This window comes from Ambystoma mexicanum, chromosome 13 (assembly GCF_040938575.1).
Source record: "Ambystoma mexicanum isolate Mex_15411 chromosome 13, UKY_AmexF1_1, whole genome shotgun sequence".
In the NCBI taxonomy this organism is placed as follows: domain Eukaryota; kingdom Metazoa; phylum Chordata; class Amphibia; order Caudata; family Ambystomatidae; genus Ambystoma; species Ambystoma mexicanum.
The window spans coordinates 41,742,819-41,864,714 of NC_090938.1; the positions used below are offsets into that span (position 1 = coordinate 41,742,819).

Sequence of the window (121,896 nt, forward strand, 5' to 3'; positions counted from 1 at the left end):
TGGCAATGGTCACTATGGCCCACAGTCCAACACACATGTGCTAGAAAAATGATTCAACACCTGGATTCTGTATGGCAGAATCCACACATTAGAAAAAGTGCTGAAAGATTGGTTCAGAATTGTATGACTTGTTTACAACATAACATTGGAAAGGGAACAGGGACACCAGTAGGACGTTTTGGCCCACCGTCTATGCCATTTGAAGTCATACATTGTGATTTCATAGAAATAGAGAGGTGCCAACACTATAAGTATGTCCTCGTGGTGGTCTTCGCATTCAGCAAATGGGTAGAGGCCTAACCCCCCCCCAAGAGATTGTACAGCTATGTCCACAGCTAAAGCCATGCTAAAAGAATATTTTCCCCGATTTTGGCTACCCGTTGTCATATGATCAGACAATGGCCCACACTTTATTGCGGCCGTGATATTGCAAATCTGTGCATGTCTCCAAATTGATAAAAGATTCCATTCGGCAAGACACCCGATGTGTGCCGGTTTGGTAGAACCCCAAAACGTTATCTTGAAAAACAAGCTGAATAAAATCTGCGCAGGGAGCAATTTGAAATGGCCCGATACACTACCCGTAGCTTTACTTTGCATGCGAACAGCGGTACAGGCAAGGACTGGTCTCTCCCCATATGAAATTGTCATTGAGAGACCAGCAAATGTCTGGAACGTGCCTCGACTAAAACCGTTGAGGGATATTGAATACCCATTAGTTATTGATTACTGCCAACAGTTGATTCAAAACATGCGTTTGATTCATCAGCAGGTGCAGGAGGCTCTTCCCGTCAGATATACCGGCCTAGGACATTTTCTGTAGCCAGGAAACTGGACTCTGGTGAAACATTTTGAAAGAAAATCTTCGCTTGCACCGCTCTGGACGGGACCCTTCCAGGTGCTACTGGCTACACACCCTGCAGTCCGAGTGAATGGCCGCAAGCACTGGATCCACGCAACACACACAAAAAGAGTTCTGTTTCCTTTGCCACATGAGAAAAAGATTGATGATCCTGATGTTGAAAGAAAGACAGCTGCACTTGATCACAAAGATATCATCGCTGGTTCCCTGTCAAAAGTACTTCCTAAGCCTGAGAAAGGGCCTGGGGAGATTGCCTATGAAGATCTAAAGGCCAAAGTTGCCTCAACTTTGTCCGACTGCTGCCTCATCATCACGCAGTGCATCACAAGTTGGCACTGATCCTGCATCCGGAAATGAGAATGCATGGTTCATCAATCATACTGTACCTGGAACTGTAAGGTACAATCTACGTTCACAAAATCGGAAGTGATCAGCTGTTTCGCCTTTGTTCCTAGCTCACGGATGAAGCTGGGAACGGAGGCCTAGGGAAAAGGAGCGTATGAGCTGTATCAAGTTGAAAGCTCTGACGCGCGGTTTCCCGGTGCTACCATTGAACGTGAAGGACCGTTGCAACCTAGCACGACAAGCAGGGGCAAATGGTACTGACACTATAAAATTGATACTTGCTCCTGCCTTCTTGGAGCTCTGTGCAAATTAACATCAGCTTGCTATCATCTATAAGCAGGCTAGCCTGGACTGGCTTGAACGTTTGTTGCCAATGTGTGTTGCTGTGGAGAACTTTCTCCGACGGACACTGAAAATCTTTTCCTGAAACAAACATTACAGACAATGCCTCTATTCACTCCTGCTTTCCCCTGCACCTATGCTGTTGATGTAGAGATCGGATCGAGAATAAGCCTATTCCAAGAAAGACTTGGTTCGGAAAGAAGAATATGCTAATGATTACGATACCACTTTTCTTTTTTTATTTTTTTTATTTGGTTGGCTGAATTATTCAACCTTTCAAATACTTATTTTCTTACAATTCAAATTCATATCTGTACATTTCATTCATATAGTTATATTCTAAAAATGTTCTTACAATTCAAATTCATATCTGTACATTTCATTCATACAGTTATATTCCAAAAATGTTCTTACAATTCAAATTCATATCTGTACATTTCATTCATACAGTTATATTCCAAAAATCTAAAAACAACATGGTTGTTTTTTTCAATTTACAATTACAAAAAAAAATAAAAATATAAAATGTATGCAGATTAACACATTGCATTCCAGAACAGTTATTTCACATATCAATTGCTCCATCGACTCTAATGGGGCTCAGATTGTATAGCAATATTAACAAACTGAACCAATGCTATCTGTATAGTCTTTTTGTTGAACATAATAACTATTTCCATAATTCTTCTTCAGAATGATAACAAAAAATTGACAATGTTTACTAAAATACAAATTCCTAAGAGATGTCAAAGCTGGACAATGAATTACAAGATGAACAAGGGTTTCAATTTGAACATTACAATGGCGACATACAATTTGATGTTCGGGAATCATCTTTCTTCTTACCAATACCAACTGCCTTGTTAAACACAGATTTAATCGAATGCGCACCATTTGTGATCTCACATATCTTGAAGGACATTTAAATAAGATTGCATCGTACGAAATTTCTTGTGAAAAAACATCATTGCTTCGCAATCGACATAGTGCTGACATTGTGTTTGTGTAAATATCCATTCATTTTGATATAAATACATTTTTGCCTTAGTCGGGTTTGACAAAAGGAGCGCTATTGATATATCTGCATTACACAAGGTTTCAAGAACACAGCCAGTGCAGGCCTTAGGAAATCTAGATGATGATGTTAGTACATAGTTAGCAACTATTCCCAAAATGTTTGGGGTTTTTGCTCCTATAAGGCACTTTCTATAAAGACTAATCAGTTTCCATTGTACTTGTGAGTAAAGAGAAATGGCACCCACTTCATATCGCAGGAGAGGCATAGGTGTACACTTTGGAAGACCTAGTACGGATTTCCAATACCTGGCTTCCAAACAATCCCAGTATTTTCTAGCTTTTGGAATCACCATTTCTTGTCCACACGAAATTATCTGTACAACTTTTTGTTGATAAAAAGTCATGATATGGGTAGTTGTAAATATGCCATATTTATACAAAAGTATCTTAGCTTGCGAAATTAGTGTCCGCAATTTGGCTTCCAATGTTGCAATCTGAATTATTCTCTATGGCATACTCATCCAATTTATTTAGAAGATTTTGAAGGCCTATAGGTGTTAATGATAATAGAACTAGGTCATCAGCATAGAGTAGCCACATCATTTTTTGATTTCCGAATTTTGGAGCATCTGAGATAGTATCTTCAAATTTATGACCTATGTCTAGCAAGAAGAGGTTAAACAATGTGGATGCGAATATGCACCCTTGTTTCAATCCGCGCTCCGTTGGAATTCTGGCAGATAATAGCCCATCAAGTGTCAACCTTACTTGTATAGAAGTATCAGAATGTAAAAGTTTGATCAAAGCGAGGAGGGATGCAGGACAACCATAGTGTTGCAATTTTGTAAAAAGTAATTGTCGATCAACAGAATCGAATGCAGTTCGAAAATCTACAAATGCCAGATATAGCTTTTGATTCTGGTCGAGGTATTTAGCTTTGAGTAGATTAAGTTTGAGCATATTTGGGGCCGTGCCCAATCCACTTACAAACCCAGATTGAAAAGGGTCACGTTTTAGCTCACGACTCGTCCACTCCTTAAATTCTTGTAGTATAATACGACAATATACATTGTGCAGCGCAATTGGTCGGTAACTTTCGGGCTTCCGTGAATCTCCTTTTTTAAACAATGGAACAATGATTGAGTGTTTCCATGTAGAAGGAATACATTGTGTATAATTAATGTTTTGAAAAATGTGAAATAAAATTTCAGACCAAATTTCCGGATTTTGCTTAAAGATCTTATTGGATAAGCCATCCGGGCCCAGAGCTTTGGATTGACGTATTTTGTTAATAAAGTACAATATATCCGTTTTCACTATATCAAGGTGAAAAGGAGTGTTTACTTCTACTGTTTGTTGATATGGACTAGTCAAAGGATCAGCACATATCCTAGTGAAATGTTTGATCCAAATTGCTTCAGGGACACTATGTTCTTGTGTCATCATTTGGGGAGTAACTATTACCTGATTCAGTGCTAGCCACATTTGTGCAGTATTTTTATTTTGCATCAGATTCAACATGTGTTCACCATCTCTTTGATTTAACCTCCCACGATAAGAGGGCAACCAAATTCTATATGTCGTGTTAGCTCTAGTTATAGCTGTTACTCTTTGATGACCAATCAGGTTTAGAGCCTTACACTTTTGGGCACGATGTTCTGACGGCTTCTTTTTAATTTGACTATCAAAGACATGGGCTTTACCATTAACTTGCATATTAGATTTATTTTGTACAGTATACTTCTGCATTAAATCATAATAAGATATGTCAGACCAAGCACCACTATGTCAGGAGTAAACAAAAACCGAATTTAAATCATTTGCAAACTTTGAAAGGCTTTTATCCGTCCACCTAAGTCAGTTCATTTGTGCATTGACTGTCAAAACACCCGAATACTGCATTTGACAAGGAGATAGTGGAAACTTTGTCTCATTCCATTGTGTTGTGAGCATTTGATGATCACTAACAGGTACATTAAGTACTCGAAAAAAATGGTATTCTGGTTAGTAAACTATAATCTACGTACATATAGTCGATAATCACACTAGGATTACCACATTTCCATGTAAAGTTAGGCGGAATCTCTCCCGTACAAGAGCCGTTAAGCATACACAGAGCATGAGAAGATATCAGATGTTCCCACTGAGTTATTCTTTTCCTTTAGGTTACCAAATTCGAAACAATGCATATTGAGATCCCCAGCCAAGATAACATGCGCAATTTCAGAATTCAAAACAACATAATTCAGCATTTTTGAAACCTCATACAAAAAAAATGTGAATCTTCAATACCATTAGGATTCCAATAAGTATTAAGGCATACAGAGTTGAATGAATGGTAAGTTGGATGAAAGCATTGGGGGCATATGAGAAGACAATGCTAAGACCGGAAACTAATTTTAATACAAGTGAGAAGACCAGACGTAGGCCGACCCTTCTCGCCCTGCAGGGCAAGAGTGAAGTGGATTGTGTGATCATACCACACAGGAGAATTAGTTAACCATGTCTCTTGAATCAAGACTGTCATACTGTTCCAATTCGGACTCTGCATTGTTAAACAGATGTCGATGCCCACAAGTATTCCAAGATACCATTTTTATTGCTCGATTCATTCCCTGCGGTGATAGTTAACTATTGGCTTCACAAGAACATACACATTTAGCATCAGTTCGCTTCACACAATTTGAGGAGGCAGTCTCAGATATCACTTTAGGTGAAAAAGCAGCACAAGAAGAACTTAATCGTTGTACTTCATTTGTTTGTGCTTGTCCTAACAATAGTAGAAAGCCCAAATCAAATAGTTCTTCCTTTGCGGACCAGATATGTTGCAAACTAACAGAGCGTAATCGCAAGAATACCAATCCCAAGTTATTTTCGTTAACAAATTCCACCTGATCATTATCAGATGTTCCTACATCCTCCAATTTGTAAATATCGGAGAAGAGTTCCAGTATACTCCGTCTATTCAACACATATTGAGGGAAAGGAGCTTCCCGACAGCCAAGTATTAAATTAGTAACATGTTTGTCAATTATTGGCAGTTTTGATTTTATATCCGGAGCCTGTTTTGGATTTTTGATATCTGCCCTAGGAGTTAAAGGGTTTTTTTTTTTTGTTCTTTGGGTAATAATGATTGCAGCAGTCGAGCGATTTCCGCTCAATGGCCTCCATGTTGGTCATCTTGTACACCCAAGGTATCAGGTGTACTTGTTGACTCACTCACCAAATTACTCTTCTTCAGTAAAGCTGTGGTTTCAATTGCTATTTGTTTGGATTTGGTTTCACTGACCTTAATACAACCTTCAAATAGAGACGGCGCCTTTGCACCTTCTACATTAATAGTCAGCTGCTTATAATCATGATTTCAATGGGATACTTTAGTCGGAATTACAGCGGGAGCGCATTGTCCACTAAGGTTTACATGCGGAGCACCTACATTAGGTAAGTTGACAAATCGTGACATATACGAGTCCACCTCTCTTCTAATCTCCTGTCGTCTAGTTTCCGCCGTTACTTTATTTTCTACTATAGTCTTACATTAAGTTACTTTCGGGGGAACAGTGACGGCAGGTAGTGAGGTTATTTGTATAGCATGTTTGTGAATCGCTTCTACAAGCTCATCCAGAGGGGAATGTGTTCTAAATGCACTATCACTCTCATTGGTAGCTTGTACACTCAGTTTACGTTTATGGTCCAATAATGCATATTTTTTCCCAACAGCAGCAGATGCCAATTGTGTGTTCTTCGGTGGGACCTTAAGTGTTTTAATGAATTGCTTCGTAGCACCTGACATTACATTTTTCTTATTGTTCATATTCTTTGTCTTTTTTCCAAGATCACTTGCAATAGTCAGTTTTGCTGTTTGTTGTTTTCAATGTGTACCCCTGTTTGGCTGAGTTACGGACATGACGCCCTTTGGTTTATTTGAGAAAATTGTGTACGCTTTTTTGGCCACCTTTTCAGTTGTATTTTGGACTTTCACAGTATCATTATTCTGTTCTACCCCAACCTCTGTTATTATGCCCATTATGTGTGGAACACCACATTGAACATCAGCAGTTGTAGTAGCAAAGCAAGGAGGCATTTCAATATTACAAAACATCAGGGATGTAGCTTGGTCATTAGAATCAGTAATTACATTTTTTTTTACTTAAGCATTCATTTTGCTACTGTGGACTCTTAAAATGTTTTTGCCAAGCAATTATGTTTGCAATCTGGGAACTCTGGGTATTTATTTTTTCATTCAGGCTCTCATAAAGTTTTACAATCGTATGCATCGTATTCAAAGCCTCCAGGGCCAATCCTACTACAGTACTTGTTCCGTCAGTAGCAAAGGGATTCTCAATACCACGTGTTTGCCTAGGAGTTGGAGCAAGAAAAGAGGATGCCACATACGATCTCACCGGGCTTACTCCAGAAAACATCTAAGGCGAGAAAGACAGTTTTTCAGGAATGGTCTGTGTAGTATAGTCTGTATGCATTGAGCCCAGATCAATAACCGCTATATCTCCGGAAACATCGGGTCTTTCACCAAAGGTATCCGTGGAGTCATTTACCACAGTTTCACCCCTCAGTACAGTGCTATCAGACAAAGAAACATTGCAAACTACGGAATGGATGGAAAGACTCGTTATTGTTTTCATAACACTTCCAACAGCCGCCTCCTGATTACATTACCAGGTTCTACCAAATTCGAGCCGAAGGTGGCTTTTATGGATGTGGTAGGAAACACAATCTGCATATACCAACAACCGGATTATTGTTTAATACAGGTTGGTCTAACTTTGCAGTTGAATGTTGCCTATTAGGAGTCAAGCAGGATTCATCTACAAAGAACCTTTTCCAGCTCTTTGACTGCTTTGTACTCGGAACAGTTTCAGTTTTCTATACTAAGGATAGTGGGGGCATGCCTGTACGTAAGGTGTACAAAGTACGTTTCATTTGTTTATAAACAGCACACACAGTTATTTCAACAAACACGGAGTTCAATTAGATCAGACAATTCCGCACCCACCTTACTGTGAACTGAACAACTAGTTCCTAACCAATCTGTCCCGGTGCCCGCACGCGCACCAACTTGCAGCGCAGCACCAATGCACCGCACGTCGCTCGTCGCAAAGGCGAAGCGGCAAAGCTGCGCTTCGCTTGGTGTGTGTGTACTCGTCTTTTTGAAATGTCGGCAAATAGTGGGCGGAGTCTCACAGTAAGTTGGTCTAAAAACGTTAAAGTAAAGAAAAAGAAAAATTTAAGTTACAGTAGTAACCCTTAGCGTTCCTGAAGTCCTTTATATTGCCCAATAAGGGTCAAACAGTAATTATATTCAATTACCAAAGGATTGACAGGGCAAACTTTAAAAGTCCAGCTTCAAGAGAAGACAGCGAGCAGCAAAGCAGTGCTTCAATGGTGCTTCGCTTGGTGCGCGCAAGGTCGTATTTTTTGAAACCGGCAAATAGTGGCCGGAGTCTCACAGTATGTTGGTCAAAGGATTGACAGGGCAAACTTTAAAAGTCCAGCTTCAAGAGAAGATAGCGAGCGGCAAAGCGGTGCTTCAATGGTGCTTCGCTTGGTGCGCCAACTTTGCATTTTGATTACACTGATCCCAATATTTTGGTATCTAGAGAATGTGCATCCTTTAAACTCTCTCTTGACTGCTACCAATGCTCCTACCATGAACAGCCCAGTACATGTCCTCTCTTATACTCTACCTTCACAAGAAGTGAAACATAGAAAAGGGTATGATAATAATACACTACTACTGATTATGAATATGTCCCATGCTATCTTGAATAGGTCTAATTGTTGGGTCTGTTCCCATTAACCCCAGCACGGGGAAAGAGGAATGGGTTGGTATGTACATCCTCTGCCACTTAATACCGCCTGTTATGCATCATTAAGAGCACTATTTTTGGGAAAATGGAATGATAGTGTCAGTTTGATGGAATAAATATAAATTAATTTGAAAGATTGGTATTGGAACCGTTGGGTTGTTCCATATTTACAACCAGAAGCAAAATAAAACCAGTAACAAGTCCAGTAGATAGGCTCTCTAGGCCTTAGCAGTCCCTAATCACTTTTAAAATGGCTCCGGTAGGAAATAACGATGCTATGCCTCCCTCCTATACTATTAATCATAGTCCACGTTCTGTCCCATTTTGCTTACGAAAAAAGGGTTCCCACCCAGTGGGAACATTCACTAGATGCATGAATATAACAAGATTAAACTCCAAAATAGAATGGTGCTTGATATCATTTTGGCTGATCATGGAGGAGTATACAAATTGGTGGGGTCAGCATGCTGTGTATTCGTAAGTGACTCCTCCACCACGATATGTGAAGCAATTAAGAAATTGCATGTCCTATGTTCTGAAATTCATGTACCCAGAGGAGGTTGGAATCTGAATATAAGTTCATGGTTTTGGGAACTGCTACGATCATGGGGATGGAAACTAATTGCAATTTTGGCTACGATATTTGGAATCCTCATATTCTGCTGTTGCATACAATGCCTGCCGGTCCTCTGCTCCCAAATTCCAAATGAGTGTGTACATACAATTAGAACGAAACATCCTCGCATGTTAAGTGAAGGTGCACAACACGAAAATGAATTAAAGCATTTATGGCAATTCATATTTCTGATGACGATTATAGTGACATGGGTAGTTCGGAAATGGACACGTGGTCCAATTAAGACGCGATGTACAGATGATGCTATTGGCTTAAGGCCAAAAGGAGGGTTTGTTAAACCAGAAAAAGCAACCCTATAGTCGAATGATTTGTATAATATGTTGGCCAGAAGTGAATCTCATCATCTGACAAACATCACAATCCCAGAATCGTCAATGTAACCAAAGGGCGTCCATGTCGCGAAATATCGGCCATTTGCTTTTTTCCTTTCTGTCAAAACGCTTTGCAAATGTATTCTATGTTTTAGACTCGCCCACCGATCGAGGCCACGGCTTGAACGCTGAAATACTAACACAGACAGGAATGTCAAACTGTGCAGAAATACATTGTTTTTCTCTCTCTCACTAAGTCCTTGAAGTCAAGCAGAAGCCGCATTTAACCAGTAGTCCAGGTGCCGGCTCGTCTTGCAAGCGCTGTTGTAAAAGGCAGTTAAACATGAATTATATTCTCCTAGCGGTGCTCCTTCGAGGAGAGTGGTATTTTCTGCTTCAGAACTATCTGACCCTTAGTTCATGAGCCAAACCACACAGATAACGTAGTAAGGAATGTTTCCCTGCTAAGAACACAATATCCTTGCAGAGCCAGAGCTCCATGTTCCCCATAACAGAAAGCCGTCTCTGCTGCCTTTGCTAGAATAACTATGTTTAGGCTGAATGAAGACTTGTCATAACATGTCATAATTGTCAATCACTGAACCCTAGCCTGTATGACATGTAGGAGGGGGCGGGTCGAATTGCCCTAACAAAGCATATGTCTAATGTATATATATTGCTGCTTGAGTCCTGTTCGCTCTCTCTCTCGCATCTCACGGTGTTTGGGAATACACGCCGTGAAGCGGTGAGACTCAGTCAGCCAACTGAGAATACTTTGAAATAAACAAGACTTGTTTGGAAAACAAATCTCGCGTCTGACGTGTCATTTTAGTATATGGTTATTGTGCCTTAGTTTCCATATGCAGTCTTTATGGCCGAGCATGGCAGCTTTGAAAGAGGGAGGGAGGGTGAGTTAGTGGGAGAAAGCTGGAAAAGTGCAAGAGAGCATTGATGTGCTGTTGGTGGCCTCAGCCCGGTGGGTCCATTGGCTGGGCCTGGGGTGTTTGCAGCCGGTAGTCACTGTGTAGTGTTGTGCTAGTCTATGTGTGTTTTTGTTTTGTTGTTGCAGTGTAGTGAAGTTTGTGCGGTTTGTTGTGCTGTACGTTTGTGGTTGTGTTTGGTCAGGAGTTTGAGAGGTATATGCAGAGGTGGAAATTGTTAGTGGAATTAGTTGCCATCTCTATCCTGAATCAACATGTTGGGCTAGTGTAGTCTCTCCAGATGGGACGGGGGCACCCTGCGCCTTTGTCGTGATCTGGACATTTCTGGCATTCAGTGTCCCTTTCTCATCTCTCTCCCACCTCCACCAGCCTCCCTCACAACCCCACCCGTCCTCCCTGCCCACTCAAATGGCCAGTGCACCTGTCAGTGTCCACAACTCAGAATGGTGATTGGCAATATCCCAGTAATTCCACAACATTGTGGTACCTAGTAGCAACTAAGGGGCGAGTGAAGATGTTGGATGGGATTGGCTGGGGTTGTTTGTCTCTATGAGTGTCGCCTGGGTTTCATTCTGCCCGACGTCACACGTCCAGGTGCTGTGGGTGCTTCTCAGTCAGTTCTGGGTGGCTTGTCAGTGTCCTTTCCGGTTTAGTCATTCTTTCCTTTCTGTTGTTTCGGTTTTCAGTCAGTGGTGTTGAAGAGCCAGGTTTTTTGCAATTTTCTGAATTTTAGGTCATCTTTGGTGTTTCTCATTTCTTTTGGGATGTTGTTCCAGGTTTTTGCGGCTAAGTGGTAGAAGGAGGTGCCTCCAAGTTTTTTCTTAAGGTACTGTTTTAGTTCCAGGCGGATTTCATTGCTTGACCTCAGGAGTCTCGTTGGCTTGTAGATTGTTATTTTCTTTTGTAGGAATTCTGCTCCTTGTCCAGAGATTGCCCTGTGCATTATGCACATTGTTCTGAAGGTGATGCGATGTTTCACTGGGAGCTAATGTAGTGTTTTTAGGGCAGGAGTGATGTGGTCTCTTCTGGATTGCTTGAGTAGTAGTCTGGCTGCTGCATTTTGGATGCGTTGTTCCTTCAGGAGGTATTCCGAGGTAGAGGCCGTTTGCATAGTCGATTCTTGACATGATGAGGGCAACGATAGTGAGTGTTTTGTGCGTGAAGGAGAGGAAAGGTAGGATTCTTCTTGCTGTATGGAGGTGGAAGAAACATTTGAATGTTGCATTTATTTGTGGTTCTAAGGTTAGGGTGTTGTCCATCAGGATGCCCAGGTTTTTTACTACCTTAGATGGTGATGGTGCGGTTCCCATTTCCGTTGGCCATGGGATGGCAGTTTCCTTCTCTTTGTCATTGGATATGATCATGATTTCTGTTTTTTGTGGTTTGATTTTCAGGCTGTTGGCATTCATCCAGTTGAAGACTTCTTTTAGGCAGTCGATTAGGATTGAACGATCGGGTTGGGTTTCTTTGATTTTGTAGATGATTTGAGTATCATCAGCGTAGTTGGAGCATGTAATGTATTTTTTGAAGATTCTGATAACTGGGGTCTGGTAGATGTTGAAGTACAGTGGTGATAGTGAGGATCCTTGGGGTACACCACAGTCGTTAACTCGTGGGCTGGATTTGAAGGGTTTAATCCATATGGTTTCTGTTCCGTCAGCTAGGAATGATTTAGTCTAACTTAGTGCTGTGTCTGTTATGCCTATGTCTTCTAGTCTTTTGGTTAGGGTGTCATGGCTAACCGTGTCGAAGGCTGCGGAGAGGTCGAGCAGAATCAGGGCTGAGGTTGTGTTTGAGTCTGCTTTAGTTTTTAGGTCGTCCCAGAAGGATAGTAGCGCGGTTTCCGTTCCTCTTGCGGGTCTGAAACCGACTTGAGCTTGGGCTAGCAGGTGGTGTTTTTCTACGTGTTCTTGTGTTAGTTTGTATACGTAGGTTTCCAGTAGCTTTTCCGGGTAAGGGATGTTTGAGATTGGTCTGTAGTTGGAGAGGTCGTCTAGGTCGCCACTTGTGTTTTTTAGAAGTGGTTTCATATTTGCTGATTTGAAGGTCCTCGGTACAGTTCCTGTTGCTAGTGATAGATTTAGAAGGTTTCTGTAATATTCTGCTGGCGTTTCTTGTGCGAGGATTGATTTGTAGATGTCCGGGGGACAGGGATCCATGGGTGAACCAGCTTCCTTGCTGTGTTTTACCAGCATTGCAAATGCCTCTGCTGATATTTCAGGAAGGTTTGAGTTTATGTTGTGGTTGGTTGGCCTCTGTTGAATGGTTTCTCGGATGTCATGGATTTATTATTTTTTTTAAGTGGTCTGCCAGGTCGTTGCATAGTTTCTCTGAGGGGTTGGTGTTTTATCACAGCCTGGTGGGTTTCTCATTTCTTTTATGATGCTAAACATTTCTTTGTGTGTGTTGGTGGCATTGGTGATTCTATCATCATAATGCATTCTCTTCCTTGAATTTCCTTCTTGTATGCGTGGATTTGTTTCTGGAACAGTTTTTTTTGCCTGGGTTGTATTCTTTTCTCCATTTCAGTTCCATCTTTTTGTGTTCCTTTTTCATGGTGCTTAATAGTGGGGTGAACCATTTTGCCGTTGCTCTTTTTTATGGGGTGAATGGTTTTTCTGGGGCGATCTCGTCAATTGTATCTGCAATCCATTTGTATAATAGCTCCGCTTTCCCGTCTAGGTCAGCTAGCTCTAGTTCTCCAGTTGAGGGCTTCTTTAACTCCAGTTGTTCGAATAGGTTGCTTTCTTTGACGTCTTTTCAGTTTCTTTTTGTAGTAGTTGTGAGTTTGGATGCAGACTTGAGTAGGCAGAATGATCACGAATGGGATGATGAGATGGTCGCTCCACAGTATTTGTATCGGCGGTGTCGTGGTGATGAGTTTCTCCTTTGCGAAAATTGAGTCCAGGGTGTGTCCTGCCGAGTGTGTTGCCCTTTTACTAGTTGTCTTAGTTTCATGGTAGTGAGTTGTTCATTCAGTGAGTTATGGGAGTTGGCGTGACTGTCTTGAAACCAGATGTTGAAGTCCCCCAGGATGATTAGGTGTTCATGGTTAATGGCTATGTTGGTGATGGCTTCTAAGAAGTTGTCGACAAAGGCTGCATCATATGACGGAGGTCTGTACACCAAGATGAATGCGATGTTGGTTTTTGGGCTCGCTGTTAGGTGTATAACCATGGTTTCGCAGTTGAGGATTTTCTGTGGTTCGTCTGTTTTTATTTTCAGGTGTTCTTTGAATGCTATTGCGATGCCTCCTCCTCTTTTGTTTTTCCTGTTTATTTAAAGCATTTGAAGTTGGTTGGAAGGCAGCTTTGGAGTGTGATTTTGTAGTTGTCATCCAGCCATGTTTCTCTGATGAATAGAATGTCAAATGCCGTTGTCATCGAGTAAGTCGAAGATCTCTGTAGAGGGTTTTGACATGGATCTTGCATTTATTAGAGTGTAGTGGACTTTGGAGGTGTGGTTTGTCTTTTCTTGTTATGGTCTTCTGATTTTGTTGAGGGGTAGGTTTCAGGGTGTCAGCGTCTTCGAATAGTTCTAGGTTTTGTCTTGGGTTTTTGTTTTCATCGGGTTCAACTTCCAAGAGTTGTGGTTGTTGATTGGATGTTCTTCTTGCTTTGGTGATGTAAGGTGTTATCGCATCGGTCATGTGTTTGTTGTTTCTGGTGTTGTTCATCCTTCTTCTGCATGCTTTTGTTCGGTTGTTTAATGTTGCCGCTTCTAACGTTGGGTTGGTTTGGTCTGGTGACCAGTAAGTAGAGGGATTTGTCTCTTCTCTCAGTGTTGGATCGATTTTTGTTCCTGTCTGTGGGGGTGTGTTCCGTAGTTGTGGTTCTTTGTTGCAGTTCTGGAGTGTTTGTTCTTTCTTCTCTTTTTCTTTCCCTCCGGATGGGACGTTTGCGCAGCATTGTAAGATTCAGAGTTGTTTATTCTTCGTTTGTTTCCTGATGTCCAGAAGGTTCTGCTTTGGTCTGGTTGTCTTGTGGTGTAGTACTTGGTGTGGACGGCTGTCCGCTACTGGTTTAGGGCTCCGTCTGTAGGTGGTATTCCAGATGATGTTGCCTACTCGTTCAGTCGCTGACTTGGTAACGGTATTGGAGGTGGTTAAGGATTGTATAGTTGGGTGTTATCGGTGGCTCTCTTTAGTGTCCGTTTCCCTGAATGCGGTGAGCTAGCTATGTCGGTTTAAGAAGGATATGTACTAATCGAAGAGTTACTTTTGAGGGGCACAGCTAGCACTTGTGCCTTATGACGCGCAAGGCCCTAATCGGTGTGTCACTCCACCATATTTCACTGGTTGGTTCTGTCACCCTTTAGAGTGAGTTGGTTTGGTGAGTTAGAGGGGCCTGTATAGTGGAGGAGAGGCCTATCAATGCAATCTAAATATCACACAATACGATCTGGACACAAAATCCCTGCTAAACTTGGGAGAGCTGCATAGTGGGAGAGAGGCCTATCAATGCAATCTAAATATCACACAGTACGATCTGGACAGCGAACCCTTCTAAACGAGAGACCTGTGTAGTGGGAGAGAGGCCTATCAATGCAATCTAAATATCACACAATACAATCTGGACACAGAGCCCCTGCTAAAATTTGAGAGACCTGTATAGGTCTGTACAGGGGTAAATGTGTGCATCTCAAAGGTGTCTGAGGTACGTATGTTTTTTGAATGATTAGTTGACAAGACAAAAGAAAATAGAGGAGTCAAGTGTTGCTGCTGGAAAAAGAAATGGGGAGGTACTGCAGACAGGCAATGCTTTGGCAGAGGCATTCATTCCCCATCAGAAAGTACAAGAATCAATCAAAATTTGATAAGAGCTGGTATGACGCAAGGATTCATGGGGAGGGAGATATGCCAGGGCGCTTATTGGCCTGGTTGTTACGAGAGCAACCTACATTTACAAATCACACAGTGTCTTGACGAATAAGGGGATTTGATATGCTCCCAACAAGGTATTAAAAAGACGTTTCCGAATTTATTATCAATCATTATACGCTAGTGAGGGTACATATTCAGAGGAAGATGCTGAAGAGTTGCTGGATCAGATATGGATGCCTGTTCCAGCTGACTATCTCTGGGCGGATTTGGAGGGGCCCATTGAAGAGTTGGATATACATGTTGTACTTGGGTGAATACATAAAAGTAGGTCCTCGGGTAGCGATGGGATTTTATTGTAAATATGCTGATTTACTTGACCCTCATTTAAAAAAGTTGTATGATAGTGCTTTTGAATCTAGTATTCTCCCGGATTCAATGCAGGAGGCAGTCATCACTGTTTTGTTGAAGGAGCAGAAGGATCCATTGAGATACGACTGTCAGGAGGCTGGATATATATATATCTATATATATCTATATCTTTATCTATATCTATATCTATATATATTTTAAGCAGGCTTTCCCTTTTTTTTTTAAACCATTTGTTTCAGGAAGCAGAGTCTAGCCCAGGGCAAGATGGTGGAGGCAATTGAAGTTCTCACTGATGAGATAGGTAGCTTGGAATCCAGAGTCCATGACGGTTCCACTGAGAATTCTAAACTGCCTTTCATTGATGGAAACCCTGATGACTGCACCTATTTTTGAGCAGCTCCAGTTTAGGCCTTCAGATAAGACAACTTATGAAATCTATTCAGCACTGCGTGGAACATGTTCGAGAAGTCGGGTGGGGCAGTTATAAATAGAGTGCCGAGGAAGCAAGTTGCTAAATAACTAACATTTCAGGAAATTAAAGAAAATCTCAACAGAATTTAGAATTGTTTTATTCACTAAACTCTTAAAGACAAGTTAATGTAAATATTGTGTTTGTTTGCTGGAGTGAACTTGTGTGCTTTTAAAGAAACTGCCATTGTTTGTGTCAATCTGCTTCAAAGCAAGTGAACGTTACTGGAGGAAGGGCATTGTTAGTGAGCTTTCATTTAATGACTTCATAGAGCAGGGAGTAGGTTTACCTCATTTGCAAAGTGACAGGATAAGGAGGTACAGGGTGCTGCACAGCGTTTGTGAGATGGAGAGCTTCAGGCCTGTGCATCAGTATTCGTTATGGGAAGCTTTGTAGATTGTTTCAGGCCGTCGCCTGTAGAAATAGAAGACAGATCTCAGCCTGGCCTCTGCAGGTCACTCAAACTAACGATTACAGAGTCAGAGCATGAACCAGCACTCGTGCACAGATAAGCTGGGGCGACGTTGAAAGAAAAGTGAGCAAGAACCAATGAATAACATTTAAAAGCACGTTTTCAACAGAGGTTGTATATAGTTGACAAGACTGCCAGTAGAGAATAAACATACGTTATTGAAATGCTTTTAAGGCATGCTACGTTTTAAGAAGAGTTAAAAAGGAAAAGATAGTGGAAAGAAAAAAGAAACTGCTTTAAGGAAAAATATACAAATATTTAAAAGACAGCCTCTAGACAATCAGCAGAGGTTTACAGGTATGCGGGGCTGCAAGGGGGCAAATAGCTCAAGGGGAGCGAGGTGCAGTGTACATCTGAATAATTAATTGTTAATCTTATTTCAGGTTTCGTGAATTGAAAGAAGTAGCGGAGAACCTAGTTTATTATTTTGTCCCATTCCCCTTTCCCGCTGGAGTGATAAGTGCATAGGCTGTTAATACTAGGGCAGTGGGCTGAACACTTTTGAGGGTTTGTGGGGCCAGCAGCTTCCACGATTTTCTTCTGGATCCTGACAGACACTTACCATCCCATCTCGTTACTTAATGTAGATGGGAAAATATTGGTTACTAGACTGTCTAGGATGGCACCAGTGTTGGACCATGCAGATTTATAGGAAGGGAACAATACTGCAATTAATTTATGCCACTTCCACCATGTAATAGATCAGGTTCGAGATTCAAAAGGGGAACTGGTGATAGCCCCCTTCAATGCCATGAAGGCTTTCGATACCCTAGAGTGGCGAAGGCTGTTTAAGGTGCTGAGATCTTTCGGGTTTGGTGATATTTGTCGATGATTACAGTTACTTTATAACAAACCAATTACAAGGGTTAAAACAATGACTGGATTTGACCACAGTGGACATTGGGGAGAGGGATGCGACTTCATCCCCAAACTGGTTCTCACCGGCGCTAAAACCGCTGGCAAGATACCTTCGGAGAGACATGAGGCAGGTATTAGTGGGAGGGGGTAAGGCATAATGTCTCCCTATACGCGGATTACATGTGTGCAACGTATTGGAGCATATGCCGATATTCTTGGAGATACTGGGTCATTTTCATACATTGTCAGATTTACGTATATTTATAAAGAAAAATCATTGTTATTACCTTTAGGAAGTCTCTGTGCGCAGGATATTTCTACCCTCGCGGACTGGGGGATACGTTGAAGGGGAATCCTTCAGTTACGTGGGTGTTCACATTTTTTATGATATTGAAGAGATTTTCAAACAATACTGATGGGGCATTATCAGGAATTGGGGATGTGGTTCAATTTTAGAAAACGATACCCAGGTCATTAATGGGAAGGGTAGCACTCTGCAAAGTGACACAGCCTGCTAAACAAATCTATTGTCAAACAACCAAACACCAGAATGGTTTGTGTCACTACTTTTTGCAAAGTAATGCCATCAAGAAACCTATCAGAAAAACACTGGCATCTGTTACAACTGGATAATCCCACATTTGCACAACCATTATTTGCATTTAAGAGGGGCCACAACATAAAACCACCTCTGGTAAAAGCAGATAGATTGGTGAGAAGCCCAGGTACTGACCTGAGGACTTATTTGGGCATACCCAAAATTATGGGACATTATGCCTGCAGCAATTGAACTGTATGTAGATTTACAGAACAAAAAAAAAAAAAACTTTGGGGTTAATGGAAAAGACTGACAGTTTAAGTTTCACAGCACCTGCAAAAGTGCAGATGTGATATACATTATTCAATGCCCGTACTAGAAATTATACGACGGAAAAAAACATTCAAGACAAGTCAGAACAAGGATCGCGGAACACAGGTCCAAGAGCAGGACTAAGACTCGAACAGCCCTATTAGTGGAGCATTATTTGGATCTAGGGCATAATCAGGACAACCTTCTATGGTGGGTCATAGAAAAAATCCAAATGGGTGACAGACACATGAAGGGGGGGGGGTACAGCTAACCAGAAAGGAGCAATACTGGCTATATAATCTCCAGCACCATCAGCATGGCCTTAATCACAGGAACGAGTGGCACCCCGCAGTCTTTGCCTAGGAGCAACCTTTGACATTATGATGCACAGGATTATTTTCCTTAGTATAGGTTTTGAGTGAAAAGCCCCGGGAATTGGTTGACACAAGGCCACTAGGTGACTTCAAATAGTATTTTAAATAGTGATAGATTGGGCACAGTCACCTATGAGCTGGGGGATTTCTTCCTCAGAAATAACAGCAGCGCAACATTTGACATTATGATGCCTAGGATTATTTCCCTCTAGATAAGATTTGGTTTAAAAGCCTAGGACATACGGCCATTAGGCAGTTTTCCCATAATATTTAAAATATGGACAGATTAGTCAGAGTCACTAAGGAACTGGTGTTTTCATAAAGTAAAACAATGGCACTGCACAGTACACAAAATAAAAATCTGTTACACTAGCTCCACATCAAGGTAGCCCTGAACGATATAGGACAGGGATGGACGGTGGAAGAACAGAGTAGTATGTCCTCCATTTCCATTACACGCGACGTGGGCGTAGTATGATCATATGACCCGTGTAGCTTAAAATAGAATTAGAATTTCCGCCAGTGGACTCAGACTCAATCGGAAGGCTTATGGATACGCTGACAGCAGCGATAACATTTTTTTTCTCGTTTCCCGTTTCTTCAAATGGCAGATCTTGGGCTTTTTAAGCCTGTGACACTGTGATCGCAAGCAACAGGGTGTAGCCACCATAATAGACACCATTAGTGTGACCAATCAACTTCGGGGGCACGAGTGGTGAAGATCAGTTTCTAAACCATCAATCTGCGCCGCACCTCAAGTACACCAGAAGGGATCCAAACAGATTGAAAACACAAGCAAATCATAAACCTGCTTGTCCAATTTTGGTAACATGGACGGAACGGCAGGCTTATCTCCGAAATGTTGTGCACCGTTGGTTAGTTGCAACACAGCGAAAGACAATGCATTACTTACCGTAAAAGCATTTCTGATGGTTGTATCTGCTTAGATTCACATGCTGCGCATAGTCCGAGATCCAGTGGTCACTGCGGAGTATTGCATTTTGTTTTCGTAGTCGAAAAGGGGACGTCGACAAGGCGTGTCTGTAAAACTATCCCTATAGTGACGTGCATTGTACCCACAATCCCTCAACGCGTCGAGGTCCCTCGGTTTGTATTTTTTCTGCCCCGAGGGAGCCTATTAGACGCGAGTACAGAAAAGAGAGAGATAAAGGATGTCTATGTTCCTTCCATCCGAGCAGGGAGGAACGGTGGGCGCATGTGAATCTAAGCAGATACAACCATCAGAAATGCTTTTACGGTAAGTAATGCATTGTCTTCTGATGTTTGTTAATCTGTTTAGAATCACATGCTGTGCATAGACTAGCAAGCAGTACCCGGAGTTGGAGGTGGGTTGTGAGAAGGAACAGTAGAGAAAAGAGGTCTTAATACTGCTTGTCCCACCTGGGAATCAGATCTAGAGTGGGCATCTACACAGTAGTGTTTTGTAAAGGTGTGTACAGAACTCCAGGTTGCCGCTTTGCAAATGGTCTCAAGAGGGACATTTGCAATGAATGCTATGGAAGCCCCAGTGCCACGAGTAGAATGTGCTCTTGGCTTGAAGGCTAGTTCTCTCTTAGCAAGAGTGTAACAGAGTGATGCATTGGACAATCCATCTAGATATACTGGATTTTGAAACTGCATCTCCTTCTCTTCCTGCTGCCACTGAGAAAAAGAACTGATTAGTCTTTCTCAGAGGTCTAGTTCTTTCCATATAAAACATGACGGCGCTGCGCACATCTAGTGTATGCAGGCTCCTTTCTCCTAAATTTAAAGGGTTTTGAAAGAACGTTGGTAGTTCTATAGACTGGTTGACAAGGAATTTTAAAATAAATTTTGGTGCAAACCTAGGATGTGTGTGAAGAACAACCTTATCTTTGTTAACTGTTACAAAGGGGTCTAGTATAGAGATCGCCTGTAGTTCATTCACTCTCCTAACGGAGGTGATAGTTATTAAGAAAGCAGTCTAAGAGTGAGGTCCTTTTGGGATGCCTTGTGTATGGGTTCAAAGCGTGAGCCCATAAGCCTGTTAAGTACCATGTTTAGGCCCCATCCAGGAGCTGGGTTGGCTATAGGAGGGTGCATCCTCTTTGCTCCCTCCATGAAGGCTTTAATAACTGGGACTTTCCACCATGACACTTTGAGTTGAGAAGTGGTGTATGCGGAAAGTGCAGCTAGATGAACTTTAATAGAATTAAAGACCAATCCTGAGTCTAATAAGTGAGTCCGGTAAAGAACAATGTGTGGGAGAGCAGTCAACGGGGTTGATGCTCTTCTACACCAGATGACGAATCTCTTCCATTTGCTAGAATAGCAGTAACAAGTGCTTCTAAGTTCAGGGTCTGTGGGCATGGGTGTAGCGTTCTGCCCTTGCCATGTGACAGCATGTTGTACGGTCAGGGAAGTTTCACTGGAGGAGATAGAGACATCTCCATCAAGTGAGTGAACCATGGTTGCCGGGTCCACATAGGGGCCACTAATATCATGGTGACTGGTTCCTGGTGCATCTTGTGCACCATCTTGTTGAGAAGGGGAGTTGGGGGAGGAAAAGCGTAAACACATTTCCCTGACCATGTTATCCAGAGACCGTTCCCTTTGGACTGGTTCTGGGGGTACCTGGAGGCATAATCTTGGCATTGGGAGTTATCCAGAGTTGCGAACAAATCTATTTCTGGGAATCCCCATTGTGTGAAAACGTCGAAGACAATGTCTTCTTGTAACCGCCATTCGTATTCTGCAGGCAGAGGGAAGTCTCTGCTGAGTTCGTCTGCTAGCAGATGGAGTTCCCCTGGTACATGTTGTGACAACAGGAACATGTTGTTTCAGAGCCCACTTCCAGATGTTCTGGGACAGCTTGGACAGTCCTGGAGAGCGAGTGCCCCCTTGCTTGTTCAGGTAGTACATGGCTGTGGTGCTGTCTGTGAGGACCATCACTGTCTTCCCTTGCAGGTGTGCCTGGAAAGCCTTCAGTGCTTTGAAGACTGCTAGCAATTCCAGCAGGTTTATGTGTTTGGACGCTACACTGGGAGTCCAAACCCCGTGTGCAGTCTGATGGGATAAGTGAGCCCCCCCCATCCTGTGAGGGATGCGTCTGTGGTTAGAGTGGCCTCCACTACGGGGGTGGAGAATGGTTTCCCTATTACAAGGTTTTCCTATGACCACCACCGTAGTGAGAGAACCAAGGCCTGCGAGACCACCACTAGATCGTCCCATTGTCCGCTGGCCTGACACCACTGGCTGTTGAGCCACTCTTGCATTGGATGCATGCGCAGTCTCACGTGAGGTACCAAATATATACATGACGCCATCATTCCTAGCAAACGCATTGCTTTGCGTACAGTCACCTCTCGACCGGCCACATATTGAGGGATCTGAAACAGCATATTTTGGACCCTCTCGTTGGAGGGGAAGACGAGGCCGTCCTTTGTTCGAATTAGAGCCCCTAGGAATGGTTTGATCTGGCTGGGGTCTAGGATGGACTGCTTCTCGTTGATGGAGAAGCCCAGTTGAAACAAAAGGTCTACAGTCTTTTGGGTATTTGAGAAGCATGTCTCGTAAGAATCCCCTGTTATGAGCCAATCGTCGAGGTAAGGGTATACTGGGATGGACAACCTGCGCAGGTGGGCCGCTGCCACTACTTTTGTGAATACCCTTGGCGCTGACGCTATGCCGAAGGGTAGCACCCTGAACTGGTAGCGTTTGCCCTCTATCATGAACCTGAGGAATTTTCTGTGCGCTGGCAACATTAAAATATGAAAGTATGCATCTTTCATGTCCAGTGTTGTCCTGTAATCTCCCTGTGAAAGCAGGGGGATTACTTCCTGTAGGGTCACCATGCAAAATCTTTGAGGTTTGACAAATTTGTTCGCTGGGCGCAGATCTAGTACAGGGTGCATGGTTAAGTCCTTTTTGGGTATAAGGAAGTACACTGAATAAATACCTTCTGTTACCTGTGATAGAGACACGCCCTCTATTGCTCCTTTTAGTAGCAGCAGTTCCACTTCTTGAAGAAGAATGGCGAGGTGCTCTGTGATAAGCGTCGTCCCCTTGGGGGTCTGTACTTGAGGGACCGACTGAATTCTATGCAGTAACCGCAGGCTATGGTTGACAATATCCAGCGGTCTGTTGTTATTCCCTCCCATGATGTTATGAAGGATGTTAACCGGCCCCGACCGGCAATGCATGGGAAGGGACCCAAACCTTCGGGTCATTTGGTGTTGGTAGACAGGGATCCTCTGGGAGTGGGGCCCCGACCTCTACCCTTGCCACGGCGCTGTCCTCTTTGCGTGTACTGGCCACTGGTTCCCTGAGTAGAGGACCAGTTGCCTGCAGTGTACTGCTGTTGTTGCTGTTGGCCTCGAATAAAGCGTTTGTTGCCGAATCCTCGCTTATTGGGAGGCCTTGAGATTTGGTCTAAAGTCTTGAGGGTGTCGAAATCGTTCTTCACAGTCTCCAGTGCGTCGTCAACTGCTTTCCCAAAGAGGTTAGAATCCTCTATTGGTTTATTAATGAGGGACGCCTGGGTTTCTGGCTTAAACCCGGAATTGCGGAGCCAGACATGACGCTTCAGAAGTATTCCCTGGACTAAAGAACGGCCAGCCGTTTCAGCAGCATCAAGAGTGTTTTTAATGATGCTCTGGTTAACCAGAGTTCCTTCTGTTACTGTGGTCAATAAGCAAGTTCCTAAGGGCTCAGGGACTTCCTCGAGGTCCACGCCGTAATGTGCCCCATTGGGCACCAGCATAACTTGCCAGTAGGGTATTATGATTGGCAATTCTGGTTGAAAAAGCTGCCGAGGCTGTAATTTTACCCAGGGCGTAGAGTTTCTTCCCTTCTTTGTCTGGGGGTGCTTCGCTGGTTGACAGCGGAACCCCTGCTCTTTTCCTTGTGGCAGTTACCACCAAGGAGTCTGGAATTGAGTGACCCCTAATATATAATGGGTCTGAATGAGAGGGAGTAAACAGTTTTTCAATTCTGGGATTGACCACTCCGACCAGTGCCGGTGTAGACAGCGATGGAGTGATTTGTCTCTCAACTGAGGCGAGGAGGGGAATGGTTTGGCTAGTGGGAGGTTTTTCTTTAATGACTCCTTCTACAAAATCAGTATCAGGAGTAATTTCACCAGTTTCAATCTCAAAATGCACTGCTGCCTTCCGTAGTAGCGCATTAAAGGTGGGGTGATAATCTATTGGTGAAGGATTCCTGACCGGTGTGGTCTAAGGAGAGGGAAGGTTTATGATTTCAGGGTCTGTACTCTGTTGGTGACTGCCAAGGCTGTGAGCCCCCTTCATCTGGGTCTCCCTCGAAGCCCCCCCACCTATATCAAGGTTTCCCTCAAAACCTTCTTCTTCGAGGTTCTGTTGGTCTTCATTATCCAAGAATTCTTCGTCCTCTTGGAAGATAGGGTCTTCTTCAATGAGGCCGTATGTATTAGATTCCCCCTGAAGGGGGTTAAATAGCCTAGGGCATTTAGCCCTGGGGTCCTTATGCAGTACCTCTCTTGGCCTCTTGGGAGTTTTTTGTTCAGGAGTGGACATAAATCTATCCAGTTTCTCCATACACAATTGGATCTCTCAAGAGTCCAATGTGGTAACCCAGAACGGTCTGGAGGCGAAAAAGGAGGCTGATCTGCCTGTAGCCGTTTTGATCTGTCCCATAACGTCGAGGATAAAGTCCCTTCACCTTCTGAGAAACCTTCTCGTAGGCTACGGCCTTCTTTTGACGGTGGGAGCGGTCCCTGCCTCCCTTCCGGCATTCTTGGTGTTTCCCTGGCCTTGTGAGCAGTTTTCGGCGTATCACTCGCCGTCTGTTTCTGGCCATCCATGGAAATTATACGCACCAAGCTCTCTATTAGTTTCTCCGTCGAGGGTTCGTCCGGCGTCGTGCTGGGCGGTGCAGAGTCTCTATCGGCGACGATAGCACTCTTACGAGGCGCGTCGCTTGGTATCTTGGTGGAAGCGCCCTTGTCTGCAGGTAGCCCAGTCGCTAGTCGTGGCTGCGGTGGCGGGGAGGGCTTTTGACCCTTATGGTCGGTGGAGGACACCGGTGGTTCCGGTGTCTCCGTTGGCGCTATGGCTTTCTTCGTCTTTGACGAAGAAGTGCCGTGGGTTGTGTGTTTATGTTTATGCCTTCTGTGTTCGTCAGTGTCGCCGGGGTGCTCATCCCCATAAGTAGGGCGTGAGCCGAACTTGGGGCCGGGGACAGACGTCGAGGAGCGGGTACGCTCCCTAGAGAAGTCTACGACTTCCGAAAGGGAGGTTGGGTTATCACTATCCTCATCACTCGGCGGCAGATGAGGCATCCGCTCTAGACATAGCGTTGGCTGCCCACCTTTTGTCCCTGCGGTCCTTTAAAGTTTTCGGACAAAGTAGTTTACAGGCCGCACAGCCTTCCTCGTTGTGGTCGAGGGGTAAGCAACGGTTACACCGCTTGTGCTGGTCTTTCCATGTAAATTTGCCCTTACAGCATGGGCAAAATCTGAACGGAGTCCTCTCCATAGCTGAGGATATAGCTACGAGTGATAACGACCCCGAAGGAAGGGTGGGTGCGGGGGAGGAGAAAGGCATCCTCAGAAATAGAAGAAATGTCCCACGACCCCACTCTCCCTACTATCTTAGGCCGGCGAGGCGAGGCCACGTGTTCGGCAGCGCCGAAGGATCTCCTCCATCTAAGTCACCGCCGTCAAAGTTCTTACTCGGCGGTGAAATAGCTTTGCAGCTTCGACGTCGAAGGAGGGATCTAATGTAATGCATTTAATATAACGACCAAAGGGTCGAGTAAAATGTTTTTGCAATTTCTCTCGAGGAGCTCTGCGTTGAAGGCGACCAATATCTGGGCAGAAAAAAACAATCTGAGGGACCTCGACGCGTGAGGGATTGTGGGTACAATGCACGTCACTATAGGGATAGTGTTACAGCATGCCTTGTCGACGTCCTCTTTTCGACTACGAAAACAAAATGCAATACTCTGCAGTGACCACTGGATGTCGGACTATGCGCAGCATGCGATTCTAAGCAGATTAACAAACATCAGAAATACAATTACCAAATGGTAAAAGGGACTATCTAGTCAATGCTGTTTCAAAAATATGTGCTTTATTTACATCACAACAGACCGTTCTAGCAACACCACAAAATAGAACCCACCCTGTAAAGGAATGCAGAGGCAAGACAGTTTCAAGAGGAGAGGGGATGCACTCTAGATACTGACTGGAGGGTAATCGGTACGGATTATAACTCCAACAATTCAAGGTTTCTTGGCTTCAGCACAAAGGAGTCTTAAAATGTCTCTAGGGGTCTTCTGGGAATGACCGGGGTGGGGAGGGGGAGGCAGAACCACAATGTACCTTTGTCCTTGGTGCTTGACGGGTCAAGTCAACTTCAGGGCGCTTTGCAGCTTCTGTGACAGAGTTCAAGATGGGAGCCAGCTGGGGGGTATTGGTCTTCCATCATTCTATTTAGCATTTAAAAAAACACCAAGGCGAGCGCACACCTTTCATGCGGTTGGTCGAATTTCTCACAATTGGGGTATATTAATGGACCACACAGAAGGATTGGACATTGCCAAGTGACAAACAGATGGGACACGTACGCACTGCTGTAAGTGTTCTTTCATTCTTAATTATCATTACCCATGGTGGATTTGATCCTTCACGGTCTTCGGAAAATGTGAGAAACCACACTCAACTGATAGTTCCTCCACTATTGTCTCACTTCCTCCTCTCTCCTCTGTGCAATCAATCTGTTCTCCCATTGTAAGTATACACTTTACTATGCAACTAAGCCGGTTGTCTGTAACAGCGCCAAACTATCAATTTTCTGTTCTCTCATTGTAATTATTTACTGTACTACGTAACTATGTTTTTTGTCTGTAACAGTACCACGATGCCTTTGCGCTGCTGCGCGCCATATAAATGTGAATAAATAAAAGGCTATGTTTTCATGACTTCAAGGCCATGTATTGTAGGTTCCTCCATTTCACTTAAAGACCCGATATTTACCCGATAGTCTCAGCATAGGGAGTATGCACTTTGGTTTATGCACATTTTCTCTGAATCCCTGCAACACATGGTGAATTCATGTCTTTTCTTTTATTGTAGGCTAAGGGACATTACCCTGGAAAATTAAGAACATGATGCAAGTCCTGAGGAAAAGGAGCAAGTCCTGAGGAAATAAAGTCCAAAATTGGGACATGGTTATGTAGAAACTAGAATAGGGATGATCTATGGACGGCCCCCACATGAGCTCAATACAGAAGAAAATGATTCTAATAAGGAAATTCATTGTCTCTTCTATTGATTGAATTTAATTGACTGTTTGCCATCCGGTTAACACGACTGGTCCTACATTATAGGTTTAGGATTCAGCACATTGTACTTTTATAATTTTGTGGAGACCCATTGCGATACATTTATGAACTTTATTATTATGTATTTTAAAGCATTTTTTAGTTCTATGCACGTTTGTTTTGGATTTTGAATTCCACACTTTTGGACTATTATTTAAATAAATTTCCATTGTATTTCTTTCAGCCATTACACACACTTGTTCCATATGAATGTTAGCGGAAAGATGGGTAGCAATTTGTTGCAAGAAACCTCAGGGTCCAGCTTTGGAGCAAGGGATGGAAGGTATTTGCAGGTGGGGTCTAGCAGAGCTAGAGATCTTGCACAAAACTCAAGACCTTGATTGGGAAGAAGGGGTGGAAGTTGATTGGGCCCACATGTTCAATGAGCTTAATTCTTCCAATGTTTTGAAGCCTCCCTGAAGTGCAAAAAATTATATGGACTCACATAGTGCTAATGGGCGGGGTGGGGTATATGGCCGAGGGGTGGACAATGCGAGCAGTCAGAAATGCGAGATGGACACAAAGTTGTAGTTTTCTCAAGGTTTGCCGTTCATTAAAATAAAGAGGGGTGAGATAAATACCTATATTTCCCTGATACCTAGCAAACTAAAACTGAAGAAAGTAGCCTACTGTCCAAAGGTATCTGCCCCTCACACTAACACATAGAACTCAATACAAGGTAAATATATCTTCAGTTCAACAAAACAGTACAAAAGTTCAAACTTCTAGTTATAACAAAGTATTACTTGCGGCAAGGGTTTGCCTCACTTCCCCTGGAACTATTCATGAAAACCCTTTAAAGAGTTCTGATTCAACAAAGGTCTGTTATGGTCAACACAAAATGTATTTTCCATTCAATGCATCCTTCCACTTGATAAATCAAATGTCTCTTTCACAAAACACTTACTCAAAAACCACAGCAGTTGTTTACCTTCAGTACCTTTCCTGGTAAGGTAAATGTCACTAGTTCGTAAAGCAAAGAAATTGTTTCCTCTACACATTATCCTTCGCAGGATGTAAAACAAATATTAGGATATCACAATTACTCTTCCACTGGAATACTTTTGTCAGGATCCCACAGCAACTATCTTTTGTAATGCAACAACTTGTCAGAATGATAAAGTCAACAGTTTCTTCCCACAACACTTTTTTACCATAACATTTTCTCAAAGCTGCTGTTTCTTTCCTGGTATACTAGCCTGCCAGGACTAACTGCATCTGGTGCCTTTCCTGGTTTACTTGCTTGCCAGGAAGAACAAACTCCTACAACTACCATTAGTCTCTTCTGTTAGTGCCAATATTTGTTGCAAGGTTCTCCACACCAGTGTCCATGCAAGGAGGGTTGAACAATGATCGCTTATCTTTAAAGTCTCTTGATTGTTGGCAATATGGGTTACAGATTTCCCCAAACTGGTGTCTCAGGAAAAGAGAATTGCGCCCCTTTTTGCATTCTCATTACTTTATGGCCTCTTGGCTGTAGGCAATGTGGGTTACCAATTTTCCCAAGTTGACATTTCATAATTGCGCCCTTTTTGCCTTTTTATTCAGCTTGCTCGGTATTCAAAATTATGTAATATTAGTTAATATTCTGCTTGGAGCGCCCCAGGGATACCCGTAACTCACCGGCTTATTTTGGCGGTTGCTCATCACTCCTTGCTGCTGCGGATTGGCAATCCTGTTGCCTCCTGGACCTGCCACTGTCTGCACGGCCCTTCCTTGGAGGCCCAACGGCTCCATCTGGTCTCTGCGTCCTCCAGCAGTGGAGAGTGACTTGCGTCAGGAGCATGTCTGCCCGCTGCAGACCACGACTGCTTGTTGCTGCGCATACTCTCCAAAACCACATGCCTTCTCTTCTCGCGTCAGCTTCCACTGGTGCTCGCACTCCTGCTTCAGCTCCAACCGATTTGGCCTCTCTCCCGACTGATTCTGACTCTGCTAATCCTTCCCACAGCTGTGGCTCAGTCTCTGGTTTAAATGTCCCACTCCAATGCCTCAAATTTAAACTAGACCACACAGTCCTTTCTGTAGCACCTTTAATCCTCATTAACTCTGTCCCTCTTCCTCATCCCCAGAACCACAGGCATCATGGATCTTAGTCCATAGTGTTTGCGGCTCTCTCATCTTTCCTCAGTTTTGATTGATTTGTGAACTGAATATAGAGTTGTGAAATGTTATGTGAATGTTATTTGATTTAGTATTGGGTTGGGACTTTTACCCAAGACAGAATCATGACTAGAGGATGTCACATTTCATTAATGAATCCCTGAATTATGAGACCAAGAAATTCTGTTTAGGTGACTTTTCATAGAATGTTCTTTGGGTTTTCTCATGGGAGGGACTTCTGCAGTGACAGCATGCCATTAGATATTCGGGAATTATAGGACTTTCATCCGTATAAAGATTAATACTGCGTCCCTCCCAAGGGAGTCACCACTTCCGCCTGCTAGCCATCTACTCCAATGTGATCCTCCCTCATGATGCTACCTCCGATGTCAGGATCAGATAATCCTTCCCCTGGCCACATGGGAAAAGATCTTACACTGGGGCTCAGTGACGACTCTGCAGGATTCATCACAACAATACTGGATGCAGTGTGGGATGTTCAGTATCTGATAAGAGGAACTTTTCAATAATGATGATGGCTGTGTGTTTTTATTGGAGTCTATAACTGATGCTATCAAAACATGATTTGTTTATGCTTTGAAAACTTGAATTAAAAAAGTTTTAAAAAAAAAAGGACAGAGAAAAACACGGAGGGGAGAATCAGGCGAGTGGGAAGTGTTAGGAAAGATTTCTTAATTGTAGGCAATTTTCCTTCCATGTGGCAACCCCTAAACTTTTTGCTGTTTTCACCCCGATCTAGACTTTGCCAGAGAAGCGCAGCCTTCCGCCACACTCCTCTGGGCTTTCGCTCCATTCTTACGGGGAAACTGACATGCCCTTAAGTCAGTCAGCACCTGGAAACGTTTTCCGTAGTTCTTTTATCATGTTGCAGCTTTCGCGCAACATGACACAAGAGGGCACTGTAAGCTAAGTTACTGCTCTCTTGGGTCTCTAGTCACTTCTACAGGCCTTGTGTGTGCCTCCAGGATGTGGGCTGGGATGTCTGGTCCCAATACACATCCTGGGTGCCAGAGAGTTTAGTGTGTCTTGAATGCCTGGGACCACCGTGGTCCGTGATAGGTCCATGTATGGTTCGAGTGATTTGTGAGCAGATCTCCCATTGGGTCCCCTCCGTTTTGGTGCGAAGGGAACTCTGGATAAGGAGGAGGCTGGAAACACCACTACCATGTCGATCTCCTGAGTTCTCACGAACGACGGATACAGGAGCCAAGTATCCTGCAACTAAGAGGCTGAACCGAGAAATCGCTGGTGACCCGCTGAAGGACTGCTCCTCTGCACTGCTGTCGCCCTGTGAAACCATTCTGCCTCTGATCGAACGAGAAGGCCTGTACTGGTACTTCGACCCTTTGGAATAGTGGGAACAACTATTCTCGGCATCTTCATCATCTCCTGCACGTAAGCCTTCGGAAGCGTCTCTGGGCCATCCAGTGGACTGACCAACCTACACAGGAGTCTTGCTCGTTACCGCCGTCAGGTTGTGTTGTATTCTGAGTCCTTAGCACTCTCACACGATTCGTACACTTGGCATTCCCAGGTCTGAAGTGAGAAGTGTACATTGGGCTGAAATACACACAGCCGCTTCGTTGCCCTGCTGTGGTAACAATCTGTGCGGGTTCACTGCGCTTGGGACATCCTCAACTCTAACTTCTGCTGCCGCGGAATCTACACGACGCCGAGACGTCCCCTGCTCGTATCTGAACCTGCCAGCACTGAAACTGACGCGGAGAAGCCTGGGTCTGCCTGCATCGGGGAACTGAAGGCGAACTGGGTCTAACGATTACTTGCACTGCCTGTTTTCCTCCCCATCTAGGTGGTCTGCATATTTGGTGCTTCGAACTCTTTAGACCCTTCGGTAATTGTGTATATATATTGTATTTGATTGTGATGTGTTGGTTTACTTGAGTTTTATCGTGATTCTTTGCTATGGTCAATACTACAAAGGCCTTGTAATAAATGTGTCTATATTTTTAATATAACACCTGCTTGGAGTAATTTGTAAGCGTCCTTGCTTTGTGTGCTCATTGCGGGCTTTCAGTCACCCTCACCCCTCTTGAGACCTAGTCTTGACCGCCGCGATCGCTACCTTGATTGGTCTGGCTTGTCCAGAGGTTACCCTGTTCCAAGAAACTAGGCTGGCCTCCTGAACCTCTGCCCCTCCAGGACAATGTTCAGAAATCCATCTTAACAGGAAGGTTAAAAGACAGCCATTGGGAGAAGGGTGCCAGACCAACCAGACTGCCCCGCTAGGTCCGTTTTTGCCTCCCTAGGTCGAGCTAATTAGACAGTAGGGGTACCCTGGCTGTAGTTAACTAATCTTGGAACAATAAGTTGTGGAATAGGGAACCTGGGATATAGAGGTGGGAGACCCCTGCAGTTTTGACGGACAAAGTTCAGAGACTGGGAACCCTAGTTGCTTGTGTACCCATTTTGAGAATAGAATTTGTTGTGGGGTTCACTGATCATTTGCCGCAAGGCAGAAGTGCCTCCAATGATTCTGTAGCTGACAAACAGTTTGCAAGAGTGGTTCCTACTAGGGCACAGGGGCTGTAGTGCATTATTTTCTTGATGATTTTGGCGACACCCGATTTGTTGGAAGCTTTTAACGAGCCAGTGTAGAGTTTGTGTATCATGTGAATCCCCCATGCCTCAGGGAGAGAGGGTGGTGGGGTGAGCAATGCAGTTACCTGGGGAGCCTCCTCCGTTAACTCCAGGGTCATCATCTTCAGGCTTGGAGAGAGACCAGGCCCCTTGGTCACTTCACTAGAACTTCCCATAAACGAACATAGAAAATGCCATTGCTCGGCATAGATAGGAAATGTTATAAAAAGTAAAACATCTTTTGAATACGCAAAAGCAAAGGTGCTGCTTGATGCACCAGCCCATAGTCTGCAAAGAAAAGGACTGGAGGGTGGAGTTGCAAGTATGAGCAATGGAGATGCTGTGGTCATGCATGTACCGCAACAAATATTCTTAATTGACAGCAATAAACTTCATGCATATGTACTCTCCTCTTCCTGGTGAGAATACCCCATAAATATAAATATGGGGGAAAGCAGAAAAAGTAAGTATGGGGACTGTTGCTGCACTAAATTATCAGAAATGTCAACAATTCGGACATACCTATAAAGCCAGGTTGTCACCCAAAAAGCAACACAAAGAAGAAAGCTGGCTTGAACAGAAAGAGAAACTCACACCATGTACCGGTCAAAACATGTTTTTCTTAAAGGTTTATTACTGCAAAAACGTATCATCAAATATTGTTACAAGAAACATGGAAATCAGTACGGCATCGCACATCGTACTGTATGAGAAGCAGCATATATTTACAGATGAACGAAAAGGTGGGCTTTATTCCCAAACCTACTATGGTAGAAACTTAAATCCACAGGATTAAACTGTTTTACCAGTAGCAAAATCAATACGAGAAAATCCACAAAAATGAAAGAGGGTTGAAGCAGCACACTATGACATGCGTAAAAGCCATGAGATACATGCCGGGAGCAAAGTCACATGGTTGCGTTATCTTGACGGTTGAGGAACAGGTTCACAAGTGCCAAATAAATGGTACAGAAATTAAAAGAAACCAAAAAACATGAGAATCACTGCAGTGAAACAATCTGGCAAATTGACCGGTAGCTCAGGATCGCCGGCTGGTCTGAAACGATGGTAGAAAAATCCAGGTTAAAAAAAAAAGGCTTATAGATGGTCTTTCAGTTGCAAGATGACGAGAACGCTCCATTCATTTAAACATTTTTTAAAAAAGGTAAAAAAATAAATAACATCTTGTTCATAGAGGATGCTGGAAGCCCTGCCCCCAACAGAATTGGCAATTGATGGTTTGTCTGGTTGCAACGCCCGGTAAAGGGGAGGTAACGATAACCAAAAAAGCCTTCCAGAAACCCCCATCAAAGAGCCAATCGAATGGACAATCTTGACTCGTCCGGAGAATGCACTGGTGATGGGGTTTTCTGACTCCACAGAGACGCAAGGAACAGAAATACACTAGCCTTCATAGTAGCTCGGAAATCGCACCACCGCCAATTCCTACAAAAGACGAAAGTAAAGTACTTTTAAAATACAAACCTTGAGAGCACCTTAATTTAACACAGCCTTTAGTGTCCGTTTCCAGAGGCACGAAAAAATGCCACACATGCAAGGTCCTGTCCGCGGCATTTCAAACCACACTCAAGCGTCAAGTGCATCTTCAATGGCAGAAAATACAATATTCACTCTAGACCTACCGGGGCTTTCAGCCACTCACCTTTTAAGAGCACCACCTCTTTGGCACATCCGAATAGTCCATGCCTAGTATCAGGGAAGGGTTGGGCCTGGTGCAACAGGAGTAATGACCAAACATGCCCGCAAGTGCAGTTCGATCAAAGGCAGCACCAGGGAACACCTTGTAAGGATACCCGGGAGGGCATCGAACAGTAAGGTTACTTTATCTGGTACCAGTCAGTGAAGCGCCACTTAAATGGGTCTCTGTGTGGCACAATAACTAGATGCAGATCTGACCTCCCGATGCCAAGTGTAGAGCATCCCGTCCTGATACTATTGTTTGCATTCTGGAACTTTGAGCATGAGCAGGAGCATAAGTCTTAGAATGCAAAGAAAAAACAGGACCGGATATCCTACTCGCTCACAGCAAGAGGAATCTTAAGATCTTTGTGGAGGGTTGCAACTGAAGTGGAAATGTGATTCTGAGAACCAGTTAGAATGTGGTTCTTCGGTAGAATGTTACTTGACAAATCCCAATGGACGCACAGACCACAACTCAGAGTACCCTGTATAGTGATATACTGCTCTTAAGCAAGGGTCGTGCTTTAAACAATAAAATAAATATTTGAATAGACATCTACAAATTATATGATAAAGGAGGTCAATCCTCTAAGGACTTTTTTGAAGAGTTTCTGGCAGCTGCTGGAAGGGTCAGAGTCAATAGACGTACATACGCAACATCTTTTCACCTAACAAATTGCGTTTCCAATCTTCAGAAGGCATCAAAGCTAGCTCTACTAGCTGGGACTCAGAAGAAGTCATGAGAATTGATAAGAAAAGAAAATTACTTTTTGTCCATACAAATATGCAATTTCACCCACACGCTTGGAGATACACAACAAGGAAAGAACACAAATGTACAACCACAAGACTCTCCTGGGATGCAGGAGAAATCCAGGTGACTAGCATCACTAACGATTACGAACCATGCAACTAACACGAAAAACACGAGTCAAGCATGCGTTGGAGATAAGAGGGCTTAAAAGGTTAACCTTGGAGACATCGGTATAGTGAACTCCAGATCATGAGGCTCCAGTCCAACCCCTTCCATACAGAGCCAATTAATAAAGACATGTTGGATCGCTTAATTTACCCGTCAAGTATATCATGGCTCTGCCTTGCCACAGACTAGGGAGAGGATATGAGCGGATTATCTGCATAGGTAGCAATCCGAGGGAAGTGAATGGAAGGAGCCTGGTGCGGCACCCCTCATTACGTTTGCACAGTACCATTCTGAGTTGTCCCTCTGTCACAACTTCTACACTGGGCCAGTTAACAGAGGGGAAGAATTTCTCGGGCTTAAGCAACATGGGTGAAGTTCAGCCGCAGTGGTGCTCCATCTCCGCCTCCCTGGACTGTCATTCTGGTACAGAACAAACCAACTACCATCCCAGACCTACAACCATTGGACCTTCTCCAAAGGGCCCAATTCATCAACACAAATGAACTCATTGCCTGCAGATAAACATCATGTCTTTTTTCATGGTGTCTCCATAATGAATGGGTGCATGTGCACATGTATGATTCAGCCCACATCTAGCTACGGAGCAGGAGCACTGCACAACCAGCATGTGTAAGGGGAGGTAAGGGGGGGAACTGGACTAAAACCAGAAAAAAGTACGAAACATGCTGTTGGATAAGTGAGTTTGCTGCCCCCCACCCCCTCTTGGAAGCGGACACCCTTTCGATAATCAAGTATTATTAGAATTATGGAGGATTAAATAGCTAACGTGACACTAACAAGGGTGCAAATGCCTGTGAACAACATCTGGATATAGAGTATGAGGGTCACACAACTGTATCTGAAATTGAGACATCATGAAATCTTAACAGCCCAAGTCACAGTACTCACACAAAGACAGAAGACAGGGCGGGGGTGGGAGTTGAAGGGGGAAGAATCAGGGTACTCACAAGGACATACTGGTCGAGTCATGTTAATCGTGCAAGAACATACTGGGGGACTTGGGGTACTCACACAAGGACATACCGGAGGACATGTGGTACTCACAAAGACAAACCGGGGGAGTCATGATAACCATAACGACATTCACACAAGGGCATACTAGGTGGGAGGGGGAAGTCATGACACTCACACAAGGGCATACCGGGGGACACCAGGTACTCACACAAGGACATACTGGGGGGTTGGGGTACTCGCACAAGGACATACTGGGGGACTCACACAAGGCCATACCGGAGGACATGTGGTACTCGCAAAGACAAACTGGGGGAGTTATGATAACCATAACCTAATGGCACTCACACAAGAGCATACCGGGGGGACTGCAGGCACTCACACAAGGGCATACCGGGGGACTGCAGGTACTCACACGGGGGCATAGTGTGGGGTCAATGCAGTCTCACAAGGACATATCGGGAGTCATTACATTCACACAAGACTCTAAGTCCCAGAGTGGGCAGAAGGAAAAGGAGCACTGAGGGCCCTAGACATTCCCCACATATTAATAGAATTTAAGGGGTGTGATTTCACACAGTCTTGTGCAAGAGGGAACTGCGTCTAGAGGATCATCTGATATGCACAAGCCCCGTGCGTAACAAAAGGGAGAGCGGATATCCAGGTTGGGGCGAGAGGCAGAGGGAAAACCACAACTATCTGCTAAACCGGCACAAAAGCATACATGCCCCACCATGGAGCTCAGGTGTGCAAACCTGTGTGTCAAAGACCCTTATGTTCGTGGCAGACTTGCAGTAGGCGATAAAATGGCCAAAAGAAGATAGGTGGGAAAAAGCCAGGGCAAGGGCATCCACTCTTACGGACCAGCCTTTTCTGGCCATGAGAGAACGTAGCCCGGTAGTGAAGAGCTAGTACGAAATTGGTAAAGTGTGGAATAATGTTTACTATTAGATAAAGAGTACAAGAGGCGCTTTGGGTGGGAATCCCCAAGGTTGGTTGGGCTGTAAGGTGGATGGACCAAGCTCTACCAGCTTCCAGTCTGTGCAGAAGGTTGCAACAAGTCTGTGGTGCCAAGAGGAGATTCTTAAAATTGTCAGGAGGTTTGGAGGGTGGTTAGGGGGTGGAGCGGACCAATCAGTGCACAGGTTGAGGACAGGCCATGGCAAAGAATAGGTCCAGCATAAGGGCAAGCTTGTCCATATGCAAAACCCAGGTGGTGGCAGAGCAAACAACCACTGCAGAGACCAGGCAAGAAAGAGCTAGTGGCAATACCAGAATTCATCACCGGCAGCAGCAGTACAAATCTGCCTCAAACAAAACAGTCACAATACATGCAGCTTAAGCTTCAAAACACACAGTTCCAAAGCAGTACAGGCAGGCAGGCATGGGTGGTGCAAGGTTTGAACACACACACAAACACAGCACCTATCTACCCATCCAGACAGAAGAAGCCTCGACAACAGCCAGGACACGTGTGGGGCAGAAGTGACAGAGGACGGTAACAAAGACAGTATACACAAAGTACTGCCAAAGCAACACCACCCGTCACTGCCCATAATCAAGGGCTGCTTTCAAGGGAAAGCATTTTAGTTAAACAAGCCTGGTCCTTCAAGACTCCCGAGCATTCCTCTTGAAGGATCCCGCATTACAGTGAAAAGGCTTTTCATGGATCGCAACGCAATACAATTGGTGCAACAGATCACAAACACAATACAAACACTCGGCTAACTACCACCTCACAATAAGCACAGCACGTGACTAGCACCACGATGCAAAGGAGAAAGTTGGGAATGCTGGAAAGGACATAAATGAAAGGGATCTGTGGCTGGCAGTCTGCAGCAACCAAGGACGACTTGCATGCTATGCACCACACTCCACAACGCAAGGGTGTCTGTCCCCTCTGGTGGCGGAAGTATCTTACCCTACATTTTGCGTGACCTCTGTCAGCATGCACGTGCACATTATGAGTAGAAGCTTGTTAACTTATAGTATTCCAAATGCCGTCACCAAGCACAAGAAACAGCCTTTTAGAATCATCAGTGAATATAAGCCCTATCACAGAGCCAGAGGGTTGGCACGTCGGCTTTGTGATGCGAAATCTGCCACAAAAACAACACTAGGCACCAACTGACTAGGAATGCCAGATAGTAGTTTCCTGGCATTCCACAAGCAGTCCTGTTGTAAATGTCCATGCAAACCGCCCTCTACCTATGCCTTTGCCCAACTGTCAACTCTCCACATGCGCGTTTTCCCAGTTTCTCTGTGTTCATCCTATGTGCCTTCATCACAGAGGATACAGAGTCGGTCTCATCAACTACGCTAGGCATGGAGGATTTCCCCTAGCCACAGTTGCAGATATAGTGGAGGGGACAACATCACTATGTTGCGCGGGGGGATGGGGCAGAAGCATCATCTGGGTTCAGTGCAATTGGTGCTTTGAATGGGGATGAATGGCACAGGTCCTTTACTATAGTTTAAAAAGCAGACTACAAGGTTTACTGAGATTGCCTTTACACCTCCAAAATCTCGCTCTACTTCAGCTTTCCAATAAAGTCTATTCAAATCCTAATTTGCGGTATCTGGCGGAAATACACTTCATGTGTTCAAAGGGAGTTCTTGAGGTGATTATCTGAATTATAGCAAATGTCCTTTCCATTTGCCAAAATGCTTTCTATTGGATGATGAAAATCTTCACCTGGAAAAGAACCCTTGGATCGAATTATTATTAATTAGGTTTCTTCCCAAAATCTAAAATCCTATATTCCAAACTGGAACAAACCACTTCTTGGAGCCCGTAACTGTGCAAAGGTCGTTACTGAGCCCAAGAAGAGGGCAGGAAAAACACAGGAGAACTGTACCCTGTAAGCCTGTGAGGCATGCTATGTGAGGTGCTCGAGTGTGGTTGTGCATGTCGAGTGAGTGGAACCTTGTGCGTGAGGCTGGTGGTTGGTTAGAGCATGTGCTGGTGGGTCTTTCTAGATACTGATGTTCCGAGCAGCTACCGTATTGGTAACAAAAAGAAAAGGCTAGAGAGGTTTCCTTTGGTGCATGGGCCTCCAGCTTGAAACTTCTAACTAGATGGATTATTTCAAGATCCTTTATAGGACAGCTACATGATCGCCAGGGTCTGAAAGCAACAGCATTGTGCATAAATTACATTATGCACTGGAGGAAACCACCCCAACGTAGGCAAGCCCAAGTCCTCTGTGACGAATCAACTTCCAGGGCACCAGTGGTCCAGGTATGAATATTGGTTTCTAAACCATCAATCAGCCCCACACCTCTAGTACACCAGAAAGGATCCGAACAGATTGGAACAAGTAAATTATAAACCTTGTCTAATTTTTGGTAACGTGGACGGAATGGCAGGCTTATCTTCTCAAGGTCGTGGATCATTGGTTAGTTGCAACACAGCGAAAATACAATTACCCCCCCAATGATAAGAGGGGCTGTCCAGTCAAGGTTGTATACAAATATCTACATTATTATTACTACAACAGACCGTTCTAGCACACTATAAAATACAACCCACCCTGTAAAGAAACACAGAGGACAGACAGTTTCACAAAGGAAAGGGATGCACTCTGGATACTGACAGAAGGGTAAATCAGTAATTCAATCAGTCTTAACTGTTCAAGGTTATTTGGTTTCAGCACCAAGGGAGCAAGGGGTCGTAAATGTCATTAGGGGGCTAGGGGGCCTACGGAGAAGGACCAGGGGGACAGAATGTACCTGGTGCTTGAGATGTTCTTGATGCTCGACAGTGTAGAGTCTGTTCTAGGACGCTTTGCAGCTCCTGCGACAGAATTCAAGATGAGACACAGCTGCGGGTATCAGGCGGCAAGCAGTTCGGCAAGCGAGGCTCGACAGACAGCTGCAGGCTGGCCTACACGGCGGCTCACGGTCAAAAATCGTTCACTCTGTGCTGGTTGGCACATCTGGGACGCTGGTCGAGGCGTCTAGGACGGCTTTAGTGACTGCAGCGTGACAACAGTCAGTGGTGCAGCGGTTAGGCAAAGTTTGTATGCAGTACCCTCTGGGAACCCTACACACAACTAGGACTACACGTGTAAGCAAACCAACCTTTGGTATAAGTCTATACTACACAGTTTTGGTAGCAGGGCTGAGCAGTCAGGCTTATCTCAAGAGGGGAATGCGAGCAATAATGATGTTACACAGAGGTCTACAATCACAGGTGTTCAAATAAGCTCTTACACTCAAGGTTTCTTTGATAAATACTTATTAATTTATCTGTCAATTATAAAACATTCATTAGACGGAGGCAATTATATAATAACACACAAATATACTTCAATCCTATTTCAGAATACTTTTCCAAGAGGAGTAAAAGACAAAGATTAGAACATGAAAGATTACAATTATTCTCAGACAGTGCAAATACTGGAGTTCACCAGAAGAGTTAATTCAATTCAATAGGCTAAAGTCTTCAATAGCATAAAACGGTTCTAAAAGGTAAACAGTAAAGTCTCTGCACAAGTTCTCAGAAGTAGTTTGTAAAAAGAAGAATCGTATGTTGGGTCACAAGCTGATTAGGCCTGCGATTTGCAAAAGTTTAAAGCACTTTCACAGCAAGAGGCAAGTACTCAGTCTTGTTTCACAGTACCTTACAATGAACAAAAAGAGGCAGCTGATGACTTCTGTTCCTGGCAGTTCCTGCAGATCTCGCTGTTCCTGTGCCTCAGTCGTGGAGACAAGAGGGAGGACGTCGGGGGACTCCTGCACTGCACTTGAACTGATCAAAAAGCTTGCAACTGGCAAACTTCAATTCCAGTGGCTGTAAGTAACGCACACAAGCTGGTGTCCCTCTCCCTGGTCCTACGGTTTCCTACAGCAACTCTGAGGAAATTCAACCAGCTCAGAGATGGGTATCCAAGTGGCTTACTTTGGAGTTGCTTGGTCCCACCAACTCAAAGGGAGAAGTCGTCCCTTTGCAGGGCTCCTTTGTTGATGCGAACTTGGCGATTCAGACCTGCAACAGGGCTTCACCAGGCAAGCCAACGGTCCAGGAGTTGCAGCAGTCGTCCACTTCCAGCTCTTCTTCGGTTCCTTCGTCCAGTGGTCGACTCTGCCTTCCAAGCCAAGAAACTCGCCTTTTATTCGGTTCTCTCCCATTCATTCCAGCCTGGCTGTCACTCACCCAGCAGAGTGGCGGTCCTTACCGGATAGTCAGACAGCCAATAACCACAGAGTGCATTTAGGTCTCCTAGGAGACTAAGCACAGGCAGTTTTGGGCACCTCCCTCACTTCCTGCCCACCCCAGACACTCAGACGCCAGAGGCGTGTGTCACTCCCGAAGCCCGCCAAAGGCGAAGGAACAAAGAGACCAAACCAAATGATTGAATGAACCTTCTCCTGTTTGTTTAAAGACATTCCTGCCACAACAGCTATCCATGACTGCTATTTCTCTAGTTATTACTTGTTAACCTTTCACATGTATGACATTCTGTAACCTGCAACCTTGCAACAAGCTGTAAGTTTTCTTATCTCCTGCGCCTTTATACCCTAGGGTCTGGTGCGCAGAGAAGGACTTTTCCACAAAGAAATGGCCAAAAAAAAGAAGACGGGACCTGTTTAAACAAAGCAGGCTCAGACGTCATCTTGAAAAACATGGCTCCTGCAATTTAACGTTATAGGAGCTATGAATAGTTCGCGGGCGGGAAAATGATGGTAGTTTGTTGTAAAACCACTGCCACCAGCCATTTCGAGAGGAAAGGGTAGCATCTGACTGCTACACGAGTATCTAGACACAGGGGATACCAATTAACCCCTCCAGCACTCTATTGTAAGATAGGGTGTGCTGGATCTTGGAATTTAAAAGACTAGTAAAGTCAATTTCCCTTTACTTACTCTGGGAAATAGTAGTTTATCCCAGAGAAGGTAGTTAAACCTTGGGAAAGCCTGAAAGGCTTCCTTGTGTCACTGCACTGAGGGTGCTGTGTAACAATTGAAAAAGATGATTCCTGTGGAGTTGGTTAGACTCCATAACCAAAATGAAACAAACACAGACAACAATTAGAATAAAAGTACAACGTCCCAAAGTTCAGCAAAAGAGCGTGAGGTCTCTATGGTAGAGAGGAATTGGCACATTTTTGAGAATTCTCCCTAACAGCAGCCGGTCACAGTTCGAGGACTCGACTGTCAAAAATGTTGATGGATGCTGGTTGATGCTTGTGTGGCACTCCTTGCTTCTTCGCAATGCTCTTGGCATCCTTTCAAGGCAGATGGCCCAACGCTGAGGAGAGTGCTTGCAGGAAACGGCCTTGTCCTTTGTTCAGAGACTCTCTGGCACTTCCCACCTAGGAAGCTTGCAGGCAGAACCTAGCAGGGCATGCTGTGTGCTGGCTGGGTACCGGTTCGGGGGCTGCTGGACAGGTCCTCTGAGACCAGTATCTCCCTCTGTTCCCTGGGAGATGTTTACGGGTGGGATCTTACTTCCCTCTTGGAAATCCTGGCCTTCCTTCACTGGCGGAAGCTGTAAGGTAGACTGTACCTTCAGCAAAGGTCCAATGCAGAGTTTTTCTTTCCTGCTTTTGACAAAGCCTTCAGATCTGGTAAGTGAGGGGCTCAGCCCTCTTTTAAAGCTAAATGGACCTCAGTGATTGGTGCAGGCTAAGCCTACCTTTAGGAACCAATACGGGGTCCCCACCAACAATCTTCCGTTATGAGTAAGGTCAGGAACAGAGTGCTTTGCAACAGGAAAGGTAAGAGGCAACAACATGAACTCCTAAATCCCCCCGATCTTCCGGTCTGTTGTAGATCAAAGTTTCTCTTTGGTTAACTGAGCCCTCTGTGGCTCTTGATCAAAGTGCAGGTCTCCCTTCAAGTTTGTGGTGAGAACAGACTTTGGTCTCCCTCAAATCACATACTTCGTCCTTCTAAAGAGGGAGTTTGCCTTCTGTAAACAGTTTTCCCAGACATAACATTCACTGCCCTTCATACAGAGGGGTGGGAGCTAGCTTCAAGGTGACACATTGGATATCAAAGAGGTGTTCGTTTTCCTGCCCATTGTTAAGTTCTGTGACCAGGCCTATTGGCAGGCCCGCTTGAATTATTTCTCATCAGTATGCGCCGCCACCACACAGACCTTAGATAATAGAACAGGGTGGATCCATGGAGCCTTTGATATTTAATTAGGCTGGCCATGGGAGGAGGAAGGTGTTGCCCTTCTCCTCTGGATGTTTTGGTGCACCCCTCGCTGTCACCTGTCAAATAAATGTGACAGGAAGGACTGCGCCTGTTGGCTGTGTCCCCCAGAGTACACTGGACTATCTGTTGTACGGCGAGCATTTGAAAATGTGTGCAGATTGGCCACACACATTTTCGGAGGTTGATCTCCCATCATCCATTTTCACAAAAGCCTAGGCGAGCACACAGTCCCTGTGCGGATGGTCGAACTCCTCATATCCTCCCAGTCTAGAAACTAGAGACGCACCGGTGTGGCCAGAGGCAACATCTGTGTTTTTCCTGTACTGGCACACGGACTAAAACAAAATGCGAGTGTCGCTTCTACATGGTGCTTGAGCTAGAAGCAAGAAATTAACACTTCAAAACTTCGACAGGAGCAACCAAAACGGAAAGGAAATGCTAGGGAACAAGGACAGTTGCTTCAATATACTCCCTACCTTTGAAGTTAGGAATAGAAATGGATTTTCATTTTTAATTATGGTTTGTTTGGTGTTATCTCCAAGTGACATGTAGCAAAAAAGAGATGCAAATTTCTCTTAATTCAAACGCTCTCATTAGATCAAGCTGCAAATGGAGTTAGAGGCCCCCTATGTACAAGTGCTGCAGGTGCAGCTCATCTGAACAGATCAAGAATGAATTCTAATTGTCCTCCTTAGGGAATCCGAGAAACGTGCCTTTTGGGAACGTAGACTCAAGTCCACAATCGGAGGCTGCATTTCAAATCAACCTCGAAAATGTTGATGGCAGCTAAGCGAACCGTAGTTCACCAATGGGAAGCCCTCACTGACCAGGTATTGTAGAATGTTGGTCTCGATTGAGGTCCATAATGACTGGAGAGAATGTCTGCATCCCGCCAACATTTTATATAACTTTTGTGTAAACTTTGGTCTATTTTTTATCTTGTAAAAATACACATGGTCATCCACAGGTGCATCACAAAACGTCAGATAATGCAGCATTTCTCCTTTTATGCAAGTTTGGCAACTCAACATTCTGGATTGAAATGGTGCTTCAAAGCAGAGACGCATTAATGTATCTAATAGCCCGGCCTCCTGCTCCTCTGGAGTCACAGGGGTTATGAATATGGCTTCCTGAATTACTAAGTGTTCAAATTATATAGGATTGCTGCATCTATGTTAGCAGCTGTAAAGGCCGCATTTCTAGGCTCTTATTGGCCGATAAACAGTCTCGATTAGTCATATTCAGAAATTAGTCACAGGGGTTTAGTAGCGTTAGGCTATTCTTTCCTTCGGCTTTATGCAACCTGTAGGACAGTGGTCTTTTCATCTTCAGTTTATATTACAAAAGTACATGCAAATTTAAAAAGAAAAGAAATGAATACATTCAAAATGATTGATGGTGCCTTTTTTGAAGCCAGAAAATACCACTGGGCACAGCCACTCCATCTCTGCGCGGTGCACACAGGGATGAACACAAAGGGCGATGCAAATTATCTGGAGGCTGCGCATATATTGCTCAGCACCATCTTATTGCATGGTAATACTTTCTGGAAACCTAAAAAAAGAAAAGTTTTTAAATCTAAAAGGACAATAGTTAATATTGACCGATATCAGACATTGGTTTTGTAAAATACAGAAGACTTTGAATTCAACACCTTTTAGAAGTGTCAAGTATAATTAAAAAATGACACCTACAGCTTGCTGCCAACAAGTTGTGTTGAAGAGCACAAACCTCAACCACTGCCATACAGACTGGCACAACTGCTCACAGGTCTCATTCACTTCAACATCTACGACTGGGTGAGAAAAAGAAATCCACTGCTCTCATTTGGCTAGTGAAGGTATGAGAGTGTTAAATGCCAAATAGCCGCCGTGAGGGCAGAGCACGCGTTAACACATTGAGCCCGAGCAGCGCCATTTTAATGCAGTAACGTGTGTGCAGCATGCTTTTCACTTCCCTTGCACTTTTTCTGGCCTCTTAACTGATCACAGAAAAAGGTGGGAGATAATTGTAACAGATGCTGTCTGGCCAGAGCACTGTTTTATTTCTCTTTACTGCATAGATCAGCAGCAGAGGGAGAAACAGGCTCACTATAAAAAATGTTTTTTTTTTTAAAAAAAAAAAAAATATATATATATATATATATATATATATATATATATATATATATATATATATATATATATATATATATATATTCATTCTTATCAAGGTATCAATTCCGGCATCCAGGGCAAAAAAAAAAGTAAAAGAAAAAAGAAAAAAAAAAATTCTGAAACTGCTGATAATATTTTTAACTGCCACATTTCTTTTCACAGTGATACGCGTCAATGTCATGCTGCATAATTAAAAGGAAGGGGCAGGACAAAACTCCAAAATTAGGCCTGGTGCCAATGTACAACACACACTCTTAAAGTTGGGGAAACCATCTGCACAAGTTATTTTACAGCAACCAAACACTTGTGCAGGTGAATAACCAATGTCACCAAACAATGACAAAAGTTACAGTCATTACCGCACCATCCTTAAAGAAGACTTAGACTTCCTGGCATACCTTAATAAAACTGTGCTATGCAGGACAACTTGCACCACCAGCGCAACGCTACTGGCAATCACAAACGTGATCCTGAAAGAATAGGCCATCTCTCGTCCTCTACACTCAGCTCATCCACTGAGACTCACTCCTTATAAACCTTTAGAAAGGAACTAAAAACATTCCCTTCAAACTGCCTATTCCCCTTGTGAACACCAACCACCCTTACTGGCCTTCAACAACTTCAGTACCCTGTAAACCTATATATAGAGCTAGCATAAGGGACTGCACCCTTACACAGAGCCAACACAATGCATAAAGGGGTCACTGGCCCCACAAGTTAAATAAATAACACATAAGGTGCGACTGAACTTATATCGGAGATATATTAACACATTGTAGGAGATGGAAGGAAAGAAATGCTTTAACATGACGCAACAATATTCATAGCTCCCCTCTGTATTCTAATAAAAAAAAGGGAAGCTGCAGCACCCAACAGCTGCATACGAAGTCAATATATTGCCTTTAATTGTTAAATGTGTGCGCATGGACAGGCCTGTAGTAAATTCTTACTGATTGTTGTTGGGGAGAATTCTCAGAAATATGCTAATTCTTTTTTACCTTAGAGACCCCCAGCTCTTTTGCTGGACTTTAGGACTTTTCATTTGTAACCTGGAGCGAGTGAGCCCTTTTTCTCACCCTCTCATGTATTTTTCTGTGTGATTTGGACTCGGTTTCTTTTTGACTTTGGAGACTGACAAATTCCATAAGCATCATCTTTACATTGTGACACACGGCACCTTCAGTGCAGTGGCCCAGGGAAGTCTCTTATTAAATACCTTCTCTTGGTGAAACTACTGTTTCCAAGAGCAGTGGAGGGAAATTGACTTTACTTACATTTTGTAACTTTCTAGACCCAGCACACACTATCTGCTGGAGGGGTTACTTAGTATCCCCTGTGTCCGGTTTCTCATGTAACATTTTTATGTTACCCTTTCTACAATTATTGGCTGGTGGCAGTGGTTTACATTTTACTACCATTGTGTGTTTTTACAGCGGCTTCGTTTGCAGCTGCAGTAGAGCACCCATGGGTGCCCATTTTCTCAAAATGGCCCTGGTTGCCTTTTTTCGCCATTTCTTGTTGGAAAGGTCCTTCTTTAGGATTTACTCTGCGTGCCAAACCAGGTTTGGTCCCTTTGGTAGTTTTGTCTTTGGCGGGATTCACGAGTGAAGCCCGCCTCTGGCTCCAGTATGTCTGGCAAGGGCACGAAGTGAGGGAGGTGCCCGAAAATCCCTGTGCTTAATCCCCTTGGTTACAGGAATGCACCCAAGGGTGTTTGGTCAGCTGGCTGTCCGGCAAGGACAGCCACCCTGCTGTGTGATTGACAGATAGGCTGCAATGAATGAGAAAACTGCATAAAAAGCTAGGCTTTTTGGCTTGGAAGGCAGAGTCGACCAATGGACGAAGGAACCCGAATATGAACTTGGAAGAGACACCTGCTGCAACTCCTGGACCGTTGGTTTGGCTGGTGAAGCCCTGCTGCTGTGCTGAAGCTCCGAATTCGCCTCGACTAGAGAAGCCCTGCAAGGACGACCTCTCCCCTTGAGTTGGTGGGACCAATCAACTCCAAAGTAAGCCCGTCTGTCTGGACATACTCTCGGAGCTGCCTGTACTTCCACTGCTGCAACCGAAGTGCCAGGGAGAGGAACACCAGATTGTGTGTGTTGCTTTTAAGTTAGACTCGAGAGCCAGGAAGATCCTCCGGACTTCCCTAAAGCAGGACTGACCAATCCCGAGCCACCTCAACAGAGTGCTGGACCCCAGATGCGAGGAAAGTCCAGAGTTGTATCCGAGAACAGCAGTGTTGCTATTTGCTGTCAGACGTGAGGAGCTGAAACACTGAATCGAAGTTTTCCCATTGCTGCCGCTGACCTTCCCATTGCAGAGCAGAAGTCCCCAGCCGTCCTCCCTCTTGTACCCGCGACTGAGGATCAGGCACAACAGGATCTGCAGAGCTGTACAGGAATAGACTCTTCTTTACCTCTGACTTTGTGCTTTGGCCTTTGCCCCAGTGAAGGGTTAATTTTACTCTGCATGGGAAAGTTTCAAAAGTACTTACCGGTTTGAACTGTTTGTTAACCTTTGTTTTATTCCCCTCTTCTATCTTTTACACCAGACTCAGTATTGCTCTAAATGAACCAGTGATAAATCAATGTCCAGTGTCCTAGCTATTTAAGTCACCTGAGGGTGTAGGAAGTGCCATCCCCAATGGGCATCATCTGATTTAGAGAAGCAGACTGTGTTTTGAAGATTATTAGAAGTTTTACATATATTGCTCCTTTCTGAAGAAGGGTTATATAAATTAATAATTGTTTTATCAAGAAACCTTGAGTGTAAGAGTTTATTTGAATACCTGTTACTGTGAAACTCTGTGTCACAACATTACTGCTCACATTCACCCCTCTTTTGAGATACGTATGGCTGCTCAGCCACACAACCAACCTGTGTAGTTCAGACTTATACCAAAGGTTGGGTCCCTATTAAACAGGAGGTCAGGGTTGTTGTAGTGCACCCAAAGGGTACTGCATAGTCTTGCCTAACACTGTAGTATAGCTCAGTGGCAACGCGCTCACCTTAGAGCAAGACGACGCAGAGGGGTCCGCGCTTAGAAACCTCTTCGGTACTAAAGCGCGTTATAAATAACCAACTATAAAAAATATAATTATAGTTTAGTTGCAACAATAACAAAGAAATCACACAGATGTTCAGCAACCTGGATAATTGGAAGACCAAGTTCGTAAAACCTCTCAAAGAAATTCCCAACAGATACAAGCCAAGCTGAGACAGCATAAGAGGTGGGCTGCCTTTTTCTGAAGAACTTCGGTCCTAACCAGACACATGAACAATGTTGGTTTTCTGATTACACGCCAAGCTCTTCACACCCTCCCAGCCCCCAGAGTTGTTCTGTTCCAAGAGCCACTACCCCTTTGCCACTTGATTTTTACATTAACGGAACCTTGTTGCACCTCCAGAACCAGACAATCGTCACACGGGGCAAAGGAAAGGAAACAAGCCTCAAATTCAAATATAACAAAAAGCCTTCATAACCAGAACAAGAGGGAAAAAGAATTACAATTATTAAAGTATGAAAACGTATCCACACTCCTCAAACAAAATCCTATCAGACGAAGTCTGGAAATAACCAGTTCATCAGTGTGCTTTACTATAAAGAACCTAACTAAAAATATTTCACATATCTATACCCTCTTCCAAGACAAGTACCTCAAAGATCCAAACAAGATCATTAAAAGCTGGAAGAAAGGAGCCCAATTACAGAGAAAAGAATCTGGAACACTTCAGGAAATTGCCTGTTAATAACCTGGGCCAATATTGCCAGCTATTGTGGAGGCTGCACTGCATCCCGGCAAGACCGAAAGAATTTAAACCCAATATCAGCTACACTCATAGATGCTCATGTCGGGCAGCAGGCCATCCCATCTGTTCATGTCCACCACTTGGCAGCCGCTGAGCAGGTGATCCGACCACACATCCAGACTCTTCCATGTTTTTGTAGCGTAGAATTTGATTTTCGGTTGATAGTAACAAGTATTTATACTTCAGAGTCTTCCACACTTCTAGACTAAGGCATCATCTACGCTATGAACACAGAGGGATGTTGGACTGAATAGGAAGGAGCGCTCTAGATTCTTGACAATATTCTTTAGCCTCTACACAAGATTCTTTTCTAGGTTTCCCATAGACAAGCACTCCTTGAGTCAGTCTGTGATCTTGATACTACTCTACAACAGAGGAAACGGTCTACCAGGAGAATGCAGCCGTCCTTGGTTGCAGGATGTAGCATTCACAGCTCTGGATCTGGGAGGGGTTGAACATAAATCTTGGAGGGATAAATAAACAAACAGAATGGGCTAAAAGCTAAGTGAGGTAGGATGGGAACAGGCACAAAGCAAGGCCGCCAAAGCAAGCCACTGCCACCGCTCAACCAGCATCCTTACCTGGCGCGGCAAGGACCAGCTCCGCCTGCACACTACCCTTTGCTGCTCCGTCGAGGGGCAGCACGTGGTCCCCCTTGAAGACTTTCGGTTTAAAGGGAGAATCTTTCTCTTTACCTTTCGTTCCTTTCGGCCGGCCCCCTGGTTTCTTCTTGGACTTGCCATCTCCCTTCACGCCCAGCAGTGGGTGGACTTCTGTGGAGCAAAAAGAAGAGTAAGCAAACATGCACTAATGTATGGGTAATTGTGATGAACACGACAGACACGGAGGTCACCATTTCACACTTAAATAAATTGGTTCCTTATATAGCCCTTCATGCCCGACTGACTACAGCCGTGGTACCGGGTATCAGATGCATTAGAAGTCTTGTTTCCAAGACAAGTACGCTACCCCTGAGCTACCCTCATGGCCCAAGTACAGCACCACAGGCAGGAGCAGCTGTACATCCTCCCCAGAAAAACATCATGCAGAGCAGGAATATAGCATGGGCCGCAAAAGGCATGATTTGCTCAAGCAGAAGGGGCATCATGAGCGGCTGCGGCAGTGCATAGTTTGTGAACAAGAGCAGGCACACCATGGGCAGGAGCAGTGCAAGCTCTCCTTGTGAAAACAGCAGTACAAAGTGGGAAGCTGAGGTAGAAAATGTCCTCAGACACAGCGCATACAAAAACAATCTGCAGCAATAAATGCCTCCCACATGCATAGCAGCGAGGGTGTATATGCAGAAGACAGGCAGACAACCCTTAGCCAAACGGGCTCACTTGGCTGAGAAGCGGCCCAGCAGAAAGGACAGAAAAGAAGGTGGCTGCAGATAAAACAAGTAAAGACAACTGCTCAAGGCTGAATTCAGGCACTCACTACTAGATGCCAGAACGGGCAAAGCAAGAGCACAGACAGTCACCAGGCACTCACCATCACTAGGGACTCCAGCCAGCTCAATTGAGGTGGTTTTCGGCTTCTTCTTGGGCGGCTGAGGCCCATCGATGGAAACCAGCCTCTTCTTATCCCCAGCTGCATCCTCCTCTCCAACAGGCACCTGACTAGCCTCAGGTAGCGGGCCGTACGGGTTCTCCTCCGGATCTTCCACCTCAGGAGCGATGGGCAGATAGAGCAAGGATTTTAAGTCTTCCAGCTCCTCGTCACTGCAATAAATGCAACAAGTGCGGTAAAGTCCTCGCTTCACACCGCAAACCACTGGTAAGCATAATGGCTGGGAGTGATGATCGCAGTTTCTCACACATGCACGCGAGACAGGTACCCCCATCAAGTCTGTTATAGGAAAGACCTGGTACTCTCATATGCACAGTGTCTGGAGACACATTGCACAGACACGCTCGCCATCAGAGGATGGACAGAACAGAGGCCCCTTTTAAAAAAGGATACACCACAAACAGACCATTTGTCACGGCACAGCACCCCCTGGCTGAGCCAAGACAAGACAACAAACCCAGAGGCACCCTCTGAGGGAGCACACACCAACAGTCATGCTGTTAGGACGGAGCTTGTGCGTCTTGTGGGGTGACCCATATCTCTGGCACCCCATCAGAACACACATAGCTCAGCAAGGTTAAATTCAGGTCCTGGAAATCAGGAGCGGAAACAGGACCTCAAAATGGCTTCAGTGCATGAAATTACTGAATCAAATGCTAGTTTGCAATCATAATATTGCTTGTACGCAAGGCACAGTTGCTGGGTGCCCCTCAGGGTCTGAGGGGCTGCATCAATCGATCCTATAGCATAGAGTGCGTACGACAAGTAAGGCGCTATATCACAACACCGAATTAGGCCAAGGCGCAGATATGACCACTCCAGTGTGGGGCGGGAGGGAGCGGTGATTTGAAGGCTTCTGCCTCCTACGGTTAACCCATTCAGCAAGGCCAGGTGAGAGCGCAGTGGGTGTTCACTGAGTGGAGGGCAAAGTGTTGTAGGTTTCTCCACTACATAGGTGAAGAGGGAACAGCAAAAATTTCTAAGAGAAATGTTGCAATTGAATTTACACATGGTTATTTACACCCTACTCAACCCCTTTGAGGACAAACATGGTACAGGCTTTTCTCCAACAAGTGTTATGGAGGATGCCTTTTCACTAGCGTGTGAATCATTTCATTTTTTTTCTCACATTGACTCAACTATTCCCCATTCTCCTTTCATCTCACAGACTACAGTCTGATTCACCCTTGCCTGGGCAGAACGCAGCATTAATCAGACGAGGCTCATCGCTAGAAGACTACCACAGCGCTGCTGTGCATGGTATAGAATACTCAGAACAACATGTTCAACATCCCCTTGACATTGCAATTATCAACAGTGCTTGCTCAATGTCAATTCATCAATTACAATTCTAGAATGACGATTCATGCAATTTGGAGCCCCTGCCGGAGGTATACATTGGAATGACAGAGAGGAAAGTTAAGACTCGAATTATAGAGCACAGAAGCTGTATTAAAAACTCAGTACTCGCCGCGCCTCTAGCCGGACAGATATTATTGCAGATCATGCCACTTGACAACACAATGGAAAATAAAAAGACTGTATCATAAACAATAGCGTCTAACTTTTGTGTGCAATAATGTTGAGAATAGGCTTAACGAGACCATCGACTGGCTGAATATAGGATGCCTGGCTATATGGAAATCTAAAATATATTCTATGTGATTTAACCAAATAACGATTAAATGTTAACTAAGGTCAGCAGTCAGATTATACTGACCAAGTTCTCTCTTTATAGAGTAGAGGCATTGATTAAAAAAGTGTGGTTTCAGACATAGCGAATGATAGTGGAAGGTAGTATGAAGAGTATATCCCCATCTGTCCCGATACCTTCACAAGATGATTGAATATCGAGCACTGCACGCCTAGAGGCAGTAAGCAGTTTAGTGCGGAAGTGCTCGCGAGGAACAGCTTGTTAGCGTCGCCCGGCAACATGCTTTTTTTTATAAATCAAGAGGAATGACGCACACGCGTTAGTAGTTTCAAACACAGAGCCGAAGGGATGAAATATGGTTACTGTGTACGCCAAAACGAATCGCGCAGAGGTAAGAGTTCTCTGCATTGTACTACGAGATAGTGCGCATTTATATCGAAGCGCCATTCATTAGTGGAGACCATTGTAAGGTGGTACACATAATAGCGACTGGAGTGTGCCGAGATATGTTGATTAAGTAGAACGTATAGTGTGAGGAAGTGTAAGCGATTACATTGTTTGTTACAGTGCTCCTAATCACTTGAATATTCCTTGAGCGCACTACACGCGAGAGTGACGCTGCAGTGATCCACATCTTGATAACAAGGGATTTGGACAACGGCAAGTTCCTCACCGACTTTCGAAATGTAGATGGAAGACTGGTCGGTTGATTCCGACGGATTTTGTTTACACGTTGCCCCTTTAGGGACGCTCTAGATGTTGAGAAAGTCGGAGGATAGTGACTTTGCACCTACATGGCATATTGGCGTATTTCTACCTTAAGGCAAAAGAGCTATGCAATAGTCTCAAATTGCCCTAGACTAGAGTGTTAATCAGATCGAACAATAATGTTTAGAATAAGTCTTTGTCCATTCCATATGTGTAGGGACATTGGTATCCAGGTATTGATTAGTTACTTTTTTAATAGATTGATTGATTGATTTTTGTGGTTTAGATTGTACAAATCACTTAAGGTTTTAAAAGCATGTGTACACTGCCCCCCCAAGGCAAAAACCAAGTGGTTTCTGCTAGTCTTCATTTTACAGATCAGTCTTCTATTCAGAAGATACTCCTTCCTGCCGCTCACATGAAATGATTGATAAATTGAGCGGTAAGCATCACTTTAATTATTATTTAGTTATGGTAGAGTAGCTGTTGATGATACGAAGTAACAGCATTAATGACAGCTGCATGCACTATTTCCCTAGGCCATTGCTGAATTGCAAAGCAAAGTAATCGCCTAAGGCGTGCTCAAGATTGGAAACCTGGTGTTGTAATGGTGAACCATTTAGTTGAGTCCCTTGTGGACATAGGCCATTGTAGGGTATAGGCTAGAGGTGTCAAGACTACATTATAGAATTGTGTAGTTGTTATGAGGGCATGGTCTTGACCTTTGTTTGTTTGATTTGTATAGCGCTCCAGATCCAGGGGTATATGGGCGCGCAAGGATATGGTTACAGCTACAGGTATATACATTTGAAACATCTGTGCAGAACTTATACAATTTACAAAATACAGTTATTGCAAAAGGGTTATACATTTGTCTAATATGTCAGCAGGAAAGTTACAGAAGCTAGTGTAAACAGACGCAGGGTGGTAGTGAGTGAAAGCTAGGGTATGTGTATGAAGTGTCCAGAGTGATCTGAGGTATGTATTGTTAGTTTTTAATCGGTAGCCAGGTGATAACTTGGGTTCTAAATGGTTGAAAGGTTGAAATGGATTTGATGTCCAGAGGAAGTGTATTCCAGAGTTGGGCCGCTAGAACCGGAAAACTGGTTCCGCCGGCTCTTTTTAGGGTGTATTTGGGCACCACCAGGCATAATGTATTGTTGGATCTGGTGATTCTGGTAGCAGGTTTCATGGTGAATTTATTGGTTAGATAAGGCAGGGCAAGGTGATTCAGAGCTTTGTAAGTGAGACAAATAGTTTTTAGGTCGATTATTTGTTGAATGGATAGCCATTTACATGAATTTCTGATAGCAGAAATATGTTCTCTCCTGGGAATATTAAGAGCAGCTCTTTTGGAGGACCTGCAGTTAGTTTGTTATGGATTTGTTTGCGCCTACATATAAGCTGTTGCAGTAGTCCAGTTTGGACTGTATAAGTGCTCTAGCTAATGTGAGACAGCTGTTGGTGGATAACAGAGGTCTGCAAGCCCTGATCAGTTTACCTGTGTAGGCAGTGGCTGAGGCGGTCATGTTGATTTGTTTAGAGAGGTTCGTATTGGTGTCTAAATGGAAACCGAGGGTTTTTAAACTTTTAGCGATGGGTATAGTGTTACCATCAATAATGATGCTATTGTAGCAAGGGTGAGTTTCAGGAGGGTGTTGGGGGAGCCGACAAGGAGCAGTTCAGTCTTATCATTCAGGCAGAAGCCATGTGTGGCCATCCATGCCCGAATGATGGTGAAGACTTCATTGATTCGGCCGACGTCAGAATTGTAGTTGCCGGAGAGGGTTAGGAGTATCTGGGTGTCATCTGCATAGTTCGTGAAAGTGACACCCAGATGGTCCGGCTTTTTGAATAGAGGCTTTGTAAATATGTTGTACAAAGTAGGCGAAGCACAGGAGCCTTGAGGGACGCCACATGTGATGGGTATCGGGTCGGCTTCTGCTAACAATGAAAAGACACGCATGGTCTTGTTAGCGAGGAAGGATTGAATCCATGTGACCGCAGAGTGGGAGAAGTGTGCAGCCGAAGACAAGTGGTTGCATCGGATTTTGTGGTCAACCAAGTCAAAAGCTGCAGAGAGGTCTAAGGGAAGGAGGATGGCAGCTTACCCTTATCTTTGAGTTTGTCGATCTGACTTTTGAGATCAACAAGGGCTGTTTCTGTTCCATGTTGAGGACGAAAGCCTGATTGACGGATACTTAATAGTTGATTTGTCTCCAAGTTGTCTTGAATTTGTAGGTAGGCTACTCTATAAAGGATTTTTAGTAAGAACGGGACAGTGGTGATAGGTATATAATTGGTAGGTATAGACGGGTCGAGTGTTTGTTTTTTTAACAGTGGGAGAACCCATGATTGTTTCAGATTACTTGGGACTGCGTTGCTAGTGAATGACAAATTTATTAGTTTGGTGATGAAGGGGGATAGATCCCTGGCTGCATCTTTATAATCTGAGCAGGGCAACTGTCCCCTTTACAGTTCGAAGGTTTCAAGGAGGCTATGATTTTTTGTACTTGAGGTATAGATACCTTTTTGAATGTAAAGCCTGAATTGATAACAGTGGGTGATGGTAAGGTTGGACTGGATGTTAAGCCGTTGCGAGTTGTTGTCGTTTGTTTTCAATTTTGGTTTGGAGCAGTGATTTTGTTGGCGAGGGCATTCAAGATGCCCGTGCACCAGGGTTTATCCTTTGTACAGGTATGTATGGGAGGATTGGGGTTCTCTAGTTCCTTTATGATGTTGAATAGTTCTCTCGTGCTAGAGCCTGCTTGGGTTATTCTAGAATCGAAAGTTTATTTTTTTGCACGCAGGATCTCATTTTGCTAAAGAGCAGTGATATTAGTAAGATTAGTTCTATTTTCTGATGAGGGAGCTGTTTTCCACAGTGTTTCAAGTTTACTTTTTTCTGGCCGAGTAGTTTGAGTTCAGGGGTGTACCAAGAGTTCAGGTGAGCTTTAGGTTTCCCTTTATGCATTTTCAGAGGGGCAATGATGTCGACATGGATTCGTTGTAGGTATTGACCAACAGGTTCAAGTCAGCTGTGGCCAGTAGTGCGTTGAGATTAGGGACTACCAGGGGTATTAGAGCTTCAAATGTAATGTTACGCTTGTTCCTCGTTGGGCATGCAGGTGCATTAATAGTCTTTTTGGGCACTAGGTTATTGAAATTGATGTCTAGTGAGAGCAGGTAGTGATCCATCCAGACAAGAGGTAGGGGGTCCTTAAGGGTAATATTGCAATTAAGAGCAGTTATCCAGTCGAGAGTCCTTCCGTTCGAGTGAGTGGGTTGGGAGCAGAGTTGTAGGAGGCCATGCTCGGCTAGTGCATTGGCCAGGGAAGTAGCTGGGGTGTCATTAGGGTCATTGTACCCGAGATTGAAGTCCCCAAGGATGATAGTTGAGCTGAGGGTTTAGAGCTCTCGGCTACTAGAGCTGTGATGTCTTCTTCAAACGATCCAGGCGGACCTGGGGGTCTGTATATTATATGCATCGTAATTGTGCTTTTGGAGGATGTTTGCAGTTTAACTGAGATGCTTACAGGATTTAAGCAGAGAAGAGGGGGCTAATCTAATGTCAAGAGACGATTTAAAGATGATGGCTACACCACCACCTCGAGCGTTGGGTCTATCTGCTCTAAAGATGGAATAGTTATCAGGAATAGCTAGAGTTAGAGATGGGCCCACAGCGTCATGCAACCAGGTTTCAGTCACAACAAGGAAGTCGAGGTTGTTGGTCAGGATGATGTCGGCGGTCTCTAGGGAATGGGCGACTAGGGATCTAACATTTAGAAGTGCTCCTTTTAGAGGGAGTGGGTTAGAGCTGTTAGAAACTGCATTCTGGTTGTTGGTCTTGGTATGAGGTTTGGCTTGATGGTTGCTATTCTTGTGGGGGATTCTGGTACCTAGTCTGTTACGCTTGGTCAGGTCGGGAATGGTGGTATGTGTGTCTATTTGGAATTAGTTCTAATTGGGCTGGAACTAAGAGTAGAGCGTGTTGAACTTGGGCTGGGGCGGTGCCACTTGGGACTATCGGTGTTACTTTTGGCTATGGTGTCAGCTAAGTGGGCGCTACCATAGGTAGGATGGACGTGTTGGTAGCCTTCAGGGAAGGCTGGCGTGGTGGGCAGGAATTGTGTAGGGCAAGTGATGGGGTGGTGCCTTGGGCAGGCAAGTCTAGCTAAACCATTTTTATAGGTTATGTAATTGTTACCGCTGCAGGGTACACTGTTTTGCCTGACACATAATGGGAGCATGATAAGGATGAGCCAGAGTTGCATGGTAGTGGCAAAGAGGAAGAGGCACAGTGCGGGTGTTAACAGTATGGCATCAATTATCATAGGGTCACATCAATACAGTAAGACATCAGTGGTGTGGGGCAAACCAATGCAAAGTAAGAGTTGTAATAGCATGGGGTCAAGCTGGTACAGCGTGGCAGCAAAAGCATAGGGCCAAACTAGCAACAATTACCATATGGTGATAGTAAACACCCTCAGTACTTTAAAGTTGATTGGGCTTGCTCAAGCCCACATAAAACAGTATTAGCCAAAAAGATTGAGGGCAAAAAAATAATTGGATCTTTTGGGATTCAGAGTTTTATTTTCAGACAAATCATTGAAATTCAATAAAACGTCCCCCCACACACCCAGTAGGTAATTGTAGCACCCAGTAACATTGTACTCACCACCAATCAAATAAGTCCAAGCATTTAATGCATAGGTCTATTCATGAAGGGAAAGGTGGGGAGGGGCAAGCTGCGCACCTCACAGTTTGGTTGGGTCACTGCTTGCTGGAGCTAAGGTAAAGTTCTTAACAGGAGAGCTTTCTCATAATGTAAAAAAGGACAACTAGGGTCACATGAGCTTCCCAGAGAGTGGTGGGGATTCCATGGTTGGGTGTGCATCTCACACGATGGGGAGGGTTATCCAGGGTAGTGTGTGTGTGAAACTCGCAGGTGGTGGAGGGGACCATGAGCTGAGTGTGCGGTTAAGAGATAGGTAGAATTATTGTTCATGTGTGCTTTCCACAGGGAAGAGAACATTTCTTGCAGCTGGGTAGGAATGCCACAGAGTGGATGTACTTCTCAGTGCTGGGTAAGATTACCACGAGGTAGGCTCAGCTTCTCACTGCTGGATAGAGGTTACAAAACTGGCATGGTACAGCGTTAGCTTAGGTTACCACCAGGTTGCTCGGTTCATAGACAGGCGTACCTCTGACAAGAGAGGGGTAGGACTCCAGAGCAGGGCAAGACTACTATGGATTTGGCAGGCTTGCTTCCCCAAGTCAGGTAGGGTAGTTGACCTCAGATTCGGCTAGAAATGCGAATGAGCAGTTGTGCTTCATGAAGCTTGACGAGTGCAACGGGCGATTTTGAGAGCTAGGCATGTGACGGTGCAGTTTGTCTCCGGCTTGGTACGGTGAGGCAGGATGAAATGTAAGGATAGTGCTGCTTCAACTTAGGTTAAGTTAGTATGGGTGGATGTGCTTCAGTGAACTAGGTAGAGCCATGCAGGTATGCTTTTCAGAGCCGGGAAGATTTACTGAGAAGCAGGTATGGATCTTTGTAAAGCATAGAGGAGAAAGTGGTGGCTATGCTTATTAAGAGACGAACCGAGAATATGTTTCTCAGAGTTAATAATATTTGCAGAAGAGTAAGCCGTATCTCTCTCACCTGCTGCAGAACGCAGCTATCGGATCCACACTGGTGACATCAACCTCCTCGTCCTCTGCAGCGTCTCCACCTGAAAATGAGATGGCACACAGAGTGACTCACAATGAACCTAAATCTCTTGCTCCAGGTTGCTCGCCACAGAGGGCCAATTGAATACGTACCCCAAGTTTAGGACGAAGGACACATGCCTGGCCAGGACCTATTGTGCCCCAATTCCTACTTGATACCATGACAAAACTTGCAATACATGTTAGGCAGGCATAAAGTACCAGTAGAGGCAGGTTCTCAGACCAAGCGCACCATAGCTCATAGAGGGGCATTAAAGAAGCCCGACAATCTGTAGTGTGACAAATATACACCCAGATAGATCCAATCGGGTGCTTTTTGACAACAGACCCCTCAAAGAAGCAGAAATAAATACCTTCTGCTAAGAGTTTGGTTTGTGTACCGATTTCTTTTAGCAAACCCACACCCATTAAAAGGGAACTCGACCATCATGTCATGGTTTCATGTTATTATGTTATCATGTATTTATATAGCGCCTGCCATAGTTCATGGCGTCCAAGCAATTTTGCCAGCTATGGAGGTAAAGGAGGCGTATGATGGAACATTCAGTAGTGCTAGTGAGGATAAAAGTTGGGTAGATAGTTGGGATGCGGGCGAGAGACGAAGGTGCTCAGGAATGTTGGAAAAGGTGGAAGAGCTGTGTGTACATCTGGACCAAATGCATCGTGGCACTCAACTGTATTCTATGGGGTGAGGCACCAAAATGAGATTGCTGTAGAGGAGGTGTTTGCTGCGCCGGGGGGGGGGGGGGTATGTCTGAAATGTACTCCCTGCATAGCGAGCTGGGATATTTGGAAGCCGTGCCCAAGAAAACACAGAGCCCTTCTATTTACTTGCCTAGCCCTCAACAACATTTGGCAAGGTTGCAGGACAGAAATTCGAATGTGCAAATATTTGCAGCAGCTACTTGAAAAGCAAGCCAAAATAAAAAACTCTTTGGTTTCCTAATATATTTATGCCATGGTCTTGGGTGCAAAGTGCTTAAGAACATCAAGAATGTCTATGGCTTAGCCGTGGTCAGACTTCGGAGCCTTCCAGAAGGTCACGAAGAGCCAAGGCATGTAGAAATCACGCCCAAGATACCAGTGCACAAAGCCCCTCTAGTCACACCCCGGAGCCGCGAATGGCCAGATTCTATAGATGGAAAAGCTGGAAGGAAATATGGGAACATTTAACGGAGGGTGGGATTTAAACCATGGCGTCTTGGGAGCAGATGCCCCAGTCCGACCTTCCTGGAGGTTCCATAGTCCTCCCAGGGCCTTTAAGGGAATGGTTCTACTGGTGTGGGAGGCCGGAATCCTCTTAGGCTGGCCGCTTATTTACATGGTCTCACCTTGGGCTAGCCTTCTCACCCTGGGGTGCATGCAGTTACTGTGTCCTGTTAAAAGAGGGCATCATGCGAATGTTAGGTCAAAACAGGGGTGTATGCTCTAGTTAACAGATTAGATTTCCTAGTTTACCCTTCAGTTGTTTGTTTTGCGTGTTTAGGAGGCTGCTACCTGCTATTATATGGCAGCTTTGAAGTCACTTGAAAATTAGACATTTAAAGCAAAACATTATAATGAAACCTCAACATAATACAGCATGGCCTATCGAGCTAGTATACAAAGGAAACCAACACCATATTCCCCCTGTCCCTCAAGAGTGAATGAGTAGTGTGATGAATCCTGCAGAGTCATCACAGATTCACAGTGTAGATGGGGGGCCAAAAATGACCCTCATGCCCCCACCCAACTCAACACTAAGGCAGAGAAACGAGAGATGTGCCTCACTCTTAGGCCCATCACCGCAATCATCAATCTATCGCAGGTGTGAGAGGCATTTATTCTCTCAGACAGCCGTTTAGACCATACCCAATCAATGATTTGGATGATATGGAAGTTAAATCGATCGAGCAAGTCGACTGACTGGAAAGCCAGAAATCAATGACGTCATCACAACGTAGCCGCACTTATACATGAAGTACATACTCATCCATTCATGAAGATTACATGAACATGCACTCGTTTTACCCTACGAAGGAAAAGGAATTAAAAGCAGCGGCGGGATACACCAATCCCACTTGCACCTCCAGTTTATAGTAGCGAAGGCACACGTGATGAAGCAGGGCAAGCAAGTAAAGCAGTTCAAGACATTAGCAGCGAACATAAGGAGCGCGGCGAGATGCAAGCGAAGCTAACAGAGGATGATTTTGGGAAAACAGGGCTTAGTGAAGGCCAAGAATCGATATTACCAAACAAATGGATAGGCGAACAGATATTGCTCAAACTAGACGTGAGATAGGGCATGTGGGGAAGGAATTAGCAAGTAGCAAAGATGCATAGGAGGAAGCTAAAGAATGGGCAGAGATAATGGAGGAAGTTCATGGAAGGGAAAGGAGGAAAGTGAAAGACTGCGAAAAGAAAGGGAGTGAGCAGAAGCACAAGAAAGAGGAAAGAGAAAAGAAAAGAGCTAGGAGACATAGCAAGGAAGAAAGCAGATGAGCGAGAAAGGCAATTACAAATAAAGAGAAAAGGAGGTTATAAGTCGAGCGGCTCGATAAAGAACACCAACGCAGAGAAAGAGCAGCACATAAGCAAACGAGAGAGGAGAGCAGAGAAAGGCGCTCCTCGAAAGCGGTAGGGATTAAGATGGCCTTGTCACGTTTAAATGATGAGGATGGGGAAGACCTGTTGGCGCAGCGGCCCCGGCAAGCAGACTCAGTGTAGCGGTCAGGAAACAACAAGGGTGCCGGTAAGTCTCCGGACCGCCACACTTGTAATGAGGCCCAGTATACCCTATCGAAGGAAGCAGACAAGGGCATTTATGAGACGATTGCTACATTAGTGAAGCAAGGCATTCTGGTGCCTTCAGAATAGCAGTGCAACACCACAGTGTATCCAGTGAAAAAGGCAACAGGGTTGGGAGGGTCATGGAGTTTCATCCAGGATGTGTCCTTTGAACCAAATTGTTGAAGAATTCCTGTAAATTCCGAATTCAGCCACAATTCTGTGCAGCATCCCAATGGAAGTTACGCACTTCATGGTAATAGATTTGAAGAACACCTTATTTTGTATACCACTTCATGATGAGTCACAGGGCTTAAATGCGTTTCTATATAGAAAACGGAAACGGAAACACAGGAGACTCCCACAAGGGTACTGTGAGTCACCTTCCATCTTTAATAGAGCCCTTCAGATGTATCTAGGCAACATACAGGTAGCGAGCAGTCAGACTACGTGGACGACATTTTAATCTGTAGCAAGTCAGAGGGACAGTGTTGAAATGAGTCGGTATACCTGCAGACAGCATTGGCAGAAAAGGGTTACAAGGTGGACAAGGCAAAATTACAATATTGCCAAATGGAAGTGCTATACATAGGGAAGATGATATCACAAGAAGGGTGAAAAGTGACTCCAGAAAGAGCTCAGGCGATCCGTAGAAGGCCGATGCGATGACAGTGAGAGAAATGCAGCAGTTTTTGGGCCTTTGCAATTATTGCAGAGCCGGGTGTTGGACTACCCTTGTGGAACGGGTTTAGGGAGGCACAGGGCGGGAATGGTAAGTTAGTATGGATGCACAAAATGACTGAAGTATTCAAGGAACTGAAGAAAGCAATATGCACAACTGCAGTGTTAGGGATCCCAGACTATCCCGATGAATTTTATTTGTTCTTGCACTCCAATGTAGTAATGATGACTGCATTAATCACACAGAAGACTACCCTAGGGAACAAGCCATTAGCTTATTATAGTAGACGTTTAGACTGAGTAATGAGTGGACATTACCCTTGTGAACAAGCTATGGCTGCTGCCGCATTCGCAGTAGAGAAGTCAGCGAGTATTTCTATACCTTACGTGGAGCACGCCATCTCTGCAATTCTGGAAAGACCCAAGAGTACGTTGACCACACAGAGGTTCTGGATACAGGGTAATTATCTTGAATCCAGAAATCAGGTAGTGAGGCACAGGACTGTAAACCCAGCAACGTTTTTAGCTGAACCAGTAGAGAGGGAGACTATGTACACGACAGTATGACAACCTTCCCAAGGTGAGGGAAAAGCTACGTGAGGGGGGAGAAGTGCTCTATATTGAAGGGTCGTCGACAATAGACCAGAGAACAGAGAACAGGGGAAAGACTTACAGGAATGGCAGTGGTGAGACTAAAAGCAGACGGTACCGTAAACTTAATAGCAAGCGTAAGATAACCTTCACATTTTTATGCGCAAGCAGCAGAATTTGTGGCTCTCATAATGGCATTAGTAGCACAGAGGGACCAGAAAATTACAGTATTCAGATTCAGCCTATGTGGTGTTTACAGTACACTCTGGGCTGTCACAATGGCAGAGGAGGGGCTTCCTACATGCTGACTGCACATCGCTGCAGCACATACCCCTATGGGGCAGGCTCAAATACGCGCTTCAACTCCCAGTAGCAATCGCAATCATAAAGTGGCAGGCCCATACGACGGTGGAGGACGCAGTCTCCTGGGGCAACGAATCAGCAGATGTGGAAGCAAGGCACACAGCATATTTTTCAGGAATAACAGTCTCGATACCCCATCAAACACACATCGGTGTGTGCAATATGATTCTAAGGGAACATTTTTTTTTAAAAACTCAGGGTGACCAACCCCAAGTTCCTTGCAAAACATTTTCAAAAAAGGTAGCAGGCGCCCCTCTCCAAAAAGAACATTGCAGTAGAACCTGTTCTGTGTTTTTTTCCCCCACTTTGAGAGTTCTGGAAAGGGGCGCCTGCTACCTTTTGTGACTAATGTTTGCAAGGAACGTGGGGTTGGTTACCCTGAGTTACCTGGGGGAACCCAGACATGGACTCCCTGCTCACTGTGCTCAGAGAGGCAAAGCTCCACCTCACTGATGAGGCCCAACAAGGCTGAAACACGTGTATGGAGTTGCTGTTGGTACTCTTGCTCAGAAAGGAATTGCCATAGCATTTCGGTGCTGGACTGCCCATGTGGGCGGGACAAAGACTGATCTGCAAATGGACATTTACCATATGTGAAAGGTACAGTGAGCAAAAAGCGATTGCTACGAACTCTCATAGTGGAAAAAACCACAGAACAGGTTATCATGCCATGTTATTTCTTGAGAGGGGCACCTGCTACCTTTTTTGAATAAGTATTCTAAGGCAAGGCTATAATACGCTACCAACCACGCAGATAATGGAGTTTCAGGGAAGGGCTCAAACGGAGGAGAAAGAATTAAGGGTGAGAAGGGGTGGTCAATATCCCCTAGGGAGTATGGGCAAGCTAGTACTCCCAACAGCATTATTTAAGATTGCATTATCCTACTCATATGGGTAAAGTGGTACCTTCTTCCTACATTGGAGAAGATTGGTTATGTCCTATTGTGGTGGAGCATATGGAACAAGCTACCTGTAACGGTTGTTCTCCAGCATGGGTCTGGAATGGATTCACATGCTCATAAATATTCCCAGTCGACAGGCTGGGACTCCTCGGTAAGAAAAGAAAAGCAGTATTGCTTTAAAAGCTTGAATACCGCCTTTCGCCTGATATCCAATCACTGAAGACCAGGTCATACTGCACCCAACCAATGCCGGTCGTCTCCCTGAGAGCTGTCCCCGGTGGCCATCTTCAGATTGGAAGCGCATGGGGTGCCAGTAAGAACCCAGAAGAGCAACAGCGGGGACAGAGGGAGGGTTCGCATGTGCATCCATGCCATACCCATGCTGGAAAACAACCGTTACAGGTAAGTAACTGGTTCATTCTCCAGCATGGAGTCTGGCATGGATTCACATGCTCATGAATAAGATTATAAAGCAGTAACATATACACAACCACAGGAGGTGGCAAGGCTCAAGTGCACCACTTACCCTTGGAACCGATTCACCTCAAGCAAACAGGTTGCGCAGCACCACTTGGCCGACTCTGGACTCCTCCCTGTAATCCCGGTCGACACAGTAGTATCTCGTGAAGGTGTGAGTCGACCTTCACATAGCAGCCCTGCAAATGTCCAGCAGGGGAACCCCAGATAGAAACGCTGTCATAGCAGCGATGGCTCTGGTGGAGTGGGCTCTCAGCCTGCCTGGTAGAGGTGTGGGGGCCAGACGATGACAGTGCATGATGCAGCCAGAGAGCCAACTGGATAGGGAGGCCTTCCCCCGATTCATGGGACCAAAGTTCACCGAGAAGTCTTCCAGGAGGTAACAAGCAACATCCAGCCTATGCAGTGAACGTTCAGCAGCCAAAATAGGATTCGGAAAGAAGACTGGAAGTACTAAAGGTTTGTTGAGGTGGAATTCAGACAGAACTTTCAACATGAAGGAGGGTTGAGTGCGGAGCACCACCCTAGTAGGTTGCAACGATAAGCATGGGGCTTTGCAGGAAAGAGCCTGAATTTCCCGATCCGCCTGGCCAAAGTGATCACTACTCAGAACATAGCCTTCCATGAAAGAAACGAGAGGAGCACGATGTAAAGACTCAAATGGAAGTCCCATGAGCTTTGTGAGGACGACACTGAACTCCCACGCAGGGCCGGAGCCTTCAGTGGAGGAAAAGACCTAAAGAGACCTTTCATGAATTCTCTGACCAGCCTGTGAGACCATAACAATAGCTTTGTAGGGGGAACAGGTGTATCGTGAAATGGCCGCCAGATGCACATTGATGGAGGCATGGGCTAAACCAGACTTGGCCAGTGAGAGCAAGTATGGCAAGAGCTGAGGAGCAGAGACATGCAGCAGCGTGATGCCCTGCGCCCTGCACCACACTGTGAAGCGTTTCTATTTGGGACTGTAGCACAATACAGTAGAATACGCTCTTGCCTTAGCAAGAAAAGCTTTACATTCCAACGGAAGGTTGTAGTGGCCAAACTCTAAGACTGCAGGAGCCAGACCGTGAGAATCATTGACGCTGGACCGTGATGTAAGAGGGTTCCACCTTCTCTGGAGAGCAGGTCAGGAAGAGGCGGCAGCCCGATGGCCAGTGCCGTCAATAGTCTGAGCAGGTCTGAGTACCATATCTGGCAGGTCCACGTTGGGGCAATGAGTATCATCTTGCAGATGCATCACTTCACGGTGTTGATGACTGGTAGCAGGAAGGGAATCGGAAGAAAAGCGCATAGGAATGGACCCTCCCATCCGAGTGAGAAGGCATTCTCCCAAGGTCCCTGGTTGAGGGAACCTGCTGGCCAACTGCTTGCATTTGGTGTTCGATGCCATGGCAAATAGATCTCCGGACAACCCCATTGGGGGAACATCCATGTTACTTGGTCCTGTTCTAACTCCCATTCGTGATCAGATCAAAGCTCCCTGTGGAGGGCATCCACTATGGTGTTCTTTATACCTTCTAGGTGAAAGGGTACGAGGAGCATGTTCTGAAGGATCGCCCAGTGCCATAGGGTTTGTGCCGCCAACGACAGATCAGGCGATCGGGTCCCGCCCGGCTTCCTGATGTAGAACATGGTTGTGGTGTTGTCTGTGAAAATCCTCACCACTCGGCCCTTCAGCAGCGGCGAGAACGACTTGAGGGCCCAGAACATGGCTCAAAGCACCAGCACATTGATATGTAGATCCTTTTCCTCCAACAGCCAAAGGACTCTGGCTTTGGACTGCCCGGTGTGGGCCACCCACCCGTCCAGTGAGGCATCCGTGGTGACCGTTGCCTGAAAAGTAGGAGTTTTGAATGGGGAACCCTGTGTAAGTTGAGAGCGCACACCCCACAATTGGATGGCTTGCCTGAATGCCAGGTTGAGCTTCAACTTGTCTGATCAATTGCCTGTGACCTGGTGCCACCTGCAGTCCAGAAACTCCTGGAGTGGCATCATCTGCAGCCTGCAGAACGCGATAAGATGTATGCAGGAGTATCATGCCTAGCAGCGACTTTATTACTAGGATGGTTGCTGAATTGATGGCGGACAGACGGTGCACCTTCCCACGGATAGTGAGCACCCGCTCTTCCGAGGGGAAAGCTAGAGAGACGCCACTGTATCGAGACGTGCCCCCAGAAACAGAACGTCCTGATGGCGTTATGCAGTATTTCGGATAATTGATAGAGAATCCGAGCTCTGTAAGCAGGTGTATGGTCTCCTGTGTGTGTTGCACTGCCAGGCTCCGAGAACGTGACCGAATGAGCCAGTTGTCTAGATACGGGAAAACATTTATGCCCTTGAGACGCGGATGCGCTGACACCAGAGCCAAACACTTTGTGAACACCTTTGGTGCCGACTTCAGTCCGAAGGGCACCGCCTTGAACTAGTAGCGATTCCCCAGAACTACGAAGCAAAGGAATTTCCGATGTTTTGGATGAATGGGGAAGTGAAAGTAGGCCTCTTCCAGATCGAGAGTTGCCATGAAGTCCCCTTCCTCCAGTTGGCCGATCACTTGCTGCAACGTGACCATCCTGAACTTTTGGGGCCTTTACTTGTTGAGGTACCATAAGTCTAGGATTGGGCGCCACCTCCCCCAACTTCTTTCGGGCTAGAAAGTATCTGAAGTATGCTCCGGAGCACCGGAGTCACAGCAGGTAGGGTTCTTCTGCGCCCTTGGAACGCACTTCCCAGAGCAGCTGGGCAGTGTGTTGCTGCTTCCTCGTTACTGGTGGAATACGTGGGCACTTGCATTCGAATTCCAGCAGGTGCCCTTTCTACAGAATGTCCAGCACCCATTCGTCTGTGGTAATGTTTTTCCAGGCATCAGCGAAATTTGAGAGACAGCCTCCCACTGGGGTGCCGAAGTGGGGGCCTGGGCCCTTGGCCAAGTAAGGATTGCATGCTTTTTTGCTGCTTTCCTTGCTGGCGCCGAAGGCGCTGCGAGCCTCCACCGAAAGGCCTGGGAACGACCTGGGTAGGATTCCTGAGCCGTGGAGCGGGAAGGTTGACCGTAGGATGTGGATGCGCATCCCTTTGAAGATCTTTCAAACTTACTCCTGATGACAGAAAGGAAGAATGGCGCTGCAGCAGGGTTCCTAGGGACCTTGCTGTCTTTGTGTGTTTTGATGGCCTGCAGTGGTTTCATCCACCGCCTTTCCGAATAGATTATCGCATTCAAAAGGCATATCCGCTACCTTGTCCTGAACGTCAGGCCTAAAATTGGTAGCCTTCAGCCAACCTGGACGCCTGAGCGCTACGCCATTCCCCATTTGGCGGAAGCCAGAATCCGCGACATCCATAGTGTGATGGCATGAACGGAGGCCACCTCACCCTTTTGAATTAGTTCCAGATCTTGCGTCCTGTTGTCGACTGGCAAGAGTTCCAGGAGTGGGCCTAGTTTAAACCACAATTTGCTATCATACCAGGCCAGGATGGCTAAAGCGTTGGCAGCCTTGATGGGCGATGCTGCAGTATATATGATGCCCTGCCACCACACATCTAGCTTCTTCCCTTCTTGGTACAGCGGGACCATGGGCTTGGATGAATTCATCCTCGCTGCAGCCAAAACCACTAAACGATACAAACAGAAATTACTCCTCCACAACAGTTTTTTATGCCTTCCTGCTTTATGTAGCCCAGACATACCCACAGTTGACACGTGGAAATCCGTCTATCATTAATCTACTTGGTGATTCTAGAATCCGTATAGTGTGGGAATAATTGCTGTTCACAGCACTCGCCCAATGCTAAAGGCGTAGAGCTTAACCTAACAACACGATAACGCATTTCGCAGGCATTTCAGGTGAGTGGCACAAACCTGTTGGACCAACACAAAGAAACACCTAAGGATAACAACATGGGAAATGTAATTCAATTGTGATAATGTTTTGTGCCTTCCGTTACCTCCTTACACTCCTTGTTCGACGAAGGTTGATGTTTTCCCCAAGCTCGGACCCTTACTAACTGTTAAGATGAATTTCTAAACTCTGACCTGGTGGACAGAAGTTTAGGAGGCCACCCTAGTTTACTGCAACAGGGGAACCTTCTGGACAAACCAGACCAATCAACAGTAGCGTGGCAGGTGGTCAAGACTAAGTCTCAGGAGGGATGAGAGAGAGATCGGAAGCCCACAATGAGCACACAGTAAAACTCCACAGAATACTCTTAGACAAGTGCATATAAAAAAATGCATTATAGGGCTTATAACTAAACAAGGATAAACCACAGTAATAATAAACAGTTACCACACACGCCTTACACTGTTTACCATATATACAAATGCGTTTCGCCTAATGCGGGTAAGGAGGAGAACACAACCGTGCGCAAAAGCGAAAGCGGGTCCTCTTCAGGGAGCTGTAGCAGTTCATGAATGGGCTTGAGGCGATGAAGAATAATGCCCTATTATTCGAGGAGGGTCTACCCTTGCAGGTAGAGCGACTTTCGGATTTCAGGAATAGCTAAAGAGCACAGGCTAGCCCAGCTAAGGCGAGTATCTTTTCAGGGATTCTAATGCATAAAGAACAATGGGTGTGCCGGGGGGCCACCGGTAAGTGATAAAGTACTCATTGATCCTGGACACCGTCCAGGTCAAACTTTACCGGTCTAGTCCAGGTCGCTTGTAGGTTTAACCCCTGCAGTTGTATGCCGCTCCGGCACTCACCGGCTGCGGGACAATCATCTGTAGCGGGACAGTAGCCTTTTCTCAGCTCTCGAAGAAAGGAAGACAGTTCCAGTACAGCAAGTCTCACGGCAAAGCGTTAGGAAATATTGGTGCAATTTGTTTGGCCTACCTAATCTGGCTTTTTCCAGTAGCGCACAGCATTCACCTGCACTCCTCTGGGCTTTTGCTCATTTGCTATGGGGAAACTGTCAGCAGGTCGAACTCAACCATCAAGGGGTACAATGCTATCAAGGAATGTCAGGTCTTATCATGGGTGGGGGTAGTTTAGGATAATATGTACAGGTTTCTTGGAGAATTGAGTAAATTGCGTTGGGTCCTTAACTATTTGTTTGGTGGGTTAGAGCTACTTGGAGCTGAAGTAAACCTTCTAAACTGCCTTTCATTGTCCTTCCTTGAACAGGAAGGTCCTGTTTCTTGCAACACAGTACTTAGGGCTTTGGCTAAATAAGCAGTTTAGTTTCTGATCTGAAAACCTTATGTGAGCAGTGATCCAGGCAGCGTGAGACAAGACAAGTGGTTTACTTGGTGGGAGCGCAGCAGAATAAGCGCACAGGAACATTCTCTTCAAATTAATTCATGAAAATAATTTGGATTCTTCAGTTTCATAGTATAGGTATTTAGTTAGGCAAGAATTCCTTTTTTGGAGCGGCTCCTTTCTGCAAGCAGCAAGCCGTGAAGAACAGACTACTTACGCTGCGAGCGTGCTCGTGAGCAAATGTTTTGTTTACCTTGACAGTGCATAATAGGCAGTGCGCAACATCATTACAAGTAAACATCTGAACACTTGGGGGCAGCGATTTGAAAGCATATTGCATCTTCATTTGGGTAAGCGTAGAGCGCGAGTAGAGTCTCTGCAGTGCTCCCGCTCTAGATGCTAGGAACACAAGTGTAACTACTAAGTCTTCAATCACCCAATTCAGTTGCGCGGAAGCGCCTAAATGAACGCTAATCTGTAAAAACAAGTAATGCAGCCTGGGGATGATTAGCGCACCCAGTGGACAATCGCATACTTGACCTGCCCAATTAAGGAGTGATTTAATCTTGGGGACACCAGTCAAAGTTTGCAAGTTCTGTTTTGAGTTTTCTTGATTAACTATATAATGAGTCAGTAGTAAGACAAAGCATTTCAAAACTAATTCTAGGAGGCTGGATGAGGCGTCGAGTCCAGAGATCAAAAAGAGAAGTCTAACTTTCAGTTCAAGTCGTAACTCAGGTTCAAGAAGAGTTTCTAATGCCGCTGAGCAGTTGTAGAGGATTGCACAGGTACTAGTTTGTCCTGGGGGGATATGGTAGAGTGAGGTTTGTTGATGGTTGATTTTAAAATAACTTCTCGCCTTGCTCATCCTCTGCAGATCATTTCGAGTGAGAAGACAGGAAGTATGAGCCTTTTTTATTTGATGCACTTCTCCTTTCCCCTGGGGATGTTTGGACTTCAGCTGTTTATCAATATGCTGTCGATCATACATTTCAAGGAGTCTGTGGGGTTCAGCAGCTCCTGTGGCCAAGCAGATTAACCGTTGGGAGCAGATGCAGACAAACCCAACCATCAAGGGGTTCAATAATATCAAGGAAGAGCTGAGAGCAATTAGTCTAGTGGCCCTCCATAAAAGATACGTTCTAGATATCCTCACAGCTATGGAGGGAGGCGCCTGCGCCAAGATTGGGTCTTCTTGCTGTACATTCATTCCTGCTAATGACCAAGGCAACAGGACCCTGACAGAGGCCATCTCCCGGCTCTCTGAAATGCACACGAAGATGGAGGCAGAAATGAAAAACGTAGGAAAAGACAAAGGGTAGCTTCTGGCACAGGCGAGTGCTGTTTGGGAGACCCTAGTGCCCCCATTTTGGTCTCTATTTGCTGGTAGACAGGTGTGTGTGCCTGCCCGCTCCAAAAGCCGTTCCGGCTTCCAATCGGGGGGAGGGCCCTCCTCCTAGCAGCCAGCTGAAATCTGCCCAATGTCTAACTTTAAAAGCACCAGAAGCGCTGCGTCCACATTAGTCTCCAGCCCCCTGCCCACTTCCTCCTTGGTGCATAGCCCCACCTCCAAGCCAGCCCCTGCATACTGATTGGCCCTTTCCTACATATTAAACTGCACTCTAAGGCAGGCCCCCTGCTCGGCAGCCCTTCCAGCTAAGGGACCCAAGGATGCAGCCCAAAAGGTTTTTGCAGGTGTCAGCAGGGGAAGCAAGCAGCCACCCACAAACCAACCCAGCCCAAACTGCCACTTAACCCCTCAATCCTCAGTCATACACATAACCCAAATCGACCCGTTGTCCCCCATTGTCTGGCTTCCACCAAACGAGAAAGCCAAGAAATAGGACAGAAGTTTACCCACCTAGTACACTGGTCGCAGTTGTCAAATCCTGCCTATTCCCTATTCCCCAAGCAGCAGCCAATGTGTTCCTCGCTTCCACCATTACCCATGGAGGAGGTTGCAAAGCATAATCCCACTCGCGACCAACATAAGTCGTTCGCAACTGTGTCCAGACGTACCAAACAATGAAGTCTGCCGGTGTCAGATGGGAAAGCAGGGAACAGACAACAGTCACCCAGCAGCGACAGGAAAAGTAAGTGGGGTGCGGACAGGGGGGGGGTACAGCAATTACCGTTCCCACAAAAAGTGTCCCACCTCTCTCCTACCTTATTATCGCCAACACGAAATAGCTGGTAACGTGCATGTGCTCATTTACATGTTGCAACTGTTGCCCCCACATAGACTCACTGAGCTCTGAACTGTGTTGCCAAGTCATGCCTCACACCGAGAGAACTATTAGCAAGCTACATCTCACAACTAGTTAAACTGTACTCTGTGCTTGATAGCCCAGATGAAATTGTGTATAAGAGCCGGCTGCGCATCGGGACAGAGTTGTGGGGGTTGGCTTTGTGTCGCATCTGGACAGAGTTGTAGTAGTTGATTGTGACAATCGATTGTATGAGTTAGCTTCATCTCACATCTAACCAGATTGTTGAACGTTAGCCTGATTATGTAAGTGCAGAGATATGACTGACTTGCACAGACTGTTAGCCAGGCATTTCATGCATTGAGACAGATTGTATGGTGAAACGTAGTCCTTTTTCTCGCACTATCTAGGAATCTCAAATCTAGATGCGTTTTCTCATTAAGTGCCATTCTGTGAAACTTAAGCCTTTCTCCCGTTGGCTGGGGAACACGAATCTAGGTGTGTTTTTCAATCATAGATCTTGAGAAAGGAACACAAAGCTAAAGAGCCAAGGAAAATGGAGAAAGAGAAATCCACTAACCCAACTCTAAAACCTCAACCATCCGCATACATTTAAGACTCGAAAACTCACACAACCACTTTTCTTAGAACGGCAACCCGCACGTACTTCAGCACATTGCAACAACAGACAAACGCATAATTCTCCACAACAGCACACTGGGAAGTTGCACCAACACGAAAACCGCACTTAAGCTCAGCGAACGGTGCAAACCGAAACGAAGCTGCTAACAGGACATCACAACTCTCACTCTCCATTTCCCACTACACCCTACCAATTCCTCTCCTCCACCCTTTTCAGATCCGCCAGAGTGCATGGGGACCACTATTGGGTGGCGATGGTGCGCAATACAAATACCTTTAACATTAAAATATATATTCTCATAGATACCAACATGGATGGCCAATGGAACCAACATGGATGGCCAATGGACTGAAAGTACGGGCAGCAGCTTTGATATTAGTGTTGCTGACAGTTTGTGTCATCAGAATAATCATCATCATGCAGTGTAGGAAGACAACTGAGAAGACTTAAGGGATGAAAGTGCTGATCAGAAGTAGAAACTGAAGATGAGGAAATAAAAACACGGAATTCACTGAAATCAAAATTGATGCAGTGTCCTCTGTTCCCGGCAGGAACAGTGTTCCAGTATCTCTACAACACCGGTGATTATTGGAGAAAATGTGTTGGGTGCAACCCTGATGTGGACTGCAGTCACGTGACATGGCGCCTGGATGATCATGCAAAATACTATTGACATCTCAGAGGGATAACAAAGGTTCGGCTCCCGAAATTGCAGACAAACCAAGAGAGTCGTGTAGGTAGTGTGGTCGACAGGTTAACCATAGGTGGGAATTGTAGATGGGAAGGGGGAGCAAATCTGACCCTCATGCCCCCACACACTACTCAACACGAAGAAAGAGAAGTTACAGATGTGCCTTACTCTTAGGCCCATCATCATGTATCGCAGGTGTGAGTCGTTTTCTCTCAGACAGCCGTTTATAGCATACCCAATCGATGATTTAGACGGTATGCAAATGCCATCGATCGAGCAAGTCGACGGACTGCAAAGCCAGAAATCAATGACCACATCACGACATAGCCTCCCTTATACATGAAGTGCATACTCATCCATTCATGAACATTACATGAACATGCACTAGTTTATTGAGTATTGTACAAAAAGACTGTATCTAAACGGTTGCATGAACAAAACGTTCTACAAAACAAATGCTACCACCAAAGGTTCAAACACCAAAAGTTCAAACCTTTGGTGGTAGCATTGCAGGCAAGTAAAAAAAATAATAATAATAAAATTTTATAAAACAGGGGCTGCGGGGTTGTCTCCCGCAACAACCCGCTCACTATACTTTATAGGGGAAACCCCTGCAGCCCCTGTGAAAAAATAAAAGTATCCTGCGGTGCCAGTTCTCGATCACGGAAGTGAACGGGAACTGGCGCAGCAGGGACTACGCTTGAAGAAAAAGGTAAGTGGTGTTTGTTTATGTTGGGGTGTTCGCACCTTTCTCATGCAAATTTTCTGGCCGCGGTAAAATCAGCTGCGGTCAGATCACGTAGATCCATTTATTGCATATAGGCACGAAGCACATGCTTAGGACTCACGAAGGAAGAGGACGGACACACAAACTTATCTCTTTATATTCACTTCCTTTGCCAAGGCTGAAACCGCAAGATGGAAAGTAGTCATATGTAGCTTGCATAGGTTTGACTTTAGTAACATGGAGAAGCCATAAGGAATGATATAGAAACTATAGGTCTCTGAAAAGGATGACAAAGGAGAGGCACAGGCTTCGAGTACATGGACACGATCGCGACAGCCAGAGGCACGCAGAGACACAGCACCCAGCCAATGACAAGTGGAGACGGAAAGTTCCAGTAACCAAAACAATTAGCCACCTGCAGAAAATCAGGCTAAAATGCTCCGAATTACAAGCAGGAGAGCTTGATTTCGTGGTCTCACACACGTGACCCAGCCGAACAGGACAATGCCCATTCTGAGGTAGACGAAGAGGACTGTTCCCATACAACCAGAGAGGATAATGTTACAAGTGCTGCCCACGAACTGCAGACTGAATGCACTCTCCCAAGCTTAGGTGATCAGAGATGGCAACAGTAGAGAACGCTCGAACCTCCATGTTCATTCCCATTGCCCTGAAAAGGTACACCCGGTCTGGTAACGAGCTGGGCCGCCAGGGATGGGAGGATGCATTCTGCCCAATCCAGATTCACCTTTCATCTGGGGATATAATTTGTTGGAAAGGCCAATGGTCTCTTTGCAACCCTGCAACATTGTAGATTGATACTAGTAGAGGTGGTCATAGGAGGAGCCACTAGATATGGCTATCCAATAGTAAAACTAACCCCTATAGAACGTATAATTAGTTTACCCGAACTGACCAAAGGGTGTGATAGGTTTCTGGGATGGAACCTGAACTTGTGATATCATACAAGGATAAAACCGGGTGACACATGCTTAGAAGACGGGCGCTCTGTAGAATACTTGTTTTTCTGGTGTGATCCCGGTCAATCTGTTCTGCTAATAAAAACGCAGTAACTTCGCCCCATGGTTGAGTCTTACGTTCTTGTGGTGGAGAAGTTTTTGATGGCCCAAGTGTTCTCTGCTGATAATTGGGGTGACTGCTAGAGGCCCCCTGGCAACATCTATACAACAGTCTAAAATCTCCTTCTATGTGGCCAAGGAAAGGCAGATGAGATGCTACCTGTTCCTGACCCTGGGGGTGGGGTTAGGAGGATCACATCAGGACGAGACACAGCATTCATCCTCTTTGGAGAATCGGGTTCCCATGGTGCCTGAGAATTTAATGGCATGTTGTCAAAGTAAGGCCTCTCCTCCCAGACTTTCCCATTGTACTAAGTATAAGGAGCCATCTTTTAAATATGGAAATATGGAAATGATGGGTATAAGAGTAAGGGAGATAATGCTACTATTTTAGTAGTGATGATTCTCCATGGTGATCAGGTTTTAGACCCAAGAGAAACCTTTATTTCCTTTAAATCTTTCCATAGGTCATGTAAATCCCCTAAACAAAGTGTATCAAACAAGTCCCATAATGCTCCTAGTAATGAGATGAGAAAGAAGTCCAGACTTGCCAAAGTGTAAAGGCCTGTCAGGTGCGGGCCACAGGGGGAGAGCTGAAGCAGCCGAACCGATAGAAAGAAGCAGTGAATGGAGTCACCACTGTGCTAACAGGACGCTGTGTGAAGTTCGAGGATTCAGTCGAGATCCCTGGTGTATGCATAGGATAGCAGCAAGAAGCGGTAGCAATGCCAACGATCCTGAGGGTTGTGGGGGGTGTGAGAAGCTCCCTGCATCCTGCGACCTGCTCCAGTGTTAAGCCTTTTACCCAAGAGTGTTCAGGGTTGTGCAGGTTCCGTTGACAGTCAGCGCAAGCAGTGTCAGGCTGCTGGGAGTTGTCAAACACTACAGCTGTCCCGGCAAATGGAGAAGTGGAACCAGCGTGTCAGAAGGAGATTCCAGGAAAGACCGTTGAGTTGGCCTAATGCAGGTGACCCTGGGGGCGCTCCAAAGGAGACCGCAGAGTTTTTTTGAATACCGAACCAAAGAGGGGCAATAACAAAGGAGACAACTTTCATGAAGGGGGGAGATCTTAAAAAGGGACATTGTGGTGACATTGTAACTTACAATACCAAAGCCAAAGAGTAACACCAAGGCGAGTTGAATTTAGCCTTCCCATATAAAGATACCTCGAGGAAGAGAGCTGTAATCGCATTAACAACCACCAAAAAGGTTGTGTGAAGAAATGTGATATACAGCAGGAGAAAATCCCTCCTTGAAAGTAGAACATGCATTGCTTATGGCAAACAGACCATTGTGAGAACCATTGTCCTTTTGTGGAGTGTGTTGAAAAAAGAACTGTATGCCAATTGTGTTAACAAGCCTTAACACAGAGTAAAAGTTGTAGTAGAAGTTTTTATCCTGGCAGGAGTGTAAACCAGGAAAGGGACAAATCAAGGTTAGTGCTGGCAGGCAAGTAGACAAGAAAGAAGATAACGAAGTACTCTGAATGTGGTAAAAGGTTGCGTCCGAAAAGAAGTGGCAATTCCATTACTATGATTAATGAACCGCCTACCGTGGTCCCTCACCTTTGACTTTGCTAGCTAGAGCTGTAGGAAGCTGTAATCCACAACAGCTGGGACGCAAAGTGCTAAAATGGGACTTCTCGGTCTAGGATAGTCTGACTGGCAAAAACCTATTATAGGAAGGACTTCAACATAGAAAACATGTGAAGAATGTGCTATGAAGACATGATTGGAAAGGGAGAATGGTGCAGAGGAAGGACCCAGAGCAAAGACCGCAGACTGGCAGATCAGTATGCAGTCACACCAATAGAATGCTGTTGAGAGTCCAAGCGACAGTGAGGAGCGTCAAGTTCTCTCATCTGACACAGCAATGAGAGGCAGAGCAAGACAGTACAATTTAAAAAAGTTGCTGAACAGCAGAGAGAGGTGGAGTGAATCACAGCCTGACAGAGAAGGATCAAGACTGCGCTACATTCATCGTACATGTGTTTGGTCCAACCCAATCCCTGATCTGATCAAAGACTAAATAAAGCCAGACTTTTGCAACCACAATTGTTAGTGTCACATGTGTCATCGCTCGACCTTACCACAGAACAAGACCCTGTTCTTAGCCATGTTACCCCAAATGGCATTTTAGGTGGCAGAATCAGCCACTCTGATGCAAAGTTGCCCAGGCTTGCCGACATGGCACACGCCACACAGTGAATAAAGAAGTGCGTCAGGTGTTACCTGTCTGCTCTGGCTCGCTCTTGTCCTCATCTTCAATATCAAACTCTGACTCCCGTTCCTCATACTCTACGTTCTCGTCCAGCTCTTTGAAATCCGGGGCAAAGGCGCTCCAGTTTTCCTAAAACACAGAAAAAGTAAAATTCTGGGACAGAAGCATGTCAAAGGTTCAATAACATGCAAAAACAACCTGACAATCAGTCCAACATCAGCAGCATTTGCAAAAATGCACAGCAAAGATTTTTAGCATAAAACTACTTATGAGGAGTTTTCCTAAAGTCGACTTTGTAGGTACACTTCACAAAACTATTCCAATGGTGTAGATCCCCCAACTCTCATCAGTCGGTACTACTCATGGACCTTGGTAGAGTAGAAGAGCAGTCTGCGTTGGGACAGTTTTTCTGAAGTCCAACTAAGGGCTTAGTAAAACCATTCAACTGAGGCAGTACAAGACTCCACTCTTCGGATAAGGCTGTACCACCCGAGTATATGGTAGCATAGACAGAGCAGCCAGGCTTATCTTAAGAGGGAGAGAGGGCTGTAGGAAAGTACTTAGAACTTTTAGTATACCAAAGATTCAATAGAAACAAAAGTATTATACAAAATAAAAGGTTTATTATAAATACAATTAGGCCAAGTTAAGTCCTGGGGTAAGTACTGGTCAGAGAGTCAAACACATTATACAAACACAAATGCTTGAAGGTACACAGACCAAAGCATAAACCTTCAGAATTACGAACAGTAATTCTAGGGAAGTCAGACCTTATGATGCACTTCTAGTATAGGTCACAACTATTCATGGGGAGTAAAACCATGTGTTACTTTCAGTAATAAAAGGGTAGTAGACCCTGTCAGTTATGCAGTGACACCCAGCAAGGAAATCACATAATCAACCAACCCTGATTACCAAGATACTTTTCTGAATAGAGAAACACAGATTCAAGGAACAGTATATACCTATAACTACTTTTATGATAACACAGAGTTCTCCCTGGTGAGTAAGACCTTTTGGTGTAATTACAGTTGCTTTTCAGCTCTGTGGAAGACGCAAGAACTCCGGATTGCACCAGGCAGACCAGGGTCAGCTACACCTACAGAACACTTTTCAACAATGGCACACAGCTATTCTAGGCACGTAAAACCCAATGTGGTAATATACTATTACAGTTGCTTTTCAGATCAGTGGAACACAGATTGAGGTACAAAATAACTAAGATGGCACGCAGCTATTCAAGGTAAGTAAAAACCCATATACCTTTTAAAGGAGCTACTAGCAACTTAAGAGGTTAGTTTAACCTAAGGCAGACTTATTCTACACAGGCCAACAGCAAGTCAGGGGAAGCAAGGCCCAACCGGGGCACTCGTATGTTTATATCCTAACAGGAATAGTAAAGAGAAGCCACACCATTGCTTTTGAGGAAGAGGCACAACCAATTCACAGGTGAGTAAAAGAACCTCACATTTACTTTTCAGAATGGCACAACACAGATTCAAGGCAAGTAAGAACTGTTGTAACTGTTCACTCTCAGAGTTCAGTTACTAACTCTGTACTTTTCAACCACTTGTTATCCTTTTCAAGACAGAATCCTTTGCATATCCAGTCCTTCCTAGTCTATTGCATGGGTTCACTCAGAGGCAGAAGAGGGACTAGTGGTCTAGGTGCCAGCTGTAGGCAGGGCGAGATAGGGCTCAGTTGTAGAAAAAGTTTGAGTTCCTGAGGAAGACTGCTCAAACAAGTAAGGAATTCACTTTAAAGTTAGTTATGGTCCTGGGACTTGCGAGAAGACACCCTAGGAGGATTCCAGCAGTGGGCCTGGGTGAACTGGATGAGAGGACTCCCAATCATAAGAAACACCCCAAAGCTTTACAAGAATAGCAAAGGCTTAAGGTAAATAAATACCCTAGCCAACACAGTACCCTAGCACGGAAGAAGAGTTGGAGCAAGAAGACTTCAGTATCTGCAACCTGGTCGATGAATTCCATCATGAATACTGGAGGCAGGACACTGGAAGGGCTTCTGCAGCAGGGATCAACGGGGAAGGCTCCAGGCAAGAGTTTCTTCGGGCATCCAGCTTTTTTTTTTATTTTACAAAAAAAGCAAATAGAAACATTTACCTCGGCATTTTTTAATGAAACTATATTGCACTAAAAATACTGAATTTTAAATTAAATCTATATGGGGCTGGGGAGGGATATAGGGGTTAAAATGGGTGGGGAGAGATTAAAAACATAGGGAAATGGGGAGCTTGGGGGGGAGAGAGGGCATCCCCACCCAAATAAATAAAAATAGGGTGTTTTTTTCTGTTATAGATTTGGTTAAAAAAAAATGCTTCCCTGTAAGTTTTCAAAAAAAACTAAAATAAAAAACAAACCACAGAACTGTTTCTCCGCGGCTGGATGCGGCTCTGTGATTTTGGCGCCCTTTTCAGAAGCCAGCAGAAGACTGGATATCACTGATTGGATTTGCGTCGCTTATCTGGTCCAGCACTCTGTTGAGGGGGGGGGGGGGACGTCTCTGGAGGTCCAGCTGGATGCCACCAAAGTTTCTGCTCGATTCGGAAGACCATGCACTGCATGATGGCCTGAAGCCCCAGGGTATTGCAGCCCCGCAAGGTCGCAGCATGACACAGAATTGCTCAAAATGCACGTCTTCTTGAGTCCAGTGGATCTCACCAGGCTCTGGGTCAGGATCGTCCGTTTCGGAGTCCGCAGGTCGCTAGGAAGGAAAGGTAACAGCAGGCTCCAGTTACACAGCGGCTCTGCGGTCGCTGGAAATTGTCTCAGCTGCTGTTTCTTCATCTTCCTCTTTGGATTCAGGTTCAGTGGTCGACTACCTTTTCAGCTTACATGAGCAGACTTCTATGCAGCAGTCATTTCAAGTTTGAACTGGATTCTCGCAGGCAGGCTGGAAGATAAAGGGTTGCAGAGTTTTGGACTCTGTGCCATCACTTCCTGCCTTCACAGACACTCTGGAGCCTGGGCGGGTCTGACCAAGGTCTTCCGTCGAAGATAGAAATCACACAAAGGACTATTCCCACCCTGGAGGGCAAGGGGAGATCCAAGAAAGGACAAGGAACGCTAAAATGGCAAACAAGACAACAAGGGGACATTTTGGTAAAACAAGATGTAGAAGGGATAGAAATATCCTTTCTACCCTTGGGAACTGTAGTTCTCACAAGGTTAGGCAGAGAAAGCAAAAGGGGAGGCCTAAGGGCAACTCTGTAACAATAAAAAGGTATGTACCAAAAGTTGTCAAAGAGGATAGAACTAAAATGGACACTATGCAGAGTCTTAAAAAGGACACCCATAAAAAGAGCAAAAGGATCTGAGAGTGTGGAAAAAGGTTCCCACTCACTGCAGTATAGGGAAAAATAATCTACCAGTCCAGCAAAAAGTTCTGGGGTTCTTGCAGGTCAGGAAGATTTAGCACCAAGATTAAAAATCATACTTAACAGCAGGCTTATCATAAGAGGAAGATATGAGCTGTAGGTAAGCACGCTGAACCAAGTTAGTATTGCAATTCAAAGAAAAATTCAATAAATATATATTAAAGTCTAGATTATATATATACACACACAACACACACACACACACACACACACACACAGGAATCACTTAAATACTTGGCACATTGGACCAAAACACTTAAGAATACTTTTCAAAGGCCAATGCTAAGTTTGTAGTTGCTTGTGGTTACCATCGCTACAGCATTTGACACCAATGACAGCTCTACCGTATTGTCGGTAGAAACGCACACAAAAAGTAATACGGTAATTGTATTTAGTTAATAAAAAACACAAGATGATGACAGTTGGTTAGTCTAACACTAGCAGGGCTTAAGGTTGTAGAGGCAGTTTATTTGCAGCACAACACTCTAAGTCCAAAATGCAACCCTAGCTAAAGGCAGTTCGGAGAGGTCTCAAAGTCTTGACTAAGATGCAACCAACATTGGAGACCTTGTTAAAGGACTCGCTAAAGGGACACACGCAGCAGCTTGGGTTGGATGTAAGAGGGGGTTGCCCTGGACACCTCTATGTGCACTCCCAATGATCTGTAGCGACTTTTAAGATTACAGTAAGCACTACTTTGTTCCCCACAGTACGTTAGGTCTGGAGAAATGTTTGTGGCTGGATTCTCCTCTATGTTGCAGCACTGGACCCAACATCCAGATTCCTTGGTCTGGTGACGAACGGCAGGACAATGGACGGGATCTCCCAGCAGACGTCTTGAGGGAGGACCTCTTGCATGGATTCCAGCAACTTCTCTGGTGTTGGCGCCTTTTCTGCAGCACCAACAAAGAAGACGATCGCCCGGTAAATCATCTTCGGTTTCTGAATTCCTGCAATCTGGTGAGGGAACTTGGACAGATCGGATTGCGTCTCTGGAGGTTCACATGGAGCACAGCAAACACTTGGATGGATTCAGCCTTTCCACAACAATGCCCTACAATTGGGTAGGAGGTCTCCTGGTATTGAGGTTTCACAGCTCTGGAATGTCACAGGACCTCAGGAGATGGCTCCGATTAAAGTTAGTCTTGGGACTGGTCCCACCAGTCAAAGGGAAGGAGTCATCCTCTTTGGAGTTCCTCTATCGCACAGAAAACAGGATCAGGACAGCGGTGGTCGCTTTGCAGTGTTGCAAAGGGTCTGCATGCGTCTCTGGTCGTCGGTTCCTTCAGTTTCCAGTGGTCGACTTGCCTTTCATCTCAGGAACCTCACCTTTTATTCTGTTTCAACACATGCTCCTCTGCAATCTCTTTACTGAAAGGGGCAGGTGGCTGTCCAATCAGGCCAGCCAGACCCCCAGTGGGAGCTGGTTCCAATCAGGCACTCGGCCAGACAAGAGCAGGGGAGTGAAAAACTCCCCCGCCACTTCCTGCCTGACCAGACACACCAAAGGGTTCCCAACGAAGGCGCCAGATATATATATATATATATATATATATACACACACACACACACCCCTTCTCCGCCCCCCCGCCACCCCCTAGAATGGTAGAAGACAGGCTAACAAAGAACAACCACACTAGAAATGGCAATAACAAAAAAGGCGCCACCAAGTTAGTAGTTAGGTGGCCCTATTGTGCACAACCGGGGCTATGAACATAGCATGCAGTGGAACATTACACACTAGTTGGTACAACCGGGGCTATGAACATAGCATGCAGTGGAACATTACAAACTAGTTGGTAGAACATGCCACTGCCACCAGCCAGACTAGAAGGTGTGTCTATGTGACTAAAAAGCCAAAGGAGCAGAGAGAAGGGGGAATACTACGCATCCCTTTACCACTCCACATAAGGTGGTGTGTGCCAATCTGCAAGATAGCTCAACGGGTTGAGCGCTCACTTCTGCGATCTCAGCATGATCTGCAGGTCGCAGGTTCGAATCCTGGCAAGGACAACTCAGCGTTTCATCCTTCCGACGTCGATAAATGAGTACCAATATCGGTTGGGTGATGTTGTATGTAAAAATGTGCTCTGTTAAGCACTTTGGATTAAGGCGCTATATAAATAACACATTATCATTATGTTTTTGGAGAGACACAAACTATAACAGCAACACTACCCATAAGGAGCTGTGTGCTGCATTAGTAAAATACAGATGCCTTAAAGAGATATGGAGGAAAGTAGACTCCATAGGACAGTAAAGTTCCAAAAGACAGAGCCCATAAGAACGAATGATTGGAAAAAGGCTCCACTCATTCAGGATTAAAGAAAATGGGCCAGGAGTCCAGCAAAAAGTGCTGGGGGTCTTAATAGGAGAGGGGATGAAGACTAAAAATTATAAATATCTCCAACAACTTCTAAAATCCACTCCTAGGAAATTCACCTAGCTAGAAAATAGCTAACCCTCATGGCTTCCATAGCTAATACATGGGAAATACTGTGTACAAAAGTCGCCACAATTATTAATCTGAAATCATTTTGACCACAAACCATTCTCCAGAATCACAAGATTTACTTGCGATTGTCGCCAACTGCAGAGAGGATCTTTACATGTTAGGCAGGATGGTGCAACAGGTTGCCTTGGCTGACACAAATGATGGGCCCTTAACCATTTCAGAAAGAGCCAAGCTACATCAGAGGACCTGATGCCATTGGCTATTGTGTTCGGCGCCCATTAAAAGACAGCCTGTGGTTACTTCACATCAGTGTGCGGCTGACTGTGTGCACAGGTAGATACTCAACCAGTATGTAAGCCAACCTGACTCGGAAGCCTCCACGCCCTGGTGCTGCAAGCGACCCAAGTGTGATAAGCTGGAGAGTGATCTAACACTTAAGTAATGCGGAGCAATTAAGAATGACCTTTAGTCCCATCGTAGCCAGTGGCACAATGTATGACCCAAGAAAACGGAGTACACCAACTTACTTCAAATATGGAAACGTTCATTGATGGGTTGCATCTACACCCTTGAGGTGCAATCTCACAATGGCAGAGAGTTTTCAGAAAAACGCCGGGAGAGTCTATTAAATGGCTCTTACACAAGCAGCATGCTGAAGTGGCAAATAATCGGCGTAGGGCAGGGTACAGAGGGTAATCACTTACCACTTGATTTTGAGCCCAGATGGACACCACGCCACTTGAAATCGAAGCAATGATTGGTCGGACAGGATGCCACTAGGGTAATGAAGTAAAGCAGAATGATTAAGCAGTTCAGGTGATACCAAAGTCCAATACTAAGGGCAAAGGCTTGAAGAATGTCCTACTCACTGCCACATCCAGAAGCAGCTCACCACGGGTCCCATGCAGGATTTTCACTAGGTTTCCAATGCTCTTCTCCCAGATGTAGAGGGCGTGCTGCCGCGCGGAGCCCGCCACAATGTACTCCCCATCACCAGAAAAGCAACATTTCTTCCAGGGCGTCCTTGAGAAATGGTGGTAAGTAAAGAATCCTATAGTGAGCGATGGGGTTACATTACAAGAGAGACAGATACAAGGAGGGTACGTCGCCAGAGACAGTGAGGCAGTTCCTCAGGCCACAGAGGGGCAGGTCCACGACAGATGGGGTGCAGGGGGTAATTTAGAGGCAGGGCCTTGGGTAAGAGAGACCGGTCTCTCATGGGCATGGGGATGGGCTAGGGAGGTAGATGCCAGGAAGGTGGTGGTAGGGAAGCGGGCTCTGGGAGAAGAAGAGGCAGGCCAGTGGAACAAGAAGAATGGTAGGTCTTGCAGGACAGATTAGCCAGCACAACAGCAGCCAGAGCAAGTCCAAATTGCCGTGCCCACAGTACAAGGTGGCCACTACCAGGCTCCCTGCCAGTTGCTCCTTCCCATGCTTCTCAACAGCATCCACAATTGTCACAAAGGTGGATCATTTTGAGAATCAAGAGACAGCCAAATAAGCATTCACCAATCCAATGCCTTTTCCATCACATGACTTTCTTGAACACCACAGCCCCTTGTCCACTCTCAGTGAGGAACACATCAATGCTCACCCGATTTTCAACACAATGCCACATCATCAACCTCTTACACCAGGGATAAAAATTGCTGGTAGAAATTTAGCTCCTGGCTGCAGACTGGAAGATCCAGTTTGGCTTGACACAAATGACCACTCTTATTTCCAACTAGGGCCACAAAACTATGAGACATTGTATAAAAGCTGCATTCAGAAACCGCTCAAGTCACTTAAAGCATAACAGTCATTTGCAAATGGATAAAAAATGTACAGTCTGCATCTTGCACAGAATATAAGATTTGCAGAAGGCAGCATATGGGCTTCATGTTTGCACTAGAGTGGCTGTTCTTGCTCACTGTTTGATGCTGGACGTCCAGCACCAGGTCAGTAAGGTAGCTTAGTGTGTGGAGCACTACCTGCTGGGATACGTGTGGATCTGCTGATCACAGGATCGAAACCCAGCAAGGTTAACTCAGCCTTCCACAATTTTCAAGATGAACACGAGTACCAACTTTGGTTAGTAATAATTGCATATAAAACGTTTTATGTACAGCACTTTGGGAAAAGCGCTATAACACTAATTATTGATATTTTGGTACGAGCGTTCGGAGGCAACCTTTCAACTGTAAACTACTAGCGTGACAGTAGTTCAGCAAAAGATCTGGTCAAAACGAACTAGCTTCCAAAGACCACCACAAATTGGCTGCAACTCACCGATTCACCAAATCCTGTAACTTTTGCATGGGCTCCGGTTCTCCATCGCGGCCGCACGTCAATATTTCCCGCCCATCATACACACGAATTATTCGGTCGGCTGTGTTGATCAAAAAGCAACTGAAAGAGCAAAAAAAGTGAGTGTCAAAGAACAAATGAGGGTAAACAGGAGCAGGAAAACAAAGAATTAGGGGTGGAGAACATTTTATAGGGGCAAATAGGAGCAGAAAAAGGGTAGAGTAAGGGGTAAATAAAAGCTTGCTACGGTCTCCTTCACTTCGTTTCAAGTGGCAGAGGGCAATTAGAGAAGAGATTACAGTACTCAAGCAAGGCAAGTGAAGTAGGGCTTGCCCTCGCACCACGCTCTCACCCACCCCATCGAGTCCCTACTGCCTGGGGGGGGTGGCAGGGGTGGACAGATGCCTTCTTATAGTTAACATCAATCTGGCAGATCATTGAGCTCCTTTCCATGAATGCACAACCACTCCCAGAAAACAATAGTAACAAATGGAGTTCAAGTTCTCTGTTCCCACACCTTAGCGTGGCCCCTCTTTATAGCGCCACAATTTCTTCCAATTCTTGCTCTACTGGCATTTTATGATGCAAAACGTTCAGAATAGCATCCATCTTTGTTGAGAATGTCACAAACGGAGGGGAACAGGGTGGGAAGGGAGGTAATGGGAGGAGAAGAGAGATGAAAATTCAAAGAACCATGTATTGCTAAATAAGCCCAAGCAAACGGGTATGGGCAAATAGAGGCATACATTTAGTTTGACTTGTAATGTGAAACATAGACTTGCTTATTTTTGTTAAAAATAATGTGGCGAATTGCCTAATTTCATAATGGCAAAGCCAACATGCAGGCTTGATAATGTAGAGGAGTTTTGCGCTTTGGGGCTTTTACAAAAAGGTTAAACTGCTGCATTTAATAAGCCATAATTAAATCAATACATCTTTCATAATGCGCTTAATAATGGACTCCAGTCTCCAAGTGTGGGACCACCATTCGAAACGGTATTGCTCTGCGTTGTCTTGCTTCCAAGACCAACACTTTGCCCTTGTGCTAGCCTCCCAACTCATACATAAAGGCATACATATTGGCTTTGCCAATGCTTGCTATAATTACTATCATGATGGATTTGCAGCATCATAAAGATTTGTGTGACGCGCCCAATCCATCAAGGCTGCATTCTTGAACAAAAACCTTGTCAGCAATAAATCATTGTAGCAGTAAGAATAATGACTGCAACACACACAAAGTTCTGCAGTCAAAAATGGAAAACACATCAACGCACCAGACATCATGCAAACAAAACAAGACCTTACAAGTACTATTCGACTCTCTTTCCAACTTTATAACAGTTCCACACACTTCTACAAAATGGATGTCCTTTAACAAAGGGTTTAGTAGGATGCCCTCATTCTGAATCACAGAGCAGCTGATCCACACCAAGTCCATCTTACTTTAAGTGCTCTGGCAGAGAACCAATGCTCCATCTAGTCAGACCAAATAAATTAACCCATCTTGTTGAAACACAAAAGTGTTCATGACACTAGCACGTGGAGATTACTAGGTGTCTACATGGTTGGGATGGCTTGCTCTACACATTGTGTGCATGTCAGATGAGGAGGAGCTGCTGCTCAGACAAGGATCTGATACTCCTCTCTAGGCCAACACAGTCTTCATCCTTCCGAGGTCGTAAACCGAGTTCCACACATCTGGGTAATAATGATGATGGTAATTATTAAACTGTTACTTAACGCTCAAACTGGAATTGGCTGCGCGATATAAAAAGGTTGCATCTTAAACTCCCACCTCCCCTGTAATAAGGCCTGCTCCACAAAACATGGCAACAAAGACACTCGCCTTCCTTTGCGCGCAAACTCGATGGATTTAATGGCTGTGGTGTTGCTGGTGCCGGTCGTCACTCGGAAGGATGCCACCAGATCAGCAGTGTCCGTCTTAAGGACCAGGATCTGAGGAAGTGAAAAAGGGAGGAAACACGTTAGGAACTTGGTAAGCCATAGCCACTTAGACTACAAAGAATGCAGAAGGACACATGGCCACCAGTAGTGGCCTCTGCTTTATAAATAGTTGTGAAGAAAAACAGACCGCTCTCCTCCCAGCTTGCACCTCTAGTATGGCTCTCGCTCCATATACAAGCAGCAGATCCTGTGGTCCGCAATATTCCCACACCAGGATCAAGTACATTATACAGTCGTGTTTTCATTTGGGTGATAGCAGTTTTACTCCCGAGTCCCCCATTGCATATGCAGGGCTACATGTTAGAGGACAGAACAAGAAAAGAAGAAAAAAAAAGAAGTCTAGACTGCATGAGCTACTATGAGGAAAACGGAGACCGCTGGAGATACAACGAGGCAGAATTTTGCTTCTGATCCCAGGTCCACACACTTAATTTCCCAGCTGTGTATCTTAATGCAAGATGTAAATGCTGTGAGGTATCAGAACTGCCCCTACTGCAAAGAGTAGGCTCCTCCGCTCTATAACTTTCAAGCACACGTTCATTTTCTGGAATTCTATTAGCGGTAACAAGTTATGGATAACACTTGGAGCATGTCAAAGAAGTCTGCAATCATAAGAAGAAATATAATAAATTCAGAAGAAATTTAGAGAACGTCAAGGGAACAGAGGAAGCGTTACTCGGTTAGGTTTGGAAAACAAATGTGTATTTATTCAATTTCCATAGTACTGGAATGGGCTATAATTGTTTGAAAGAGTGTCTAAAACACCACATTTGCTCACCTCCCTCCTGAATGGGCACAATGGAAGTTTGACTTCATCCTACTATTGACACTTCAGATTGGAAGTCTTAAGGCAAGTAGTTAGAGAAGATAGGACAATTACTTATTTCCAACCTAGGTGTCCCATCGCAGGATTAAATACAGGGCTCCAAAACCACGAGGAGCTACAGGTTGAACTAGTTCTGAGAGACAGGTGAAATGGTATGGAAAGGGAGAAAATATACACAGTGGTTACACAATTAAGTACAATAACAGAACTAAGAAATATAAAGCATATTGGAAGGTACTGTTAAATATAGGAAGCCTAAGTAAGCAGGTTTATACTTTTTAATGTGTTTTTGTGGAGTGCCAATGCTGCCACTACGCAGTTCAGAAAGTATGCAAGGGCTGAACAGACGTGGCAGGGGCGAGAGCTCCATTAGAGTAGATTTCATTTTTGTGTGAAATTCTCTCCACCTGTGAGTCACCCAGCCATTTTTGCCCGACTCTTGGATTTTGACCAATTCTCCCGAGTCAGTGGGGAAACCTTTTCCACGCTCACTCATTCCGCTACTCTAACTTTGGGAACCGCTAGCCCTTTTTGTCATGTCTCTTTGGAGTTTATGTTCCAAGGGCGGCGGTAGAGGTGGGGAACTTTTTTCCTAACCGACTTATATTGGGAGATCAGCACACCCCACTTTATGAGGTGTGCTGAGGAGACACAAGGTATCCCTGTTTCCACTTCTCCTGTAACTTTCTAGTTACAATGACAAGTTCATCTGAGTGGCTGGTGGCCGTTAGGGAGAATTCCCCAGAATGGCTCATTTCCCCTTACCTACTGAGTCCCTCAGCAGCTTTGCTGGATTTCTAGGATTTATTTTTTTCACCTGGTAAGAGTGTGAGCCTTTTTCCCATTCTGACATGCGTTTTGCTGTGCGTTTTCACTTTATGTGTGACCTTGAGCACTGGAGCCTCACCTACTCCATGGCCTCATATTTCATGTGTGTTACACAGCACCTTCAGATCAGTGACAGTGTTGTCTTTGAGACTTCCCACCGACTCCATTTTCTGGAAGGTAAAGTTGCCATTAACTTTACTTTAGTGACTTCACACCACAGACCCAGTACACCCAATCTTACATGGATTGTTGGAAAGGCTCAACTCTTATCCTTTTTGTCTGTGCCTCTTGGAGCATTGTTTCGGTCCCTTTACATTAAGACTTGGCTGGTGGCAGTGGTATCTACCCTAACTTTTCTACCGCGATTACCTTATATAAACGTGGTAATGTTTTAGGCTATTATATTAGCTTTGAACATAAACCCGCTTGACCAAATACATTTTATTTTTGCTCCGGCTGGGTTTATTTGCCATTTCTTTTTGTTAGTCTTTCTCGTGTTTTACTCTGCGCACCAAACCGGGGATGACTCCTTTGTTCGCTGTCTTTTCACGGGCTTCTGCACAGAAGCCCTCCTTAAGGCACCTGAAAGTCTAGGTAGGCAGGATGTGAGGGAGGGATCTTCGGACCCCTACCATGGGTTCCCTTGGTAACCCAAGTCGCACTCCTGTTTGATTGGCTGAGGGGACTGTCCTCGCCAGGACAGGCACCCTGCTGTGTGATCGACAGCCAGGCTGTATGAATGGGGGAAAACTGCATAAAAAGCAGGTCTCTGGGACTGGAAAGGCAGAGTCGCCACTGGACCGAAAGAACCAACGAGGAACTGGCAGAAGAGGACCCCTACAACGACTGAACGGCCCGGTGAAGCCCTGCTGCAGGTCCGAATCTTCAGAATCTGAAGACAGAGGATGCTCCAGGAAACCTCTTCCCTTGAGCTGGTGGGACCAACGAGTTCGCCCAAACTGAAAGCCAGGACTCCCTCCTCGCTGTACAGAGCTACAGTGGGCCGGATAGCCCGGAAGGTCGGACCCTCCTTGGGTTTTAAGGAAGGCACCTTTTATTTGTTGCTTTGCTCTGCTGCTGGTTTCTTCCATCGGAAGTGCAGGACACTCCAGTCTTCCTACTTCATGTCAGTCCGACACTAGCTCAAGGAACAGTGAGCCTGCAGGAACTACCAGCAACGTCCGCCTCAGCTACAGCTCCCTCTCCGTTTTAAGGTAATGTGCAAATCCGGTTGTCTGTTTCGTTCAACCGTGGTGAAAGTGTTTGAAATCTTTCTCCAATCCGAGGGCTTGTCCTTCTCTTCTCTTTGAACTAACTTTTGCATCAACCAACCTCCTCCGGAAACCGTGCCACGAACTTAACCGTGAACTACCCTGAACTGTGTGATCTTGAGCAAAAGACCTTTTTGACCGATTGACTTTGGCCCCAAGCCTTTTATACCTGATTCTATCTCTGTAGTTCCTATTGCTCAATTGCCTCAAGTACTTACCTGTTGGTGTGATTTAATTTCTATTAACTTTGTCTTTCCCTCCCTTTTAAATTGCTGTAGTGCCATTTTGCTCCCACTTCATTTTGTGAGCTTAACTTGTCTGTAATTTAAGGGAAGTGGTGTGGTGCATGTGATTTTTAGACTGCTTATAATAGTATACTGTTAAACAACTGAAGAGTGAAATGGATATTCTTTTACTTGAAAACCTTGAGTGTTTGCCTGAATCATAGTAATTGCTGTCCTTTGTGTAACTATTTGATACTGCTCACTTACTCTTGAGGTAAGTCTGGCTGCTCAGCCACTGCTACCACTTTAAATGTGTAGTACAGGCTTGTACCGAAGGTGAAATTGTACTGTGACTTGTAGTCTTAATTGTGTGTGGTGTTCCCAAAGGGTACTGCATATAATTCTGCCTAACCGTGGCAGTGGATATTTTCTACTGACGTTTGGAGTACTTTACCGCAGATGTGACAACAGCCTGCAAGGAAAGGGCACAGGGGTCACTATGGACATAAAATGGTGGCTGTACCTTCTTTCTCACCAACTCACAATGACTTGTCCTGCTCGGGGTTTTGTCATTGGTGGACTTCCTTGCGAAAGTCCGCCTTGGCTCTCAGAGTGCCTGAGAGGCCAGGAAGCGGGGAGGACACCAAAACTCCCTGCAGTGTCTGCCTGGAACAAGTTTGAACTGGGGGGTTGGCTGTCCTTTTGGACAAGCCACCACCCTTTGTCCGAATGAATGCCTGGCGATGGGTGGATCCAGCCAGTTTCCTACATGAAAGGCAAGGGTTCTGGAGCTGAACCTCAGTCGACCACTGGAAAGAAGAATCCGAAGAAGAACGTCTGCAGCCACCTCCAGTGACTGCCAGCTCCGGCTGAGTAACCGCTGCTGCTTCAACCTACTGTTTTGATAGTCAGGGAAGATCCAGACCGGACACCTTCTTCCCTTGAACTGGGGGGGGGGGGGGGGGGGGCTAACGAATCCCGAGTCCAAGTGCATTTTGAGACATCCCACAAACATCTGCAACCGTCCTGGGCTGCAATCTCCCAATACCATGAGATCTGGGCCAACTTGCTGTGCATAATCCCCAAAAGAGCAGTTTAGGCTGAAACCTTGTGGGCATCCGTGTGGGCCTAACGTGACTCTTTCCTGCTCCTAGGCGTCCCCTCAGCTGTGTTGGAGACCGAGAAACGGAGGGAAGTATGCCATGTGATAACCGTCGCTGACCCGAAGCCGGTGTTGAGTCTCAACAAGCGAGTATTGCGACGATCGTCTGCTGGGCGCCCGCCCGCAAGAAAGGGACCATCTGTTCCTACCAAAAGTTGTTCTTCAGCTGCCAAAGACAAGAAATCCGAACTGGAGCTTGTGGTCGCTTCACCTCGAGGATTGGCGGGTAACATCGCTTCTTCACAAAATTACTTGTTTTGCTCCCATGTACCTACCTGGGTGCTTGCTGTGTTGATTCATGTTGCTCCTGAGCTTTCAGAGACAGGCTGGGTGGAGGACCCAATCGTGTTCTCCCAGGCCATATGTCATCAGTCCTTAGGGTGGCAATCCTTTGGGAGTGCGGGGGGATGGTGTCAACCAACCTCCCTAAGTCCTTTTACCAACAACTGTACTTAACTGCAACGTAGAAGAATCTTCTGAACAATGATATGATATGGCATTTAGAACGCACCTATACACAAGTGTTTCAGCATCTGCCTTCCTTGGTTCCCCCGCCCACAGGCCCTGGTTCCCCAGACTCATTTCCAGATCGGGTTGGACTACCTAAGCAGAAGCGGCTTACACGTTGTTAGCAGTGTTGATCTGCTATTGCATTATGTGTTGGTGGATATAATTTACTACCCTTAAGCTAATCTAAGACTTATCTGTGTTCCACCCAAGGTCTGTATATATGTGTATGTGTCTTATTTACCTAAAGCCTAATATTGTGTTAAGTGTTGCCTTAGTATATATTACAATCATATTTTTACAATCATATTTTTATATGACTACAGCGTGTAAGTGTTTTCGTAGCCTGCGAGTGTGCTCTGAGGTCTTTGTACTTACCTACAGCCCTTCTCTCTTCTAGACCAAGCCTGGCAGCTCGACCATAGCTACCAAACCTTTTGGGTATTTCAAGCTAAATCTAAGAGTTGTAACTTCTATACGCCTAAGAGTGAGTCTCCTAAAGCCCCATCACAGACTTTTGTAAAACTCCCCAACAAGCTCTTAGTGTGAAACTTTACTATGTCTGAAACCAAAAGGTGCCTCCTCACTCCTTTCTAGGAAATCAAGGTTAACTTGCAGTAAAAAAGGCAGTGGAAGTGCATTCTGTAAAACAAAGCCCCCATAGGTGCATGGCCCATCACACAGTACATTTGTACTGTGGCAAGCAGAGGGCACCTTGTATTGTAATCCAGCCTAAAGCATCACCCATTTACTTTCAATAACCCAAACATATGCCATTGGAACTTCCTTGCAGCTCATTCAGTGCACACACGATGCATGAAAGTCCAGAGCAGTGTTCCAACAAGGAGCAAACAGCAGTCATTGACTGATAATGCAAAAAAACATTTAGCGCCCTCACCTTGCCCTTGGCATTCCCTGTGTAGATATACTCCCCACGTCGGTCAAAAGATGCCACTACGTTCAGGTCAGAGTCGTCATCCACAGGAAGGACCACGTGTTGAGAATCAGATAGCGTCAGCATGACTGGGGCAGACTTCATGGGACACACAAGAACATGGTTTCTATAAAACACATGAAAAAGGAGTCAAGTTGCAACATATTTTCCACAGGGTTCTCATCCCTACAATTCTTCCCCCCCCCCCCTTCTGCCCAACATGAACCAGTACCCACACCCATGAGCACACATCTGCTCGTCACAAACAACCAGTGGAGCTGTTCACCACTCACCCCCCCCTCCCGCCAACTTCCCCCTCATCTCCCAGTGCCAGGCAGACCACTACTGCCCATCAAATGGGCAGATACGGTCTCTGCTGTTGTCCGATTACGTAAGGATATACTCTTGATTTCTCATTATAGTACACTACGCTGGTTATGTGCCCGCCACAAGGTACGGTGCAAAGTGAGACGCACAAACAATACAGACAATCCATGATGCTATCACAACATATCTTGCGGGACAGATGAAACCCAGGCTAGATCACCCGGCCCCCTTTCCAATCCTTGCTTGTCCCCCCCCCTCACAGGCTTGTCTGAGCCATAATCTACACCAAACTTAAGCGGTGGTGACGAGTGACAGTCTTGCTACTCACCTCGTGAGTCGGTTTTCTGTGTCTACATGTCTGGAGGCGTATTTTTACTGCTGCTTCACTTTCCTACAAAACTCCATCTCCTCTGTGGAGCGGCGACGAGTGGCAGTCTTGCAGTCTTGACTGTCATGGCGGCCAGGGCTGCTAAGGCTGCCGACTCCAAGTCGACTGAACAAGAGGTCTTGCTTCCAGAGGTGGAAGAGGGTCGCCTGCTGCGCAGTGCGCGTCCACGCGCTTTTCCACATGCCCCAAACTCGGAACTCGTCTCCCTGTAAAAGACCGTCTCCAGCAGATTTCCAAAAGCATTGAGGCATCTCCAGTAAATCTACGTAAAGATTCTAGTGTCCCCGAAGAGGGGGTCGGGGGGGAAACTGATGAATTTGCCTCACCTGAGCTTGAAACACATCCCTCGGAGGAGCTGCTGGCCTCCAGTACTGGAGGCTTGGGAGAAGGCCTATGGTCCGCCAGGACGCCGCCACTTAGCACGGTGCTGCCTGGGAGCAGCCCGCCGGCGCTCGCTTCCCCCTCCTTCCTGCTCCGGCTCCCGAGTCCCTCCGGAGGGAAGGGCGGGCGCAGTGAGCAGAAGGGGAGGTGCCCGGGCGTCTCTGTGCAGAGCGGAGCAGGGCGAGAAAGCCGCGGAGCCGTGAGGAGCGGCGAAATTCAAAGTCAGCAAAGCATTGAAAACAACCAGGTAAACGAGATTACATCGTTTACCCAAAGTCCCACAAAAGCAACGTTTGGGTCGGACGGTTCCCACCTCAACAGTAATGACGTCGTCATCTGCTACTTTTCCAAGCAAAGGGCTCCCCACAAGAAACAAGGGGGGAAAATAGAACAAAAACCATTACCATTATTCATATGAACCCAACCCAAGCTGAGAAAATTACATCGGGCGAACAGCCCTTGTCGCCGATTAAAAGGTCTTTAAATTCGTCCCAGTTACATGAGGTTGTCCCACCTCATTCATCCCTGCAAATAGACATTCTAAATACTTCTAAGGTTGACACCACCACAAACAAAAAAAACGGCACTGGAGCCAGACTACGTCTCCTAAAAAGAGGAAAAAACGCCGACAAAAAGCAAAAGATAGTTTAAAAACCAAGCAGCAAAAAAAAGAAAATGTCGACTCTTCCACAGTCCCGTCTACTCGTAAATTCTGGGGCTAGACAAACAACAAAGAAAATCTGGGCTCCGGACTCGGCCAAAATGCCTGCAGCTAGCCTGGTGACTTTTTTTAACATCTTCGTTCCTCAAGCTAGGGGCGCCCAAGAGGACCTTACAGACGCTGAAATACTAGAAGCAATTACCTCTTGTCAACCACCCAAAAAAACAGACTCTTTTATGGGCACGGCTATGAAAAATAAAACTCCAAATAAATTACAAGTTCCACAAATTCAAGGACACTCATCGCCTGTGCTAGGCTCCACAGCACAGGACACATTGCCTCAGCAACAAGTCTGTGTCCCCGGACTGGCAGAAGGAAAACGACAAACTCCCCCCCTTAAGCCCGGTTGTCCAGCATCCAGTGATTTTGGGTGACAGGCCTGTGGCTTCCACCCTACCCACAGGAGACTCTCAATTGAACAAAGGACATCGCCCGGAAAGGAGATCATCACTACCTTCCCACCTGCCATTGCCCATGGAGGACTTAGGTCACCGAAATCCTCAAAATCTAGGCAGAAACTCAGCAGCAATGCCCCTGCTTAACATCCTAGAAACAAGCCATAAGTACGGAAGTAAAAAGAGGGCGGGAGGCCTTCCATATGGGGGCGATTCGAGAGAAATCCATACTGGCAAACCAAGTCGGGATAGGCGTGAATCTATTGAATTCCTCAGTGATTCTCCAGTAAGAAAGTCGATAGCAAATGAGCAAAGCCTAAATAACTTGAGTTACAAAAATCTTCCCGAAACCCCAAATGATATACCGACAAAAGCCAGACATTTTTGTCGTCATGTCTGCTGTAACAATAGCTTTGGCTCCATTTACTAAGCTATATGAATCAATAAATTACACTTTGAAAGACCACACCACCATACAGGCAATGACACATACTAAGCTGATCTTTCTAGAAGGCTATATTACCGCCTTGGATGAATGTCTAAAGTCAAACATTACACTTCCGAAAGAACAACCAAATCTTGAATCATTGTAAAAACAAGAAATGGTCTCTCATGCCACACAAACACAAACCTCAATCAATTTCATCCTCGACAGACCCAATGGAGGACAGATAGCCGCCATCCGATCCCAGGAACGAAGTTGTGAAATCAGGGAAAAGTGAAGTTATACAAATCAGGGAAGACACACCACCTAGAAACATTCAAAACCGAGCAAAATGCATCGACAAAGATCGGGCCTTCCCGATATTTCTTGCGCAAGCCAAAAAGCTGGTCGGAAATACTGAAAAGACAAACTGTTCCTACACAAGACCCGTCAAAGAAGTGCCCAACTAAAAAGTGTTGCCCTACTACCTTTCAAGATTCCACTCTCGTCTTCCAGATTGCCAAGGAAAAAAAGAGATCAACATTCCCCAAAAACAACAGAAGAGTTTCTCGCCAATGATGACTTAAAGAACATCAGTGAACATCTCGAAAATGACTTGACAAATAACCTATCCATCAGAAATGATCATTTTGGGAAGAAGGAGCCCGCCCGTGCCCGGTTTGGAAAAATCAGAGAGCACCCCCTTCCATACTATGAAGAAAAATGCTCCATCATACCTCAAAAAGAAACTCGGCTGTCGCGGGTCATAGAAAAGTATTGTTTCCCTCGAGACCAAACTCTTCCTCGCCAATCCATAGGTCTGCGGAACTAGGTCACAGGCACAAGTACAGAGAAAGGGACATACATTCTAGAAAAAGTGCCTCAAGAGGCCAAAATCAAATCAGTCCAAAAGAACAAAGCACGGGAAAAAGTCAAATCTCGGACTGTACACTACAAATCCAGGACTGCTGTCCACCATGATCAACGTCCCTCTATCGAAAACTCTGTCTGGATTTTAAAAATAGAACAATGTGTAGAAATCCGAGACAAAATCATTCTTAACAGAAGAGGAGTTCTAACCCTGTTTAGCTTCATTCCAGCACTCAGACAGATTAAATCAGAAGACCTGAAAATAGTGGACCCATATCACTCAAACCGAAGAGCAAAAACATATCTGTACAGCTCATCAAAGAAGACTCAAGACTCGAATCTCCGAGAAGGCAGATGAATTATTCAAATATGGCTACATGGTGTCAAGTAAATCAATGCCCACTAGTAAATGCAGCGTAACAAGGACCAACGCTCTTTCAAGCCCCTCACGTTCAGTTCCTTCCAGAGACAAGCTCAAGGCCTACCCTGATATACCGGATACTGTTAGATCAAAAAAAAAAAGAGAGTGGGATCGATTTTGCAATCTACAAAAGTAGAAATAAAACACATTCTGCCACTTTTTCCTGAATCCAGCAAGATTCGGTACAATCTCCTAGAAGGAGTGAAAGGGACTCAAACAGAGGAAAAAATAGAGACTTGAATTCCAACCGCAATCTATGCCAATTACCCAAAAAAGCCTCTCCTAAAAAGCCAACATCCAGCAGAACGCAAAAAGATACTACAGAAGCAAAAAAGTCGCCAGAAAGGAGTCATCCAAAAGAAAAGTCCCAGGGAATGTGGTCATGGCTTCAAAAAGCACTATCAAAAAATTTCAACAAATAGCAACTTGAAGGTCAGCGGAGCACGGACAGAGACACCCCGCCAGCCGACCGTATTCCCAATATACTACAACTTTGCTCTTGGAACACCCGAGACACCAGCACTTGACAAAGAGGGGAGATGCAGACCTAGCATCATGTGATGTGATCTGTTTACAAGAAACCTGGTTAATTGACAAACCAATCTTGGACGGTTACGACCTGATTCTGGCTCCAGCTAAAAAAGGTCAGTTGGGCCGCCCATCGTCGGGCCTACTTAGGGCCTGCAGAAATGGGATAGGCCTGAAAATTAAAGAAACTTTGCAGACAGATTCATCAACCCTGGCAATTCTTTTGGAATGGGAAGGATCCCCAAAGGAAAAAGGTACACAATTAGCAATTGTTGGAATCCAGCAACTACAGATCCAAAAACCTACATATCCAAGATGGAAGAAACAATTGACGAAATTCAGTCAACGTGCCAGGTATCTTACTTCATAATCTGTGGAGACCTCAACGCAACATGCAATTAAACTGGCACAACAGAGGGAAAAAAACCCCAGTAGTGCAGAGAGGAAAATCTTGGTCTAAACTAATGTCCTCCAGACATATGCTAAATCTCGACATGATATTCAAGGAGAAGGACCGCCTGCCGACGTGGGAACAGGGAGCCTTGAGAGCCACAATAGATTACATTTACGTCCCCCGTCCCTTTCTAGAAATGATTACAACCTTTAAGGTCCGTAAAACAACAGACACTGACAACAACCAACTAATATCAACATGGTCAACTTCTTTCAATAGTTTGAACAAAGATCCTTATGAAGTCGAAGCAAAACTCCAAGGAAATCAATTAAAACTTACAACATTTGCAGTTAAGAAGCTGACACAAAGATACTTCGAAAGAGACCAGTCGGAAGCAGTACCTGAACCAGACTACGTGCCACTCCTAAGGGCCTTCTCAGGGAAAAAGAAAACATCTGCTACTTCCAGTAAGCTGCATAAACACACTTATGATGTCCAACTGGCTACAAAAAGTCACGAATTGCGTCAAATTAAAAGGAAGTTGAAAAAAAACACCCTCTGCAGCACAAACCCAGGGAATTTTGGTCACTTATAAAATCCTCAACTCCGTCAAGGAAGAATTCCATCATTAATTCCATGGGGGAGCAGAAATGGATAGACCACTTTACCACCCTCTTTGAACCTCCAACTAAGACGGACATCAGCCCAACAGAAAACGATTCTTCAAGATGGATCCTTCTCGAAGATCAGGAAGACATTTTTGGAGGTACTAAAAAAACTAAAAAGCTCCCGAGCAGTTGGACCGAACGGGATATCCAACATGGACCTTAAAAATAACTCGACAGAGTAGTCAAACCTTCTCAAAAAGATCTTTGCGAGATGTGCTCAAACAAAATCTATTCCATCATCATGGACCAAGGCAACCATTGTTCCAATCTATAAGAAGGGGGACGTTAGTGATCCAGCCAATTTTCGTCCAATAGTACTCCTGAACTGCATCAGAAAGGTCTTTGAAACATGTGCCAAATCATCCCCATGCCATGATAAATTCCAGACAGGATTAAAAAGAAATGTGGGCACAACCGCAAATATCTTAACCATCAGCACCCTAAACAGAGGATCTCACCAGAACCTTTCCTCCGAAATCGGCTAAGGGAGCAATCAGCCGATTTATGTACGCTGACGATCTAATTCTCTTCGACCAGACTCAGATAGGGCTCCAGAGACAGCTAACAAGTCTACTTCGATATACAGCAGAAAAAAAACTTGCAAATCAACAAAGACAAAACGAAAATACTGATTCTGGAGTCCGCATCAAAAAGATCTGACAAGTACTTAGAAGATACAGAGATTGAAAAAACGAAAGAGTTTAAATAGTTGGGCGTAACCATTGATAGCTCCTGACAGGAAAGCGCAATGCAAGAATCGCTGAAAATGAAAATCAAAAAACTAGCAGCACAAGGCAAAGCTGTAGACTTAAAATTTGGAAAATTCTCGACAATTCCAGTAATTGAATTTTACAAGAAAAAAGTGGTACCATCGATTACATATGGTGCAGAGGCAATGCCATTGATCCCAAAAACAAAAAAAAAAACTTTTGACAAAGCTCGAAGGACAGTTTGAGGACAGTTCTGTCTACCAAATTCAACTACAATGCCTGCAATTCAGCGCGAACTGAGTCTTCTCTCGTTAGTAGGCACAATAAACATCAATTCGATACTTCTTTATCGTAAGTGCATCATCAAAGACAGACAAGATATCTATGCACTAATAGGAGACGAAATGCAAGCAGGCAAAGTGGGAATGCTAACGAGCTGGAAAAAGGAAAATCATTCCTTGCTGAGCGTAATGGCCTGTTCTGAAGATGACTTGATTTCAAATCCGGTCAGAGTGTGTGAAAAACTGAAAAATCTCGATTGGTCCAAAACACAAGAGGAAGCGGCAGCAAACAAACTCCTAGTTCATCTACCGCAAACACTGTGCAACCTAAATGAACTTCAGAGGTACATCAAAAAATTCCCAAGCAGATCATCCAGAAATTACCAGCTCAGGATCAGACTGAACTTAATTGAAACCAATGAAATCCGCCAGATAGGAGGCATTTCGGACTAAAGTGAATGTCGTTTCTGTGGCGCTGACAAGGAAACTATACGCCACCTACTTCTGTTCTGCCCACAAAACAAGTCGATACGATCAGCCTACCTTGACCACCTCTGGACTAATGATTATTTCGACACTGATCAATGGTGGCACAGACTGATCGGAGGCGACAGACCGACATGGCAAATAGCAACAGTGAAGATTATACAAGAAACTATGAAAATACTGGGCTGACGCCCTCAGAAACTTAAGAATCATAAAAACTCGGAACAAACACATAAAAAAAATTTTAAAAAAAAAAAAGTTACATCTCATAAGGGGCATTCCATGGCAAGGAGCTGGGGGAGTAAGGGAGAGAGGTGGGATTCCCTAGCACACCGACTGGAAAACAATTAAACCGTTCTAAATTAGCATCCAAGGACCACAGGCCTACAAGTCTGTTTAATCCAACCAGCACCAGTCCTATGCTATGATTTATCAGCAACTTAATCACCGATTTATATTTAATCCTTGGATTTACCCAAGGGTGGGTGGAGATTACACAAAAACACGATAAATTGTCCTGTTTTACCTATGAGCATCTATGTCCTAATCGCCATTATGAAATATGACATTTCTGCCACTGTGGCAGCAACCAAGGGGCTACCCCCTACACTCACCAGCCCCATACCTCCAGCTTCTTTTCAACTCTCTGGTCTCTTAACTGCAGGGCTAAGCTACAAATGGCCTTGCAGACACAAGAGACCGGAGAGCAACCCCTCAGACAGGAGTCCTATATAGACATGCTTAAAAAAAATAAAATCGGTCAATCGGCTGCACAGATCTTAAAGAGTCAGACCTCAAACAGCAAAGTTCTGCGCCAGAACTAGGTGGGCCTAACAACCGTGGACAATACCACCCCCCAATAAGTTACACAGGACCCACACAACAGCATTAAGCTTTAGCTTGCCGGACCCTGTAACATACATAATCTGGTTTCAGAGATCACAGAGCTAGGCCTTGAGATCAGCGTTATCCCTCGGCTAAAGAAACCACTGGTGCTCAGACCATAAGAATTTGGCACATGGTTTAAAGGAGCAAAAATAGAGCGCAGGTTAAACAGATCTGGCAGGTTTGGATTTGAGATGGCACAGCTAGCCCTAAAGTAGCACAAACAAGCTCACTGTATGCAGCAGAGCGAACCCCCCATATGCTAAACAGACCTACAGGTTCTCAGCCTATGCAGCACACCAAACACCCTTATGCTGCGCAGATCATACAGGTCCTACAGAATGGATCATCAGACCCATCCTTCCTCAGGCTGCACAGATCATACAGACCTACAGAATGGATCGGAGCCATCCTTCCTCAGGCTGCTCAGATCATACAGACCTACAGAATGGATCGGAGCTATCCTTCCTTGGGCTGCTCAGATCATACAGGACGTACAGAATGGATCGGAGCTATCCTTCCTTAGGCTGCACAGATCATACAGGACCTACAGAATGGATCGGAGCTATCCTTCCTTAGGCTGCACAGATCATACAAGCTCAGTTTACAACCCTCAAACAAAAGAGGTCAATGTGCTAAAATCTTGCAGGCTTTAAAAGCAGAATTCACCTCCACCACACTCCCTGTTCACAGAGATTTTGGGGCTCTCATGAACATCCCTATGTATCAAGCAAGTAATGTTTTAGCTTTTTAACCACAGAGGGCCCTTTAAACAAGTAACCGCAACTGCACAGGGGATCAAACCACCAACAATAAAAATAAAAGCGCAAACCAATGAGAACCTCACATGCCTCGTTATAAGAAACCTACTGGTCTCTGGGATGAAACTGAACCTTGAGGATGGGAGAGGGGAATCTGAAGCGCTGGTCGCAGTCTCCGGACAGTACATCCCACAGAGACACAATGTTATCCGTGGAAGCACTGACTAATTTGTGACCGTCTCGACTCCAGCTGCAAAAAAGGAGAGAAGATGCCAAATTATCAGAGTGAGGAACTGACGACGAGGAGAATATTGTGATAACAGTAGTACACCTTCAGACACAATGTTTCAGACATCATCGACAAACAGCCATCCGCAAGCTGCCAAACACAGAAAAAGGCTGCTTTAAGAGACTATCGGCAATGAAGACACCTCTAGTCCAGCAGTCTACCCCATGTGTCCCTTCATTTATTCTAGTCCAGCAGTCTACCCCCCATGTGTCCCTTCATTTATTCTAGCTGCAATAGTCATTTAAGCGTGTTGCAGACTGCTTAGAAGCAGAAAATGCACTACTCTGCCCTTGGTTGCAACGGTTCTCTCCGATGGCCACTGTTTGGATCTATGTACATAGAGAGTGTGTTGGCCCTCAGTGTACTGCAGACTGAAGTTGCTGCCTTGCTCGCACGCCTGATGCAGAATTCATACACTGTGTGCTGCACCAGTCGACATTTTCTGAATTCTGCCAATTCAGAACATGAAGTGTCCTATAGACAACAGAAACCATTACAGAAAAAAGAAAAAATGAAAGAAAGTAAAACATGATTGCTTGGATTCCTTACTCTATGCCCCTTCTGAATAGCCACCACTCACGCTAATGTTTAATCTGCCCCTCCCTATCCGCAATGCTCTACACCACAACAGAGCACACTGAGCTACCATTCATCCGCCTGCGCCCACACCTTGTGTGTGGGCAAGTGTGCTCTCTGGAGGTTGAGAGGACCCCATTGATACTTTATAACTCACTGGAAACAAAAGGAGCAATCAAACCAAAGACAGGTCAATGGAACACGGTGATGGCAAGATATATTGCTTTACTCTGAAGCATCGCACTGACACTCGTCGGTTAGTACTTGCAAGGAAATTCAGAATTATGAAAAATAAATGGGCAACATATTTTTCTCAATGATTTTAGTGCTGTGAGGAATCAACATCAAAGACACGCCGACTGGGAAAATAAACATGTACTACTTCTTTATTGATAACACTGGTGCTACGTTCCCTCTCCACGTTCATACTGGTTTGGCTTTCAACCCACACATTGCTGGATATGATTTTCAGAGCTTTGTGGACACATTTACGGGTCCAAAGGACAGCGGTTCCCCTCCTCAATTCAGGGTGCATGGGAGACTATGTAGAAGTCTCCTCTTCCCCTTCAGGGTTCAATGGAGACTGTCCAATAGGTTCCCTGTCCAATGTAGCAGTCAATAGAGAACATTCGTTGGGCACAGTCTGCTTCAGGCATTACAAAAATTAGAATTAGTAGAAGAATATAGTCAGGTTAGATTTACATAGGAACCCCCCCCCCTCCCATCTCCCTCAACGTCCTACCCCACCTCCCTCTCATATATACACACACACACACACACGCGCACACACACACACACACGCACACACACGCACACACACACGCACCCCCACCCGAACCTCGCCGAATGACTGAGCATGCAGTACTCACCAGAGTGAGCAAACAGGGTGGATGTGAGCACTTATGATTTTTGCGATTCCCCTGGTTAGGAAATCCCAGATGACGATGCGCCCATCGTTGCACCCGACGGCAAGCAGAGTGCCCCATCGGTTGAAGGTGCAGGTCAGGGCCATGCTGATGCAATCCAGGGTGCCATCTGCCTCCTGGGGAGAAGGTAAGAAAATCATAAGAAGCAGAGACAGAAGAGTGCATTGATGCTGGTGGTCACCGGGGCAGATTACTTTGCCAAATTATCTTACTTTATTGCTGGCGAATACCTGAAAAACCAAAAACTCCAATGTGCCCCTTTTGTTGGCTCGTCCTTACAAACAGCTGTGAAAGTCTCATTGCCACAAGCTGTGGTCTGAGACAGGCCTCAAAATGTGGCTAGCGACAACGGACTCTTGTTGAGTAAGAAATGGTGTGCTGTGTTTAGGTGTGGAACCGAGGTGCAGCTGCCTGTTTAGGCCAGGACTGAGAGAAAGGTAGTAGCATGTTTAGCTCTTTGGCGTTTCCAAAACCTGCAAATCACAAGGACTTTTCCTGTGGATTAAATATTTCCAACCAAACAGAAATACATTGAAGAGTTGGAAATGGCAACTTTTGGAAATGGCAACTTCCAACCCATCAATGCATATTTAGTAACCATCTGTATCTTTCTAAAAAGTATCCATTAGTGTGTGTCACAATCACTCACCATTTGGCCTTGCAGGCCACTTAATGATTTTAATAGTACGATTACCTAAAATACAGACAACTTGAAACCATGTATTTTGTATGGACTTGTTTTGTATCGAGTGTGCCAAAGCACTAGGATACACATTAAAAATGATCAATCGTGAACCAACCAAGAACGAGTTTCGGTAAGGAAACATTACGTTTGGCTAAATAATTACACATGTAATTTTCTACATATTTAAGATCCATCACTGTTATCTAAATAAACAACTCATTACAGAAATATAAAGATGGTATCCGGTTATTAGAAAATCCTGAAGAAAAGGGATATTCAGCGACACAAAAAATAAATAAACAGTTAATGTACAGACAAAATGAAACTGGGCTAACAAATAAACATGTTTCAGCTGAATCGTCCAAGGGGCCAGCCTTCGTCAGGACCAAGTCGCACCTTCATGACTGAAATGAAACCTTGCAGCCGGATTAAGAAATTCTGAGATGGTCAATGAGAAAAGCTAATTGTCATCACCTTGTCATGTACAAAGTCACACAGCCATAAAAAAAACAGGATCAAATCAACACGCATCATCTCACCTTTTTCAGTTTTGTTTATACTTCAAGGTTTACAGATGTGAAACCATGAGCTTAGTGTCGCCACCCCAACTAGGCACATGCAGTCAGTCATCCACTCATGGTTCCTATTTATTTTAGATCAATGTTCCCATTGGCTTGACAATGGTTGCTACCATCAACTCTAAGGTAAAGCAGAGCCTCACCACAAGTCACACTGGGTAATAAAGATAAACTACGAGGCATGGGTGATGGACAGGACTAATGGGCTGTTTCAATGGGATATTTGGGACCAACAGCATGGATTTTGAGCAGCCGACTGAAAATCCTACTCCTCGTTCATTTCAATTGGTGGCATTTGGGTGGTTTTCTCTCTAAGTTTGAGATGGGCAACAAAGTAATGGCATGCACTTCAGGGCTGTAACACACAACACCAGTTACACACTTGTGAACAGGAGCAACTAAACCATTGCCAGCTCTTCCCACCCGGAAACAATGGAACTACGGGACCCAAACATTGTTATGTTAACGTGCAGTTGATGACAACCAAAAAGTCACAAAACGTTTTTAAGGTCATAAATATTCCTTACAAGGTTCTGTAGTGCTCAATAAAACGCCTATGGCTGGTAAGATGTTCAACTTACCTCTGGGTAGTTCTGCCCAAAAGACTCTAAGGGAATAAAATAGAAAAATAATGCATAAAAACGTTGGCTTTAAAACCATCAATCTCCTAGACTCAGTTGTATTGGGCTTTGGCAAGCTTTGCAAAACTGAAGTCGCAACAACTGCAGTTATGCCACGGGGGCCTGCAGCCACTACCCACTATTCCCACCGAGTCATGCATGTGCACCCTCATTGCACTAGTGTTGCCCGTCTCATACATGTGTTGCTCTGTAGCAGGGGATCTGCAAGCGCTCGTCAGTTTATTCATTAATGAGAGATCATGGGAGCCACAGTCAAAAGCATCTTGAGAACAGCAGGCGCAGATCCCTGCTCTACAAGATACTACCATGCAGATAATAGAGCACCTGAAGAACGCAGGGCCTAAACACAGTATTAATGCCTCAGCAAATCATACGTCACAGGAAAACAACAGTCTGACAAGGGGCTCTGCGGGGACAACGGTAAGTGTTCTGACTGGGTGCTTCTATGTCAATTCTTCTGGCATTTATAAAGAACAATAATGCTACTGGCAGGCCTAAGGACAGACGCAGTGTGAAAGCGGAGCCAAATGCATTTTTATTTTAATGCATTTGTTGTTTTTTTTTTAAATCTGACAGGAAACGCCCGATTTGAGTAATGCTTTTATACTCTACTGTGGTCTCAGTGTTTTCCCAACATCAGTTCCTCTTGCAGGGATATAAGTCTTTGGGATATGTATAGCGTGGCATGCTGCCAAGTATCGTGCCACTTTTTTTCCTATGGTGGCTAACTTTTGGGATTACTGAAAGCTTGATTGAATTCTAGCACACAGAGAAAGTCCTCATCACTATGAATGAGAAGAAGCGGCCGGCCTGGTTATCATAGGCCTACAGATCAAACACTTCTCCTCCAAATAGCAAACAGGCAGGGCTGGCCTGTCCTAAGACTTAGACTGGATCCACTCATTTCTCAACAACCAAAATCAACAGATACGGATTGCACGAGAGGTGTCAAACCCATGCATTATACGAGCACCCAGTAGTTACCCCAATATTCAACATTTACGTGTCCCCGAATGAGCAGTTACATTTACAAAAGCATGCAGCAAATCCGCCAAAACAATATCTCCTTGGAAAACGAGCCGGGGTGAACGGAATCAAGCACATACACAGCGGGGTCAACCGAATCAAGCACATACGCAGCGGATGAATACATGCTTCTTCTGTTTGAATGCAGCCAAATATGAACTCCTTATGCTGGGCACCAGGAAGAGGTCCACGGCTCAACCAGCACATCAAAAAAGCGACACCTCTGCGTGACTTTCATGTCCCGAATCAATCCCACGGACAGGAGAGTCAACTTGGAAATGTGCATGCGTGGTCTGAGCATGTCTAGACTATTGCAACCAGTAGGGCTGGGCGTTATGGACCAAGTCCTATCGATATTTTTGGGTTGAATGGCGATAAACAATATATCTATTACATGCAAGATGCCACAAACACCTTTATTTACAAGACATTAATCAAAATAAAGTGCAAATACAGGGTTCATCTTCCTGTGAGAATACACACAGCTGTGTAAACATCAAAATGTAAAATATATACACACACACACACACACACACATACATACCCTTGATTTTGAAACAATACGCAGTCGACATAATGTGGATGAGGAGTTACATACTTTTTGGGCACATGAACCGTTGGTATGAGGCAGTTGGGAGTTTTCTTAATATTACGAGGTCTTCTTTAGGACCTGGTTTGTGCCCCCATCTCTTTTCTCTTTCTTCCCTTAGTTTCCCCTTTTCTTCTTTTCTATTTCTTATGTTATCTTATTCTATGTCCCCCCCTCTTTAGAGTGGAGTTCATTTGCTTTAAGATATTCATAAATATGATCTCCAATTAAGGTATTTATTAGGTGATTATGGGTATGTGGACACCGGCGAACATACATTGATATAAACATTAAGAATGGCTATTTGTTCTGCTTAAAAAGCCTTATTTTTTGGGTTAAGTTTGGTGTTGGTGAATGAACACACAGGCATCGTGATGGTTATTGAGTTATATTTATCCATTATCTGACTGGCCTTAACAATTAACCTGTACAACTTGAGGAGGATCAAAGGTTGTTCATATGTAAAGTGTACTGGCATCAATCATACAACTAATAGATACTGCATCATATTGACTGCACTTCACTATGAAGGAGGAGCATTCGCTGCCTTACTTAGTTGCACATACTCATTCCCAATTACCATGCATGGTGGGACTCGTGACGGATGCCTAATGTAGATTTTCTAGCAGACACTGTGCTTCATTTATTTAGTTGGGATTTAGAATCCAATAAGGAGGCCTGTTATTTTGCACAGCACGATGCACTTAATACTGGTTGCATTCAGCAATGTTGATATACATTTGTTGTAATTAGGATAATGTGTTCCCTTGAATTTGAACAGCACTAGACACCTTAGATTTGACTGTATGCTATTTGGAATAAGGACAGGTGACACGACAGGACGTGGGGTGGATTATATAGCAATCTCGGTGCTCCAGAACTACACTGACATTTTATACATCACTTTATGGTTATAGTATTCAATCAAGTTTACCCGCTTATATTGCAACAGGAATGCATGCTATGCTTCTGTGAATTTGCACAGCACTAGTCACTTTTGTCAATATGTTCCTGTTGAATGAACCGTAGCTGGACTCATCTAATGATTCACTGGGGAAATGTGTTTTGGTGCATTCATGTGTATGATGAGCCTAGATCATATGCAAAGTATAAGCATTGTAGCACTAAGCAACGGAAAGATTCTAGATCAAGGCTCTGAATGATCGTTCAAGGCATTTGTATTTATCACATTAGCATTGTAAGTTCAGATTGTTGTTGCATCTATTTTAATGCTCATGATTTTACTCATGTGACCTTAAGTTCTAAAGCGAAAGCACGATGCATTGCTGCAGCGCATGGTAATGTAGCGTTGTGTCCCGGAGTACATCATAGTGAGCAGAGTGTGTGGTGTGGAAGTACAGTGTGCGTGCTAATCCTGATGAACGTCAGAGCAAAAACCCTGACAATTCATCGGTACAACATTCTCTGGAGTTTTATAATTCTAACTCAGATTTTACTTGTAATGTATATATAATGTATATATATTTTTTTTTGTTTTTTAAAAAAAGTTTATAATTCCGTTCATCTTGCCTGCTCAACTCAGCCCGACACCTATTATTACGGTGTCTCTGAGGAATCATGTTGATATACGTATGGCTCAGAACTTTATCAACATTGCCGCTTTTACATAATGTTGGTGGTCAGTTGAAGAATTTTGTGTGAACAAGCAACAAGACCATTGCGAAACACCTCATGCTGCTATGCCCTGTGGCCTGGGCATGAGGTTTTTTAACAATAAAGTAACTTTGCTGAAATAATTTGGGCTCCGGAGGAGAGTTTATGTGCATTACGTTTGCCAGTTGGAGCGCGACTCAGTGTGCCCGTGTGACTTCACCAGTTTTGGATAGATGATATATATATCTCTCTCGGTGTGAACGCTATGGTCTCATCCTATATCAATTTAGAAAATATTTCCATATATATCTCCAAAACTCAATATATTACCCAGCCCTAGCAACAGCCTACTGGAGACTTTACAAGAAGCTCAGAGTGAAGAGCGGGGCATCCAAAACGTGCATTTATCTTCAGAAACAAGACGATGCAAGGCCTGAGCACACTCTACTCGCTCCCAATGAAATACAGAATTAAGTTCAAGGATGTCTGTATCATGCACAAGGTCTTCTTAGGATCTAGGATAAGCTACCTACAAAAGCTGGGATTGCTCTAGATGCCTGCAATGACTACCATCATTTAATTTCAATAGGATCATCTAACAGGGGCCAAGAAAGCAAAAACTAAGGATGGGCACTGGGAAGCCAGAGGCCCACATCAAGGAGCATATTGAACTCTAACCAGGGCCGGGAGGAGAGCTCAGGGGCAAGGCGTTTGCCTTGGAAGCAAGACACTGCAAAGAAACACAGGTTTGAAACCCATTCCCACGCTTAGAGACTGGCCTCCAGTATTAAGTGTGCTACAAAAGATGAATTAACCTTGATTGCAGAACGTAAGAACCCACTCCTCTGGGAGTTTCCGATACACCAAAACAGATCGGACTCAGATGCTGGTAGTGAGAGGATAGCAACTAAGGATTGCTGTGCGTCAGGGGGTGGAGACTGATGACCGGAGAACTCTGCAGTGACCAAAGGAGGCATGCCGCACTTTCCAGAACAAATTCCCTTTGAAATTGTAATTCCTGTTCTGGATTTTACAAAGAAATGGTACATATTTGGGAAAGTGAGGATAGTGAAACATTTAGAAATGAGTAGATGAAATGTAAATATTAGATCAAAGACCTGCAGTTTGTAATACCTTAAGAGAAAAAAAAACGTTATCCATTTCACAATCCCTCTCATCAAACGCACCTTGCTGAGTGGGAGGGGTTGGGGCTGTAGTCAGAAAATGCACAAAGGCCTCCCAGCTCACGAGAACTGTGTAAATAACAAGTGATGGGCCAATGGTAGTTTGAAGCTAGAGGCAGAGATGCAGGTTTCACTGGAGAACAGGGAACGGCAGGCGTGCAGCATCAGCCTTAGATGTCAGGGGCCTGCAACCATCAGCTCTCAAGACAGTCTGAATCCTTCCCAAGATCACTCCCTAGTGACTATGCTGGCTGCGGCTGATGAGAACGTAGGCTAAAAGATTGGGGGAGCCAAGGGTTGCAGACCCCTCCCCTAAATCCTAAGAGAACCAGAGCAGGAAACTCAACAGGTGCTTAAGGGGGCAACTATCTCAAAATGGGGGAAAACCAAGCATTGTCAAAGCCAACAGGGTTGGCTTTTGTGTACATATGGGACATTTCCATGCTTGCACCACTTCTATTCTTGCTTTTGCTTTCATAATTTAATCTGCACACGTCTTCGGCAAGAACTACTACTTCAGCAGTCAATGGATCCAAAATCAGTGTCGCGTTTGTATGCTGATGACATGGTCCTAATGGATCTGACTACAGCGGCTTACAACAGATCCTCCACAACGCCAACACATTTTTCAGAAACCACTGGCTGAAATTGAACCCAGTCAAGACAACGATTGTGGTGTTTGGTAAGAGGGCGCCTAAAGACAGCTGGGTCACAGAGAATACAAAATTAGAGACAGTCAGCAATTTTAATTATTTGGGGTTAGATTTTTCAAACAGTGGCAGCTGGCTCCCACACATTAAGAGTATAGCAAAGGGTGCAGCTCAAGAGTTCCAGGGGGCTAACATGATTTTATCATCAGCTTTACGGGGTCCAGAGATTGGATTTGTGCTCCAAGGTCCTTGAGAGCAAAATGCAGGTCTTGCTTTTCCATGGTAGTGAGATTTGGGGGCAGTGGGGGTTGCAACTAGCGGCGGCCTATATACAGCCCATATCATGTTCTTAAGTGAGGCGACGGGCTCGCCCCCAAGCTCCCCGGGTGATGCTTGGCGGCATGTGATGGGCATCTCTAGTAGAACGATGCAAACCCACAGGATATTTCTTAATTTCTCCCTTAGGCTTCATTTGGATAACCATGCTAATAGGAATCTGGCCCATGCGCTCCAAGAAGTGACGACCCCGCAGGCAGCAAAAAAGTGCCCATGGTATAGAAGCGGTCTAACCCTTTAATCAAGTGGGGATCACAAATATGCCAGGCCTTGCAAGTTTACTAATAGCTCAACGTAATGTATTGCTAAAAAGCAGGGCAACTGAAATAGAGTTCAGGGAGTTGTGGAGACTTCACTGAAGCGGATCAGCAAGGTGCACTATGCACATTATAGTCGATAAAACGAAGGTGCTGGAGAATACGAGGATTCTGACAATAACATGATTAAACGTGCTCCTCTAAAAGGCCGGCCTGGTGCGATTGGCAACAATAAAAAAAATAATAAAATAAAGTGCATGCAGTGTTTTACTGATTTGTGTAAAAAAAAAAAAAGTCGATGTAGAGAGGAAATGGCTTCCAGAAGGAGGGAGGGGGAAGAGACTGTTGGGAGAATTCTCATAATGTGGTAGTTCCAAGGCATAACATAAGTAGTGTCGCGGAGCAATTTGCTATGCAATTCTGTAGGTTTGCTAATTAAATTGGCACTTGTGTAACAAAGTTAGCTATTTAAGTTACCCTGTTCAATGAAAGCACAGCTCACCCTGCATTCCTTTCTTGCCTTCACAGCTCTTGCCACCCTATTTTCTCTGTTCACTGCAAGTTCAAAGGGGCTAATGAAGAGGGAGTGCAGCAGTAATCACCCCCTTCACTCGTGTGCCAAAAGGCCTGTGTGGGAGTGCTACGCACATTTTATTTTTCAAATAATTGCAAATCAGAAATTATCTGGATAATACTGTTATTAAGCCAACTGCATCCTGTCTGCCAAAGACCAGTATGTGTTAGTTATTTTTTTATAAAATGGCTTTCATTTCCTTTTCTAAAAATGTAATCAGTTACATAATGCATAATTACGGTATTGCTACTGTAAAACACTGCATTGGCTCCATGCTTTACAGTGAAGTGTATCTAAATTTCAGTATCAACTAGATCTTCATTTTGTTATGGAAATGCATTATATTGGCGAGTGGACAGTTGAAAATGTACATGACCACACGGCCACATGCTTTGACGGCAAACCTAGTCCTGTGGCCTGCTGGTTACATACAGCTTGCAACTGGTGCTCAACCCATGAGCTGATCCCATGCTCATTGACATTCTATCTTACCATGTTGGTTTAAACCCTGAAAGTAAGATGGCTGTAAACTACAATATCCTGCCTAGTTTGCCCAGTTCTCTGCCTGCTATGCCATTCACTGTGCTTAGTCTTTTACATAATGACTACACAAAGCTAACTTGATATTTACTTAAAGTAGTGATCAGTAGTTTCATCCAGTCTGTATATCTACAGACCTACTGCAAAACTGTACACTGTAGTTGGCCTCCAGAGCACACTTTGCTCTATGATTAGGATTGCATTATATGTTTGCACCTGCAGTAGAGAGAGCTGGCCAAACTGTTTTAAGAGCCTTTTTGTCATATCTATTTATTTGTGTCCATTCTTGCAGTTAACTTTTTACAGACACTCATCCAGTGCTTGCAAGTATTTTCGCCCACTCGCATAGTTGAGTAGATTTTAAGAGCCAGTACCATTTGTAGGGGATGTTGGAAACTTTTATTTAAACTTTACTTTGTTTTAGTAAATGTCAAATAAAAGTTTCACTGTGCATGGCTGGCCTCTGGGTGACAGCAGTGTGCCAAACTAAAGTGAGTTTGTGGTGACACACACCATTTTACAGAAAGAATTTGCAAGGCCTGACTTATCTCACTAATGTCTTACTTCAGCAGTATACAAAATAAAACTGCTGTATTGTTGCTTATTTTATATCTTGGGTACGAGTATCTTCTGGTGGCATTAAAAACATTAGTACAACATTGCTAATCAAATGGGTTTGTTTGCTAATCAAGAAAAATGTGATTAGCAAACTCTGCTAATCAATTTTTGAAAACTAATTTATGCCTTGTAGTTCCCTTCACCAAGGACTTGCTTTTTTTTACCTGGAAAGAGTGTGAGCCTTTCCCCCCCCCCACCCTTTCATGTATTTTTGTGAGTTTTACTCGTGTTCTTTGATTATAGCGTTTTAAGATAACTCCATAGGCATCTTTTCCTGTGTGTTACACAGCACCCTCAGTGCAGTGACACAGGGATGTCCTTTTAGACTCTCCAAAGGTTTCAATACCTTCTCTGGTGTAAACTACTGTTGCCCAGAGAATGTAAGGTTAAATTGACTTTACTAGTCTTTTTATATTCCTAGACCCAGCACACACTATCTTCCTGTAGAGTGCTAGAGGGGTTACCTGGTATCCCCTGGATCTAGAACCTCATGTAGTAGTCAAATGCTAGCCTTTTCTATCGAAATGGCTGGTGCTAGTGGTTTTACAACAAACTACCATGATTTTTCCCGACCGCGAACACAGGTAGCTAAAAATCACAGGAGCCATGTTTTTCAATATGGCGCCTTAAACCCATTTGTTTAAACGGGGCCTGGTCTTTTTTTCCATTTCTTTTTGGAAAGATCCTTCTAGTGTTTGTCTCTGCGCACTAAACTAGGTTAGGTCCCTTTGTTTCTATGCATTTGGCGGGCTTCAGGACTGAAGACCGCCTCTGGCATCGGAGTGTCTGGGGTGGGCAGGAAGTGATGGAGTTGCCCGAAACTCCCTGTGCTTAGTCTCCCAAGAGACCCAAATGCACTCTTGCGTGATTGGCTGGCTGAGTGTCCGGCAAGGACAGCCACCCTGCTGGGTGAGTGGCAGCTAGGCTGGAATGAAAGGGAGAAAACTGTTTAAAAGGCGAGTCTCTTGGACTGGAAAGCAGAGTTGACCACTGGAATGAAGGAACCGAAGACGAGCTGGAAGAGGACGGCTGCTGCCACTCCTGGACTGTTGGTTGCCCGATGAAACCCTGCTGCAGGTCCGAATTGCCAAGTTAATCTAGACAGAGAAGCCCCTTCAAGGACTTCTTCCTTTGAGTTGGTGGGACCAAGCAACTCGTAAGCCACCTGGATACCATTCTCGGAGCTGGTTAGGATTAACCAAGGGGAAGGGCACCAGCTTGTGTGCTGGACTACAGCTACTCGAACCGAAGATCTTCCATTTTTGCCAGCTGGTTTGACCCGTCCCCTTGCAGTGCAGGAGTCCCCTGACGTCCTCCCTTTTGTCCCCACGACTGAGGCTCAGGAACACCAAGTTCTGCAGGAACCAACGTCTCCAGCTGCATCTTTTCTTCATATTAAGGTACTGTGCCAACCCGATTGAGAGAACTTACCTCTCGCAGTGGAAGTTTGTGGAACTTTCCCAACTTGCAGGCCTAATCAGCTTGTGACCCAACATATGATTCTTTTTCGTACAAACTACTTCTGAGAACGTTGGCAAACACTTTACTGTTTACTACAACAACTGATCTTTCCTATCCAAGACACTAGTCCATTGACTTTGGCCTAGACCTATGGAACTGAATCGAGTCCTCTAGTGAACTGAAATATTTGCACTGCCTAAGAAAGTATTTGTGATCTATTCTATTAACTTGTGTCTTTGCCCTCCTATTTAAAGTGACTGAAATGCTATTTTGCTCCTATTTCAGGGTAGTCTAATTTGCTTAGAAACTTATTGGTTCAGTACTGAAGTGTATTTGTGTATGATATTAAGTTGCCTCCTTCTAGTGAATGTTTTCTAAATGACTGTGTAATAAATTAATAAGTGTTTTACTAAGAAACCTTGAGAGTAAGTGCCTAATTGAACCACTGTGATTAAGACCTCTGTGTAACCTCTTTTACTGCTCACATTCTCTCTTGAGATAAGGCCTGGCTGCTAGGCTCGCTACCACAAACTGTAGTACAGACTTATACCAAAAGGTTGGTTTTGCTTACACCTGTAGTCCTAATTGTATGTGGTGGTCACAGAGGGTACTGCATGCAATTCTGCCTAACAGGAACCACCACCTCCTAGCCCCTGCCCTCGTCGCCATGTCAGTGTCAATGCAAGCCGGAGGGAGCAAAGGAATATAGCCGAATCAGTGTACGATATACCGAGGTAAGGGATCTGTTTCAAATAATTATCCCCACCTTCTCCTTCACACACCTCCCCTTGACCTAGTTTTCTTTGGGGCTTCCGTCCAAATGTTTTTCCTTTGCAATGGATGGGATAATGGCAGCCCCTTGGGTCGCTGAACAGCCGCTGCGGGAGCTAAACACTCCAGCACCCTGCAGGCTTCAGCCCTGGTGGGCCTGGTATCAGTTTATGTTGAAGGGGGCATGGTCTGGCACTCCGGCACTCCTGATGACTGCAACCTCCTGGAAAAAGCAGCGTTGGGCCCCTGCGGTATCTAAACACCCCCGTGCCCTTAGGTCACTGCAGGCTTCCAGAAGAAAAGTAGAAGCAGAGCCCGATAAAGCAATCCTTTATTCCCCTACGTCGGGAGGAAGCCATATGTAGCCCGGATGTAAATAACCAATTGGGTTCAACTAACCGCCTAAATAAAAGTTAACGGGCCTCAAACAGTCCCCCTTTCAAGTGCCTTGGGCAATGGCACTTGTAGAAAAGCTGAATTAAGGGGCCCTCTGGATAACTGGGTACAGCACCAATGGGAGCCCATACGTCAAAACTTGTTAAGATTGTGCTGTGAATCAGTAGAGGAGATGAAAGCTCAAAGAAGCCCTGGCTGGAGAAATCACATCCAACAGTAGGGGTGAAACGTAAGTACGCAGAACTCAAAGAGAGCTCCATACAGAGGGCTACAGCAACGAGGCATGCATTTGCGGGTCTGGGGCCTCTCGTTAAGATTGAAGAACTATATTTGAAGCTGTAGAGTCCGTTTTGAATAGGACAAGATTGTTGGACATATGGGGAAGAGTCCCGGGCCTGGCATCCATTACAACAAGTGATATCTGCTGTGTCGAACTTCCAAGATGGGATAGTCCGGATAACTGGGCCATTATAAAAAAAGGTAAAACCCCGGTCACCTCATCATTACTATACATGTGGTCGAATGCGCTGGCTGATATGGACCTGAAATTGCCAGTGTGCGAGTTCTGGAACGAAGGCCGGGGCAAGAACAAGTGTGCCTCGACACAACATGCCCTTGTACAAACTTAGCGGTTTACAAGGTTCTCATGGGGGCTTTGGTGGTTCCTCAGAAAATGACTGATGTCTCTGCACCACTGAGGCGATCACTCTGATCTGTTAGAAAACCAGCTCTTCATTGATGGTTATTCTATTTTATAGACACATGCTGTTGGCAGGAAGCAAGGGAGCCCATCCGGGGGTTGAGCATTGGCGCACCTACTTATATGAACCTAGCACCTTTTATGCCAGAGCCGGCCTCCCACTCAGTGGCAGCCGCAGCTGTTGCAAGGTCCTCAAACTTACTGATACGGATTGTCAACATGTATTCGGCCGCTGGCACCGAGGGATACAAAGAGCACATTATTGTATTGCAATGTTTATTAAATAACTGGTATGAGAAGCACCCAACAGGGAGAGTAAAGTGGATATAGCACAACAAGCATGGACTAACGGCACTAGGAAGTCATGTCATTACTACGTCTTTGTCGACGGAACAACTCGAGAGGAATGTAAAAAGTTTAGGATTTGTCCAAAGACTGAGCGATCGCGCAGTCATGACATGGACTTCTATGTTGCTGAATGTACACAAGATTAAGGAACGACTGCCAGGTGCACGTTAATCCCCTAGAGAATTGTTGCGAATCCTCCACAGAGCTATGGACAAGACGATACTGAATTGACAAAAATACAATTAAAGAGCTCTGCGTCTACCAGGTACAAAAACTGGGTTAGGAATCATAAGTCGTCCCTTAAATCGGCAAATTGGCTTGCCTTTTATACGTTCATTATAAAAAGATGACAAAAAAAATGAGGGAAGGGAGACACCTTCTCTGGTTGAATTAAGTCCGATTGAAGGGTCAGTGTGGCATTTAGCAATTAGGAAAATGTTCTATGACATATCCCCTCAGTACGACACACAGTATATATACGTACCGTCCCCTGAATTCAATTAAGGCTTTGGGTTGAAGGATATTCTCATGATCATCAAGTCTAATAAAAATTCCTGTGCACCAGGACCAGACTCACTATCTAATGCGGTATTCAAATCCAACCCGTCATTCTAGGCACATATAATGGAACAGATATTTCGGAAATCTTACATGAAGGTCAAATTCCCTGTACATGGGAGGAGAGCGATCTTGATCCCGATATTTAAAAGGGGAGATACAGCAGAGCAAAGACCGACCCTGATAATTACCGACTTCTGGCGATGTTTGACAAAAGTCCGAAGATTTTTGCAAACATACTTCTGAAGAAAGTATCAAAATGGTCCAAAAAAGTTGGGTGATTATGCCTTTTCCAATCTTTTTTGTTTAATAATTTTTTATTAATTTTAAATAAGAACATAATGATGTATAACAAACCGGTGAACTGAGAAATGTACATCAAATATTCAAAGAACATGTCAGAACCGAGTAAAACAGAGTCAATAAGCGTTATTTAAATCTAAGTCAATAATCCTATTATAATTGTGTAAAGGGGAGACAAATACAGGGGAAAATCAAAGACAAAAAGGACACGACAGGACTCACGAGGGAAGAAGAGAAAATAACTATATAATATCAATATGCAAAATTAGTATTTAATTGCCTTTTCCAATCTTGATTCAGAAAAGTTCCCCCCCCCCCCCTTTCATAATATCAGTGTCCTGCAATACATCATATCAGAGGGCAAAAGAACTCGTAATGACAAACTGTATAGGTGTTTTATATATTACAGCAGGGCTTTTGATATGGTATCCTGCCCAAATCTCTGGGAGAAGCCTAATGGCTGGGGCATGGATAGTTCCCTTTGTATTTTATTCCCCTACTGTACCCTGAGAATAGTGTTGTCATTCGCCTGAGCCATGAGGGAGTGGTGATTACGGACATCACAACCAATGTTGGAGTAAGACAAGGATGTGTATTGGCACTGTTACTGTAGGACCTCTATGTGAGTGATATGGAAGAGTCCTGCCTAAACTGGGTACTATCAAGGTACCATGGCTCAGCTATGCCGATGACACAATCCGCCTAGATAGAACTGCAAGCTGCCCTCATCAATGCCCCAAACTCTCTCTCGCTAATTCCTTGCGGCTAAACAACCTAAAGATTAATGTTGGAAAAACTAAAATCATGATTATGGGACACAAGCATAAACTAAATGGTACTTGAACCACAGTTCCCTCAAAAGGTGTAAATAAATATATCTAGGATTTAAAATATGTAATACTCCATTGCAAGAAATTCTATTGAAACAGTGAGCTCTAAGATCATTAAAAAATGGCTTTGTATAGAAATATCATGCGGCTGCGGCTGAAGAGGGGGGGGGGCATTGAAGACCAAGTGGCCTTGTACAGTAAGGGTATACTGCCGGCCACATTATATGGGCTGGCAGTCCTATCGGAAGAAATTATATCATGGCCGGACAAATTGGAGGGGAAAATACTTAGATCGATGTTAGAAATCCCTCGCTCAGTGCCAGTACAAACACTCAGATGCGAGTTGGGTGTACAACCGATCAAAGTGAATTGGATTATACAACGTTGTCAACTGTATATTTTACGATAAAACAATTGGTGGAGACACCAGACACCATTTTTACCACCTAGCGCGACTGGACATTATACACTGTAGAAATTCTTAAGGGCTGAGGTACTCAGCACTGGCACATTTGGCACTAATTAATATCCAACTTGAAGATCTGATGGTCTTTCCAAATTGGATAATGGTATTAAAGAAGAAAACTAAACATCTAGAGGTGTTTAACAATTTGGACCTACTAGCAGCCAAACCTGTGTATCCATGGAGCTGTATAAGTGAAAACTGGGGCACATGGTCCTACATGTCTGTTTACTGAGAGTATTTTTACACCCAATGTTTATTTGGCTTTTTTTTTTTTTTAGGGAGTAAAAGTGGCTGATACACCCCTTATCTTTAGGGCTGCATACAAGAGCAAAAACAGTTGGCTTTGCTTTAGTTTTTTTTTTCTGTTGCAGTAATACTTGCGGTTGAATGCATTACCCACATTGGAGCACACAGGCAGGTGGAAAAAGATTCCTTGTGATAAGCGCTTGTGTCGACTGTGCGGGCTGGAAATTAAGACCGCCCGCCATGTTTTACCACAGTGTCAAAAAATGCATAAGTACTATGCAAAGGGCTATGGACGGTTTACAGGAAATTCTCTGCAGAGGGAGGGTGCACAATTTTGGAGCACCATTATAGGTGCAGAATCTGTGATCATTATTCTGCGTATTATATGGAAAATTTTAATACCCGTATAATAGCTCAGGAAGAAGCACAAATGAATCTTAAAATAGCCACGTAAAAGTAGTAATTCTGTTAGGATTCCTCTTGTGAATATTTTTTTAATATGCCTAATAGTTTATATGTCACTTTATCGTATTGCTTAATGGTATTTATGGATTCTTTTTGTATATATTTTACCTAGGCATTTAATCTCTATGTATTGGTGTTTGTATTTTAGATGTGTTTATTAAAATGTGTATACGGTTTATATTAACCAAAATTCCATGAAAAAATTATTATTCCGGAACTGGCTTCATCCACATTTTATCTAAAACAATATAAGAGTTTGTTTTCACATCCTCTCGATAGTCATCAATTCAAATATTCCTACATGCACGATGTTATGGAATTTGTAAAAGCTGTTTTTAACAGATGGCAAGGAGTTTGATAATATATAGCCCTTCTTTTTCATAAAGATTCTGGGTTGTTTTCTTTAGGGTTATGTTCATGGAATTTTAATTCTGAATACATTCTTTGAACTGAACATAATGGAGAACTACCTGGCCATAAAATGGCAAAAGCTGACAAATGGTGTTACTGTCTGGCAAATGTCTTACACATACACGCAGGGCTCCAGATAAGATTTTGAAGTAAGTGGGAGTTTTTTACTCCCTATTTTTTAAAGTTGGGAGTAAAAAAGACTTTTATGGGAGTTCCCAATATGTGTATTTTATAAGCGAGTCAAAATGTGTTAACTGGAAAATAGAAATGTCTTGTATTAATATGTATTTGCACTTAGTTATTACATGTTTACCTCCAGGCAGTAGTACTATTTTCTTCCTGTGGTACTACGTGCACTACTGGTCCAAAGATAACCATGGAGCTGTGTGGGTGAAAACTGGGGCACAGGGTCCTACATGTCTGTTTACTTTGTTGCACGTATTTTAAACCCCGACTATTTTTTGGGAGTATTTTGCTATTTTTTTTAGGGAGTAAAAGTGGCCGATACACCCCTTACTTGTAGGGTTGCATACAAGAGCAAAAACAGTTTGCTTTGCTTTAGTTCTTTTGTTGTGCAGTAATTAGGTGCAATAAATGAATGCAACAAACATATTGCTACACAATGAAGTGGCTGAAGGATAAGATTGTATTTATTTATTTGCATTTTTAAAGCGCTCACATAGCCCGCGGGCATCGAGGCGCCATTACAGGAATTGTTTGTTTTTTGTGGCGTAATTGTTTTTTTTTGTCTTAGTTTGTATTTATAACGCGCTTAAATACCCAGAGGTTTCTAAGTGCGGACCCGGGGATCGAACCTGTGTTGCTTCGTGTTGTCTTGCTTCCAAGGTAAACACGTTGCCGCTGAGCTATCCTCCCGGTGACACTACACAAGATGACTAATGAAATGTGGGTGATAAGTGTGCTTAGGAAGAATGGGTATTGGCGTTCTCTCAATGCTACCAACTCCCCCCCCCCCCCCCCCCAAAACAAACTTTCAGTTCTGGGACTTGTAATAATGTATTTATATGGGAAAAAGCAAAAAACAACAAGTCCCAGAATGCAATGGCAACAACAGGCATGGAGCAGCACCTGCTAAATCGGATGTCTTTATTTGCAAAGCCTCCTGTGCACAGTGCTTCAAGGTCCATGGTGGCACATACAGGTGTAAAAAGGGGGTTGGGTGGAATTAATAGGTAAATGAAAAGGAGAGTCTGTTACGAGGGGGCGAGGCCGAACCCCTATACCTACTTCAACCCACTCGCCCCCGCTATACCTCTCCCTGCTGGAAGGGAATTGTATAGGGAGGTGCAATAGCAACATAACAGCGGGGGGAGGGGGGAAATAATAGGGGGTGGGGGGGGTGTTGCTGTTAAGGGAGTGATGTGGGGGCACTGCACAGATTATCCTCCTCCTCCCTCACCTAGCAGCTCCAGGTTCATAGTCCCGCCGATACTTCCGGTCACCGGTCCGCCGCTCTATTCCGGCCCCCACAGACTCCAAGGGACCCGGGACTTCCGGTAGGAAAGCCAAAGAAGCCGGTCACCGGTGCCAAAGAAATTTCAGGCACTACGACAGACACCGCAGAGCCTCCCTAGAAAGAGACCGGAGGACCCCGGCCATGGAAACAGAAAAGGGACTAAGAAGACGGACAAGGTGGCCATGTTGAAGTGTGCTCCCACGCAGGCAAAGTACTATGGATCGAGCCAAGAGCACAATGAAGATAAAAGAAAGACTTCTATTCTGGGGGCCGCGCAAGCACAATGGAGATAAAAGAAAGACTTCTATTCTGGGGGCCGCGCAAGCACAAGGGAGATAAAAGCGCAGCATTTTGTGCACATGACCAGATACATGTAAATACAACTTGTACGGATTCGTTTTCATAAAAGAGTGAATTATTAGACTTATATCAGTGACCCACGAAGTGAATTTTTTTCATGACATTCCATAGTTCCAAGAAGAACATTTTGCTTTTTTGGCACTTAAAGAACATATGTGCCAAGTTTTGCAGCATTGCCACCATTTAAGGGAGGGTGTAAAGCCCAATTTGTGGAGTGTGTCAAGAGTCCAACAAATCTGGTGAAGACCGTGGTCAGCGCCCAGCTGTCCTAGGGTTAGGCGTGCCTTACAAATGGCAAAATAAATAAAAAATAAGTGGAGGTAGAAATTGAGGGGGTTCTCATTTGGGGGAGATGCTTGCCTGAGGGGCATGGTCTAGGACTTGATGGGTGTGGCCTAAAGAAGAGCATGTAAAAATGCACAGGGGTAGTCTGGCCTACATAACTACTGCATATTGCAACACAGTCTGCTTGGTACAACCAAAGTGTGTGATCCTGGACAAATCATTTAATTGCGACGTGTCTTAACTGCAGCTCTTCACTGCTCACTTCTCTCATTGTCCAGACTTTATTATGTCTCTTAGTATGTTCTTGTAATGCTTTGGTGGTAATCACCTTTGGAATTCCCTGTTGGGTGAGAAAGTTAACATATTCTTCTGCCATGGATGTTTCTGTTAACATACCAGGCAGGGGATGACGCCACATAAAATCTGCAGGATTGTACTCTTTTTCCTGTCTTGTGTATTTTGCTGAAGTTTAAATCTTGTAGACTGAGACCCCACCTTTCCATGCAGGGAGGCTTCTTGCAGTGCAGATTTCCGTATATGTGCACTAGAGCCTGATGGTAGCTGACAATCGTGAATGCCTTGTCCAGAAGAAACATTTGAAAATGCTTGCAGGCCCAGACGACCACTAGTCCCTCCTTTTCTGGCTGAGAGTATTTCTTTTCCACGTCCCATAGCTTTTTGCTAGCATATGCAAACACTGTTCTTGGTGTTTCTCTTCCCGGTCAGTGCTGCG

The 121,896-nt window shown here is 44.7% G+C and overlaps 1 protein-coding gene across 5 annotated transcripts; it reads right to left on the reverse strand.

Moving 5' to 3' along the window:
• Positions 1–16,180: 16,180 nt before the first annotated feature.
• On the reverse strand, positions 16,181–120,646 carry RBBP5 (RB binding protein 5, histone lysine methyltransferase complex subunit). Of its 5 annotated transcripts, none has more exons than XM_069633136.1 (14): positions 120,462–120,619; positions 104,639–104,664; positions 102,738–102,910; positions 101,113–101,253; positions 92,328–92,490; positions 86,493–86,602; positions 84,626–84,745; positions 83,224–83,377; positions 83,059–83,130; positions 76,514–76,631; positions 57,890–57,959; positions 49,785–50,017; positions 48,989–49,066; positions 16,181–16,357 (listed from the first exon to the last, which is right to left on the reverse strand). In XM_069633136.1, exons 1-14 carry the CDS (start codon positions 120,478–120,480, stop codon positions 16,299–16,301), a joined length of 1,536 nt encoding a protein of 511 aa, XP_069489237.1. In that variant the 5' UTR covers positions 120,481–120,619; the 3' UTR covers positions 16,181–16,298. The 5 variants fall into 5 exon arrangements, with proteins under 5 accessions (XP_069489237.1, XP_069489239.1, XP_069489236.1 ...); XM_069633138.1 differs by lacking the exon at positions 16,181–16,357 and adding an exon at positions 32,163–33,008 and having other exon boundaries at positions 49,785–50,014; positions 120,462–120,646; XM_069633135.1 differs by lacking the exon at positions 16,181–16,357 and adding an exon at positions 32,163–33,008 and having other exon boundaries at positions 48,875–49,066; positions 49,785–50,014.
• Positions 120,647–121,896: the final 1,250 nt, after the last annotated feature.

Excerpts from the sequence above, each read along its gene's own strand:
- RBBP5 (XM_069633134.1), bottom strand. Across the intron at positions 101,254-102,737 it reads CACCCTGTTTGCTCACTCTG|CTGGAGTCGAGACGGTCACA; the intron begins GTGAGTACTGCA and ends CCTTTTTTGCAG. Across the intron at positions 84,746-86,492 it reads GAGTTTGCGCGCAAAGGAAG|TTGCTTTTTGATCAACACAG; the intron begins GCGAGTGTCTTT and ends TTGCTCTTTCAG.